Source organism: Perognathus longimembris, chromosome 5 (genome assembly GCF_023159225.1).
Source record: "Perognathus longimembris pacificus isolate PPM17 chromosome 5, ASM2315922v1, whole genome shotgun sequence".
NCBI lineage: Eukaryota > Metazoa > Chordata > Mammalia > Rodentia > Heteromyidae > Perognathus > Perognathus longimembris.
This window is the reverse complement of record NC_063165.1, coordinates 50,621,963-50,743,053: the sequence shown is the minus strand read 5'-3', so window position 1 is coordinate 50,743,053 and position 121,091 is coordinate 50,621,963. Positions and strand designations below refer to the sequence as shown.

General features: G+C 42.8%; 1 protein-coding gene, 1 long non-coding RNA gene, 1 other non-coding gene and 1 pseudogene across 3 annotated transcripts; 3 read left to right on the top strand and 1 right to left on the bottom strand.

Annotated features, from left to right (window-relative positions):
* The first annotated feature begins 24,191 nt into the window (after nt 1–24,191).
* Osbpl11 (oxysterol binding protein like 11) lies at nt 24,192–89,953 on the top strand. The gene is made up of 13 exons (XM_048346808.1): nt 24,192–24,703; nt 38,545–38,613; nt 46,539–46,714; nt 48,002–48,081; nt 52,265–52,441; nt 59,418–59,619; nt 66,577–66,722; nt 71,573–71,713; nt 74,216–74,714; nt 78,337–78,523; nt 81,966–82,148; nt 85,246–85,399; nt 88,288–89,953. The coding sequence occupies exons 1-13, from the start codon at nt 24,522–24,524 to the stop codon at nt 88,351–88,353; spliced, it is 2,262 nt and encodes a 753-aa protein (XP_048202765.1). The 5' UTR covers nt 24,192–24,521; the 3' UTR covers nt 88,354–89,953.
* Nucleotides 48,041–49,014, bottom strand: LOC125351799. Its single transcript, XR_007211020.1, has 3 exons — nt 48,807–49,014; nt 48,409–48,575; nt 48,041–48,173 (listed from the first exon to the last, which is right to left on the bottom strand). It is a non-coding gene; the product is annotated as an uncharacterized LOC125351799 (long non-coding RNA).
* On the top strand, nt 58,702–58,832 carry LOC125352100. Its single transcript, XR_007211105.1, has one exon. It is a non-coding gene; the product is annotated as a small nucleolar RNA SNORA33 (small nucleolar RNA).
* Nucleotides 89,954–116,187: 26,234 nt separating the features above from the next.
* On the top strand, nt 116,188–116,642 carry LOC125351303 (annotated as a pseudogene).
* Nucleotides 116,643–121,091: the final 4,449 nt, after the last annotated feature.

Sequence of the window (121,091 nt, the reverse complement as noted above, 5' to 3'; positions counted from 1 at the left end):
AATCAGTTGACAAACCAATCACTTTTTTTTAAGAGCTAGGAACTGAAGTCAGGCCTTATGCATGCTATCATAACATTGGATATATGTTACCTGCTACTGAAACCACTGCAGTTACTCATGCTAAGTAGAAATTTTCTGGGTTGTTAAGCATCTAACCAACCCTGAGGCAACAAGTCCTCCTCCCTATACACTGCCCTCCTGTCCTAGAGCTGCACAGAATCCTGCCCCTTTTATTTGTAGCCAACGTCCACGGATTTTGGAGGGATTTAAGGGCTTGAGAAATTTAAAAGTGCCGGGCTCTATTAGCTCACACCTGTAATCCCAGCTATTCAGGAGGCTGAGGTCTGAGGTTCAAAGCCAACTTGAGTAAACAAATCTGAGAACTGTTACCTCCAATTAACTAGCAAAAATCCAGAGATGGTGGTATAGCTCAAGTGGTAGAGCACCTGACTTAAGTGAAAAAAAGCAAGAGTGTGAGGTCTCAAGTTCTAAGTGCCAGTCCTGGCACAAAAAGGAGGGTGAGGAGAAAAGAAGGAAGGGAGAGAGGGAAGGGGTGAGGGAGAGAAGGGGGGGATGGAGGGAGGGAGGGAAGGAAAGGAGGAGGAAGAAGGAAGAAAGGAAAGGGAAGGAAGGAAAGGGAGAGAGAGGGAGAGAAATTAGGACAAATAATTATACTTGGACATGATTAATTAAACAGCATTCTAAACATTCACACAGTGAGGACAAAGGAGGATATTCTTGGGAGAGGATCACAGGGGCATATGTGCATATAAAACAGTGCTTATAGAAATTAACTTCAGGAAATGGAAATGAGGTTTTTTATTGTACCATTTACAATTCTTTCATTTTTCAGTCATTGTTTTTTATTTCTGTACCCATTGTCTGTATATAAGTTTATCTGGTTTGGGGAGGGGAGGGTGAAGCACAGAAATGGTGGGATGAAGGGTGAACCAATTCACCAATGAAACCCACTAGATACTGTTGGAAAGGAGCTATACAACTTGGGCAGAAGGTGGAGAGTCAGTTGGGAGGGGAAAAACTGGGAGAGAATGAGGAAGGGTAAATTGTTCAAAAGGAAATTTACTCATTACCTGATTTATGTAGCCATAACCCCTCTGTACATCACCTTTACAATAAATTAGAATCACTTACAATGAAAAAGCCCTCAAAAATGTTGGCAGTTGGGCTGGAAGTTGGCAGTTGGGCTCAGTGGCAGGAAGATAGCCATGACTACTGTCCTATTTGTTGTGGGAAAATAATATGATTACTTATGTACATTAACAGCATGCAAACTGAATAAAGGCCATTTTTTTCATATTATGGGAACTCTTATAAGAACTCTCTTATAATTCCAAGTTATTTCCCAGTAGTTTAAAATAAAATAATGTGGTGGGGCTTCTTTATCCAACTCCACCCCTTCCATAATTCCAGCATGGAATTTCTCCTTTCAAGATTTCCAATCTTGGGGCTGGGGATATGGCCTAGTGGCAAGAGTGCCTGCCTCATATACACGAGGCCCTGGGTTCGATTCCCCAGCACCACATATACAGAAAATGGCCAGAAGTGGTGCTGTGGCTCAAGTGGCAGAGTGCTAGCCTTGAGCAAAAAGAAGCCAGGGACAGTGCTCAGGCCCTGAGTCCAAGGCCCAGGACTGGCAAAAAAAAAAAAAAAAGATTTCCAATCTTCCCTCAAAAGTAAAGGAAAAGGGTAGCTGGTGAATTTGTTTTTGGTTATGCTTCTACGAGCTGAAAGACTTATAATTAGTTGTTTTCTTCTGGTTCTGGGAAGCAGTATATAGCTTTGAGCAATAGCTGAGCTGTTTCCACAAACATAACATAGAAATAAATGGTCACCATGACAACATCTTGCTTAATGCTTTGGTATCTGCCCTGACTGCTCCCTTGTTCACAGGTATTTTGGAGCTGAAAATTTATCTTTCACAAATTTGCTAGGCAGGTGCTCTACCACTGTGCCACAGCTGGTTAGCCCCCACCCCCACCCCTTTTTTGCATTGGTTATGTTTTTTACATGGATCTCACTTCCTTCCCAGGTACACACCTGAACCATGATCTGTTTTTGTTTCTGTTTTTGTCAATCCTGGGTCTTGAACTCGGGGCCTGGGCATTGTCCCTGAGCTGCTTTTGCTCAAGGCTAGCATTCTACCACTGAGCCACAGCAGCACTTCTGGATTTTTCTGTTTATGTAGTACTGAGGAATTGAACCCATGTATGTTAGGCAAGCACTCTACCACTACATTCCCACCCTGTGATCTGCCTGTTTAAAGCTTATTTTCATAGCTAGGATGACAGGTGTGTGCCACTGCACTCAGTTATTGGTTGAAAAGGTGTCTCATGAACTTTTCTGCTTGGACTGGCCTCAAACTGCAGTCTTCTTGATTTCAGCCTCCCAAATAGCTAGGGTTACAGATGTAAACTACTAGCACCTGGCTTATGAGTGTCATTGTATTTAATGTAGCCCATAGATTCAAGGTCAAAGTGATAGCTGGAGCTGTCGTTCAGTGGTAGGGCATGTGCTTAGTATGTATGAGGCCCTGGGTTTTGTTTGTTTTGTTTGCCAGTCCTGGGGCTTGAACTCTGGGCCTGAGCTCTGTCCCTGGCTTCTTTTTGCTCAAGGCTAACACTCTACCTCTTGAGCCACAGTGCCACTTCTGGATTTTTCTATTTATGTAGTCCTGAGGAATCAAACCGAGGGCTTCATGAATGCTAGGCAAGCACTCTACTACTAAGCCACATTCCCAGCCTGAGGCCCTGAGTTTGATACCCAGAATCCCACCCCATAAAGGATCAAAATGGAACCCCATCCATTATGGATGATCCTTGAAGGTGTTGACTATAAGCCAGACACAAAAGGCCAAATGTTGTATGATTCCACTTGAGGAAGCTACCTATAGTCAAACTGGTAGAGATGGAAGAAGAGTTGCTACCAGAATCACCAGAATGGAAATCAAAATGGGAGAATGAAAATGTTTTAGAGAAGATGATGGCATTGGGGACACAGTGTGAGTGACTTCAGGGAATATCACCGAACTGTATACCTCACAATGGTAAGTTGTGGGCAGGTGCCTGCTGGTGGTTCATGGTGGTTCATAATCTATATACTCAGGAGGCTTAGATCTAAGGATCATGGTTTGAAGCCAGCCCCAGCAGGAAAGGCTGTGAGACTCTTATCTCCAAAACCTACCAAAAAGCTGGAAGTAGAGCTGTGCCTCAAGCAGTAGAGAACTAGTCTTGAGCAAAAGAAACTCAGGGTCAGCACCCAGGCCCTGAGTTCAAGGCTCAGTACCAGCAGGAAAAAAATTATTTGTGTGTGTGCCAGTATTAGGACTTGAACTCAGGGCCTTGTACTCCTGGCTTGGCTTTTGCAACCACTATGATATTTGACTACTTGAGCCACACCCCACTTCTGGCTTTTTGGTGGTTAATTGGAGGTAGAAGTCTTTTAGATTTGTCTGCCTTGGCTCGCTTCCAAACTCAGTCCTCAAATCTTACGCTTCTGAGTGGTTAGCATTATAGACCTGAGCCACCAGTACCTGGCTACAACTTACCATTTTTATATTATGTGTATTTTTACCACAATTAGCAAAATTTTAAAGTAATTCATCATGATTATAGATCTTGCAGTAAACATGAAAAGTAAAAAGGAAGCCTGGCACTGGTGGCTCATACTTGTAATCCTACCTACTCAGGAGGCTGAGATCTGAGGCTCATGGTTTGAAGTCAGCCCAGGTAGGAAAGTCTATGAGACTCCAATTAGACACAAAAAATCCAGAAGTGGATCTATAGCTCAAGTGGTAGAGTGCTAGCTTTGAGCAAAATAGCTCAGGGACAGTACCCAGGTCCTGTGTTCAAGCCCCAGAACTGGCACCAAAACAAGCAAACAAAACCAAACAAGGAAAACAACAACAAAGCTTTAACAAAATTTGCTATTTCACTTTCTTTTTTTTCTTCTTTCTTCTTTTTTTTTTTTTTTTGCCAGTCCTGGGCCTTGGACTCAGGGCCTGAGCACTGTCTCTGGCTTCTTTTTGCTCAAGGCTAGCACTCTGCCACTTGAGCCACAGTGCCACTTCTGGCCGTTTCTTATATATGTGGTGCTGGGGAATCAAACTCAGGGCTTCATGTATACGAGGCAAGTGCTCTTGCCACTAGGCCATATTCCCAGCCCTATTTCACTCATTTCTAAGTGTAGTTTAGTAGCACTAATTACATTCATCATGTTGTGCAACTATCACTATTTCTAAATATTTTAAGCACTCAAACAGAAACCTATATCTATTAAGCAATAATCCCCATTCATTGTCCCCTCCCTGCATGCCCTGGTAACTAACCTATAATCTACTTTTTGTATCTGTGAATTTGTCTAGTCTAGATTATTTGTGACTAGAATAATATGACATCTATTATTTTGTGTCTCTGACTTATTTCATTTAACATGTTTTCAAGATTTATTCAATCTTGCATTTTTAATGGGTACATAACATTGTATTGTATTTGCATATGTATACAAATACATGTCACATTTTTTGTCTTTCTGTTGATGGATACAAGTTGTTTGCACCTCTTGGTTATTACTACTTTTTAAATTTAAATTCATTCTTATTATCAAGCATTAGTTACACAGGGAGGATTTCATTGTAACATTCCCACCCATATCTACAATGGATTGCAATCAACTTCACCCCTTTATCACTCTCTCTTTATCTGTTACCTTTTTCTTAAAACAATTTCAATAGGTTTCATTGTTCTATTTTCATACTGTGACAATCTACTTTGACCATATTCATTCTCTTTCACTTTGCTTGTTAGCCCAACTCCCTCTACTATCCATGCTACTACTATCTAGCTACTATCCAAGCCTCAACTGAGCTTGCTTCTTTTTCTCCTCCCTCCAACCCATTACTGAGCAACAGCTTTCATTGAGATTCTTTATGCTGTCTTATTATACAGTTGCAGTATATTTCAAAATTCTCTACCCTCTTTCTTTTTACTTTTCCCTTTCTCTTCCTAAGAGTCCTCCAGTTCAGTATCTATAATTATGTAATAGGTGTACATACATATTTACAAATATGTGTATGTTTTACTTCTAGAGCTTTTGTTAATGAGCTACAGAACATATGGTATCTTTTCCCTCACATCCTTTCCAACATTTTTTTATTTTTGAACTCAGGGCCTGGGCACTGTCCCTGAGCTTCTTTTGCTCAAGACTAGCATTCTACCACTTGAACCACAGCATACTTCTGGCTTTTTCTGTTTATGTGGAACTGAGGAATTGAACCTAGGGCTTCGTGCATGCTAGGCATACTTAGTAGCCACATTCCCAGCCATCTCCAACATTTCCTTGATGTTTCCTAGATATCTGCCATTCTGACTAAGGTGAGATGGAATCTTAATGTAGTTTTGATTAACATTTCTTAAGAAATGTTAATCAGTGGCTAAGAACATTGACCTTCCCTTCATGTGTCTGTAAGCCATTTGTATTTCTTCTTCAAAGAACTGCCTGTTCTGTTTGCTGTCCATTTATTTATTTGATTATCTGTTCTTTTTTTTTTTTGCCAGTCCTGGGCCTTGAACTCAGGGCCTGAGCACTGTCCCTGGCTTCTTTTTGCTCAAGGCTAGCACTCTGCCACTTGAGCCACAGCACCATTTCTGGCTTTTTCTGTTTATGTGATGCTGAGGAATTGAACCCAGGGCTTCATGTATACAAGGCAAGCACTCTACCACTAGGCGATATTCCCAGCCCCCACAGATATCTTTTTGAGTCTGGCTCCTGTGGTAACAGGATAATATTCCTTCCAAAATACCCATATCCAATCCTGAAGTCTGTGAATATGGTAATTTCCATGGCAAAAGGAACTGTACAGGTGGTTATGGGTGGTTGGGGGCGGCGTGGCATGGACAAGAATTAAATTCAAGATCTGGCAAGCTCTGTAGCACTGAATCACAGCCTCAGCTCAGGTGGAGGATTCTGAGATAGGAGAGTTTCTTGGGTTATTTGGGTAATCACAAGTGGTCTTTATCTTCAAGGAGGCAGAAACTTTTCAAACAAATGAAGGCCAACTAGATCTGTGATCAGGGTGAGGCAAGTTACATACTAACCTTATGAGAAAAATTGAAGAGTGAAGCAGGAGAGTCACACAGAAGCAATGTGCAGAAACAGCAGCAGAGAGCTCCACAGGTGTTACACTGCTGGCCTTGAGGTGGAAGAAAGAGCTCTTAGTCAATAAATGCAGGCATCCTATTGAAGCTAGAAAGGGCCATGAAACAGAGCCTTCAGAAGGAATGCATGACATGCCAACCCTTTGAGTCCAAGACTTCTAACTTTCAGAAACCTAAGATAGTAAATGTGTGATTCTCGGAACACTATGTTGTGGTGATTTATTGCAGCTACAATAGGAAGTGAATTCAGTTCTTTATGTGTAAAGAACACAGCCAGCAAGTAGCACAGTGGGTCTGCCTCTTTATGGTACTTGTTTGTAATATAACCCAGGGTGGGGTTCCTTTTCCATGTCTCTAAAATGAGGCTAGCAATGCTTGCTTCACAGAGTTGAGAGAATCAGACAAACTATATAGAAACTGAGAGGTATCATGGTCTCAGTAAGTAGAAGGTATTATTACTTTTGTCACCACTATTTCCTTACATAATATTTTTTAAAAAGATTATATTTTAGCCAGAAGAGGAAAGACAAGAGACCAGAGAACCCATTTAGAATAAAAATGAAGGGTTGAACTTCGAGCACATGCCTGTAATCCCAGCTATTTGGGAAGTGGAGCCAGCAGAATATTAAGTTCAAGGCTAGCTCATGCAAAATTACTGACTCTGTCTCAAAAAAGAAAAATAAAATCAAAACAAAGAATCAGGGTGGATGAAAGGAAAGGAATTTATGATTAAAAAAACGCCCAGTGGGAATAACTTTAGGTTTTGTTCTAGGGAGCAAAACGAAGCCTGGGAAGAGGGAGGATATGCTTCTGCTGTCTTGTAATGACTCAGGTGTTCCTCAACCTCCAGGCATTCCTCTGTCGAATTCTCTTGGCCCCATCTTCCTCACCCCCATCGAGTTCTGCTTTTCTCTGTACAGCCTCCAGAAGGATGCTCTGATTCATCCTTATCAGTTACAATTTAGGTGTCTTTGTTCATTTTTTTTTCCTTGTTATTGGTCGTGGGGCTTGAACTCAGGGCTTGGGTGATGTCCCTGAGCTCTTTTGCTCAAGGCTACCAGTGTCATGGCCCGGCGCTGGTGGCTTATGTCTGTAATTCTAGCTACCCAGGAGGCTGAGATCTAAGGATCATGGTTCAAAGCCAGCCCAGCAGGAAACTCCATGAAACTCTTATCTCCAATTAACTGGAAGTGGTGCTGTGGCTCAAGTATTAGAGCACTAGCCTTGAGCTGAAGAGCTCAGAGACAGTGCCCAGGCCCAGAGTTCAAGCCCTATGAGCCCCCCACCCCCTACCCCATCCCCACACATACACAAAAAAGTGTCATGAACATTCCTGGCTGGGCTGGCTTTGAACTGCATTCCTCAACTCTCAGCCTCCAGAGTAGCTAGGATTACAGGTGTGAGCTACCAGACCCAGGTCTTCAGTCAATTTTGCTTCATTACACAGCATCGATGCCAGTCTAGATTGTCTTCAGTTCCTGGTCATAAGTTAGTGTGTCATTGCTCACTATGAAATGTGTGTAGCAGCCATGACTGTACTCTGCATCTCATTTCTCTGGCTGTAGGTAAGTAGCTCACTGGCTGGAAACAGGTACTTTACCCAAGCTGGGAACTGGGATTTGTGAACTAGATAACTCTGACCCTGAACTGGCTGAAAACACAGCCATGTTTCCCACAGGAGAGTTTAACATCCATGGTCTGTCAGATTAGCATGGGGAAGGAGAAGAGAAGCAGCAGGTTTGCAGGGAAATGTCCCCAGTAGTTTTAAAAATCCCAGTTGTAGGCCCTTCAGACAGCTGTATTGTATTCCTGTCTTCAGATTCATGAGGTAGCCTTACACATAGCCTTATTTTTTTTTAATCTTCATTTTTCATTTCAGCCAGCTTTAATTGAATTCTGTTATGACAGCCAAACAACTTCAGCCAATTTAAATGTTAAGATCTTTGGGGAATGCAGGTTCCGTAATTAGCCCTGGAGAAAAGCCATTTAGTATGAATGCTGCTGGGCACACAGCTGCTAAAGAGGTGAGGAGCTCTTCTTGGTGAGCAGAAGCCTGAAAACTTGGATGACCAAGTCCTCCACCATCAGATGCCTTCATCTAGGAGGACATCTAAGAAAAAAACATTCATTATGCTCACAGTCTATCAAGCAATAATTGTGTCATAGCCTTTCTCCAAAAGTAAATCAAAAAAGTTGAGCAAGCATTAGGCATTCTCAAGGAATGTAAGCTCAATACTATAGAGGCCCTGGCACAGCCATGCACACGGCAGCACTATTCACAATACCCAAGCTATAGAAACTGCCCAGGTGGGCTGGGAATATGGCCTAGTGGCAAGAGTGCTTGCCTCCTACACATGAAGCTCTCGGTTCGATTCCCCAGCACCACATATATGGAAAACGGCCAGAAGGGGCGCTGTGGCTCAGGTGGCAGAGTGCTAGCCTTGAGCGAGAAGAAGCCAGGGATGGTGCTCAGGCCCTGAGTCCAAGGCCCAGGACTGGCCAAAAAAAAAAAGAAACTGCCCAGGTACCCTACAACTAATGAATAGATCAAGACAGAGTAATACGCAGAAGCAATGGAGAATTATTCAGCTACCAAGAAGAATGAAATTGGGGCTGGGAATGTGGCTAAGTGGTAGAGCGCTTGCCTACCATGCATGAAGCCCTGGGTTTGATTCCTTAGCACCACATATACAGAAAAAGCCAGAAGTGGCACTGTGGCTCAAGTGGCAGAGTGCTAGCCTTGAGCAAAATAGAAGCCAGGGACAGTGCTCATGCCCTGAGTTCAAGCCCCAGGACTGGCAAAAAAAAAAAAAAAAAAGAATGAAATTAGGTCATTTGCAAGAAATGGATGAAACTGAAGAACATTATGTTAAGCAAAGCAAATCAGATTCAGAAGGACACGGGTTGTATGTTTTCTTTCATATGTAGATTTATATATGTGTTTATATACAAACATATTTGTAGTTGTGGCACTCTTTGAGGTGACTGCCTGGAGAGGGAAAAATACTAAAATACACTGCATTTGTGGATAGTGGGAATGGGGAAAGTGAGAGTAAATGGGTGGGCGAGTTTGATTAAAATATGCATATGCAAAATATGGTGAAATCTCTAAAAAATATATAAATATATATATATTATATATATATATTTTTTGGCCAGTCCTGGGCCTTGGACTCAGGGCCTGAGCACTGTCCCTGGCTTCTTCCCGCTCAAGGCTAGCACTCTGCCACCTGAGCCACAGTGCCCCTTCTGGCCGTTTTCCATATATGTGGTGCTGGGGAATCGAACCGAGAGCTTCATGTGTAGGAGGCAAGCACTCTTGCCACTAGGCCATATTCCAAGCCCCGAAATCTCTAAAAATATTAAGGACTGGAATGTGAAACTGGTGCTATCTGGGAAGGGGTCACTAGTAGGAGAGAGGAGGGTGGAGGAGAGTGAATATGACTCAAATACTTCATGTACACATGTGAAAACAGAACAATAAAGCCTATTGAGATGGGTTGGGAAAGAGGAGGAAGAATGATAGAGGGGTTGAGTCTGATCAATATACATTATATGCACATGTAAACATGTCCAAATAAAACCCTCTGTACAATTAATTGATGCTAACTTAATTTTTTTGTTTTTTTAATTTACTGTCAAAGTGATGTACAGAAGGGTTACAGTTTCATATGTAAGGCAGCAAGTACATTTCTTATCAAACTTGTTACCTCCTCCCTCATTTTTCTCTCACCTTTTCCCCTCCCTAACTCTCTCCCCCTCCATGAGTTGTACAGTTGGATTACAGCATATAGTTTTGTAAGTATTGCTGTTACACTGGTTCGACTTTTACCCTTTGTCTCTCCATTTTGATGTTTTTCTTCCCTTCCCTAGTTCTAATAAATGCATACACTACCCAGGGAACCAAAATCAGTAACAGTGACATCAGGGGTAAAACCCTGGGGAAGAAGCCAAAAGAAAGTGACATAATTTCAGATAGCACATTGAAAATAACAATGGTAAACCAGTTATTTCCGTAACTTAGAGTTCATTTTGGTTTTCTTCTTCTTCTTCTTTTTTTTTTTTTTTTTCAGTTCTGGGGCTTAAACTTAGGGCCTGAGCACTGTCCCTGGCTTCCTTTTATGCTCAAGGCTAGCACTCTACCACTTGAGTCACAGCACCACTTCAACCTTTTCTGCTTATGTGGTGCTGAGGAATCGAATCCAGGGCTTCATGCATGGTAGGCAAGCATTCTACTGCTAAGCTACATTCCCAGCCCCTAAAATGTTCGTTTATTTTTTAAAGAGAAAAAAGAAGAATAGGGTAAAGTACATGCCTGTAGGCCCAGTATTGAGGAAGTTTAGGTAAAAGGTGGTTGAAGTAAAAGCCTAGGAGGTTGAGACCAGCCAGGGTGACATAGCATGAACTTGTTTAAAAGAAAAAACAGGCAGAACACTTCCATGACATGCACATTTGATCCTCAGCACCAAGGGAAAACATGGCTTTGTGACACCACACTCCTGACCAAACAGTATGGGAAAGGCAAGGAAATAAACCCTTCAAGATGTTCTCTATGTTTTCAAAGGCTGGATGAGACACTTTTGGGGAAGGATCTCCCATTGAGTGCAGACACTGATACTGCTAATCACTTGTGAGTTTTTAGGGCCTTACGAGGCCAGCACAGTGCAGGGAAGGGTTCAAGAGCCCCTTTTATCCTTAGCAAGATTGCAGTAATGGTGAAAAAAAAAAGTGGAAACCTCAGCAGGTACCTATTCTGTGGTATCTCCATTCTCTTCACTCCTAGTCCTCTTGGCCTATATATTCTTAGAGCCACCCTTCCCTCAGATGGGACAAAGGGCTGGCAAGACTGGCCATATGACTACGAGTTTATCAAGGTCTCCCTAAGGCAGGAGGAAACATCTGTATTTCCCTGAACACAGAACTGGGAAAAAGAGTAGGTTGCAGGGAAAGTTAATTGCTGGACTGCCTTGGGATCTCCCATAATGCACTGCTTTTCAGCACTTACAATATTATCTTACTACCATTCATTTTGATGCCTGCCTCCCCATCCCTACCTCAGATATAAGCAACTTGTGGCTAGGGAACTTTAGATGTTGCTTTGTATTTTGATTTATATTACAAATAGATTTTAAAAATACATTATAGAGAAGACTAGCATCTTTTGTGATCATCTTCCATATTCTAGTGTGCCCAAACCTGTCTACCCTGAAGGGGACTGCTGTTAACTGAATGAATGCAGGTATTCTAATATGAATTCTGTGATGGATGCCATATACATATTAAGCATATACAGGTTTTGTTTTTTCTTTTTGGCCAGTTCTGAGCCTGGGTACTGTCCCTGGGCTTCTTTTGCTCAAGGCTAGCACTCTACCTCTTGAGCCACAGTGCCACTTCTGGCTTTTTCTATTTATGTAGTCCTGAGGAATCAAACCCAGGGCTTCATGAATGCTAGGCAAGCACTCTACCACTAAGCCACATTCCCAGCCCCAGTGTATACAAATTTCGTTTTAACCAAAACAAAACTGAATAGAAAATTCTCCAAGAGAGAAATGGCAAGTAAAATAGTACTACTTCAGTATATTCAAGGTGGATTGATAGCTGAAGGTAGAGTAATATATTTCTCAATAAGACCAAGTCCCTTAGATGTTTCTGCTTTTCACAGACTGTGACCAAAAGAATTAAATTTTGGGGATAATTAAAAATATTTCCAAAGCTAGGCATCAGTGGCTTACACCTGTAATCCTACCTACTCAGGAAGCTGATATCTGAGGATCACAGTTTTGCAGATAAAAAGTCCGTGGGACTCTAGCTCTGATAAACTACCAAAAAACTAAAATAGGAGCTCAAGTGGCAGAGCACTAGCATTGAGCAAAAGAAGTTTAGTACAGCATGCAGGCCTTGAGTTTCAAGGCTCAAGACTGGCATACACACACACACACACACACACACACACACACACACACACACACACACTACTTCCCAAGAGTACTTGTGACAGTGCTTAAGTTCTGCCTTGTATATTTTAGAAGCCAGTCCCTATATGAGTGTACTGTACCAGGAAGAACAGGTGACACCTGAAACAGGATGCTGGAACATTTCTGACTGGAGGAAAGGAGAAATGAAGTCCCCAGACTATAGATGACTGTCAAAGATGCTACTGAGATATTTCGGGGATGACACTCAGGTGAGGTCATCAATACGGTTGAGGTAATGTAGCCTTTCACACTGGCTATGTGGGAGCCATCTTTGGAGCAGAAAGTGGGATCTTTCCATTCTGAATGTGGCATCATGCTAAGCAGATTTCCCACCTATGGGAAATACCAATCTATGGGCCAGGCCATGGGTCTTTCATGGCTCCAAAGCCTGACTTGAGCTGATGCACTTTCTTTTTTTTTTTCTGATGCACTTTCTTCTCTGCAGATGAATTGAAAAGAGAATGAGACTGGTGTCATCTTCTCTTGAGATCAAGGGATCTTTGCGTCTCTGCATGCTTGGTCTCCTGGCAGGTGGTTGGGGTTTCCACGGTCTTGATTGACAATCACTACCAACCTTCTTTGGGCCATGACTTTCCTTAACCAAGAGTTACCCTTTCCTGTCAGAACAGTTGTTCCTTTGGTGACTTTGGCCAGTGATCCCTGCATCGGGGCAACCCATGCCAATGGAGAGAAGAACAGTTGATGGTGGTAGCATTTAGGAAGTGAAAGGCCAAGGGCTGAGAATGTGGCTTAGGGGTAGAGTGCTTGCCTAGCATGCATTAAGCCCTGGGTTCAATTCTCCAGTACCACAAAAATAGAAAAAGCCAGAAGTGGTGCTGTGGCTCAAGTGGTATAGTGTTATGCTTTAGCAAAAGAAGTTCAGGAACAGTGCCCAGGCCCTGAGTTCAGGACTGGTGTGTGGAAAAAAGTGAAAGACCAAGGAGGGGGCACAAACAGCTCTGAATTTCAGGTAAGCCTCCCTCTGACCTCACTATCAGAGAGAGTAGCTGCATTCAGAGAAAATCCAAGCCACTGTCCAGCTGCTGCTAGAGTGAATAGGGAAGACTGAAGCCTTATTAAGCACTCATGGTCAGAACCTTTTAGCCTCAGCAAAGGCATCAAAGCCAGAGCTGCTCATCTGTTCCAGCAGGATAGACAGTGAGGATTAGAAGAGTCATTACAAATATTCTAACCTGCCTGGCACCAGTAACTCCCGCCTGTAATCCAAGATACTCAGGAGGCTAAGATCTGAGGATTGTGATTCAAAGCCAGTTGAGGCAAGAAGACTCTTATTTCCAATTAATCAGAAAAAAACTGGAAGTGGAACTGTGTGGGGCACGCCTTGCAGCATTAAGAAATAATCAGCTATCAGCTGGCCCCGCCTGTTTTCCCAGCCCTGGGGCCACGTGGCTGTTGGCCCCGCCTGCCTTCCGGGATCCCAGAACCTGAAAGGCAGTTCTAGCTGGCCCTGCCTCCCAGCCTTGGGACCACATATAGCCAAGATGGCGGCTGGTGGTGAACCCGGAGGTGGTCCTGTAGGCCGTGATGTAGATTTAGGCCGCCCTTAGGGAGGTCCCTCGGCCCTCCACCCTTGACAGACATCCTCGGCCGCCAATCACAGTCCCTACGTAGGTGCACTACCCCTCACCTTCCGCCACTCTCTGACCGATTTAAAAAGCAGCTCATTTCTGCCATTAAAGTGAATCTTAGCGCTGACTTGGATCTTGGACTGTCTGTCCCCCGACGAAAGGGGTGCTGGGGTGGCAGTCTGTTTACCCTCTTTTCCTCTTCTTGGCTCCTCTGGGTGGGGTGTGTTTTCCCATCTCTCCCACAGGACAGGAGAGTGCAGGAGGCTAAAAACCCCAACAGAACTGTAGCTCAAAGGGTAGTAATAACCTTAAGAGCAACAACAAAAGCTCAGGGACAGCACCCAGACGCTCAGTTAAGCCCCAGACTGGTATGAAAAAAAGAAAAAGGTTGATCCAGCAAGTCAAGATGGCTCACAATTATCATCTTAGCTACTTGGGAGAATGAGATTCAAGGATGTATGTTGGAGGCCAGACCCAATGGCTGGTTGGCTGCTTATCCCAGGTACAGGGCCAGCAGAGTGACTGCACACAGTGAAATGTGTCTGTCCTAAGGGACACAGGGAAGCCTAAGTAGCAGAATCTCAGTCCAGACCTGCCTAGGACTAAAGTGAGACTCTACTTTGAAAATGTAAAAAGGATGGGGCTGGGGATATAGCCTAGTGGCAAGAGTGCCTGCCTCGGATACACGAGGCCCTAGGTTCGATTCCCCAGCACCACATATACGGAAAACGGCCAGAAGCGGCACCGTGGCTCAAGTGGCAGAGTGCTAGCCTTGAGCGGGAAGAAGCCAGGGACAGTGCTCAGGCCCTGAGTCCAAGGCCCAGGACTGGCCAAAAAAAAAAAAAGAAAATGTAAAAAGGAGAGAGAGCAAGTGGTAGAGCACCTGCTTAGGCTTCAACCCTCATTACTGATACCAGAAAACCATGTAACACCTTCATTCGGTCATTGTCTCTATAGCCTCTGAGAATGAGTCCACAAACAGAGAGGGAGAAGGAAAATGGCAAAAATCTATGGAAGAAGAAGGTAAGCAGAGCTCTAGCTGGATGGGAAGGGTCCTTTTTCTCTGATTGCCTAGCCAGGCTCTTTGCTGCTATTCTTTCCCCTTTTGTTTCTTACTCAAAATGCAGTGGAGTGGTAGGGGCTAGAAACACAGAGAATCCAGCTTGTGATCCTGCTGCCTAGAACAATCTGTCCTTCTGCTAGCTCCTTCCTGGCCCAGTCTTGTCTCTCATTGTCTGGTTCAGGAAAATGGCAAAAATCTATGGGAGAAGAAGGTAAGTAGAGCTCTTGCTGGATAGGAGGAGTCCCATAGGGAGGGCAATGCCTGGGGTGCATTGTGCAGAGGTTAATAAGGTGTATCTAAGAGAAAGCTATATGACTTCTTTTTTTAGTCTCACATCATAGACTATCTACATTCTATTTATCAGTTTTCCCTTTTCTCAGTGTTACCATTGGTCATCTCATCCATTAAGAATAGGGGGCCAGGGCTGAGAATATGGCCTAGTGGTAAAGTGCTCACCTCATATACCTGAAGCCCTGGGTTCTATTCTTCAGCACCACATATATAGAAAACGCCGGAAGTGGCACTGTGGCTCAAGTGGTAGAGTGCTAGCCTTGAGCAAAAAGAAGCCAGGAACAGTGCTCAGGCCCTGAGTTCAAGCCCCAGAACTGGCAAAAAAAATAAGAATAGGGTTCCAAATTCAAATTATGCACTATGATGCCTAGTCTTGTCATCATCCTTGGAACTTAAGTGTCCAACATAATTTCAGTTGATGAGCATTGTCCTGTATGGGCTGGTCTACTTTAATCCTCTATGGCATTTTTTTTCACCCTGGATGCATATTGTACCTTATGAAGAACCATCTACTACTCTACTCCCTGTCTCTGCTCCCATTTCTTCTGTTTAGTTTAGGGTCCAAATTTTGGCTAGTCACTTAAAAAATACCTTGAAAGCTGTTGACCATATTTGGTTTGTCCTAATAACAGAGGTAAGTCTTGTCGGTACATAAAACAAACAGTACAAGAAATGTACCCAAGGCCTAACATATGAAACTGTAACTTCTCTGTATATCATTTTGACAATAAGGGGGAAAAAAGAATCCCCCCAAATAAATATATGCATATATATAATAGAATATGCAATTATTTAGATGGGACCTGCACCATCTTAGTGATAAGAAGCAGCTGTGTGACTCTTGAGCCCTTTACACAGCTGGTGGGCCATAGCAGTCCCCAGATCCAGTCAGAGAACCCACACAGTCTGCAGGAATTCTCCATGCAAACTTTGACCCCTCTGAGTGCCTGTTCCAGTTTGCTGTACATGCAATCTCCCAGGGGCAGCAATGGGGCAGGCCAGGGTGCTCAAGGCCCTGGTGATGTGAGGCCTAGGGACCTGCATAGGTGACTGCCCAATGCCGTGGCTAGGGAAGCTGAACCTTTGTGGGAGGGGTCCTTTTTCTCTGATTGCCTAGCCAGGCTCTTTGCTGCTATTCTTTCCCCTTTTGTTTCTTACTCAAAATGCAGTGGAGTGGTAGGGATAGAAACACAGAGAATCCAACTTCTGGTCCTATTGCCCAGAATGATCTGTCCTTCTGCTAGCTCCTTCCTGGCACAGTCTTGTCTCTCATTGTCTGGTCCATCCAAGTAGGGAGCAGGGGAGAGCTGTGTCCCTGGCTGCCAGAGCTGGAACACAAAGTACCCCTAAGCTAGGTGCCGTTGATACTGGGAGTATCAGACCGTATCCCTTGTGTTGCAATGGGCAGCTTATCTTTTAAATAGATGTTCATGGACTCCCCTGAGAACTGGATGACCGGAGGTAACCTCATTTCTGTGCAAACTGGCATTATGAGTTCAAATGACTGGCTTTGTAAGTATGCTTTGCAAGTCAACAGTTAGGCCAGCAGTGGGGAACTGCTTGGCAGGAGCCAAGCTGTCACTGTGGCATGTAGTGCAGGAAAGGATACAGATCCAGCCAGGCAGTGGTGACTCACACCTGTAATCCTAGCTACTCAAGAGGCTGAGATCTGAGGCTCACCATTTGATGCCAGCCTAGGCAGGGAAATCCATGAGAGTCCCATCTCCAATAACCCACCAGAAAACCGAAGTTGAGCTGTGCCTCAAAGTGGCAGACTGCTAGCCTTTAGCAATAAAGCTCAGGGACAGCATTTAGGCCGTGAGCTCAAACACCACAACTCACCCCAAAAACAAAAAAGAAAGAAAGAAAATAATCAATGAATACAGAGCTAGAACACACCATTACTACAAACTGTAAAATGTTTTCGATGGAATCAAGTCTTTTTCTTGCAAAAAAATTTATTCCATAAAAGTCCCCCTACAAGTGCCCAATAGGAGATAGGTAGAATATATTTGTAAAAATAACTTATACTTATATAAAATCAAAGGGAATTAATAATTCCAAAATTCTACATTAAAAATTCTATAAATTTCTACAGTACATTAAATTATTAAAATAGAGAATGTAGATAACAAAATTCTTAAATATTTGTATATCTGTTGACATTTATCAAGTTCTAAGTCTGTACCACACATTAAAGAAAAAGAAGAGTAGAAGGAGTAAGTGGAGGAAGAGGAGGAAGAGGAGGAGGAGGAGGAGGAGGAGGAGGAGGAGGAGGAGGAGGAGGAGGAGGAGGAGGAGGAGGAGGAGGAGGGAGGAGGAGGAGATGATTCAATATCTCAGTCCTGAAACAGAAAGTTGCCAGTATGGGATTAACGTTGGTAGAGAGTCCTAGCCTATCATGGGGCCCGGCCATGGGCTCATTCCACCAGCACAAGACCCAAAACAAACAAACGAATGTCTTTTCTCATATTAGGAAATTATATCTATAATACACTAGGGAATGTGTAGTAGAGTGCTTTCCTAGCATGCATGAGGCCATGGGCTTCATTCCTCAGTACCACAAACAGAAAAAAAATGGAAGAGGTGTTATGGCTCAGGTAGTAGACTGCTAGCCTTGCGCAAAAGAAGCTCAGAGCCCATGCCCAGGCCGTGAGTTCAAGCCCCAAGTCTGGCAAAAAATAAAATACACCATAGAATTGCAGATGTGAGCCATTGTCACCTGGTTATAATACAATTTTAAGAGCTAATTTATTGTCTATTCACATAATTTTAAGCTCTATGGAGAATGCAGGGGAAAGGTACCAGGAGAAGCAAACAATCAGAACAAGAAATTGATTTATCAAAATGCAAGCACAGGGCTGGGAATATGGCCTAGTGGCAAGAGTGCTTGCCTTGTATATATGATTCGATTCCTCAGCACCACATATATAGAAAACGGCCAGAAGTGGCACTGTGGCTCATGTGGCAGAGTGCTAGCCTTGAGCAAAAAGAAGCCAGGGACAGTGCTCCCTGCCCTGAGTTTAAGACCCAGGACTGGCAAAACAAAACAAAATGCAAGCACAGCAGCTACTCCCATGTTCACCCTTTCTTCCTTCCTTCCTTCCCTCCCTCCCTCCCTCCCTCCCTCCCTCCCTCCCTCCCTCCCTTCCTTCCTTCCTTCCTTCCTCCCTCCCTTCCTTCCTTCTTTCCTTCCTTCCTTCCTTCCACCAGAACTCGAACTTGGTACCTACCATTTTTGCTGATTGGCTTAAGCACTCTACCAACTAAGCCATCTCTTCCAACTCCCGTGTTCTCCCCCACCCTGTATCTCCTACCTGACACAGGCAACAATTGCATTTATTTTTGTTTTACTTCAACTATAAGCTTTGAGCCTAGCAGCCAGTACCTCCAGTGAAATCATGCTTTTTTGAAGCCCTATAGCTGGATCACCCTGCTGGGCTGGGAAATTGTTACAGGGTTTCTGCCTACACTGGGGAGGGAGGGTGAGGGGTGTATGAGACTCCTGAATAATTGAAAGTCTGCTTTACTAAAGTAGGCACTCCTTTAGGAATATGAATTCAGTCCTCCCTCCCTTCCTCCCTCCCTTCCTCCTTTCCCTCCTTCCTCCCTCCTTTCTCTGTCCATTATAGTTGAAAGTCTCAGACTCCTAGAGAAAGCAGGTCTCTTGTGCCTTAGGGAAGCAAACTATCCTTTCCTTTCCTTCTCTGCATTGAGTTAAAAGAGAACAACAACAACAAAAAAGTGAGGCTAGGCACCTGTAGTCCTAGCTATTCAGGAGGCTGAGATATGAGAATCACTGTTCAAAGCCAGCCTGGACAGGAAAGTCTATGAGACTCTTATCTCCAGTTAACCACCAGAAAACCAGAAGTGGGGATGTGGCTCTAGTGGTAGAGCACTAGTCTTGAGCTGAAGAGCCCAGGGATGGTGCCCAGGCCCAGACTTTAAGCCCCACGACCAACAAAAATAAATGAATGAATGAAAGTGAGGACTGGGAATGTTGCTTATTGGTGGAGTGCTTGCCTAGTATGACTGAAGTCCTGGGTTCTGTTAGGGATGACCTGAAAACTGGAGTAACTAAATATAAGTTTTAGTGTTAAAATTATAACAGCTTCTAAGCCTTGGTGATGACTCCATGATAGAGGCCTGCACTCCCACCCGTGAGACTAGTTTCTTGTAGTTTGACATTTAAAAATATAAGGAGCACTTGTTCCCCTCTGTACCTGGGTAGCACCATGGTAACGGGCAGTAAAAAATGATCATAGTCATAGACTCTAGAAATAACCATAATAATAGTAGAAATGCCATGGTAACTGTTGGGTTGGTTTACTTATGATTGAGTACTGGATTGTTTTAGCCCACTCAAGGTTGCTTAGTGGTAATGGGAAAACATGGTTGCAACTGTTAAAATAAAGTTGGTACTAGGTCAGCCTGACTGCAATATTCTGCTTCTGTAAATGGCTTGCTTAACCCATTTGTGACTTGCTCTACCCCCTGCACTAACCCCCTGAATCAGTGCTGCGTGACCACCTGTTGTCAATTCCTGATATTGAGGCCAGTTCCCGATATCAAAGCCAAAATAGATAACTGAAAGGGTAGATAGCCAATAGAAATAGGACAAGACTTGCTTGCTAAATGCCATCCAATCAAGTATCTGCCAAGTTGGAAATACCCTACCCTGTTGTAATCACAATAAAAACCCTGCCCATTTGAGGGTGGGACTCTTAATCCAGATCTGCTGTGTCTGTGATGGTTGGGAGTCCAGGCTCGAGCTTGCAATAAAGACTCTCATGCATTTGCATCAGTATCGGCTCCTTGGTGGTTTTTGGGGACCGGAAATCTGGCATAACAGTTTAATTTCTCAATACCATATAAACAGAAAAAATTGGAAATGGCACTGTGGCTCAAGTGGTAGGGTGCTAGCCTTGATCAAAAGAAACTCAGGGATAGTGTGTAGGCCCTAAGGTCAAGCCCTGGTACTAGCAAATAAAAATAAATAAATAGATAACTGACCAGCTTAGCCATGTGCCAGTGGTTCATGCCATTACTCCTGGCTACTCAGGAGTCTGAGATCTAAGGAGCTTTGTTTGAAGCCAGCCCTAACATAAAAGTTCATGAGATTCTTTTGTTTGTTTTTGCCAGTCCTAGGGCTTGAACTCAGGGCCTGAGCACTGTCCCTGGCTTCTTTTTGCTCAAAGCTAGCACTCTGCCACTTGAGCCACAGCGCCACTTCCGGCTTTTTCTAATATATGTGGTGCTGAGGAATTGAACCCAGGCCTCAAGTATAGGAGGCAAGCACTCTTGCCACTAGGCCATATTCTCAGCTTCAAGAGATTCTTATCTCCAATTGTTGTGCCAAGTCGTGAGACCACCACCAAGAAGACCACCGAGACTCAGACATTCCGAAATGCAAAAGCAAGGCAAGGCTTTACTTAAGCGAGCTGCAACTCAGGCCTTGTCCTACCCATCGACACAGCGGAGGTTAGGAGGGAGCCCCGAGCTGTGATTACACAGGGCTTATAAAGGCAAAAAACAAAGTTACAACAATCAGATGTTCAAGCAAGATTAGGACACAGGTACAAATCTGATTGGCTCAGGGCTCGAGGCACTCTGGGGGCAGTCAGAGTTAAGCATTCCCAGCGGTTAGAGTTCTTGACCGGCTGGGCCCTAATGGGCTTGTCCTGGGTTTGCTCACAGGGCCTGCTTATCTCAGGTTCGTGTGGTAAAGTGGGGTTCACGTGGTAAAGTGGGGCCTGACTTCAAAGTCTGGCACTTCACAATAACTACCAAAGAAGCTGGAAGTGGAGCTCTGTCACTAGTCTTTAGTGGTAGAGAGCTAGCCTTGAGTAAACTCAGTTCAGGGAGAGCACCCAGGTCCTGAATTAAAGCCCCGGGACCATGAAATAAAAAATAATATAAAGACCAGATTAAAAAAACAAAAAGGCCAGCAAACCAGTTTTTAGTGCTAACTGGATGCCAGAATTTGTACTAAGCATTCTATTTGTGTTTTACAAAGAAAAACTGAGGCTCATCAAAGTAGCCTGCTCGAAACACACACACACACACACACACACACACACACACACACACACACACACACACACACACAATGTGGCATAGGCAGGATTTTGTTGCCAAAGTATAAGCTTTCCCTGCCCGTCCCTCAGTGTTAGGGATTGAACCTGGAACCTCACATAGGTGAGGCAAACATTCTACCAGTGAGTTACAATTCCAGTTTTCCAAAATGTATATGTTCCTAACTTACTATAGCATATTCATTCACTCACCCAACACGTGTGTCAAGCAATATTCATGTATTGGGGATACAAGATTGGAAGGAAAGAATTAACTTGTTCCTCATGGAGTTTTCATTTCAGTAATTCACAACAGGCATATCGTGCATTCAGGCATTGTCCAACAAAGTATCTAATGTCAGATTAAAGTGCCAGACTTTGAAGTCAGGCCTCACTTTACCACGCGAACCCCACTTTACCACGCTAGCCTCGTATACATGAAGCCCTGGGTTCGATTCCTCAGCACCACATGTACAGAAAATGGCCAGAAGTGGCGCTGTGGCTCAAGTGGCAGAGTGCTAGCCTTGAGCAAAAAAGCCAGGGACAGTGCTCAGGCCCTGAGTTCACGGCCTAGGACTGGCCAAAAAACAAAAAACAAAAAAAACAAAACAGAACACCTGATTACCCTCACCAAACACAACCCTTCTTGTGTGTTTGTGTATGTATGTGCCAGTACTGTAGCTTAAACATGGGGACTCGTTCTCATTTGGTTAGTTGCTGTGTGCTCATGGCTGTTGCTATACTATTGAGCTAAGCCTTCAGCCTGAACTTTTGAACCTGTATTTTTTGGTTTTGACTCTTTTATCTTTCCATTAGCTACATCAGTTTGTTGTGATTTACATAAGCCAGTCCCCAGACCTCCCCACCACTAGAAGCAATGACAAAATAGTTTCAGTATCCCTAAAGCTTTTGAGTCCTGGAACTTGGGTTGGCATGTTCCTCATCCTTTCTATTACTCCAAAGACTAGGGTGGGTTATTTCTAGGGTGTGTTGGTCCCGCTAATTAGATCTTTACTTCAGTGTTGGACTGTGAAGGATAATTCTAAATCCTAAATCACAGTCACCTGTTGCAACAACATCCATAGTGCAAATAACAAAAAGTCTTTGGAATTAAAAGGGGGCATGATCAGAGCTGTGATTTGTGAGACAGTGTTGGGCCAGAAGTGGAGGGCTCTGTAAGAGCTTTTGCACTGTTGCAAATCCAATTCATTTGCAGTACTGTAGCCTCATCTGAGATACAGTGTGGATCTACTTCTCTCATCCTTCCAGTCCAAACCACTACCATTTCTCCCCTCAGTGTGTATTTGTAAGAGTTATTAAAATAGGCAGCCAATGACTGAGATCACCACGAGCTATTCAGGCAGTAGAAAGAACTTTATTTTGTAGAGCTGCTGACCTGTTATCAAGTTCAAGGTGCAGGCCGTGGGCAAGAGAGCGAGTCACCCTCCCCCTCAGATACCTTATCTAGGGCAGGAATGGGGAGGTGTGGCCAGGTGAATTAGGATATGACCTCAGGGAAGGGGGAGGTAACTGCCTCCAGGTATGCCAGTTATCCAGGTATCTGGGTGGAGACCTAACAAAGTGGAGGGCATCTGCACTGAGCCCTCATGGGGGAGGACCTTAAATTCCAGCCTTTTAGTAATTATGAAAAAGGGCATTAGAGGTAAAATATGGAAATGTGGCCCCTCTGTGAAGAGGCAGCAAGCAGCAGTTATTTCTTGGTGGTAGGTCCTTTGATGAAGTCTCCAAGAGGTCTCCTGAGGCTGGGGCTGGACACCAATAAAAAGGAAAAAATATTACTGAAACGAAAAATATTGGGTGCTAATGGCTTGGAGGACACAGGGATGGGGTAGAGAGGTGCATGCAAGGTAGTTAGCTCAGTGAAGACTCGGGTCTTCAGGTAGGCGAGGCAGCTTTACCTTGGTAGGCCCAAGGGGGCAACAGGTGTACTTCGAAGTCAATGTTGGCATAGAAGGGGCAGGAGCAGAAACCCTTTTTATTCTTGACATGAATCCACTGTGGCTGCCTATTTTAATAACTCTTACGGTATTAATAGCTGCATAACTAGTTTCTCTCCTTCCTCTTTTTCTCTCAGTACAATAAATTATGTGCAGCTAGAGAAGAGTGGTTTAGCTTATTTGTTTATTTAATATTTATTTAGCAGTAGTAGGGTTTCAAGTCAAGGCATCCTGCTTGCTACATAAGGTGCTCTTACCCCCTGAGCCATGGCCTAAGTGTGTAAATTTGTGCTACTTTAAGCTTTCCTAAAATGCGTGGAATGGTTCCTCAAATGGAAGGGTAGGACCTGGCTACGAACGCCCAAGTCACACTCTTGGAGGCCAAAACTCAGTCTTCCTGTTCCTCCTTTCTCAGCAGTTCCTCGTGTTGGTCTCTCAGAGGCTTTCTTCTTCTCCGGCCAGCCCGGCGCCCCGCCCACTCGCCGAGGCCCCGCCCCCTTAGGGCCCGTTGCCCTCATCAAAGATGGCGCCGGACGCTTCGGCTTTGGGGGAAGTGAGCTCAGACTACTCCGGAAGGGAAGACAGGGGAGCGAGAGCGAGGGAGTGATCCTCTGTGGGGCTGTGGGTGGGGCGGTGGCCGCGGCTCTGGCGTTTACGTTTGGAACCGGAGAGAGCGGCTGGGCTGGGGGTTCGCCCGCTCCTGGAGGCCCCGCCGAGAAAGGCCAGGGGCAGCTGGAGGAGGTCTCCCTGAACTGCTCGCTGACGACCGGAGGACAGGTGGCCCGGCGGCCCGCCCCCGCGTTCCCGGCTCGGCCCAGCCGGGCCCCGAGCTCCGCGCGCCGGCTCAGGCCCCGGCCCTGCCCCGGGTTCCGCGCGCAGGGCTCCGCGCACCGGCCCCGGCCGGGTCTCGGGCTGCGGCGGGAACCGCCGAGCGGGGTGGACGGGGCCTCCGTTGTGGGGCCGTCGGGGAAGAGCTAGCCCCGAGGTCAGGCCGCGGCCCCGTCCCTCGCCAGCCTCCCTGGCCGGAGAACCCTCCGCCTCCTCCTCGTCCCGGGTTCCCCCGGTGGGTACGTCGCCAGACTCTGGAGCTGGGTGATTTTCCCCCTTTTTGTTCGCCTCGCTTTTGCCGAGAGGGCGGTCGCTCCCTCCCTCTCCGAAGGCTATCCGCCCTCCCCGCCGCCCTAGCCCGCTTCAAAGTTTGGACTCCCGCGGGCATGCTCCGTCCCGGGACCGCTGGCGCGTCTCGCTGCAGCCGCCGCGGGTTCATGTAGAGTGACCGCCACCAGAGTGCCGAGGAGGAGAAGAAAAGGGCGAGAGCCCCCTGCCCCCTTTTCCCCGAACGCCCCCACAGAACTCTTCTCCCCCGCGCCCCGAGGGCGCGGCCACCCGGGAGTTAGGATGCAGGGGAGTGAACCGGTGTCCACCATGAAAGTGTCGGAGAGCGAAGGGAAGCTGGAGGGCCTGGCCTCGGCCGTGACTCCCAACAAGAACAGCAGCAACAGCAGCTGCGCGGGCGGAGGCAGCGGCAGCAGCAGTAGCAGCAGCAGCCGCGGCGGCAGTGCGAAAGGCTGGCAGTACAGGTGAGGGTCCTGCTCGCAGCCGGTGTCCTCGGCTCGGGAGTTCAACTTGCTATTTTGCGGAGTCTGCGTCCCGAAGCAGCTGATAATGTCTCTTCTGAACTCGCGACTTTTTTTCTGAGCAAGATTCGCTTCATAAATTCATTCAACAGGTACCCATTGAGGTTTATTGAGGAATATAGAAATGGATCCCTGGACTTCTACAGTCCAAGAGCTAATTCTTGCTCTGATTTAATTCTGTACCCACGTCTCTCTTTCTCTTTTTGTTTTTTTTAGGTCCCAGACGGGACTCGAACTGAGCATCTGCCACATTTGCTTATTGGCTAGCGATCTATCAACTGAGCCACACCTCCAACCCCAAGGGTTGGTTCTTTTCTGTCTCTCCTTTTTCTTTCCCCCTGTACCCACTTCTGCTTTTACCTGTGTTGTAATTTGTTTACTAGCCTGACTGTAAGGACGGGAACTGTTTAACTCAGCCCTTCTTGAGCCTAGCAAATAATAGATGCTCAAAACTTCATTTGTCCTCATGATTGGCGTTATTGATCAGAAAAGATGCTTGCCCTCTGGGTGTTTGTGACTTAGAAAGACTAATGGACATAACTCACTTAACTACTTGAGCAAAGCAAAATAGAGTACCTGCCTCTGGTACTCTTAACCTGATGCTGTACATCTTTATGTTTGAGTTGCTGGCCACTGAAATGCTTCTGTCTGGACAAAGTCTACATTTCTTTCCTCTTTTTTTCTCTCTTTTCTTTTCTTTTTTTGGCCACTTGTGGGATTTGACTGTCCCTGAGCCTCCCAAGGCTAGCAATTGTATTTGAAACTCAAAAGAGGTTAAAGCCAAGATTTTGTGGACGATATGTATTTATCATAGATAACATACATACATGTGAAATATGCATGGCTCTACTAACAGGATGAAACAAAGAGAGGATAACAAATTGGTAAGTTACTATAGGACAGAAATACATTTGGTTGCTGTGAGCTATGGAGACTCACATTTTTTGCTGGTGGTGGTGCTGGAGATTGAACTCATACTTCACATGTACTAGGCAAGTGATCTGTCACTGTGCTGTAGCCCCAGGAAGTCAGCAGTGTCCTCTTCCTCTCCTCCCTCTCTGCACAAGACTCATCATAAAATCAGTTTGTTTTGTAGGGATATTTTGACATGATTTAAGCAAGGTAAAAATAAACTTCGGGTAATAAAAGATCAGTCTTCTGATTTTTTTTTCTCTTTTGTATGTGACAGTATAGGGGCTTGAACTTAGGGTACTCCCTGCCCTTAAGCTTTTTCTGCTCCAGGCTGGCATTCTACTTCTTGAGCAACAACTCCACTTCGGGCTTTTTGCTAGTTAATTGGAGATAAGAGTCTCACAGACTTTGCTGTCCCAGCTTTCAAATGGGATTCTCAGATCTCAGCCTTCTGAGTAGCTAGGATTGCAAGGCATGCATGAGCAGCCAGTGTCCAGCAATCTTCTGCTAGTCTTAATTATAAAACCCAGCCTGAATTAAAGTACAGAATGGAACTCTTAGCGCTGAGCATAGTTGTCATAAAGCCTGTGCTCTTTCTTTACTTTTCTAATTTAATGCTATGATAAGGAATTAAGCATTTTGTAATTTTCAAACCAGAATTGTCAGTATCACAAATGCAAAAGTTATCAGGGGAAGTATAACAGGAACTGGCAATTGGCAGTGTAAGACACCGAAAGATTGGAAAAAATGCAGACTCAGTCGCATTACTTCCTTGTACAGAAACCAGAGTCCCATGACCATCTTCCAGGAACACCCACAGAGTTAAGGTCCATAGAGAATGGTGAACAATCTCAGAGATAGCAGCTAAAATTAAAAAACAACAAAATGTGTGCCAGGAAAATCCATTCTTGAAGAATTTCATCCCAAGGATGACATGAACATGATATTAATGCATTTATTCCTGATAAGCATTTTTATTTTAATCTGGCTTGCCTAGGACTAATGCTTTTTTTGTTTTTTTGCCTAGCTCTGAAACTAATTTTATCCCTTTGCCTTTAGGCCATTAAGCTGTTTTCCTCATTGTTCTGAATTGGTCCTCCCCCTGCTCAGCCTGGACACTATAAAAACAAAAAGAAAAGAAAACAACAACAAACAAGAGTTAGCAAATCCACCTAACCTTTCCTCTTGAAAGCAGTCACATTTATGCCTCTCTCTTGCAATCCTAGGCAGTTTGCTCTGTGTTTACAAAGGACAGTGCATGCTCTTTGGTTTTCTTCCAGCACACTTCCCTGTGAGAGTAAGCTGTTTGAATTCTTTTCTTGACTTTGCATGCTTGCTGGTAGTGCCATACATTGAAGTCAGGCCTCACAAATGCTAGGCAAGTATTGTATAGATAGTCATTTTTATTAACTTTTTTTGAACAGCATTTCCCCTTGATCTTTTCTGTTCCTTTCTCAGTTTCCCTCACTGTCTTTTTTCCTCTTGAGGCTAGCTTCTTCAGCCTATTCTTTTTTTTTTTTTTTGGCCAGTCCTGGGCCTTGGACTCAGGGCCTGAGCACTGTCCCTGGCTTCTTCCCGCTCAAGGCTAGCACTCTGCCACTTGAGCCACAGCGCCACTTCTGGCCGTTTTCTGTATATGTGGTGCTGGGGAATCGAACCTAGGGCCTCGTGTATCCGAGGCAGGCACTCTTGCCACTAGGCTATATCCCCAGCCCCTCTTCAGCCTATTCTTATAGCCTAGGCTGGCCTCTAACTTGAGGCCCTCCTACTTCAGCCTCCCACTTGTTGCCAAGAACAGTTCTGTGTTACCACACCTGGCTCATCTTTGTTTATTTAGCTTAGAGATAATGTCAAAACCAGAACTCCCTATTTTTACTTTCACTTCTAAATTATGAAAAGTTATTTTAATTTTTTCTCATTCTGGGTTTGAACTCAGGGCCTGGGCCCTGTCTCTGAACTTTTTTTTCTTAGCTCAAGGCTGGTGCTCTACTGCTTGAATTACAGCTTCACTTTTGGCTTTTTGGTGGTTAGTTGGAGATAAGAGTTTCACAGGCTTTCCTACCCAGGCTGGCTTTGAATTACAATCTTTAGATCTCAGCTTTTGGAGTAGCTAGGATTATAGGTGTGAACCACCCACCAATGCCTGGCCTATAAAAATTTTTATTTGTTGTTGTTGATGGTGGTGGTAGTGGTCATGGGGCTTGAACTGTGGCTTGGGCACTATTCCTGAGCTCCTTTTTGCTCAAGGCTAGCACTCTACCACTTTGAGCCACAGCACCACTTCCAGTTTTTGAGTGGTTAATTGGAAATGAGAGTTCTCATGACTAATAGCTAGAGGCCTACCACTTTGTGGCCACAGAACCTCTCCACAGAGCCTCTTAGAACGTGGCAGCTTATTAGATCAAAGACAGAAAACGAGCAAGCTCTAAGCAGGGTGCATTGGTTCGTGCCTATAATACCAGCTTAGTGAAGATCAGGAGGCTTGTGGTTAAAGACTAACTCAGGCCAGGCACTGGTGGCTCATGCCTATAAACCTAGCTACATAAGAGGCTGAGATAGGATCATGGTTCAAAGCCAGCCTGGGCAGGAAAGTCCATGACACTCTTATCTCCAATTAACTGCTGGGGGGGGGATCTTTAAGTGGCGGTGCTGTGGCTCAAGTGGTAGAGTGCTAGCCTTGAGCAAAAGAACCTCAGGGACAGTGCCCAGGCCCCGAGTTCAAGCTCTAGGACTGGCTAATAATAATAATATTATGGTGGTCCAGGCCAGCCAGGGCTAAAAGTTGACACCCTATCCCCAAAATAAGTACAAAAGCAAAAAAGGATTGTGGAGGTGGCTCCAGTAGTGGAGCATCTGCCAGGCAAGAGCAAGGCCCTTTTTTCAAACCCCCTAGTATGAGAGAGAGGGGCAGAGAGGAGGGAGAGAGAGAGAGAGTGAGAGAGAGCTGGAGGGAAATGAAAAGTACAGTCTTAACATAAATGTGGAAGTGAAGTCACATCACTTTTCGCTGACTGTTGGAAGGCAGTCCTTCCCAGAATGTGACTTACCAGCAGTAGGAATTACTGGGAACCATACCAGAACACATCTGTTAGACTTGTTGGTAACATAATGTAGCATAAATTATCATCTATCGAGAAATTTCTGAAACAGATTGAGACTTCGTTTGGTTTGATAAAACACATTTGGTATGATTTGGTTATTAGTGAATAAGGCTTCTAGCTTTCAGGAGATCCATTGGAGCGACCTCTGAGCAGAGGTAATGGCTGCCCTTTGTTCCATACTATTTTTCAAGAATGTTTATATAGTAGACAGCTTCAGAAGATATAGTGACTCTCTTCCAAACATAGATCAGGTATATTTGCCACCTGTAAAGATAATGTCTCCCTCTGTCGTCGACAGGCTTACTTCTTGTTAAAAGATTTGGGTTCCTAGGCTGAGCTTGTGGTGGTTCCTCTTCTGTAACAGAGTCCACCACACACACAGCTATCGCCTGCTCCTCTGGGTGGCCTTGTGTGGGGGACTGAAAATCTGTACTGCTACTGCACTGAGTTCTGAGTATTGAAGATTCTCATTTCTGATTTCTTTTTTTTTTTTTTTTTTTTTTTGCCAGTCCTGGGCCTTGAACTTAGGGCCTGAGCACTGTCCCTGGCTTCCTTTTGCTCAAGGCTAGCACTCTACCACTTGAGCCACAGCACCACTTCTGGCCATTTTCTGTATATGTGGTGCTAGGGAATTGAACCCAGGGCTTCATGTATATGAGGCAAGCACTCTTGCCACTAGGCAATATCCCCAGCCCCGAAGATTCTCATTTCTGACTCAGGAATCTCCTATGTTTTGCTACCATCTATGACATGACAGGCTTATTTGGTAACTTGCAAGCAGGGTAAATCTCAGATCATTTATAGTTTCTGACAAAAATAACCTATAATAATTACTATTATAGGTATTGCTAAGCACACACTGTATTGCTGAGCTATACTTTAACTAATTAACTACTTTTCTCTATACTTTTTGGTTGTTTTGTGGTGCTGGGGATCGCAGCCAGGACCTCATGAATGTGAGGCAAGCACTGTACCTCTGAGCTATACCCCATCCAATCCAGTAATTGATTTTTTTTTCTTTTTTTGCCAGTCCCGGGGCTTGAACTCAGGGCCTGAGTACTGTCCCTGGCTTCTTTTTGCTCTAGGATAGCACTCTACTACTTGAGCCACAGGGACCCTTCTGGCTTTTTCTTATATATGTGGTGCTGAGAAATTGAACTCAGGGCTTCATTCATGCTAGGCAAGCACTCTTACCACTAGGCCCTATTCCTAGCCCCCAGTAATTGATTTTTAAAATAGAAGTAGAATTGCTAAGCCTGTTGAATCCCATTATTCTTATTAAAAAGTATCAGGCTGGGGGCTGGGGATATAGCCTAGTGGCAAGAGTGCCTGCCTCGGATACATGAGGCCCTAGGTTCGATTCCTCAGCACCACATATACAGAAAACGGCCAGAAGCGGCGCTGTGGCTCAAGTGGCAGAGTGCTAGCCTTGAGCAGGAAGAAGCCAGGGACAGTGCTCAGGCCCTGAGTCCAAGGCCCAGGACTGGCCAAAAAAAAAAAAAGTATCAGGCTGGGCTGGGGGTATGGCCTAGTGGCAAGAGTGCTTGTCTTGTATACATGAGGCCCTGGATTCGATTCCCCAGCACCACATATACAGAAAATGGCCAGAAGTGGCGCTGTGGCTCAAGTGGCAGAGTTGCTAGCCTTGAGCAAAAAGAAGCCAGGGACAGTGCTCAGGCCCTGAGTCTAAGCCCCAGGACTGGCCAAAAAAAAAAAAAAAAAGTATCAGGCTTGCAAGAGAAGGGACTTAGAAAACTGATCTAGAAAATAAGCCCTTTGCTTTGTTGATTTTCAGGAGTGGGAGAGAACCAATATTTGTAAAGCACTTACCATGTTGAAATATTCTCCAACATCTCTCTGATTATTTCCTCATTACATATCTGCAAAATAGATTTTTTTTTTTTTTTTGGCCAGTCGTGGGCCTTGGACTCAGGGCCTGAGCACTGTCCCTGGCTTCTTCCCGCTCAAGGCTAGCACTCTGCCACTTGAGCCACAGCGCCGCTTCTGGCCGTTTTCTGTATATGTGGTGCTGGGGAATCGAACCTAGGGCCTCGTGTATCCGAGGCAGGCACTCTTGCCACTAGGCTATATCCCCAGCCCCCAAAATAGATCTTTTGATCTTCATCTGCAGTTGAGGAAACTTAAGAGTTAGACTATCGTCTGTCCAAAGTCACCAGGAATTCACATCTTTCCTGTGTGTGGTAAGCCCAGGCTCTTTCCCTCACCATAAATAGCTCCCTGCTATACCAAGTAAAGATGTCTTCTGTTCCACCCTCATTCAGGCTCTGTGGTCAGGTAACTAGTTAGTTATCTGTGAAAATTGGGGAATACTTACACTTTCTTTCCGCTTCCTCCCCGTCCCCGCTTTTTGGCTGTTACTTGACAGATGTGCTTCTCAAACTTGGTGAAGTATCTCTAAATATCCTTGGGGGTCTACCTTGGGGCTTAAGGTGGTCCCTGATAAAACATTTTGGAGGAGTTTTCTGTATTATCTTCAAAATCCAAGGATTTTATAGCTTATTCTGTAATAGATCTGACTTTTGAGATGTCAACACCAGTTGAGATAGGAGACATACAACTTCATGCAAGTCACAAATTGTTGTTTTTCTTTTTTCCCTTTGTTTTATTTTGCCAGCCCTGGGGCTTGAACTCTGGGCCTGGGTGCTGCCCCTGAGCTTCTTTTGCTCAGGGTCAACACTCTTCCACTTGAGCCACAGTGCTACTTCCAGCTTTTTTGAGTAGTTTATTGGAGATAAGAGTACTCATGGAGGGCTGGGGATATGGCATAGTGGCAGAAGTGCTTGTCTGGTATACATGAGGCCCTGGGTTCAATTCCCCAGCACCACCCAGCGCCAGAAGGGGCGCTGTGGCTCAAGTGGCAGAGTGCTAGCCTTGAGCAAAAAGAAGCCAGGGACAGTGCTCAGGCCCTGAGTCCAAGGCCCAGGACTGCCCCCCCCCCAAAAAAAAAAAAAAAAGAGTCTCATGGAATTTCCTGCCTGGGCTGGATTTGACCAGCGATCCTCAGATCTCAGCCTCTTGAGTAACTAGGATTACAGGTGAGAGATGCCAGTGCCCAGCTATTACTTTTATTTCTTAGTGTGATAAAATATATATAATATGATATTTACTATCTTATCCATTTTTTTATACCAGTACTATTACTTAATCAGTGCCCTATACTTTTGCTTAGCTTGCTTGTTTGGCTGGTGTTATACACTGAGCTACACCTCTAGTCTGGCTTTTGCTGATTAATTGGAGATTTAATCTTGCAGACTTCTGCCTGAGCAGGCTTCAAACCATGGTCCTCCAGGTCTCAGCTACCTGAGTAGCTAGGATTGCAGACATGAAGTACTGGCACCTGGCTTCATTTTATCCATTTGTAAATGTACAGTCTTCTAATGGCATTAAGTAATATTAATGATATTGTACAACTGTCATTGTTCATCTCAGAACTTTTCATCCCAAGGGAAACTTTCTGTCCATTAAACAATATCTTCCCTTATTATCCTGCTCCCTGCCCCCTGACAACTAATATTCTGTCTTCTATCTCTATGGATTAGACTGTCTTAAGTACTTCATATACATGGAATCATATAATATTTTACATTTTGTGTCTGGCTTATTTTACTTAGACCAGTGTTTTCAAGGTTTTCTAGTACTCTCGTAAAATACTTGAGACAAAAGGTTTGAGAGAGACAGGGAAGGAGTGACATATCCAAAACATTGTTACATAACTGTAACTCCTTTTTATACCCCCTTTATAATAACAATAAAAGAATTTTTTAAGAGAAAAAGTTTACTTGGTGCACAGTTTTAGAGATTCCATTCCAAGATGAAGATTGGTAGTCTTGGGTCTCTGATGAGGTTATTGTTTTGGTAAGAGTGGGCAACAGAGCAAAAAATATACACTAGGAAGCAGAAAGAAAAAGAGGACTCTAGTCCTGCAGTTCCCTTTGAGGGCCTACTTCCAGTGACCCAAGACTTTCTGTAAGGCTCTGCAGCCTAAGGTCCACAACACCTGCTAGTAGCACTGCTCTGGGGATCAAACCCAAGGTGCAGGTGCACCTTTGAGGGACAGTCAGCATCCAGATTATAGAACCATGTTATTACATTACCAGCTGCATGTACGTAGAGAGCACATGCCTTTAGCAGGATTCAGAATATACTACATAGACTTTTGGGGTGTTTCTACCTTAAAATTTTATGAATAATGTTCCATGATGTTGGTGTTCAGATACCTGTTTTTCTTTTGTTATTGTTTTGGTTTTTTTGTTTTTGTGCTGGTCCAGAGGCTTAACCTCAGGACTTAGATGCTGTTCCTTAGGTTTTTAAGCCCAAGTTTGGTGTTCTACCACTTGAGCCACAAGTCTACTTCCACCTTTTGGTGGGGGGGGGGGGGAAAGGCAGTGTTAATTGGAAGCGTCTCAAGACTTTCTTTTCCCAGGCTAGATTTGAACTCCAGTCCTGGATATGACCTAGTGGCAAGAGTGCTTGCCTCGTATACATGAGGCCCTGGGTTCAATTCCCCAGCACCACATATACAGAAAATGGCCAGAAGTGGCGCTGTGGCTCAAGTGGCAGAGTGCTAGCCTTGAGCAAAAAGAAGCCAGGGACAGTGCTCAGGCCCTGAGTCCAAGCCCCAGGACTGGCCAAAAAAAAAAAAGACTTGAACTCCAGTCCTTAGATCTCAGCCTCTTGAGTAGCTAGGATTACAGATATAAGACACTTGTGCCTGGCTTCCACAGGCTACTGTTGTTTTGGGGCATGTTCTCTATGTTACCAGGGATGGCCTTCAGCTTGTGGTTCCAACTGATCTTTCCTTTCTCTCAGCCTTATGAGTGCTTGGAACTACAGGCATTTACCACCATACCTGCCTAATTCTATTCATCAGTGTAAATATCTCTGTACCTGGGCTGTTCCACCTATTCAGTTTAATTGGATAGGTTTTTAAATGTTTCAGTCGGTTATAAAAACAATATAACATTTAAAATGGAAATTGTGAAACAGTGAAGGGAACAAGATAAAACCACTAATAATTCTTCCATCCAGTGATACCATGATTACTATCTTATGTATATACTATGTAAACTTTTGTACTAGGCAGTTTCAATGATCATAATAAGTACTTTCGAATGGTGTTAAAAACTTATAAACATTTTAACTGGTGAATGCTGTTTCATTGAGTTGGTTTCTTCTCTCTGTTCACCCTCTCTCCCTTCACTGTAAGTAGTGCTGCAGTGTGCATAGTTAACCTTTGTCTACATTTCTCATTTTTCACTTTAGATGGGCTACTTAGAAGTGAAGTTATTGAGCCAAAGAGTGTTAACATTTTTGTGTTGTATGGTATTTGAACTTGGCCTGTATTTGCTTGGCAGAACCTCTACCATTTGAACCACACTTTCAGCTGGAAAAATAGATTCAATGCTAAGCTTCTTTGAAGGGCACATTTTGATGTATAGCTTGGCTAGTACCTCATTTTTAGTGACTACAGCTTGCATAAATTTCTATCTGCAAAATTAAAATTGTTAGTGATGCTAGCCTTTTGCCAGCTTGCATTCATGTGTTTCTAATGCCAAAAAAAGGACAAGTTGGTGTTACTGACATTACTATTAGTCATTATTATTGTCCTATAACGGATGAAGTGGAAACAAGGTAGAGTATAATTTTTTTTTTTCAAAATGTAACTATGGCTGTGCTGAGTATTTTTGTCATTCACAGTTTGGGTGATCTTGGGAGCATTTTCAGACATCAGTAGAAAATTATTCTAGCAAGTACTTATTTGTCAAATGTATAATGCTTGGTTTGTTTTGGCTTTAAGGTAGTTGTATGAGTTATGGGTTTTTTGTTTGGTTGGTTTTTTGCCAGTTCTGGGGCTTGAACTCAGTGCCTGGGCAGTGTCCCTGAGCTTCTTTTTTTTTTTTTTTTTGGCCAGTCCTGGGCCTTGGACTCAGGGCCTGAGCACTGTCCCTGGCTTCCTTTTGCTCAAGGCCAGCACTCTGCCACTTGAGCCACAGTGCCACTTCTGGCCGTTTTCTGTATATGTGGTGCTGGGGAATCGAACCCAGGGCCTCATGTATACGAGGCAAGCTCTCTTGCCACTAGGCCATATCCCCAGCCCCCCTGAGCTTCTTTTGATCAAGGTAGTACTCTGCCATTTGAGCCACAGCCCCACTTTTGGCTTTTTCTGTTTATGTGGTGCTGAGGAATCAAACTGAGGGCTTCATGCATGCTAGGCAAGCACTCTACCAGTAATCCACACGCGTAGCCCCTAGTCATGGTTCTTTAGAGGACTAGGGCCCCATGGATCTGTCTGTCTGTCTGTCTGTCCATCTGTTTATCTAAATTGAGGTTATGAGGAGTTGGGTCATGTGATTTTGCAGGTTGAGAAATCTCAAAGCTCAGTTATCTATAAACTGGAGACTGAGCAAAGCTTGGCCACACATTTTCTGTCAGTTTGAAGACCTAGTACCCAGAGAAGCTTGGGTTTAAATTCCAATTGTAGGCCAGAAGTCCAGAGTTCCAGTGTTCCTGTCTCTGCTTTTGTCCACTGGCTCAAATGCTATTCCTATCCTGAACAGTACATTCACAGAAATAGTATTTAATTTGGGCAACCCGTGGCCAAGGCAGGTTGACACATAGAGTCAACCATCCTAGTATCTGATTTTACCTGGGCACTGGAGTCCACCTGTCTTTCTTCTAAATCTTCAGCTTCCTTCTCTTTCCCCTCTCTTTGTTTCTGTCTGTCTGCCTCTCTCTCTTTCCTCTTTTCCTTCCAATTAGGCATTTGGATATCCTTCCAGCCTTTCTCCAGTCACTGCTGCTTGACTCCCACTCTCATCATTTCACTCAATTGTTACCTCCTGGTTATGAAATCTGATAGTTCAGTGTTGATCTTATTTATCTAAGTACACTGAACATTTCTGGCCACAAAGGCCACCAACTGAAACATTCTCTTTGGTTTCTGTCTTCCTATATCATCCTAATTTTCTTCCTTTTATTTCTCTACTCCCGGCCTTCTCTCTTCTCACCCTTAAAACTTTTCCGTAGGGTCTTAGACCATGTTCCAGCTCTGTACTATTGTTCTTATGGGTCCATCTTATTAGCTACCATATGTGCTAGTAAAAACATGTGTTGTCTGAATCTGTGTTGATAACTGAAATTTGGATCTCCAGCCCAAATCATGCTGCCCTTACAGCATATCTTTCTGCATGTATCCTGCAAATAACTAATATCCATGTTAGAACAAATGCAAAGCTTCCTTTCTGGCTTTGTTTTAGCAAAGGCAGCTGTTGCAGCTGGAATTGAGGTGATGTCCATGTCTTTCCTTCCTCTTCCATTCTACTTCAGTCTCTCAGGCACCAAGTCTGGTCACCTATGCTCCATGTCACTACTGAGGCCTCTGTGTGTTTAATGAAACACCTTTTTTGTTTGTGTGGCAGCCAAAATACAATTCTGTTGTACCTTTTTATGGAAAATAGCAAGGACCATGGTTAACTGTCTTTTACTTGGGGAGATGCATTTTTAAATATGATTATAGATTTCAGATGGAGAGATATTGCCGTTCCCCCCCATATTTTTAGTGGATTTTCAGAATGCTTTGTACTTAGTAGGCATAATTAGGCTTAGGTGAAAGAATCTGAAGCTGCTTAAAAAGGAGCTTAAATTTAAAAACTTATATATATCTTAAGTCTCATAAAGGTTAAGAAATAAATACGCTTGCCAGTTGTGTCAGTGATCACAGTACTCAGGAGGCTAAAGTAGAGGATCACTAGCTTGAGGCCAACCTGGACTTCATAGAGAGGCATTGTCTCAAAACAAAGAGAAATAGTGTTGTCCTAATGGAGACTTGGAAGTTGAAACAGTTAAGATGGGTGGGAGAAATGAATGTCAGAAAGTAAACTAGGTAATAATACAACTTGGCTTAGTTCAGTTAGGCAACTATTATATATTCTGTCTGCTTCCAGGGAAGATCCCAAGTCAATATTAGCAAGTTTTAAAGATCGGAAACAAACCCAAGGATTGGAGGAGTGTTTATCCTCCCACCCCCAATGGTTCTCCTTCACCAGCAAGCACCAGGCTCCTCAGTTCAGCCCAGTACCAGCAAAAAAATAACTCCACTGTGGAGTTATTGAAGAAATTAACTTTTTCACAGTTACTATTTTTCAGTGTCTTACTTTTTTTGAGTCATCACTTCCAATTCATAGAACACAAAATAGTATGATCCAGTGAGAGAAGAAGTAGGGTTTTGTTTGTTTTGTTCTTGTCTTCTTGGGGTGTAGAGCCTTATACTTTCCGGGCAAGTACTTTACCACTGAGCCACAGTAAACTGATATACGACGTACAATTAGACATGTGGTATTTCTTCCTTTTTTTTTTTTTTTTTTTGCCAGTCCTAGGCCTTGGACTCAGGGCCTGAGCACTGTCCCTGGCTTCTTTTTGCTCAAGGCTAGCACTCTGCCACTTGAGCCACAGCGCCACTTCTGGCCATTTTTCTATATATGTGGTACTGGGGAAGGGCTTCATGTATACGAGTCAAGCACTCTTGCCACTAGGCCATATTCCCAGCTGGTATTTCTTGTTTTAAGAAGCAGATTTAAAAAACAATTAACAAATACACTAAAGATCTATAAAAATCGGCACATGCTAAATGGGAATAAAGCATGAGGATTTAGAGGCACTAATATGGCAAATGTAGCACAGGTTGAGTCTTCCTTATCTGAGATGTTTAAGGTCAGAGATGTTTCAGGTTTTGGAGTATTTATGTAAACTTCCCTGATTAAGCATTCCTTAAGTTGAAAATCCAAACAGCTTTTAAGATGCTTAACCTGTAAAAGACAGAAGTTCAATCACACAGCTTTTTATATTGGCCACCAGATGGCACAGTCATTCCACAACAGCTGGTTGCACAGAATGGTGGATAATTCTTGAAATATGTGAAAGGATAAAGAAGGGACACCTTCCAAAGAATAGGATGTTCTTTTCTTTTCTTTTTTTTTTTTTTTAGCAACACTGGAGATTTGAACTTGGCCTTGTACTTCCTAGACTGGCACAATACCACTGAACCACACCTAGCCTTGTTTTCACCAGTTATTTTTTTAGGATAGAGTCTTATTTCTCTGACTGCTTTTAATATTTTCTTTTTTGTGCCAGTCTCAGGGTGTGAACTCAGAGCCTGGGCACTTTCTCAGCTTTTTGCTCAAGGCAGGCCCTCTTACCATTTGAGCCACACCTCTGCTTCCTGCTTTTTTTGTGTGTGCTTAATTGGAGATAAGCCTCTCACAGCCTCTCCTGCCTGGGCTGGCTTTGAACCATGATCCTCAGCGCTCAGCTTCCTGAGTAGCTAGGATTACAGACGTTGAGCCACCACTTTTAGACTTTGATGAAAAACATACAGCACTGCATCTAGCTTTCTTTCCATAGAGATGGACTTTTCTGCCTGGGTTGTCTTGGCACTGTGACCTCCCAGTCTCAGCTTCCCATATAGTGTGGGATGACAGATACATGCTGCATCCAACTGTGGTTGAGAAGGTCCCAGACTTCTGCCCTAGCTGGCCTTGAGCCTTGATCTTCCTGTCTCAACCTTATAGAGTGTCTGCCCCTAGCAAGTGTGAGGACCTCAGTTCAGTCCCCTCTGTTTCCAAGAAAAAAATAAAAATTTAAAATATTAATATAAAATCAGGTCTGCAGCATTTTCAGAACTATGCAGTAAGCTGCCTGGGGTTTTCCCCCCTAGTTTTCACTGACTGGATCTTTGTCTTCTTTTTGAAACAGTGATCACATGGAAAATGTCTATGGCTACTTAATGAAGTACACCAACCTTGTCACAGGGTGGCAGTACAGGTAAGTGTGATTATTAATGCCACATCAGTCTCTCCCAAGAGGCCAAATGCCACGGGTAAATTTATATCCTGACAATTTCCTCATTACAGGCATATCTAGGAACCTTTTAGAGGAGGATTTACCACATTGCCCAAAAGTATGGTGATTTTTTTTCTTCCTAGAGGGTGGAGGGAGATGACAATGTTCACGTGGCAGCCTCTAATGCCTCATATGTACTATTAGGATTCGAATCTTATCCTCTCCTGTCTTGTGTTTTTATACTTTCAGAAATTGGGCAAGAATTTTAGAGGAGAGAAATAAGATTTTGCTTGGGATTCTCAAACTTTCCTAAGACCTTGGAGAGGTTAAATAGGCAGCCCAGGGTAGCACAAGTAGTCAGGAAGTAGGAGAGCCAGTCTTCCCAGTACTTTGTAGACTTGGTAGCTTGGGGCAAAGTGTTAAGTCCTCTCCCCTAGCTCCTGGTATACCATACAAGCGGATTACACATTATTCTTTTTTGGATCACACATTATTTGTACTTTTGTGATTTATTTCACTTAGAATAATATCTTCAAAAGTTCATCAATATTACAGACAGAGTCACAGCTTCCTTTTTAAGACATATTCCATTGTGTGTCAATAACACATTTTTGTATGCATTCATTTTTGATGTACATTTGGGTTGTTTTTCCCTTTTGGCTATTGTGGGTAAATTACTATGAATATTGGTGTACTAATTTTGAGTTTGAGTCTGAGTCTTTGCTTTCTTTTGTGTCTTCCCAGAAGTAGAACTGCTAGATGATAGAGTAATTCCATGTAGTGTTTATTTTTGTGAGTTTGTTTTTCTTTTTCTTTTTTTTGGTTGTTGGTAAAGCTTGAACTCTGGGCCTGAGCACTCTCCCTGAGCTCTTTTTGTGCAAGGCTAGCACTCAACCACTTTGAGCCACAGTGCTACTCCTCGTTTTCTGGTGGTTAATTGGAGATAAGAGTCTCATGGACTTTCCTGCCCTGGCTGACTTCAAACCACCATCCTCAGATCTCAGCCTCCTGAGTGGCTGGGATTACAGGGGTGAGCCACTGGTGCCTAGCTCTACTTTTCTGGGTTTTTTTTTTTTTTTTGGCCAGTCCTGGGCCGTGGACTCAGGGCCTGAGCACTGTCCCTGGCTTCCTTTTTGCTCAAGGCTAGCACTCTGCCACTTGAGCCACAGCGCCCCTTCTGGCCATTTTCTGTATATGTGGTGCTGGGGAATCGAACCCAGGGCCTCATGTATACGAGGCAAGCTCTCTTGCCACTAGGCCATATCCCCAGCCCTGGGTTTGTTTTTTTTTTTTTTTTTTTATTGTAATAGTTTAAACTAATAGCTTTCTTAGTGGTATCTTTTTGTTGTTGTTGTTGTTGTTTTGTTTTGTTTTGTTTTTTGCCAGTTCTGGGGCTTGGACTCAGGGTTTGAGCATTGTCCCTGGCTTCTTTTTGCTCAAGGCTAGCACTCTACCTCTTGAGCCATGGTGCCACTTCTGGCTTTTTCTGTTTATGTGGTGCTGAGGAATTGAACCCAGGGCTTCGTGCATGCTAGGCAAGTACTCTACCGCTAAGCCACATTCCCAGCCCCTCTTAGTGGTATTCTTGTTATTAAGTTTTGTTTAAGTAATAAAACTAGAATATGAAGCCAAGTAAATCTGAGTAATTTGGAGGGTGGGTGCAGCTCAGTCCTGTGGCTTGAACTCAGGACCTGCCCATTGTCCCTGAGCTTTTTTTTTGCTCAAGGCTAGTGTTCTACTACTTGAGCCAAAGTTCTGCTTTCAGCTTTTTTGGTGCTTGATTGGAAATGAGAGTCTCACTGACCTTCTTGCCTGAGCTGGCTTTGAACTGTGATCCTCAGATCTTGTCCTCCTGAGTAGCTAAGATTATAGGCATAAGCCACCAGTGCCTTGCCCCAAAGTCTGTTTTTATAGACAAATTATTTTGTCTATGTTACCTTATACTGTTGTTTTGATTCACATGTCACTTGGACATATCTACTTTTGCCATGTTAGAATAATGGGATGTGAATTTTCATTTCTACCTTAAACAACTAAAATCCAGACTAATATATGAAAGAATGGTTTTCAGACACTTTAAAAAGAATAGAAGCACTGAGAAAAAAATGACATTTTTAAAACAGGAGGTCAGTTCATGCCTTGTTTAGTTTGACATAACATTAAAGAATTTGAGTAGGGATAACATGTAGAAAATTGGAGGTCATATGAGAGAGGTTGAAGTTGGAGATAGGAAGTTTAAAAGGGAAATATTTCTATTGAAGTGGGAAGCTCTCCAGGGTTCCTTTTGTTTGGGCAGCACTAGAGTCTGACTCGATACTTGTGCCTGTAAGGCAGGTGATCTATTACTTTGATCCATGACCTCTCAAACCTTTTTACTGTAGTTATTTTTTGTTTTGTTTTACCAGTCCTGGGGCTTGAACTCAGGGCCTGAGCACTGTCTCTGGCTTCTTTTTGCTCAAGGCTAGCATCTACCACTTGAGCCATAGTGCCAGTTCCAGTTTTTTCTATATATGTGGTGCTGAGGAATTGAACCCAGGGCTTCATGTATACCAGGCGAGCACTTTACCACTAGGCCATATTCCCAGCCCCCACTTTAGTTGTTTAAGATAGGGTCTCAAGCTCTTACCCAGGTCAATTTTGAACCATTATCTTTCTATCTCTGCCTCCTAAATAGCTGATGTCTGGCTTTCTTTTTTTTTTTTGGCCAGTCCTGGGGCTTGGACTCAGAGTCTAAGCACTGTCCCTGGCTTCTTTTTGCTCAAGGCTAGCACTCTGCCACTTGAGCCACGGCGCTACTTCTGGCCATTTTCTGTATATACGGTACTGGGGAATTGAACTCAGGACTTCATTTATATGAGGCAAGCACTCTTGCCACTAGGCCATATCCCCAGCCCCTCTCTTTTCGTTTTGTATTTAAAAAAAATTGTTTTAAAAGAAAGGCTTTGTAAGAGCCTTTTAATTTTGTAGTTTCCTTCCTTCCTTCCTTCCTTCCTTCCTTCCTTCCTTCCTTCCTTCCTTCCTACCTATTCCTAGAGTTTGAACTCAGGGCCTGGGCACTGTCTCTGAGCTTCTTTTGCTTAGGGCTAGCACTCTACCACTTCTGGTTTTTTCTATTATGTGGTACTGAGGAATCAAACCCAGGGCTTCATATTCCCAGCCCAACTTTTTAGTTTTCTGCTACAAAAATTTCTCAGTTTTTATGTTTTTGGAGACATACATTCAGGTGATATACAGAATATTAATCTTTAAAAGGATTTTATGATCTGGGCGTCCAGTGGCTTACACCTGTAATCCTAGCTATTCAGGAAGCTGAGATCTGAGGATTGTGCTTCAAAGCCAGCCTGGGCAGGAAAGTCCATGAGACTCCAATTAACCACCAGAAAACTGGAAGTGGTACTGTGACTCAAAGTGATAGAGTTGAGCCTTGAGCTGATGAGCTCAGAGACAATTTCTGTTTATATCATATTACTGAATGTTATTTAGAAAAGCTGGCAAATGGGACAAAATAGGAAAGTCCCAAAGAGATCCAAGCATGTAAGGCTTACTTAGTATATGTTACAGATGATATTTCAGTCATTAACAGCCTGAGAGCTTGGGAAGGAGAGGCAGGTGTTTGTATCATTGCACAAAGGGGGTTACCCAAAGATCCATTAAGCCACTTTATGCTTGGGGAGTTAGCCAGCAAACCCAAGCTGACACTTAAGGATGGGGAGAAGGTCTCTGCTGAGCTAGCTGTGTAAGAGGCCAGTTTTAGTGATTTCAGAAAGCGGGGGATAAAAGGCAGTGGCGAACACAGAGCCCTTTACCAATTTGCCTCCTCAGAGAAATCTCAGCTTGCTGATGTCACTACTACCAGCTCACCTCAAAAAATTGAAAACCCTTCCTCCCCCTCTCTCTTTCTCTCTCTTTGTGTGTGTCTCGTGTGTGTGTGTTGGTACCAGGACTTGAACTCATTTGACTTTTTTTTTGCTCGTGGCTGACACTACTACTTGAGCCACAGCTCCAGCCTGGCATTTTGCTAGTTGGCTTCAAACCCTGATTCTGGTATGGTGGTGTGAGCCACAGCACTTGGTTTGTCTTCTGGATTGAGGTCTTGAGGCACAGCATAGGTACACTGAGTCCTTAGTATGGAACAGCTAGAGAGGATGATGAGAAAGGCCCTACACTTAGTAGTTTAGAAGAAGCTTAACTAACCAAAGTGTTGCACCTGTGCCGATAAGCAAGCCAGTTCTCTGAAACCCATTTCTATTTTAACTAAAGGCAATTTAGAGAAGCTTGGAGAAGTCCAGAGTGGGCATACTCTATAAAGAATTGCGTGCGCTGCAATGTACTGCCCTACAAGAAACAGGTACGGCAAGACTCTCCTGAGTCTGCCTCCTTTCCACTTGGAACTCTTAAGTACCTGAAGGTGAAAAAAAATCACACAACTTATATTCAGATTATTTTGTTTCCAAAACTAATTGATCTAGAGCCAAATCAGAATGTCAAATTCTTTCCCAAAGTTTATCAGTATTTCATCAAATTCTTTTCCTGAGTGTATCAGTATTTCATCATTCAGTTTCAAGTTCCTTATGTTTCTGTGTCTCCAGTTGCAGCCTTTTCATTTTTAAACAGGATAAGTAATCTTCAGTTGTGACCTATTTAATGATAGGTTCACAAAATCTTTCTACCCTGACATTATTCTCATTGTGTATCTTACTGAATCTTGATCATGTTTGTTTCTTACCTAACATTTAGCTAACCTCTGAGCTCATATTTTGATTTATTTGAAGTGACTTTTATTTTATTTTTTTGTCAGTCATGGGGCTTGAACTCAGGGCCTGGGTGCTGTCCCTGAGCTCTTTTGCTCAAGGCTACTGCTCTACCACTTTGAGCCACAGTGCCACTTCCTTCAGTGAATTTTAAATAATTCTCATTACCATTTGTCCTTATGTTGTTTTAAGTTTCCCTGCTAATGAGTTCCAGAGAGAAAACTCCCAAGTCCCCTCCTCCTTGTATCTGTTTGTTTTTGTGGGTTAGCTGGCATTCCTCTTCCCTGTTAAGTGCAGCTGTCTAGGGCTGGTCATGTAGCTCTGGTAGAAGACTTGTCTACAGTTCACAAAGTTCTGTATTTGATTCCCAGCACCACAAAAATTAATTAAAATGAATGCCTTTTTCCAGTTACAAATTTTGTGTCTCTTAAAAAACTCATTCAGTATTGGAACTAGGGAAGGGAAGGGGAATATCAAAATGCAGAGACAAAGGATAAAAGGCAAACCACTGCAACAGCAATACTTACAAAACTGTATGGTATAAACCAGTTGTACAACCCATGGTGGCGCAGGTTGGGGGGGGTGAAGAAAATGGGGAGAGGGCAGGTGGGGGAGGGGGATGAGGGAGGAGGTAACAAGTTGGATAAGAAATGTACTCACTGCCTTACATATGAAACTGTAACCCCTCTGTATATCACTTTGACAATAAAGGAATAAATTAAAATTAAAAAAAATTCAAACCAGGTGCCAGTGGCTCATGCCTATACTATCTACTCATGAATCTGAGGTCTGAGAATTGCAGTTTGAAGCCAGCTTGGGCAAGAAAGTGTGTGACACTCATATCTCCAGTTAACCACCAAAAAGCCAGAGTACAGCTGTGGCTGAAGAAGAGCATTAGCGTTGAGTACAAAAGCTTAGGGACACTAAGGCCCTGAGTTCAAGCCCCAGGACTGGTGCTCACACACACCCCTCAAGTTTTCAGTAATTTAAGCTTACATAGTTGTATAATGAAGGTTCATTATGACATTTCCACATATGGATTTAATGTATCCCCAGCAACCTTGTCCCCTCTGTCACTCTCCCTTTATCCCATTCCCCTTTCTTAAAACAGTTTCAACAAATTGCACTGTTCTAATATCATACCTGTGAGTAAACTGAGTTGACTGTAGTCATACCATTCACTTCCTTCATTTGCCCTTCCCCCAATCCAGTGGTGCCAACTGTGCCATCAGAACCTGTTTTACTTTACTGTCATTCATATTTTTTAGTGTATATTAATTGCACAAAGGATTTTTACTATGGTATTTCAAATTTACATATATGTTGCTCAGAATAATACTCTACTGCTTTCTCTTTTCATGCCCCCCAGTCCTGCATTGAAGAGCAGATTACATTGGGGTTTGTTATGTTGCTTTATATACAGTTGTGTCTCAAAACTATTCACCCTCTTTGACAATAAAAATTTAGAAAAAAACACACAAAAAAACCCTATTCACCCTCCATCTTTCTTTTTCCTTCTCTCCTTCCCCTCATCCTCTTCCATAGTTCCATAATTAAAATCATGCTCTATGTATATAAATTTATGTATATGGGAATATATACATACAGAGGTAGATATCCATGAATATGTATACCTTTTAGGTCTGGCTTCCAGTTCCATCTATTTTCCTACAAATGACATTTCAGTTTTCTTTTCTTTTTCTTTTTCTTTTTTTTTTTTGCCAGTCCTGGGCCTTGGACTCAGGGCCTGAGCACTGTCCCTGGCTTCTTTTTGCTCAAGGTTAGCACTCTACCCCTTGAGCCACAGCGCCACTTCTGGCTGTTTTCTGTATGTATGGTGCTGGGGTATTGAACCCAGGGCTTCATGTATACAAGGGAAACACTCTTGCCACTAGGCCTTATCCCCAGCCCCAACATTTCAGTTTTCTTTATGACTGTGTAATATTCTATGATGTGTGTATTGTGTATGTATCTATATCATCTTTATTCATCTGTTGTTCGGTACTTTGATTCTTACCATTTGGCTGTTGTGAATAGCACTGTAATAAACAGGAGTGTACAGGAATATTTCTTGTCCATTGATTTTCACTCCTTTAGATACATAGTGGTATGATGAGGTTATCAGGTAGGTCTATATTTAGTTTTGGGAGGAGCCTCCATACAGGAGTGTACAGGAATATTTCTTGTCCATTGATTTTCACTCCTTTAGATACATAGTGGTATGATGAGGTTATCAGGTAGGTCTATATTTAGTTTTGGGAGGAGCCTCCATACGGATGTCCTCATATCCTCACTAGCATTTGATGTGTGTGTGTTGGGGGGGGGGGCACACCTGGAAGTCAACTAGCTGGCCTTGCCTGTTTCTCGGTTTTGGGGCCACATGTGGCTAAGATGGTGGCGCTTAACAACACGTGCAGCTGCTACAAGTGTCTTTGGTTATAACCTGGAGGCAGTTCTGTGGGCTGTGATGCCCCCGGCTCTTCTGCCCTTGATGGACAGCTCACCCCTACCCTTCCTGCCGATCTTAGACCTGATTGGCTCCTGCGCCTTATATTAGTGGCACGTAGTTCCCCAATAAAGGAGATCTTGCACTGACTTGACTCCCAGGCCGTCTGATTGTTCTCTGGTGAGAGAGGGCTGGGTGCGGGCAGCCTGCCGACCCTTTCCTTTCTTGGCTCATCCGGTTGGGGCTTGCCTTCCATCTCTCCCGCAGGTCAGGGGAGCGCGGGGGGGTGGGGGTCGGGGGGGGGGAGCTACAAACCCCAATGTGTGTGTGTTTGCCAGTCCTTGGGCTTGGACTCAGGGCCTGAGCACTGTCCCTGGCTTCTTTTTGCTGAAGGCTAGCACTCTACCCCTTGAGCCACAGCGCCACTTCTGGCCTTTTCTATTATGTGGTGCTGAGGAATCAAACCTAGAGCTTTATGTATATGAGGCAAGCACTCTACCACTAGGCCATATTCCCTGACCATTTGTTGTGTTCTTGATGAAGCCCATTCTGGTTCAGTAATTTTTATTGCTAAGATATTTAGCATAGTTTTCCAAGGCTTATGTTTTTGAATTTTACTTTTAATAAGTACTCCTAATTTCTAAATGATTGATGTTTGCTTTGCTGGGGAAAATGTTTTTAAAAAAATCAAAACTTTCTTTTCATTACAGATTTTTTGTTTTGAATAATGAGGCTGGGCTGTTGGAGTACTTTGTGAATGAACAGTCTAGAAATCAGAAACCCAGAGGCACCTTGCAGCTTGCTGGCGCTGTGATATCACCCAGTGATGAAGACTCGCACACCTTCACCGTGAATGCTGCGAGTGGGGAACAGTACAAACTCAGAGGTGTGGCTGGGAGCTGGCAATCCATCTGTGATTTTCTTTCTCCCTTGAAAAGCTGCTATGCTTGGACTTGCTTTATTTGGATTGGGGGAAAGAAACTACTGTCCTTGGAGATGTAGATACAACAATCTAAATCTCAAACCTGTGCTGAAAATTTATGGCGTCTATCTTAATAAACTTTTTTCAAGTAGGACAGTAACAAGTTAAAGATTAAGACTATTTTTTGCATGTGGTAGTAGGGTTTGAGCTAAGGACCTTGCCCTTGCCTACTCTTCTGATGCTCTACCACTTGCAACATATCTCCAACCCTTGCTTTTTGCTGTTATTTTGGAGGTGGAGTTATTTACAGAGGCTATTGTTTTGACGTGTGCCTGTGCTCAGCTCTAAAATACAGACTTCTTTAATACTTTCTTTGTTTTTTTCCAGTCCTGGGCCTTGAACTCAGGGCCTGAGCACTGTCCCTGGCTTCTTTTTGCTCAAGGCTAGCACTCTACCACTTGAGCCACAGCGCCACTTCTGGCTTTTTCTATATATGTGGTGCTGAGGAATTGAACCCAGGGCTTCATGTATATGAGGCAAGCACTTTACCACTAGGCCATATTCCCAGCCCCAGTTTGTGCCTTTTATTTAGTAAATGCACATAAAGTATAATAGTTATCCTAATGACCATGCTGCTATGTTCTGAAAGTGTTAATGATATATCATGCTCTTAATAAGAATAAAGTGGCTGGGCCCCAGTGGCTCACACCTGTAAACTTAACTACTCAGGAGGCTGAGATCTGAGATCGTGATTTGAAGCCGGCCTGGGCAGGAAAGACTATGAAACACTTAACCTCCAGTGAATCACAGAAAAAGCCAGAAGTGGAGCTATAGAACCTCCAGTGAATCACAGAAAAAGCCAGAAGTGGAGCTATAGCTCAAGTGGTAGATCCCTAACCTTGAGCACAAATACTCAGGAACAGCATCCAGGCCCAGAATTCAAGCTCCAGGATCAGCAAAAATAAAGTTGTTTCTTCATATAAGAGCATATTATTATGAGAAATTTAAGACATGTGACCTCACCTGCTACGTGTAATGCATCCCTCTTATGAAATTTCCACATGATCCCTGGTGTTCATTAACAAGGTCTGTCCTTTCTCCTCTTTTTTAAACCTCCCTCCTCATAAAGACATTTGCTGTAGGAACAGTGGGACCATTCCTTACTTTTCAGTCATCTGTCCTTCATTGTATAGACAGTTAATTTTATTTCTTAAAGATGAAAGTAAATAACTTGTGTGTTGTTTTTATCAGCCACAGATGCTAAAGAGCGACAACATTGGGTTAGCAGACTTCAGATATGTACACAACATCATACTGAAGCTATTGGAAAGGTATGTGGATTTGTATATGATATTAATGCATCAAATGGGGAGAGGATTTTTTTATATTTTTAAGTGAAATAATACTTGCAGAAAATACACATCTCAAATTTATTTATTTATTTGTTTATTATTTTTTTGGGGGGGGCCAGTCCTAGGCCGTGAACTCAGAGAAGGAGGCTTTACAGCAGCACCTGCTGAGACAGACTCAGCTGCAGGAGCAGCTGAAGCAAATGCAGGTGCAGAGCAAGTTGGGGTACCAGATGGTGCCTCAAAACCCAGGACCTTATGTATATGAGGCAAGCACTCTTGCCACTAGGCCATATTCCCAGCCCCCACATCTCAAATTTAGAATCCCTTGGTTTTAGTATATTAACACAGTTATTCAGCCATCTCAACCATATAATTCTGGGCTATTTCATTACTGTAAAAGCTTGTACCCAATAGCTGTAACTTAATCCTTATTCTCTCCTGTCCAAGCTTTGGCAAACACCAATCTGCCATACCTGGGCTGGGGATATGGCCTAGTGGCAAGAGTGCCTGCCTCATATACATGAGGCCCTGGGTTCGATTCCCCAGCACCATGTATACAGAAAATTGCCAGAAGTGGCGCTGTGGCTCAAGTGGCAGAGTGCTAGCCTTGAGCAAAAAGAAGCCAGGGACAGTGCTCAGGCCCTGAGTCCAAGCCCCAGGACTGGCCAAAAAAAAAAAAAAAAAAAAAAACCAATCTGCCATACCTAACTACTTACTGTTTTCATAGATTTGTTTATATCAATGAAATCATCACAATGTTCTGGGATTCTGATTTATTGTGTCTGGCTTTTATCACATAATGTTGTCCAGGTTTATCCACATTGCTGCATGTAACAGTACTTCTTTTTCTTTAGTTTTCCTTTTGTTAAATATATTTGATGTTTTAAGATAGGATTTGCCATATAACGTAGGCTGGCCTCACACTTGTGATCCTCCTCCTATAGCCTCCTGAAAGCTGGGATTGCAGATGTATATTACCACACCCTGCTTTGTGTGTGTACACGTGTGTGCGTGCGCGCATGCGTGCCAGTCCTAGGGCTTGAACTGAGGGCCTGGGCTTTGTTTCTAAGCTTTTTTTCCCCTCAAGGCTAGCACTCTGCCGCTTGAGCCACAACTCCACTGCCAGCTTTCTTCTGGTTGGTGGTTAATTGGAGCTTACATAAGAGCCTCATGAGCGTTCCGGTCCCAGCTGAATTTGAACTGTGATCCTCAGATCTCAGCCTCCTGAGTAGCTAGGCTTATAGGTATCAACTACCAGCGACAGCTCCATTTTACATAAAGCTAATATGAACCTTTTTGTTCAATATTTTGGGTGAACCTGTGGTTTCTTTTTTTTTTTTTTAACTCTGTTGTAGGACTTGAACTCTGGGCCTGGGCACTCTCCCTGAGCTCTTCAGCTCAAGGCTAGTGTTCTACCACTTGAGCCACAGTGCCACTTAAGGTTTTTGTTGTTTAATTGGAGATACGAGTCTCATAGACTTTTCCTGCCCAGGCTGGCTTTGAACCATGATCCTCAGTTCTCAGTCTCCTGAGTAGACTAAGATAACAGGCATAAGCTACCAATGCCCAGCATGTTTTCAGTTTTTGTCTTGTTTTGTTTTTTTGCCAGTCCTGGGGCTTGAACTCAGAGCCTGAGCACTGTCCCTGGCTTCTTTTTGCTCAAGGCTAGCACTCTACCACTTGAGCCACAGTGCCACTTCTGGCTTTTTATATATATGTGGTGCTGAGGAATCGAACCCAGGGCCTCATGTAATGAGACGAGCACTTTACCACTAGGCCATATTCCCAGCATGTTTTCAGTTTTTTAGAGTGTATATTTAAGAATGGAATTAATTGCTGAGTCATATGATAATTCTCTATTCAACTGTTTAAAGAAGTGATAAGCTATTATACTTTTGTTGTTGGTGGTTATAGGGATTAAATTCAGGGCTTGGGCTCTGTCCCTGAGCTTCTCTGCTCAGAGCTAGCACTCTATCACTTTGAGCCACACCATCACTTCCAGTTTTCTGGTAGTTAACTGGAGATAAAAGTCTCAAGGAAGCTGGACACTGGTGGTTCATGCTAATCCTAGCTACTCAGTGGTAGTCCTAGCTACCAAGGTGGTAATCCTAGCTACTCAAGAGACTGAGATCTGAGGATCACATTCAAAGATAAAAACCCAGATAAAAAGTCCCTGTGAGACTCTTATCTCCAATAAACTACTCAGAAAAAGCCAAAAGTAGTGCAGTGGCTCAAGTGGTAGAGTGCTAGCCTTGAGCACAAAGAGGCTCAGGGACAGCACTCAGGTCCTGAGTGCAAGCCCAGGACCAGCAAAAAATTTAAAAAGCATCTCAAGGACTTTCCTGTTTGGGCTTGCTTCAAACCATGGTCCTCAGATCTCAGCCCTTTGAGTAGCCAGGATTACAGGCATGAGCCACTGATGCCCAGAACTGTACATTTTTTCTGAAAATTTATTAGTTCTAGTTTCTTCACATCTTGTCAATATCTGCTGATATTATTCATATATATAATACTTTATATACATATACATGTGTACGTATATATACATATATATCCATCAAAATATATAGTTATTATAGTGGGTAGGAAATGAATTCCTACTATGGTTTTTATCTCATTTCCTTAATGACTAATAACATCATTTCATGTGCTTTTGGTCAAAATGTATGTTTCTTCTTTGATGAATGATGTGTGTGTAATTTAAAGTGAGAAAAAGTTTTAGTACTTACATTCTGAAGTTAGAGATTTGTAAAAAAATAATATGTGAATGGCATATGTAAAGGATTCCATACTTAAGTGATACTTTTTTTTTGTTTCATTTTCTGTCATGTTTTGCTCCAGCTAGTAATTTCTGAAAGTTACACTGTAGAGTTAGGTGTGTTTGTGCACAACTGTAATCATAGCACATGATAGGCTGGGGCACAGGAAACTTGGACTCAGGCCAGCCTGAGCTGCGTAGCATGATTCTATATAAAAGAAAACCGGGGCTGGGGATATGGTCTAGTGGCAAGAGTACTTACCTCGTATACATGAAGCCCTGGGTTTAATTCCCCAGCACCACATATACAGAAAACAGCCAGAAGTGGCGCTGTGGCTCAAGTGGCAGAATGCTAGCCTTGAGCAAAAAAAGAAGCCAGAGACAGTGCTCAGGTCCAAGCTCCAGTACTGGCCAAAAAAAAAAAAAAAAAAAAAAAAAAGAAGGGCTGAGAATATGGCCTAGTGGCAAGAGAGTTTGCCTCATATACATGAAGCCCTGAGTTCACTTCCTCAGCACCACATATATAGAAAATGGCCAGAAGTGGCGCTGTGGCTCAAGTGGCAGAGTGCTAGCCTTGAGCAAAGAGGCCAGGGACAGTGCTCAGGCCCTGAGTCCAAGCCCCAAGACTGGCAAAAAAAAAAAAAAAAAAAAAAGAAAAAGAAAAAAGAAAACCAAACAAAAGCAAAAATTTCAGTTGAGTTATGTAGGGTAGTCTTTAGGAAAGCTGACACTCATTACTTTTTTATGTTTATATATTTATATTATATAAAGTTCACTTACGTATTTTCATCAGCCATTTTAGGAATGCTCATTACTTTTTAATCATTATCAAAAGATATTTGCATATTTTATTAGGAGATAAATCATATTGCATATTGCCAAATTTGGTTATGTTAGTTTAAAAACCTGAAAATTAGAACTATTTAGTTATTCTGATATACTTGGTAAAATATAAAAATTTTCTTTGAGAAGCAAAGCTGGAAGTCAGTTTTCTAAATAAAATTTTAGTTTATTATGGGATAGGTAAAATGTTAACGTTTCCAATAACTTTTATCTTCAGAAGTGGTCTTTAGTAAATTTTTTTTTTTGGCCAGTCCTGGGCCTTGGACTCAGGGCCTGAGCACTGTCCCTGGCTTCTTCCCACTCCAGGCTAGCACTCTGCCACCTGAGCCACAGTGCCCCTTCTGGCCATTTTCCATATATGTGGTGCTGGGGTATCGAACCGAGAGCTTCATGTGTAGGAGGCAAGCACTCTTGCCACTAGGCCATATTCCCAGCCCTCTTTAGTAAATTTTGAGATTGATTTTCAGAATTGTACATATTTAAACCTTAAGTGTGTGGTAGTTTGGAGGGAGCAATAGTATTTTTAAAAAGCATAATGGAATGATTTTCTTTGTCTCACAGAATAATCCTCCTCTGAAGTCTCGAAGCTTCTCACTTGCATCTAGTGGTAATTCGCCCATATCCCAGAGAAGACCAAGTCAAAACGCCATTTCTTTTTTTAATGTTGGACATTCCAAACTGCAGTCAGTGAGTAAAAGAACTCACTTACCTCCAGACCATCTTGTGGAAGTCAGAGAAGTAAGTATGAATTGAAATCAAGTTAAAATGCAAAGAAAGAAAAAAAAAGAAAAAAGTATCTTTCTCAGTTTTGTCACAAAAATGTTTTAACTATATTTTGTGCCATCTGAGGCTTTCCCAGTTCTGTTTCATTTAGTCTATTGGTGCAGCTTTTTTTTTTTTTCCCTCCTACTCCCCGTGCTTGAACTCTGGGCCTAGCTGCTGTGTCCCTAAACTCCTTTTGTTCAAGAGTCTCCTGAATAGCTAGGGTAACAGGCATGAGTCACCAGGGCCTTGCTGATAAATAATTGTTTTATATGATCGGATGCACATAGCCATTGAGTCTTTGTGTTTCTCACCCAATAGTATCCTCCTTTGGTCTCACTGTGTGTGAATGACTTGATTCCTGGTATAATTTATCATGTCCCAATGTGTTTTAGGTCTAGCTTCCACATATGAGAGAAAATATGAGCCCTTTGTCTCTCTGAGCTTGGCTTACCTCACTTAGCATGATTTGTTCTAGGTCCATCCATCTCCTTGCAAATGACATAATATTCTTTCTAGTGGCTGTGTAAAATTTTACTTTGTATAGGTACCCCTTCTTTTGGATCCACTAATCTGTTGTAGGGCATCTGGGCTGTTTCCAGAACGTGGCTATTGTGTATCGTACAGCAGTGAACATGGATATGCAAGTGTCTTTACAGTATTCTGGCTTATGCTATTATGGATAGATGCCCAGGAGTGGTATGGCTGTGTCATGGGGAAGATCTATGTTTAATTTTTCAAGGAGCCTCTAGATTGTTGTCCAGAGTAATTGTACTAGTTTACTTTCCCACTAATGCATTCTTTCTTAATTTATTTTGCTGTTTGTATCCACTGATTTCTTTTTATTATAAAAATATCAGTTGGGTTCTTTGGCATTTTATCTACTGTGTTACCTTTGGAATCAGTTACTAGAGATTTCCTATCACTCTAACTATTTAACCAGGAATGGACATGTTGCTGTCATGATTTTTCCATGTTTCTTGTGTATCTGTTAAGATTTATGCATCCCTTAGGATGAAGGCTTTTTTAGTAAGCTCCCTTTTCTTAACAGTATGCCCTGGGATATTGATTTGTTGTGTAGTGGTGAAGTGTGCACAACTGGTGTATTACTTCAATCTGCTGTTGTTGGAGTAAATACCAATACCAAGTAGTGGTATTGAGGGGTTTCAAATTCCCGAAGTCAATAAGTACAATGCTTCTTGATCAGTGTCATTCCTTTCTTTTCTTTCTTTTTTCTTTTTTTTTTTTTTTTTTTTTTGCTTGTTTGTTTTTCTGTCAGTCCTGGGGCTTGAACTCAGGGCCTGAGCACTGTCTCTGGCGTCTTTTTGCTCAAGGCTAGCACTCTACCACTGGAACCACAGCACCACTTCCAGCTTTTTTTTTCTATATATGTGGTGCTGAGGAATCGAACCCAGGGCTTCATGTACACAAGGCGAGCACTTTACCACTAGGCCATATTCCCAGCCTTCAGTGTCATTCCTTTCATCATTCTCCTCTACTTTTTCTTTTTTTGCCAGTCCTGGGGCTCGAACTCAGAGCCTGAGCACTGTCCCTAAGCTTCTTTTGCTGAAGGCTAGCACTCTATCACTTGAGCCACAGTGCCGCTCCTGGCTTTTTCTGTTCATGTAGTACTGAGGAATTGAACCCGGGGCTTCATGCATGCTTGGCAAACACTCTACCTACTAAGCCAGATTCCCAGCCCTCTCCCCTACTAGTTCAAGTGGAACTAACTAGGTAATGGCTGGAAGCACAGCTTCTCTCAGCTGGACTGGGGGTGTATCTCTGGCGAAGCACCCACTTAAACTTGTAGTATTAAGCATAATCCCTGCCATTACAAGAAAGAAGAAAATGACAGAAATGACAACATAAAAATAAGCCAGAAAAAAACCAACTATCATTGTTCCAAAAACATTAGGGAATAAAAAAGTAAAAGGTAGGGAGCTGGGAATATGGCCTAGTGGCAAGAGTGCTTGCCTCGTATACATGAGGCCCTGGGTTTGATTCCTCAGCACCACATATACAGAAAATGGCCAGAAGTGGCGCTGTGGCTCAAGTGGCAGAGTGCTAGCCTTGAGCAAAAAAGAAGCCAGGGACAGTGCTCAGGCCCTGAGTTCACAGCCTAGAACTGGCCAAAAAAAAAAAAAGTAAAAGGTAATATAGAATAAACAAGTTAAAAGAATATTCTTTTTGTTTTTGTTTGTTTGTGCTGGTCCTGGGGCTTGAACTAAGGGCCTGAGTACTATCTCTGAACTTTTTTGCTCAAGGCTGGCACTTTACCACTTGAACCACAATTCTACTTCCAGCTTTTTTGGTTGTTAATTGGAGGTAAGAATTTCATAAACTTTCCTGCCTGGGCTAACTTTTCTGCCACATCACAGTCTCCTGAGTAGCTAGTATCATAGGCAGTAGTCACCAGTTCCTGGCAAATAAAAGTTTTAAGAGTTATAAATTCTTCTTAGCCTAAATACTTGGAGAAGCTATCTTCTTCCTTGGGCTAGGGATTAACCCAGGGCATTGACCATGCTAGCTAAGTGCCCTACCATATCTCCACACCCCCCCTCCCAGATAGATTCTTTTTTAACACTGGTAACCACCAAGCATGGAGGACATAGTAGGCCTCAGCTGCAGCCCTGTGCCTCCTTTTAGCTCATACCAAACAAGTTGGTAAAGTAGAATGTCCCAATTTAAGTGACCTGCTTTAGTATTTACTGCTTGCTGTTATTATCTTTTTGTTTACTCCATTGTTTATAGCATGCTTCATTCAAAGTATTATACCTTGACCTAAGTGTAGCTAAAAAGACCCATCTAGTAAGTGATCCAAGCACTAAACACATAAATGATTGCAGTCATGGCTCTAGTCTGGTTTTCATACAAACCAGATGCCACTTGAGTGATGTACTGCTATTTGCCATTTGTAATAACAAAACTCAGGTAAGAGAGAGATGGTACTGGAACAGGGCATTGGGCTCTTGTTTGGCTTTTTTGCTCAAGGCTGGTGCTCTACCACTCAAGCCACACCTCTACTTTGGCTTTTTGCTGGTTAACTGGAGATAAGAATCTCACAGATTTGCCTGCCTGAGCAGGCTGTGAACCTTCAAGGATCTAAGCCTCCTTAGAAGATTTTTCCCTCTTAAAGAGGTGGTTTTATGGTGTTAAGAAACGGTTACCAAATTGCTTTTCCACTTCTTCCTAAATGTATAATAACTAATTTGTTTGTGTTAGAGTCATTGCCAGATTTTAACATTTGTACTGTAACTGCATTTGGAAGTTCATCTATTATTTTTTGTAGCCAACAGTCTTGAGTTTCTTAGAGCTTTTCTAACATCAGTACTAGCAAGTATACTAGCCATTTATACAGGGACACTGTTCTCTTTCAAGGTAAATATGTGACTTCCGATTTTTTTACATCAGGAATAGGTGAAGTGTTTTTTTTTTTTCCCCCTCTGTTAAACCTTTGTCTGAGTACACAAATCTGAGTGTGCCTTGTGATGTAATTGCCATGTGAATACTTTCTGGATCAAAAAATTAAGTATTACCAGGGCAACAAGAAAACTTTTCCATGCCTCTCAGTCACACTATCCTTCCTTGCTTTTTTAATACACATGGCTGGAGCAAGTGTAAGTTCCTGAATTCAAACTCCAGTACTACCCAAAGACAAGTAAATAACACTATGGATTCATTTTACCTACTTTTGATATTTCTGAAACCATTTTGATAATTCTAAAACCATAATATGTACTCCTGTCATATGGATTCTTTTTATTCATATTAAGTATTTGATATTTATTTTGGATGTTGAATGTAACTGTTCCTTTCTTTTCATTGCTACATAATAAATGCTGCATAAATATGCATAATTTTTGTCTGTTCTAATGTTGATAGGCTTTGGGTTTATATCTGTTGGTTAATATAGTTGAGAATGACTTTTGGATTGTGAATTACATTTATTTAGCTCTAACATATTTTCTAAGCTATATTCCAGAGTGATTGTACCCATTTATATGTTTGGATTGTTAGAGAAAGTCTTGTTTTTATGCTAGCTTGGATAGCTTGGACCCTGATCTTCCTATTTATGTTTCCTGCCATATAGCTGGAATGACAGACATAAACTACTGTGCCCAGCAGTTGGTTGGGATGGGATCTTGCGTGGCCTCAAACTGGAATCCTCCTGATTTTAGCCTCTCAATGAGTTAGGATTACAAGCATGAGCCACCCTGCTCATACTTTATATTTAGAGCCTTTTTTTTTTTTTTGAGCCTTTATTTAGAGCCTTTTTTGATCCTTACCCTTAGGTATGTGTTTTCAGTGATTGTTTCATGTATGATATATCCGGTTTACTTGGTAGGATGCTTTTGTATCTCTTTTAGTAACCTGTGTTAAACTATATTAAAAACCACCTGAGAGGGCTGGGAATATGGCCTAGTGGCAAGAGCGCTTGCCTCCTACACATGAAGCTCTCGGTTCGATTCCCCAGCACCACATATATGGAAAACGGCCAGAAGGGGCGCTGTGGCTCAGGTGGCAGAGTGCTAGCCTTGAGCGGGAAGAAGCCAGGGACAGTGCTCAGGCCCTGAGTCCAAGGCCCAGGATTGGCCAGAAAAAAAAAAAAAAAACAGCTGAGAGCTAGACGTGTAAGTAGTAGAGAACTCTCTTAGCATGAATTAGGCCCTGACTTTGATCTCGAGAACCACAGAAATAAAGAAAAAAATCAACCTTTGAGTGTGGCATTTAAAAAATTACCTGGAACCCAGGTACTGGTGGTCATACCTGTAATTCTAGTTACTTGGGAGGCTGAGATCTGAGGATCCCAGTTCAAAGCCAGCCCACAAAGGAAAGTCTGTGAGACTCTTATCTCCAGTTAACCACCAGAAAACCTTAAGTGGCTCTGTGGGTCAAGTTGTAGAGCACTAGCCTTGGCTGAAGAGCTCAGGGACAGCGCCCAGGCCCAGAGTTCAAGCTCCAAGACAGGCAAAAAAAAATTATCTGGAAAAGAGCCTCTGAAAGCTAAAGAGTATATACATTGTCATTTCTGTGAGAAGGAGCTAGTTTCCAAGCCCCTCCCAAAGCTAATACACCAATTACTAAATGGGCAAGGGAGCCAAGGGGAGACTTGTGAGAAGAAGAGGCAGAAATGGCAGAGAAACACAGGAGGAAAGGCTCATCATCCCTGGCCATAAGGAAATGCAAATCAAAACAACTCGGAGTTTCCATCTCACCCCAGTTAGATTGGCGAACGTTGTGAATTTGAAATGTTGGCATGGATGTGGGGAAAATGGAACCCTACTGCACTGTTGGTGGGAATGTAAACTAGTATAACCACAATGGGCAGCAGCCTGGAGTTCCTCAGAAAACTAAACCATACCATTCTTAGGCATCTACCTGAACATCATGAGCCAGGACGTGACAAAGACATTTGCACATCCATTCATCCGTTCATTGCTGCACTATTCAAAATAGGGAAACAGCCCAGATGCCCTCCAGTAGATGAGTGGATCCAAAAAATGTAGTACCCATACATAATGGAATTTTACCCCAGCCATTAGAAAGAATAAATAATGTCATTTTCAGGGAAATAGATTAAACTAGAACAAATCATATTAAGTAAGGTAAGCCAAGTTCAGAGAGACAAACAGCATATGTTCTCTCTGATATGCAGAAATTAGATCTAAAATACATTAGGATATGATAAATTATACAGGATTCTAGACACACATGGTGAGACCACAAGAGGATACTTAGGAAAGAAACACAAAGGTGCAATGCCTATATGCTTCTCCATATTTACATAAAATAATATATATCAAAATGAACTCTTAAGGTATGGAAACAAGAGGTTTCTTGCTTTAAAAATTTTTGCTTCTTGATGATTCTGTCATCTTTATGTAGGTATATTCAAGAGAAGAGTGTGGAGAGTGTACAGACCTAGAGAGGAAAAGGGTGAAAAAGTGCAACAGTGGAGTTCACTGAACACTGAAAGTGAACTAACTATACAACTCATGGGTGGAGATGAGAGGAAGAGAGGGAGGGAACAGAAGACATGGTACGAAAGGGAATGTACTTATTACCTGACTCATGTAATTGTAATCCCTCTATGTATCACTTATATAATAATGAAGTATATTAATTTAGAAAAAAATAAAGAAATAAGCTAGTTTCCAAAGAATGGGCAATCTAAACATTTGCATATACTCATCAATCATTGTTAGTCACTGACTCCATTAGAAAAAGTAGACAGAAAGCCAGCCAGTGAATCTGCTTACCTAAATGTGTGTATGCCGAGATTTAGATAAAGCTGGCAAGAATAGTGCCATGATTCAAGCCTTAAGGATAATCAAAGTCATTAAGGTCCCTGAGAATGACTACAACAAATTTAAATATTGGGAAGCATTTTTGTAAGACTTCAGTGGTTCAAATAATGCTGAGAATTTAAATGAAACTTCAAAATGTTAATTGAAAAAAAAAAAAGGAAAAAGAAAAAAATAGGAAAAGTAGACAGAGCTTCTAACTGAAAGTCGACTCTCTTTTAACCTGAAGGGCTCAGATTTATCTGGCCAAGTTAACAGGACCAGAAGCTAGGTTAGGGAAGAGGAAGCAAATAAGACATGTTCTCGGTGTTAGTTTACATTAAGCCTGACAAGGAGTGAACTATTTGGTATTGCTGTTAAAGATGTCTTGGAAGATTTGTTCTGATAACTTGTACACATTTTTGCTGTTAATGAAAATTTTTGATCTTTGTCAATTCCAAAGGAAAAAAGATTACACTCTTGTTCACTTACTAGGCATCATTAAATACATAGTGAAAATAGTCTAGAAAAGTTAAAATAGACTTCTAAACCAAATAAATATGTCCTTAGACTGTTCATAAAGTGACTGATGATTACAAGCAGCAACTGAATATGTAGATAGATATTATACATACATTAAGAGTGAGATCCATTGAACTCTTTTCTAGATGATGTCTCATGCTGAAGGACAACAGAGAGACTTAATTAGGCGGATTGAATGTCTTCCTGCTTCTGGCCTTCTAAGTTCCTTGGACCAGGATCTCTTAATGCTCAAAGCGACGTCCATGGCAACTATGAACTGCTTAAATGACTGCTTTCATATTCTCCAGTTACAGCACGCATCGCATCAGAAGGGCTCCTTGCCTTCAGGTAAGTTTTAGATGAAAGGTAGGACTTAACATTAAGGGTGAAAACCTGAAAAGAATTGCGTGTGTTATTCCAACTCTGGGAAATTTTTTAAAAAGGTGAGAGGAGTAAAGAAACCCAGCAAATGAACCTCTTGTTTTTTAGTTATCACCATAATAGTATATAAGTTTTTCCTAACTGATAATCTAAAATGACTCTAGTATAAGCCAAATATGTCCTAAAAATGACTCATCAAGTGAATATGGCTAAAATGGCAACTGAATATATATATACACATATTAGAAATGTTGATCAAGACTCACTTAATTGTTGAATACATATTTAGAAAACTCAAACTCAAAATGTCAAAAATTGAACTCAAACTCCCAGCTTTTGTATTTCTGTTAAAAGTTGATGGTGGGCTGGGGATATAGCCTAGTGGCAAGAGTGCCTGCCTTGGATACACGAGGCCCTAGGTTCGATTCCCCAGCACCACATATACAGAAAACGGCCAGAAGCGGCGCTGTGGCTCAAGTGGCAGAGTGCTAGCCTTGAGCGGGAAGAAGCCAGGGACAGTGCTCAGGCCCTGAGTCCAAGGCCCAGGACTGGCCAAAAAAAAAAAAAAAAAAAAAGTTGATGGTATCTCCTTCCATCTATCTATCCAGTTGGCCAAAGAAGAAACATTGAGGTCTTCATTTATATATATATATGCACCCATATCAGTTTTCAGTTAGAAAAATAATATATATGGGTGGTGTGTTAGGGTACTAATTTGTTGGAAAAAAGTGCATTTATTTATTTATTTATTTATTTATTTATTTATTTATTTATTTATTGCCAGTCATGGGCCTTGAACTCAGGGCCTGAGCACTGTCCCTGGCTTCATTTTTGCTCACGGCTAGCACTCTACCACTTGAGCCATAGCACCACTTCTGGCCATTTTCTATGTATGTGGTGCAGGGGAATCAAACCCTGGGCTTCATGTATACAAGGGAAGCAATCTTACAACTAGACCATATTCCCAGCCCAACAAATTATTTTTAATGGCACTTGTAAAGATAAGGACGCTATTAAACAGGCAAGTAAGTTGTCCATAAACCCTTCAAGAACTCATAGTCCAATTAGTAAAGAAACTTGGATTTAGTAACTGTAAAAATTAAGTAAAGTACTCCTCTAACAATAGGAGCAAAGCAATATTTGAGAATAGATGGTTGAACAAATAATTCTGATAGGAAAAAGCCTGGAACATGATGTGAAGAAAAGAGAACTATGTGAAGAAAAGAGAACTATGGGGGCTGGGAATATGGCCTAGTGGCAAGAGTGCTTGCCTCGTATTCGTGAGGCCCTGGGTTCGATTCCTCAGCACCACATATACTGAAAATGGCCAGAAGTAGCACTGTGGCTCAAGTTGCAGAGTGCTAGCCTTGAAGCAAAAGAAGCCAGGGACAGTGCTCAGGCCCTGAGTTCACGGCCTAGGACTGGCCAAAAAAAAAAAGAAAAGAAAAGAAAAGAGAACTATGTGAAGAAAAGAGAAACTATGAAGAGAAGTTGGTTTGGGAGTGAAAGCTTGGCAAGAAGCTATTTGAAAAAGACATAAAAGCCTACATTTGAGTTGTGAACATGATTGGTATCTTGTAGAAATTGTTAAGTAGTCCTATAAATTTTCTTCAGTTATAAAGTAACATACTCATTCTACAAAATTTAGAAACCGCCAAAACTTCTACATAGTTGAAAGAAGAAGCAAAAAAATTAATTGCCTATTCAGCAGAAATCACCACTAGTAATATATTATTACTTATCTTATTTTTAGAAAACATGTAAATTTATAATTCGTTTTCAGTACTTGGATTTGAACTCAGGACTTTGCACTTAGTAGATAGGTGTTGTACTACTGAACTACTTCTGCCCTTTTTTTCTTCCTTTTTTTTTTTTTCCAGTCCTGGGGCTTGAACTCAGGGCCTGAGCACTGTCCCTGAGCTTCTTTTAAGGGTAGTGCCCTACCACATCAGCCACAGCACCACTTCTCACCTTTTCTCTTTATGTGGTACTGAGTAATTGAACCCAGGGCTTTATGCACTAGGCAAGCACTGTACCACTGTACCACTAAGTCACATTCCAAGCCCTTCTTCCACATTTTTAATGAACATAATTCACAGTACCAAGGGGCTTTCATTTTGACTTGTCCATATATACATAAAATGTACCTTAATCTGACACCTCTTGCATCATTCTCCCTTATTCCCCCCTCGCTGCTCTGGTACTTTTTGCCACAGAGTCTTGCTTTTTGTTCTTTTTTGCCTAGCCTGGGCTGGCCTATGATCCTTCAGTTTACATCTTCCTCTTTATTATCTGGGATAACTAACGGGCATGTTTCACCACACATAACTGTTGAATAAGTCTCACAAACTTTTTGCCTGTGTTGGCCTTGAACCAATCTCTGCTTCCTAATGAGCAAGGATTGTAAATGTGAGCTGCTGTTGCTTTTTCTATAACATACATTTTAAACTTAATATCAAGAACATTTTCCAAATTATGTGCTTTTTAAAAATATGCTTTCTGGGTCTGGGAATATGGTCCTAGTGGTAAAGTGCTCGCCTCATATACATGAAGCCCTGGGTTCGATTCCTCAGCACCACATATATAGAAAAAAGCCGGAAGTGACGCTGTGGCTCAAGAGGTAGAGTGCTAGCCTTGAGCAAAAAGAAGCCAGGGACAGTGCTCAGGCCCTGAGTCCATGCCCCAGGACTGGCAACAAAAATAAAACAAATAAACAAATGTATTTAAACTTATAAAAAATTACTTTAAAATATGCTTTCAATAAACATAATTTTTATTGCCTGCATTATTTTCCCTGGAGGTCCTATACTTTGGCTTACTTAACTATTTCTTATTGAATGTTAGATAATAAGAAATTTGAGTTAATTCCAGTTAATACTAATTATGTGAAGGAAATGAAGCAGTTTATTTCCAGCCTATGCTACTTTTTTTTAAAGTATATGTAGTAGCACAGTGCCAGATACTAGATTAAATGCTCAACAAAGGAGCTAACAAACAGTACAAGAAATATATCCAATGCCTAAGGTATGAAACTGTAACCTCTCTGTACATCAGTTTGACAGTAAAAAAATAAATTTTTAAAATGCTCAATAAATTACTTGATTTAATTCTATGCTTTTTGTTTTTGGTAGTACTAGGGATTAGAACTCAGGACCACTGGTGTCAGGGCCACTTGTGTGCTAGGCTGGCATGACACTATTCAATTGTGCCTCTAGCTCTGTTTTATGCGATTTTTTTGTTTTGTTTTGTTTTTATTTTTGCCAGTCCTGGGGATTGGACTCAGGGCCTGAGCACTGTCCCTGGCTTCTTTTTGCTCAAGGCTAGAACTCTTACCATTTGAGCCATAGTGCCAGTTCCGGCTTTTTCTGTTTATGTGGTGCTGAGGAATTTAACCCAGGGCTTCATGCTTGCAAGGCAAGCACTCTACTGCTAAGCCATATTCCCAGCCCCTATGCCAGTTATTTTTATGATAGGATCTAATAGCTTTGGTTTGTTTTAGATGTATTGGAATTTGGATTCAGAGCCTCAAACATGTTAAGCAGGCACTCTACTTCTTGAGCTGTTCTACCAGCTCAATTTTGCACCAGTAATTTTTGAGATAGGGTCTTCCTTTATGCCTCCTACTCTGGTCTTGACTGTGGTTCCCCTATTTGTGCTTCCTTTTGTTGCTGGCATAACAGGTGCTTTTTCACCATTCTCAGCCATTGATAGTGATGGCATCTCCTGGGCTTTTTTTTTTTTTTTTGCTGTGATGGCCTCAGACCTTTTTCCTATTATCTCCATCTGCTAAGTAGCTAAGATTACAGGCTTGACCATCACGTCCAGCCTACACCTTTTTAAAAAATCTGTAGAAATTTGATTTGTGTGGCTTAAACTAATAATATAGTCTTATTTCTCTTAGCTTCATAATTAAGAGAGTATGTGTAATATAGATTTGTGTAATATAGATTTAAGTGTTTAACAGTTCTAACAGCATCCCTAATTTTTGGATCACAGGTTTGTGATATTTTGGGGAATTAATTGCCATCTTTTCCAAGTTATGCCTGTAGACCTCTTTTTTTGTGTGTGTTCTGGTCCTGGGGCTTGAACTCGGGGCCCTGTGCACTGCCCCTGAGCATTTGTGCTCAAGGCTAGCACACTGTACCACTTGAGCCATAGTCCCACCTAAGGCTTTTTGGATACTTAAGTGGTTAGAAGCCATGGACTTTCTTGCCCAGGCTGACTTTTGAACCCTGACCCTCAGATTTCAGACTCTTGGGTAGCTAGGATAACAGGAGTTAGCCACTGGCACCTGGCTTAATGGTACTGAGCTTTAAACCCAGCCCCTAATGCTTGACAGGCAAGCATTCTGTCACTTGATACACCCCCTCCAGCTCAAAATTTACTTTTAAATCACTTGAGAATAGAAGTGTCACTTGAAAGTGAAACATAATTCATTCCAACTGAAATTTGTGATGACTACAAAAACGACACCTACATTCAAATGTTTAGTTCCATAAGAACTTTATATTTTTGAGGTAGGTTGTTAGAATGTAGCCCATGCTTTCTCAAGCTCATGATCATCCTATCTCAGCTTCCCAGTGCTAGCAATAGAGGGATGTGTCATCATATCAGACTTGTAAGGTCTTATCTTAATATATGTTGTCTAAAGACTCAGTGGTATCCCTTTGTTTAGAAGGATCCTGAGACCAACTGATACAATTAATCTGATACAATTTTTGAGAGTTTCCAGTCCACTGAATGATCTGTTAAAATGGATCTTTTCCCCCCCAGTTCAACAATTTAACCTAGGGCCTGTCATTTAATAGGAAATCCTGTACCATCTGAGCTACATTCTTAGTCCTTTTATTTTTCCGTGCCTGTTTTGGTACTTGAATTCAGGGCTCGGGTACTGTCCTTGAGCTTTTGTGCTTATGGCTAGTGCTCTACCACGAGCCACAGCTCCTCTTTTGGTGGCTAATTAGAGATAAGAGTCTCACAGATTTTCCTGCCAAGACGGGCTTCAACCTGTGATTTTCAGATCTTAGCCTCCTGAGTAGTTAGGATTACTAACTGGTGCTGATGGCATGATGGCATGAGCCATCAGCACCTAGCCTTTGTATTTTGCTTTAGAGGTAGGGTATTGCTACCTTTGCCTGAGCCGGCCTCAGAATCTTGATCTTTCACCTCCTCAGTGTCTAGGCCTGCACTGGTGCCCAATAAAAATGAGTCTTTTAATCAGTGCCCACATGCATTTTATTTTTAAAAGTAAGGAAATATGGGTATAGATATTAAAAATATATATTTTAGGGGGTTTGGCCTAGTGGTAGAGTGCTTGCCTAGCATGCTTGAAGCCCTGGTTTTGATTCCTTGGTACCACATACACAGAAAAAGCTGAAAGTGGCACTGTGCCTCAAGTGGTAGAGTGCTATCTTTGAGCAAAAAGAGCTCAAGGACAGTGCTCATACCCTGAGTTTATGCCCCAGGGCTGGCAAAAAATAAAATATATTAGGGTAGAGGGCTGGGAATATAGCCTAGTGGTAGAGTGCTTGTCTTGTATACATGAAGCCTTGGGTTCAATTCCTCAGCACCACTTATATAGAAAAAGCCAGAAGTGACACTGTGGCTCAAATGGTAGAGTGCTAGCCTTGAGCAAAAAGAAGCCAGGGACAATACTCAGGCCCTGAATTCAAGCAGCAGGACTGGCAAAAAATGAACAAACAAACAAAAAAATACATTAGGGTAAAAGCAATGTGTTTTCATTTCTTTGGAATTTATAAACAGCCCCCCAGGAACTTATCCAGGGCATTCCTCTAATCTTGTATCTCCCTAACTGCCAAGAGGAGCAAGGTTTGAGGAGTAAGGCAAGGTAGTTTTGGTAGCCTAGTGGGGACTTCATAATTGAGTCTTGTGCTGAAATCTACAGCTTTGTTATAGACTGAGTGAATTCCTATTTATAAGTTTCTACCTGTCACAGTTGAGTATCCCTTATACTAGCACTGACTAACCTAGCTTCTCTGAAACCTAGATCAGCCTCTGAAATCAAATGGAACATTTCCATTATTGATTAGGCATAGAATCCACTTTGTTAAACTAGTTGAGGTAACAAGAGACCTTTGAGTCATTAACTGAGAAGATGACAGGTCTCTATGTGACCACTGTCTTTCACTAGGTCAGCTATTATTTATTCAGTAGAAAAGTTTTTCAGTTTAAAAAGTTAGGTGGTGGGCTGGGGATATGGCCTAGTGGCAAGAGTACTTGCCTCATATACATGAGGCCCTGGGTTCAATTCCCCAACACCACATATACAGAAAACGGCCAGAATTGGCGCTGTGGCTCAAGTGGCTGAGTGCTAGCCTTGAGCAAAAAGAAGCCAGGGACAATGCTCAGGCCCTAAGTCCAAGGCCCAGGACTGGCCAAAAAAAAAAAAAAGTTAGGTGGTGTTTTTATGCTTGAAATGAAGGAAAGATGTTTGGAGCAATTTTAAAATTAGATCCAATGAGTTATTTTGATTGTTTATAGAATTATAATCCCAATTTGGCACAAATTACAGCCTGACAGCCTGAGACCCCTCTTGTAGTTGTTACCTTCAAAGCCTAATGCATACCTGTTGGTTACTAGAAGGCACAATTTATTCAGAGAGCACAGCAAATCACCTGATTGGGAATACACTTCATGATTCAAACATGGCCAAGAAATAAGTTCAGACCTATTCAGAGTTGATTTCTCTTAAATAGTATCTCATTTCAAGTTGCCAGTTGCTCTGCAGTAAAATACCCAATCATGGAGCTTATGCTAATGAGATTCAGTGGCAGTCTTTCAGGTACGGGTTGAATTGCTTTTAGTCTTGTAGGCTCAAAACAAAATTGTTTAATAAAATCTGCATCTGCTGAACTTTCCAGATTATGAGCAAGTTTCAGCGCAAGTTTTCTCTTACTTCATCAGGAACGACAATCGAGTGGTTAGAACCAAAGATAGCTTTATCAAACCACTATAAAAATGGAGCTGAGCAGCCCTTCACAACTGAGCAGAGTAAGCCCATGGCAGTCCCAGAAGAGCAGGCTGTTGCAGAATCTGGACTATTAGCAAGGGTAAGGTAATAAGAAAATACGTTTTTGATGTAAGAAATTATAAATCAATGAAAAGAGTCGATTTTTTTATTGTTAGGATGTTATGTAACGCTAAAGCAACAGTTGTAGATTATAAGCATTATTGCTCTACTTTAAACTTCATTTGCTTTGAAGAGGTCTCATATTAAACTCAACATTTATTTCTTAGGTTAAATTATATACCCTTTATAGCTTTGTATTGCTTGCGATGAATGTATTTTAAAAACTTGAAACATAATTTTTTCTGGAAAGTAAGTTATCTACTAAGATTATAGAATTATTTTTTAAATTTTTTGTTGGTTGTGGGGGCTTGAACTCAGAGCCCGAGCTCTATCCCTGAGCTCTTTTGCTCAAGGCTAGCACTCAACCACTTTGAACCATAGTACTACTTTTGGTGTTTGAGTAGTTAATTGGAGATAAAAGTCTCACAGGGACTTTTCTGCTCAGGCTGGCTTTAAACCATGACCCTCAGATCTCAGCCTCCTGAGTAGCTAGGATTACAGTCATGAGCCAACAGTGCCTGGCTTGCAAAATATTTATGTCTTACCTCCTACCTTTTTTTTTTTTTTAAAGTTTTGAGATGATATAACTAATGTAGTCCAGACTCACCTTGAATGCAGGATTCTTCTGTATTATCTCAAGTGCCACCACACCCATCTTGCTACCTATTATTTTAATTTCACATTGCCTACTAAATGTTATTAGTAAATGTATAAGTTGAAAATTGTACTGCTATGGGGAGCTTTTTGATAGCACATGCTTTACCTAGCTGGTATTTCAGATCTTACTCTATTTAAAAGAGCACATGATCTCAGGGATTAGTATTTTTGTTTTTGTTTTTGTTTTTGCCAGTCCTGGGGCTTGGACTCAGGGCCTGAGCACTGTCCCTGGCTTCTTTTTGCTCAAGGCTAGCACTCTGCCACTTGAGCCACAGCGCCACTTCTGGCCATTTTCTGTATATGTGGTGCTGGGGAATCGAACCCAGGGCCTCATGTATATGAGGCAGGCACTCTTGCCACTAGGCCATATCCCCAGCCAGGGATTAGTATTTTTATAAAGTATTACTCATTCAACATTTCTTTTAAGATAAAAAGTATTTTATTTTGTTCATAGATCTACTACTGTTATAAATCATGTTGGGTTTTTTGGGTTGTTTTGACTCTTTGTGTTCACATCTACCATTTTTATGGCCTCAGTAATTACATAGATAATTTTATTTTAAGCTCTTGATACTCAGACCTCTGTAATTAAAATTTTAAATTTTGAAGCAGGCTATTGAGTTGACATCTCTATTACTGAATATCTACTTTGTTTATTCTTTATTTTTATAAGTAGGACTGTATTATCTTATTTGCTGCTTTTTTCCTCCTCTTTCTTTGGATTGTTTCTTTAGTTTGTGTCCCCAGTAGAAATACTGAGTCAAGAGCAATACATATTTTGTGGTTATTTATGTGTTAGTAAATTACATCTTAAATGATGTGACAGAGATTTTTTTTTTTTTTTTGGCCAGTCCTGGGGCTTGGACTCAGGGCCTGAGCACTGTCCCTGGCTTCTTTTTGCTCAAGGCTAGCACTCTGCCACTTGAGCCACAGCGCCACTTCTGGCCATTTTCTGTATATGTGGTGCTGGGGAATTGAACCCAGGGCCTCATGTATACAAGACAAGCACTCTTGCCACTAGGCCATACCCCCAGCCCTGTGACAGAGATTTTCAAAGCTGGCAAAGGTGTTGACTCACTGAGGTGGGCAGTGGGGACAGGAGGCAGGACGTGACATGTATGAGATGCTTTTTTGTCTGTAGCTTTTTGACTAGATTATTTATAGAGCCAACCAATTAGCAAATATTTATTAAGCTATCTAGTTAAGACAAGTCCAACATTAAGAACTGAAGGAGAAGAAAATACTCGGTTTGGAGTAATAACACATACTTCTGGGAACACTGAAACATGATCATACAAAGAAAGCAATATCTTTTTTCCTTAGTTGATGTAGTTGAGACTTAGGAGATGAACAGTCAGAGAAAGAAAGAAGGGAGACACTGAGTGAATGGATGATAAATGCTTTAGAGACAAAGTGGAACTAGAATTGGGCATTGACAGGAAAGGATTTGCAAAGTGGAGAAATAACAGGCAAGAACACTACAGCACATATGATTATTGCCTAGTGGTTTGAACTCAGGATGTGCCATTTGCTAACATGTGGCCCACTTAACACTCTTAGTTTTAGTTTCTTCATCTGTAAAGCAGTGACAGCACCTTATGAGATTATGATAAGCCATAGTATCTAGCTTATGACAAAGGTCATAGTGTTATTGAACATTATATTCATGTTGCACCCTGTGGAATAATACTCCCTAAACACTGCTCCATGGACCTCAGTGTAAACAGCCCTGCAAAAATGTAAGCCAAGGAGACAAATTAATGACAATAGGATCATAAGTGTAGAAAGGGATATGAAATACTTATTGCTTTGTAGTATGAGTTGGAATTAAAAGGTGATCAAAGAGTATTCAGCAAAAATAAAGTAGGCAGGGTACATTTCAAATGAAAAGCAAAACAAGCTCTGTGAATCCCCTGATTTCTGCCTCCCAAAGAGCTAGGATTACAGGCTTGTCTCACTGTACCTGGGTCTTTTTATCCTTCCTATTTATTTGTTTGTCCCATTCCTGGGGCTTGAATTCAGGACCCGGGCCACAGTCCTTGAACATTTTGAGCCACAGCTCTACCTCTGATTCTTTTTGGTGCTTAATTGGAAATAAGAGTCTCATGGTCTTTCCTGACCTGGTTGGCTTTTTGTACCACAATCCTCATATCTCTTGAGTAGCTAGGATTATAGGCCTGAGCCACTGGCTTACCTTATCTGGTTGTGGGTTTTTTGTTGTTGTTGTTTTCAGTGCTGGGATGTGAATTCAGGGTCTCCAGTTGTGGCATCTTGCTTCTAATACTTTTTTCCCCTATTCTGAAAGGTACTTTGGCTATTTTTTAAAATAAATATAATAATTTTATGGTTATCATGACAATGTAGAACAGAAGGGTTACAATTCCATAAATCGGGTAAAGAGTAGTTCTTCTTGGCCATTGTCACCCCTTCCTTCACTTTCCCCAGTTTCCTCCTTCTGTCTCTGCCCTCAAGTTGCATAGTTTATTTTTCACATAGTGTACATTGGGTACTATGACTGCATTCGTTTACCCTCCCTCCATTTCAGTTTCCTCACCCTTATACCCTCTAAAAAGACAAAAAACAAACACCACCAATAACAACAAAAAAACTCATTATTTTTATAGTGAAACAGAGGTGTTTTATTTCTTTAATATTTTTAGTGGAGGAAGTGTTTTTGGTTTTTGTTTTATCAGTACTGGGGCTTGAACTCAGGGCCTGAGTATTGACCCTGGCTTCTTTTTGCTCAAGGCTAGCACTCTGCCACTTGAACCACAGTGCCACTTCTGGCTTTTTCTGTTTATGTGGTGCTGAGAAATCAAACCCAGGGCTTCATGCATGCTAGGCAAGCACTCTACCACTAGGCCACATTCCCAGCCCCTTGTTGTTATTTTTTAATACTAGTATTGAACATATCTGAGTGCCTCAGACATGCTAAATGTCCGCTTTACCACTGAGCTGTATGCCATTCACTAAAGCTGTATTTATTAATCTGTAGCCTGTTTTCACCTCAGATTTAATGATACCTTACCAGATCATTGAAGGATTTAATGATACCTTACCAGATCATTGGAGAACATTATTTAATCAAATACTAGAAAGGTTTCCCCCCCCCCCAAAGCCTCATAAAATTATTTAATCTTAAAAAATAATTACATTTAGGGCTGGGAATGTGTCCTGGTAGTAGAGTGTTTGCCTAGCATGCATGAAGCGCTGGGTTCAATTCCCCAGTACCACATGAACAGAAAAAGCCAGAAGTGGTGCTGTGGCTCAAGTGGTAGAGTGCTAACCTGAGCAAAAGGAAGCCAGACTAGGCTCAGGCCCTGAGTTCAAGAGCCAGGACTGGCAAAAAAAAAAAAAAAATTACATTTGACATAGAGAAGGAGACTATTAGCTTTCTCTTGTTTTATACTGAGCAAACATTTAAGTCTACTTAAACTATATAATTTAGACTACATATCAAGAAACATTTAATGAAATATATACTTACTGAAAAACAAGGATTGAGAAAGCCTTTGGGATCTGTCCTTAAGACCATAAAAATAGAATAATTCTGTCATACACGAACAGTAGTTGCTTGCATTGTCTTAACCGTTTATGGGATTTTCAGAATGTGAGGGTTTTTTTTTTCTATTAAGATTATTTTTATTAGAATGTGAGATTGTGTAGATTTTCTTGATAGAAAGGAAGTAGAAAAAAAAGGAAGTTAAAAGCAAAAATGTGGTCAGAAACCTGTTAATTGATAAATTTAACTATCTTTGTATGTATTATACAATGCAAGGACAATTAAAGGATAAATTTAAATAGTGGGGGGGTAAGACTGTGAACTCATCAATGTCAATTACAGATATTGATGGTATCCCCAGACAGGTGGTCAAGCCTGAGATTCGAATGAGACAGTTTTTGCTCTTTTTGGAATTTCCTGTTTATATAAAACACATTTCATATGCAATGCATATGGCAAAACCACAAAATGTTCAATTGCATTAATAATAGGCCCTTTGAAGGCGATTTATCCCATGGCGAAATAATGAAAATTTTATTTTCAGAAAGATTTACACCCATCTTCTGATTTGTTTAGGACCAGTGTGAGTATTTTCAAGCTTGAATATTTTATTCTTCATTGACATTGGTCAGTACTTATAACTCTAGACTTCTGCTTTATTTTCCTCCTAGGAACCAGAAGAAATCAACACTGACGATGAGATTGAGGACACCTGTGACAACAAAGAGGATGACTTGGGAGCTGTGGAGGAGCAGCGCAGCGTTATTCTTCATCTTCTGTCCCAGCTCAAGCTGGGCATGGATTTAACTAGAGTAAGAGGACAGACTGACCACAGAGAATGTTAGGGCAGGAGAGTATCTGAATGGTTTGGGTTTTGTGTTGTTTTTTTAACCACTTGAGCTGTACTCCAGGTCCTGAACTTTGCTAATGTTGTCAGGACTTTTCATTCTTCATGGTTTGCCTTCCCATCCTCCTCATCAACTTCTAGATGCAGAGGCAGGAAAATCTTGAGTTTGAAGCGAGTCTGTGCTGGGAGTTTAGTCCCAGTGTAACCCTACACAGCTTACTTGGCGCAAACAAACTAAAATCTAATTTTTATTTTTATTTATTTACTTTTTTGCCAGTCCTGGGGCTTGAACTCAGGGCCTGAACACTGTCCCTGGCTTCTTTTTGCTCAAGGTAGCACTCTACCACTTGAGCCACAGCACCACTTTTGGCTTTTTCTGTTTATGTGGTGCTGAGGAATCGAACCCAGGGCTTCTTTATGCATGCTAGGCAAGCACTCTACCACTAAGCCACATTCCCAGCACCTTATTTTATTTTTTTATGTGCGGAAAGACTCATGGCAAAAAGCACTTAGTTTCTGTGTTTTGGGTTTTTTTCTGTGCACAATGAAAAGGATCCATTGCTGTACTACAATGGAAAATCTAAAGAAAAGCTTTTGTGTTCAAGGCTAGTGCTCTACCACTTTGAGCCACAGCTCCATCCCTGCCTTTTTGTTAGTTAAATGAAATAGAATCTCCTGGATTTTCCTGCCTAGGTTAGCTTTGAACCATGATCCTCAGATCTCAGCTTCCTGAGTAGGATTACACCTGTGGTTGCCTGGCATGGCCCCATTGCTTTTAGGCCCATGGCAAAGCAAAGCATGGAAGAAGGAGCATGGTGGAGCATGCTCACTTATTTTATGAAAGCTAGGAATCAAAGAGGACACAGACAGGAAGGCATACTCTTCAAAGGTGTGGCCCCAGAAACCTGCCAAGTAGGCCCCACCTTCCACAGTTAAACCACCTCTCAGAATTCTATTCAGTTTTGAATCCATCACTGGATTAAACCATTAACTCAAAGCTCTTTATGATCTGGACATCTCTGAAAATGCTCACACAGATATAATCTGAGGAACCATCTCCCAAACCAATCAAGATAGCGTTTTATAGTCTTTTCTTGACCAGTGTTTATGTTTAATCATAGCCATTTTGGCAAGCTTTCATTTTCTTTTTTTTTTTTTGTCCCCCATTCCTGAGGCTTTAACTCGGCCTGAACTTCATTTGCTGCTGGCTAGCACTCTACTACTTAAGCCAAAGCACTTTCTTTTGAAACTAGCTTGCTTAAATATGCGTAATGCATGTTTTTTATGTGTGTCATAAATTAGAGGCCAGCCTGGGATACATTGTGACAACCTGTCTTAAATATTTATATATACGTATATATATGTATATGCATATATGTGTATGTATGTATGTTCTGACTTCTTTCATTCTTTCCTAAACAGTATACATATTGACATAGTTATGCTTTTTGTGCCAGTCCTGAGGCTTGAACCCAGGGCTTAGGTACTGTCCCTGCTCCACTTCCAGCTTTTTTTGGTGGTTAATTAGAGAGAGTCTCATGGACTTTCCTGCCTGGGTTGGCTTTGAACCACAGTCCTCAGCTCTCAAGCCTCTTAGATTATAGGTATGAGGATTATAGGTATGAGTCACCAGCACCTAGCAGCATGCTTATTTTTTAATAAGATCGAATAATTTTTTTATATCATTGTTTGTTTGTTTTATGCCAGTCCTGGGGCTTGAACTCAGTGCCTAAACACTGTCCCTGAGCTTTGTTTGCTTAAGGCTAGCACTCTACCATTTGAGCCACAGTGCCACTTCCAGCCTTTTCTGTTTATGGGGTACTGAGGAATGGAACCCAGGGCTTCATGAATGCTAGGCAAGCATTCTACCACTAAGCCACATTCCTAACCCTGTATCATTGTTTTTTGGTTTTTGGGTTTTTTTTTTGGCCAGTCCTGGGGCTTGGACTCAGGGCCTGAGCGCTGTCCCTGGCTTCTTTTTGCTCAAGGCTAGCACTCTGCCACTTGAGCCACAGCGCCACTTCTGGCCATTTTCTGTATATGTGGTGCTGGGGAATCAAACCCAGGGCCTCATGTATATGAGGCAGGCACTCTTGCCACTAGGCCATATCCCCAGCCCCTGTATCATTGTTTTTATTTATTTATTTATCTATCTATCTATGTATTTATTTATTTATTTTTTGGCCAGGCCTGGGCCTTGGACTCAGGGCCTGAGCACCGTCCCTGGCTTCTTCCCGCTCAAGGCTAGCACTCTGCCACCTGAGCCACAGCGCCCCTTCTGGCCGTTTTCCATATATGTGGTGCTGGGGAATCGAACCGAGAGCTTCATGTGTAGGAGGAGGCAAGCATTCTTGCCACTAGGCCATATTCCCAGCCCTGTATCAGTGTTTTTAATGTCCATTTAGAATGAATGCTTTGAAGGTGATAAGAATTTTTTCTTTTTGGTTCATTTTTCTTGTTGCTTCAGGTGGTGCTTCCTACATTTATCCTAGAGAAACGATCCTTGCTGGAAATGTATGCAGATTTTATGTCTCATCCAGACCTATTCATAGCCATCACTAATGGAGCCACAGCAGAAGACAGAATGATTCGTTTTGTTGAGTACTATCTTACCTCATTTCATGAAGGCCGGAAAGGCGCTATTGCTAAGAAACCATACAATCCTATCATTGGAGAAACATTTCACTGTTCTTGGAGGATGCCAAAAAGTGAGGTAGCATCCAATACTGTTAGCAGCTCTTCCACCCAGGCAGTCACAAATCATGCTCATCTGTCAGAAGAACCTTTGAGCCAGATGGGATCAGACTATTACACAGTCAGATTTGTTGCTGAGCAGGTTTCCCATCATCCTCCAGTCTCAGGATTTTATGCAGAATGTGCAGAACGGAAGATGTGTGTAAATGCCCATGTCTGGACTAAAAGCAAATTCTTAGGCATGTCAATAGGTGTGACAATGGTTGGAGAAGGTAAGTAGAAATACTTTTGTTCTTCAATTTTTAATATTAAACTACAGTCAGATTTTTAGAAGCAATATAGATATTTATTTTGAAATATTTGTGTATTAGAATAGAAGACTTAAAATATTACGTATACTAGAGCTGGAAGCCCTGGGTTCGATTCCTCAGCACCACATACACAGAAAAAGCCAGAAGTTGTGCTTGTGGCTCAAGTGGCAGAGTGCTAGCCTTGAGCAAAAAGAAGCCAGGGACAGTGCTTAGGCCCTGAGTTCAAGCCCAGGACTGGCAAAAAAACAAAACCAAACAAAAAATATTACGTATACTGATTTCTTTGTTCCAATTTCTATTGTGTTCTAGAACGCTTGTTGGAGAGTAGGGAGACTATAACTATGAAGTAACTAGCTTATCCTTTAATATACTTTTTCTGACTTTTAAGTATATTTTTCTTTTTTTTGCCAGTCCTGGGGTTCCACAGCGCCACTCCTGGCCGTTTTCTGTATATGTGGTGCTGGGGAATTGAACCCAGGGCTTCATGTATACGAGGTAAGCACTCTTTGCCACTAGGCCATATCCCCAGCCCCAAGTATATTTTTCTTGTTAAAACTAGAAAAGAAAATTTGAAACAGGAATAAAAGCATCTCTGATCCCTTCATCTACAGATGGTTAGTTTGAGCTAGCATATTTTTTTTTTTTTTGGCCAGTCCTGGGGCTTGGACTCAGGGCCTGAGCACTGTCCCTGGCTTCTTTTTGCTCAAGGCTAGCACTCTGCCACTTGAGCCACAGCGCCACTTGTGGCCGTTTTCTGTATATGTGGTGCTGGGGAATCGAACCCAGGGCCTCATGTATACGAGGCAAGCTCTCCCGCCACTAGGCCATATCCCCAGCCTAGCATATTATATTTTTCACTTGGTAGATTTATTCATACTTTTTGTTTCAGAAAATGAAAGTGAGTAATAGATACAATTTAGTGTCCTGCTTTTTTTTCTTTACTAAATACATTCATTTTTCTGTGTCATTTGTAAGGCAAATATTATAATGATTGTATAATTACCTGTGAAGTACATTACTGCTGGGCACTGGTAGGTCATGCCTATGACCTAGCTCTTCAGGCTGAGAACTAAGGATTGAAGTTGGAAGGTCAGAGACAGTGCCCAGACCATAAATGTTGAGGTATAGCCAGGTTTAGAACCTCATTTTTTGACATGCTCTCCTCAAAACAGTTCCTCTTTTCAGCTCATATAATAAAGAGAATTTGGTGTATTCTCTTTCATTCTCAAGAAAGAAAATACCTCAAGAAATTTTTTAAAAAGTATCTTCATGAAGGAATATAAAAAAGTTAATTTCTTTTTTTTTAAGTGCTTTTGTATATTTATGAATTGCCTTTGGGAAATAAAATTGTCATTGGTTTATTACCCTCAGCAGGAAGTAAATACAATTAAGAAATTGGTTTTATAACAATTCATTTTGCTCCTGTTCGCTATATTTTTAATATGAGAAGAAAATTCCATTTAATTATTAGACAACTTAGTTTAGACAATTTTAGTTTTTCTAAAGGTACTTGGATTTGAATTCCAGGACTCATAACCTGCTGGTTCTCTATCACTGAGCCACTCACTAGGCTAGCTCTTTTTGCATTGGTTACTAAGAAAGGCTCTCAGTTTATGCTCAGGGAAGCCTGGACTTTGATCCTCTTACTTGTGCTTCTCCAGGTCCCTGGAATGACAGTTGGGCACCACTATGTCCACCATTGTGTTTTGCTCATGGCTGGGGTAACTAACTGGCTGCACCTAGCCATCAGTCAAGATGGAATCTCACAAACTTTTTTTAAATATCCTAGCTATCCTCAAGTTGCTGTCTCCTAATTTCCATGTCCCAAACAGTTCTTAGAGAGGATTAGTACTAGTTGGAGCCACTGTACTGGCTTTTTAAAAAATATATATATAGTTCTGGGTATTGAACCTAGGGCCTCATGGATGCTTACTAAATGCTCTTGCCAGCTGGGCACCGGTGGTTCAAGCCTGTACTCCATGCTACTCAGGAGGCTGAGATATAAGGATTGCAATTCAAAGCCAGCATGGCCAAGAAAGTCCGTGAGACTCTTCTCTCCAGAGAACCCCCAGAAAACCAGAAGTGGTGCTGTGGCTCAAGTGGTATGGAGCTACCCTTGAGCTGAAGAGCTCAGTGACAGCGCCAGGCCGAGTTCAAGCCCCACAGCCAGGGAAAAAAAATCTCTTACCACTGAGCCACATCCCCACCCTAAAATTTTAGAATTAGAATTCTATGAATCTCATCCTATGTGTCTGTCCTTGCATTTATTCAAAACTGGCTATATGTTTCTTTAGAATTTACATTCTACCATGGTGACTGCATTATGCTAATAAATACATTCTTAAAATGGAAGGTCATTACACCTGTAATGCTAGCTCTCTAGGAAGCTGAGACCTGGAGGGCCTAGATTCAAAACCAGCCTTGTACAGAAAAGTCCACCAGACTGATATTTTCAATTAACCACCCAAAAGCCTGGTTGGAGATGTGGTTCAAGAGGTATAGTGTCACTGGGCACCAGTCCTCATGCCTGTAATTCTAGCTACTCAAGAGGCTGAGATCTGAGGATCAAGGTTCAAAGCCAGTGCGAGCAGGAAAGTACTTGAGATTCTTACCTCCAATTAACCACCAGAAAACCAGAAATGGTGCTGTGGCTTAAATGGTAGAGCACTAGTCTTGAGCTGAAAAACTCAGGAACAGTGACCAAGCATAGAGTTCAAGCCCCAATGACTAACCAAAAAAAAAGAAGAAAGAAAGAAAGAGCAAAGGAAAACATAAACCTAATTTATAAAGACAGGTTTTTTTTTTTACAAACGTATTAAAATACAGTGGGTTTTTTTTTAACTTTGAATTACTAATAATAATTCAGATATACCCAAGAACATTGTCTTCCATTATATAAATAAGTTATAGCTAGAAACATGTTTCTTATGAAAAGGCTTAATAGTTCTTTTGTTTATTTATTTATTTATTTATTTATTTACTGGGTGGTATTTGGGATAGAACTTAGAGGCTTACAAATGCTGTAGGCAAGTTCTCTACCACTGAGAATACTCTTGGTGTCCTTAATAATTTTTCAGGGCTGGGAATGTGGCTTATTGGTGGAGTACTAGTCTAGCATGCATAAAGAAGCCCTGGGTTCAATTCCTCAGCACCACATGTTTATTCTGCTGTGATTTTAGGGGCTTTGTATGGCCCATAGGCTAGTTCCCCACCTCTGAGAGGGAACTCAAACTGTTTCCTCTGTAGCATTCACTGATCCCATGAACCCAAAGAGACAGTAAGATCACAGTGAAAGTAACCCTGACTTACCAGGAAGTATCAACTGTAATTGTAAATGTAGTCAGTATCATCCAAAGATAAGTTAAACAAACTAATGTTTACTTCTGGACAGGAAAATAACGTGGCTTTTTCTACTGTCCATTTTTTTTTATTGTCAAACTGATATACAGAGCGGTTACAGTTTCATACGTTTGGCATTGGATACATTTCTTGTACTGTTTGTTACCTCCTCCCTCATTCCCCCCTCCCCCTACTGTCCATTTCTTTATGACGATGTTGACCGCCCTCGTGCTTTTACATTCAGGTATCCTCAGTCTTTTGGAGCATGGAGAAGAGTATACATTCTCCCTACCTTGTGCATATGCCCGGTCAATTTTAACTGTTCCTTGGGTAGAACTAGGTGGCAAAGTCAGCGTCAACTGTGCAAAGACTGGGTATTCAGCAAGCATCACTTTTCATACTAAGCCATTTTATGGTGGCAAGCTGCACCGGTAAGAACATTTTAATCATATGTGGCACTTCATTATTCTTGTTTAAATCTTGAGTTATAACTCCTTATTCTTTATTTTAAATGGATGGGATGGGATTTTCATTTATGTTTATTTTCTGTTTAATATATTTTTTCTGAGACAGATGAGTTGTTTTTGACCAGAGTCTTAACCTTTTTTCCTTGGGTTAGGTCCCTGATTTCTCCTTGTCTTATAAAGTAGTTCTCTGAGGCACCTCAGCTTTATCTATCACTGCATCAAATGGGACTGTCAGACCTAAGGTCAAATTGTTTTAGGAAAGCTTGTATGTGAAAGAGGCTGGAGGCATTCCTCAGATGTACAGCACCCACCTAAGCAAAAGCGAGGTCCTGAGTTTAAACCCCAATACTGCCGAAACAAAGAGAAAAAAAAAATAGTGGAAAGAACTTGAGTTTTAAGAGTCTACCAGGAACTGTATTCGAACCTTGATTACTATTTGATTTGGGCAGTTTGCCTAAATTTTTGTGCCACAGTTTCCTTATCCACAGAAATGAGATGGTCACAAGTCTTGACAAATATGTCGTCTAAAATGTCAGCATATTGTAAAAGTTTATCAAATGCCAGACAGACATACTGATATTTCCTTATAGATGTTTTTGCTCACTCCTATTCTAGATGATGGTATTAATTTATGCACATCACTTAAGTTCTTAGAGGGTTACTTTCTCATTCATCAATTCAGACAAATTTTATTATGCATCTGCTTATTTGCCAGGCACTCTGGAATGCAGAGTTGAAAGCTCTTCTATGCCTGTTAAGAGTCTTCATGAGGGTAAACTCCTTACAGCAGTATCAGTACCAGTACCATGTGACCAATGTCCTGCGTACATATAATAGAAACACATACATCAGGCCAGAGGATGAGAAATAGCTCCCAGAACAATGTGATGGCTGAATTGAATCTTGAAGGATAAGGAGTACAGCTAGGAAGGAAAGACATGTCAGACAGATGGAGCAGCCTATTAGCATTGAAAATTATTTAGATGAAATTGCAATTGTGGAAGTTTGCTGTACATTTCAGATGAGGTAAAAGGTTGGCAGACTGTGCCCCTGCAGTGAAATTTAGCCTGATAATTGTTTTTATAAAACTTTTTAATACACAACTGTATCTGTTCATTTACTTTTTTTTTTTTTTTTTTTTTTTTTTTTGGCCAGTCCTGGGCCTTGGACTCAGGGCCTGAGCACTGTCCCTGGCTTCCTTTTTGCTCAAGGCTAGCACTCTGCCACTTGAGCCACAGCACCACTTCTGGCCATTTTCTGTATATGTGGTGCTGGGGGATCGAACCCAGGGCCTCATATATACGAGGCAAGCTCTCTTGCCACTAGGCCATATCCCCAGCCCTGTTCATTTACTTTTTATCTCTGGCTGCTTCATGCCAATGACAAAAGCTAGGAAGTGACAGTCTGGCTCGAGAATGCTTTTTTTTTTTTTTTTGCCAGTCCTGGGGCTTGAACTCAGGGCCTGAGCACTGTCCCTGGCTTCTTTCTGCTCAAGGTTAGCACTCTGCCACTTGAGCCACAGCGCCACTTCTGGCTTTTTCTATATATGTGGTGCTGAGGAATTGAACCCAGGGCTTCATGTAAGCGAGGCAAGCACTCTACCACTAGGCCATATTCCCAGTCAGAACGTAATTTTCACTGAGTGTTTCCTGGGTCTTGAACCTCTTTTTAATCTGACCTTGTTGTTACCTGTGCCCTATAGTGAACACAAATTATTTCATTAAGTTGTGTGCTATGACACATGTCTGTAATCCTAGCCACTCAGGAAGCCAAGATCTGTAGATCATGATTCAAAGCCTGAGCAGGAAAAAAATCTGTGAGAATCTTATCGTTAACTAAACGCGCGCGCGCGCGCGCGCACACACACACACACACACACACACACACACACACACACAAAATGTTGGAAATAGAGCTGTAGTATAAGTAGTAGAGCACCAGCCTTTAGTGAAAAAGTTAAGGGACAGTAATTAGACCCTGAGTTTAAGCCCTAGTATCAGCAATAAATAAACATATAAACTTTATTAAATTTAGCCTGAGGAGGTAACAGTACAAGAAATGTACCCAAGGCCTAACATATGAAATGTAACCTCTCTGTACATCACTTTGACAATAAATAAGAAAAACAAAAAATAAAATGATAAAAAAAATTTAAATAAATAAATTTAGCCTGTTCCTACCCTTTATTTGAGCAGTATACCTGTCTTTTGATAAACAGTCAGGTAATTCTTCATTAAACTTCAGTAAAGTTTGAAGTCAGTTTTATGATAATGGTTATTTATTTTGGTCAGTTGTGGAACTTGAGCTCAGGACCTAGGAGCTGTCCTTGAGCCTCCAAGGTTCAAGGCTAGTACTCTACCACTTGAGCCACATCGTCACTTCCTGTTTTTGAGTGGTTAATTGAAGATGAAAGTCTCACGGGGACTTTTCTGCCTGGCCAACTTTGAATCACCATTCTTAGATCTCAGCCTCCTGAGTAGCTAGGGTTACATGCATGAGCCATTAGTGCCTGGTTGGTTATCATTTTTACATAGGGGTGCTGTTTGTTTGTTGTTGTTGTTGTTGTTTTCAGTTTTATCCAGAAATTTAAAAATATTTCATGTATTCCTTTACAATTTTCTTCTTTTGTCAGTCTTGGGACTTGAACTCAGGGGCTGGGCACTGTCCCTGAGCTTCTTTTGCTCAAGACTAGCATTCTACCACTTGAGCCACAGTACCACTCCCAGCTTTTTCTGTTTATGTGGTACTGAGGAATCAAATGCAGGGCTTCATGCATGCTAGGCCAGCACCCCACCACTAAGCCATATTCCCAACCCTCTCTTGTGTTTTTCTACTTATTAAATCATCTACCTTTTATATTTATCTTAAAATTATATTTATCTTTAAAATTTAAATTTTATCTTTAAAATTTATCTTTAAAATTTATATTTATCTTAAAATTAGGATTCTTTGTGTTTAATATAGGATAATATGGGATATAGGAGATGTGTGTGTGTGTGTGTGTGTGTGTGTGTGTGTATCCAAATCTATGTATATATATCCAGAAGTAGAAGATATTTAGACAGGACTGTTTTGTTGTTTTGTTTTGTTTTTAAGTTAAGCAGATTGTAGTGCTGTAACTTTTTTAGATTGTAATAGAAAATAAAATATCAATGATCACACTTTGTTTTTGGTAATAAAGTCTAATTTGATGCCTAGTATTCTTCTTAAAAAGTAAAGTTGATATTTAAAAATTATTCAGGGTACCATCATAGGATTTTACAACAAATGATGACTTTGGCACTGACTATTGAAATGAGCTCTAGTATTCATTTTGGCTGGATTTGCAGAGTGCGTTCTTAGTTTTTAGAATTGTAACCTAGATGTCAGTAACTAGAGCCTGTCTTTATTTTCTGCCCACCTCTAGGGTGACAGCCGAGGTAAAGCACAACATTACCAACACCGTGGTATGCAGGGTACAAGGGGAATGGAATAGTGTTCTGGAGTTCATTTACAGCAATGGAGAGACGAAGTATGTGGACCTGACTAAATTGACAGTGACAAAGAAACGAGTAAGACCACTGGAGAAACAGGATCCATTTGAATCCAGGTATGCATCCTTGCATCCATCCAGCACAGCCAGGACCTAGAGGTTTACTAGTACCTCACTTAAATATGCTGCTCCTGTGGCTTTGGCCCACTCTCAGTCCACTTGAGCTCATCCTGTCTCTTTTCCCTTTTGCTCTCCTCCTCTCCCAACACTGCCCAAAGGTTTAGATAAAATAGGGCGTGGCTCCAGACCATGTAGAGGATAAGGAGAGAATAGCAACTGAACTGGACAAGCTGAGAGACTGGCTTCGGAGGCATCTTTGGACTGAAAGTCAGTTTTATGTTTAACGTTTTGAACACTGCTAAACTACTTTGGCAAAACAGTTTGCCAAAATGACTACCAGCTAGACACTGACCTATAAATCCTTGCTACTTAGTAGGAGGCTGAGATCTGAGTATTGCAATTTGAACCCAGCCCAGGCAGAAAAGACTCTTTAATTCTAATTATCCACCAAAAATCTGGAAGTGGAGCTGTGGCTCAAGTGGTAGACAACAGCCTTGAGCAAAAAGGCTCAAGGACAGTGCTCAGGCCCTGAGTTCAAGCCCCAGGACTGGCACAGAACAATAACAACAATAAAATGACCAAACCATTTTACATCCCTACTAGCTATGTAATACCATTCTGGGTCCTCCACATCTGCTATTGTCTCTTATTATACTCATTCTACTTTGGTATGAAATAATGATTGTTTTAATTGATATTTCCCTAATGACTAGTATCATTGTACATATTCACGTACTTATCAGCCATTTTCCTTACATTTGGTGAGATGCGCTTTTATCTTTTTATTACTATGATGATTTTTAAGTAGTACAAACATTTTGATTTCATAGTCAGATTATCTGAGTACAATACATTTTGGTCAGTGTTACCCCTTCTGTCATTCTCCCTCATCCATCCTTACCCTCAGGTTATATTCAATTTTCATATAATATATATTAAATATAATGACTATTTTACTTATTGCCCTTTCCTCCTTTTTTTTTTGTTTTTTTTTGGCCAGTCCTGGGCCTTGGACTCAGGGCCTGAGCACCGTCCCTGGCTTCTTCCCGCTCAAGGCCAGCACTCTGCCACCTGAGCCACAGCGCCCCTTCTGGCCGTTTTCCATATATGTGGTGCTGGGGAATCAAACCGAGAGCTTCATGTGTAGGAGGCAAGCGCTCTTGCCACTAGGCCATATTCCCAGCCCCCCTCCATTCTTATGTCTTTAAAAAAAAGTGGTACTTGGGCTGGGAATATGGCTTAGTGGCAAGAGTGCTTCCTCATATACATGAGCCCTGGGTTCGATTCCTCAGCACCACATATATAGAAAAGGCCAGGAGAGCCACTGTGGCTCAAGTGGCAGAGTGCTAGCCTTAAGCAAAAAGAAGCCAGGGACAGTGCTCAGGTGACCCTGAGTCCAAGCGCCAGGACTGGCAAAAAAAAAAAGATACTTTTTTTTTTTTACTGTACTGGGATTGAACTTCTGCGTTTCACTAGGCAAAATGCATCTCTATTGCCATTTTTTATCGGGTCATATTATTTGGAGGTTATAGGCATTCTTTGTGAATTCTAGATACCGATATTTTTTTTTGTGTGTGTGTGTATGATGGTAATGGGTCTTTAACTCAGGACCTTGAGCTTTTTTCTGCTCAAGTCTGGTGCTCTACTACTTGAATCATACCACCACTTCTGGCTTTTTGCTGGTTAATTAGAGATAAGAGATTCTCACAGCTGGGTGTCAATGGCTCATGCTTGTAATTCTAGCTACTCAGGAGGCTGAGACCTGAGGATTCCAGTTCAAAGCCAGCTCAGATAGGAAAGTCCATGAGACTTATCTCCAGTAAACTACTAAAACAAACCAAAAAAAAGCTGGGAGTGTAGCTATTGCTCAAGTGATAAAGCACCAGTTTTGAGCAAAAAGCTCTCAGGGACCTTGTCCAGGCCCTGCATTTAATCCCCAGGACTGGCACAGAAAAGAAAGAACAGAAAAGACGTAACTTCAGCCTCCAAAGTAGCTAGGATCACGGGCATGAGCTACCTGTGCCTGGTTGATACAAAGTGAATATGTTTTACAAATAATTCCTTCTTGGTCTATTCTTCATTTTTAATCTTCTATTTTTTCCATATCAAAGTTTTTAATTTTTGTTAGGTAAAATTATCAATGGTTTTATGGATTTGGGTTTTTATTGTACCTAAGAAATCTCTATGTATCTCACAGATTTTCTACTATGTTTCTTTTAAGTTTTAATGTTATACAGCTTACATTTGGGGCTGTGATACTTCTCAGTTAATTTTTGAATATGATGTGTTATGAGCATGTAAGTGTATGTTTTTGTATGTTTGTCCCAGTACCATTTGTTGAGAAGACTATAATTTTCTCAAAGAATTGTCTTGACTTTCCTGTTGCTTGAGATTTAAACTTCTCTGGCCTACAAACTTTTAAAGCAGTGAATGAGTTGAACTTACTATAGGAACTTCCTTATCTTTTTTCTTTCCTCAAAGATTAATGTCCTGAACTGTCTTTTGCTCCACATTTGAAAATCATTGTTTCATTATATTTTTTCTGGTTTTCAAGCTGACAAAGTTGGGGAAGTTTGGCCTCATTATTTCATCATGGCAGAAAAGTACAAGTGGTTTTATATTGCAGCTTCTTAAAAATGTATGTTTATTTGTTATTCTCAAGTTTCCTGAAAATGAATTTTTTTATGCGTTGGAAAATTCAAATTAAATTTTATTTAAAAAGAAGCAGAAACGTGGCACCAATGACTGGAGACTATAATAATCATAGCCACTTAGGAAGCTGAGGTTTGAAGCCAGAGGAAAAGGAAGAAAGTCTGTGTGACTCTTCAATGAATCCCCAAACCTGGATATGAAACTGTGGCTCAAGTGGTAGAGCACTAGCCTTAAGCACAAAAGCTCAGGGACAGCTAGCCAGAGTTCAAGCCCTAGGACTAGGGGAGGGAGACGGTAAACAGAAACAGCACGTTTTGGGCATTTAGGCCATCATGTCAATGCTCTTCTAACTCATAGGCATAAAATGATAGATCTGATTTAGAAAATGTACTTACCTTATTTTTAAGGGATGTTTGTAAAACATGCATTTTGGCGATTTCAGGCGATTATGGAAAAATGTGACAGACTCGCTGAGGGAATCTGAAATTGATAAGGCCACTGAGCATAAACGTACTCTAGAAGAACGCCAGAGGACTGAAGAGCGGCATCGTACTGAAACAGGAACACCCTGGAAAACCAAGTATTTTACTAAAGAGGTAAGTCCTTCATATAGTCAGGCTAACACTCATTATCTGCTTAGTGAAGACTTCAGCTTCCCTAGGCTTGGTTGAGTTGCCATCACTTACACATCCTTGTTTTTCAAAGTAACGCAGGTTAACCATGAGCCTTCTCATGAGTGTTTCACAATTTGTCAAAGCAAAATGGTTACTCACAATACAGATGAAGTATCCACAGGAATTTAAATGGGCCACAGATGAAAATGTTAACCTACTTTTTGATCACAATAACAGCCAATCTAATTTTTTTTTCTATTGATCTTGGCCCTTGAACTCTGGGCCTGGGTGCTGTCCCTGAGCTCTTCAGCTCAAGGCTAGTGCTCCACCACTTGCCACAGTGCCACTTTTGGTCTTCTGGCAGTTAAATGGAGATCAGACTCTCATGGACTGCCCAGGCTTTGAACTTCAATCCTCAAATCTTAGCCTCCTGGCTGGGAATATGGCCTAGTGGTAAAGTGCTTGCCTCGTATACATGAAGCCCTGGGTTCGATTCCTCAGCACCACATATATAGAAAAAAGCCGGAAGTGGCGCTGTGGCTCAAGAGGTAGAGTGCTAGCCTGAAGCAAAAAGAAGCCAGGGACAGTGCTCAGGCCTTGAGTCCATGCCCCAAGACCGGCAACAAAAACAAAAATAAACAAATCTCAGCTTCCTAAGATTACAGGTGTGAGCCACCGGTGCCCAGCTCAGCAAATGTAATTCTTAGTTGGCTCTCTTCTCTACCACACTTGAAACTCTGTGCTCACTTCCATTCTAGAGAGCAATAGGAGAAAGTTAATTGCCTATACCAAAGATAGTGAAGTGGCTAGATGAAAAAGTATTGAGGCTGATAAAGGAAATCTGGGTCCATGTATAAGAGACTTCCTAGGGTTGAGGCTGGTTCAAGTGGTAGCACTTGCCCATCAAGTATGAGACCCTAAATTCAAACCACCATACTACCAGAACAAAAAAATACATATTTGGACTTAGCAGCTGGGAATTTTTGTCAAGGGTGTAACTCAGTGGAGAGCACTTACTGAGCATGTGTAAGGCCCTGGATTCAGCATTCAGCATCATAAAAGAGAAAACAATTTTATCAGTTCAAATAGTTCACCAGAGTTAGGTCCAGACTAACAGCAAGAAAGCCTTGGAGTTAACATAAGAAGCAATTATGTGCCAATAAAAACATCCCATAAGCACTAAATGTAAAAGCTTTAAAGTTTTTGTTGTTCATTACTGTCTGGTAGATTCAAAGTAAGATGAATGATGAATCAAACCCAAAAAGAATAATTACCTTACCTATTATAGCCATGTCTGAGAAAACTCATTGAATTTGAATTGACACATCATTATTGGGAAGGAATCTTGAAGAAGTAATCCAGTTGTGATTTTGGCATGAAAATCTGTGACTTACTGCAATAGCCCCACTACTTACACTTTTTTCAATATTTTACCTGCTGATTTCATGGATGGTAATAATAAATTTATATCTCTGTACTTGTATATGAAAAAAATAACATAGTAACTACTCTTCAAATTTATATTCTGAGGGCTGGGAGGTAGCTCAGTGGCAAAGTGCTTGCTTTGCAAGTGCATCATCCTGGGTTCGATCCCCAGTACCAAAAAAAAAGAGACAAAAAAATTTATATTCTGGTAACCTCAAGCTTTATCTTTGTGTGTGTGTGTGTGCGCGTGTGCATGTGTACACGCATGCTTGCATGCCATCTTGGGTCTTGAACTCCAAGGAGGTGAGCACAGAGTTGCTCAAGGTTAACACTCTACCACTTGAGCCACAGCTCCATTTCTGACTTTTTGGTGGCCAATTGAAGGTAAGAGTCTCATGGACTTTTCTGCCTTGGTTGGCTTTGAACCATGATTCTTAGCTCTCAGCCTTCTGAGCAGCTAGGACTATGGGTATGAATCACAAATGCTCAGCTATATTTTGTCATTTAAAGCTCATTAAGAAAGCAGGTGCCGGGCTGGGAATATGGCCTAGTGGCAAGAGTGCTTGTCTCACATACATGAAGCCCTGGGTTTGATTCCCCAGCACCACATATATAGAAAATGGCCAGAAGTGGCGCTGTGGCTCAAGTGGCAGAGTGCTAGCCTTGAGCAAAAAAAAAGAAGCCATGGCTGGGGATATGGTCTAGTGGCAAGAGTACTTGCCCCGTATACATGAGGCCCTGGGTTCAATTCCCCAGCACCACATATACAGAAAACGGCCAGAAGTGGCGCTGTGGCTCAAGTGGCAGAGTGCTAGCCTTGAGCAAAAAGGAGCCAGGGACAGTGCTCAGGCCCTGAGTCTAAGCCCCAGGACTGGCCAAAAAAAAAAAAAAAAGCAGGGAGTGGGGGGTGGGGGGAGGACTTAGAGAGCCAGGTGACATCCTGTGTATGGTTTTACGGTAATGGGTGCTGTTACATGCAAGAAACACTTCAGGGAGCCAGTAAGGGTAATGGATGGCAACCACTACATAACAGATTTTGAGCTACTTTGCTATGAAGAACTACAGATTATTGAAAAGTTGGGTTTTATCTCCCCTGTGCTCCTAAACAGAGTGCTAGGCATACAGCGCATGTTTCATGAATGCTGTTAGGAGGAGCAAGAGCTTTTCCTCTTTTGTGCTTTCACTATTGCTTACAGTAGATTACAGACTACTTAGGAGCAAATAGTAGTTAAAGAGTTCAGCTAAACGGTAAGCTTTGTTGGACAAAGTGTTAAACACAGTCTCTAAGTACAAATTTTTATGTACTCACAAAAGCTTTATATATGAAAATAAAAGAATTACATTTTAGTGAAGATTTTCAAATCTTCACTTTTCAAAGTTCTGATTTTCAAATTTTGAAAATATTGGGGAAATGGCTCTTTAATATATTTTTCCATTTGTTTCAGGGAGATGGCTGGGTTTATCACAAGCCCCTTTGGAGAGTCAATCCCACGGCACAACCAGCAGAGTAACAGATGCTCTGTAAGACTGCTAACCCCAAACCCTCCCAGACTGGAGTCCTTGCACTGAGTGACCTGTTTCCTGATTGCACAGACTAAAACTAGCTAAGCACGAATGTCCCTGCTAGGGCACCGTAACACTGCAGCAAGACCAAAGTGTTAAAACAACACAGCGGGCCTCCTGACAACCTATTCATGTGATGTGAGCAATACCATCTTAAAACCTTTTACCTAAGTTATTAGGTGATTAATCTTTTATCCAGTTTCTGATCCTCAAGCTGTTTGAATCCCCTATTTTGCACAGGGGCAGCAGCTATGCACAGGTGAGAACTCAGTGACTTTGATTTCTTTGTAGTGAAAAGTAAAGTCTCTCTCAGAGTTTGTGTTTTGCTCTGTTCCTCACTGAAGTACACTACTCTTACAAACCAACCAAGAGGAGGAAGAACATGATCCAGAAGTGGATTCAGCCATTGTGCCTGAAAAAAAAAAATCAGTGTTACAGAAATAGATGAGCAGGTTGTAGTAACGAGGCATTTTGTTTCTTCAAAGACTCTGTGCCTGTGTCTGAGGAGCTCACCATTACCCACCTCTGCTGGAACTCTCTTTTAAAAGGTATATTTATAAATCAATTAGAACTATAACCACGGGGAATTTTTTCTTCTGACCATTTTAATATACTTGAAAACAACATTGACTTGAAAAGTTTCAGAACATTTTTCAATACCTAGTTTTATTAAATATTACAAGTAAGAGACAATTTTTTAAGATGTGTTCATGTCAACATGATAAGGTCTTGGCCTTTCTCAACAACAAAGGCATTAAGGAAAACAGAAAATATTTTAAAATCGAACCAGTTTTTTTTTTTCTTATCTTTTTTTCATTTGTAGGTTAATAGTCAGTATTATGTGTTATCCATCTGGATAAGTTTGCTGTATCTTACCTCTGTTCACTCAAAAATTAAAACAAATTGCTATTCATATTGTCAGTGATTCAGTTATATGTGACTGAGTATATTTAATCTGTGGTTTTAGTTTCTTTTCAAGGAAATTTAAATGCAGAAGAAAGTATGGAAATAAAAAGAGATCAGGAAGTTGCCTTCAGGTACAAATCTTTTTTAAATCAGTATTTTATTGAGGTTGAAGAGTTGCTGACAAAAGAATAGTGTGAATTATGGTTTTCATCATTCATTCTAGTATTTATTAAGCACCTATTTACAGTGCTCAACACCTGTTACTGCAAGCTACCTTAATTTCCCAAGAGTGGTGCCTTACTCTGTTTCTTCTGATGTGGTCTTCCAATCAGTGTGTGTAACTTGGACCTGCTAATAATCATCAGCCCTTCTAGAAAGAAGGCTGTGTCTCTTGCACCATCATAAGAACTGTAAGCTTTCTGCTCTGAACTGTTTTGTTAGAGGGGCTAGTAGAACAAAAACAGCAAAACAATTTTTCAACAAATTGTAAACTATAAGAAAAAGAATTGGTTTGTGTACGACCATTTTAATGATTTACTATTCATTTTTGCCGTAAAATGCACTGAAAAAAATCTCAAAATGAGCTATAGTTCATGTGTTGGGAATATCAAAAATTAATAAAGTAGAGAACATTGATGACTTTGGTTGTTTTTTGTGTTTGTTTGTTTTTCCAGTCCTAGGCTTTGGGACTCAGGGCCTAAGCACTGTCCCTGGCTTCTTTTTGCTCAGGGGTAGCACTCTACCCCTTGAGCTACAGCGCCACTTCTGCCCTTTTGTATATATGTGGTGCTGAGGAATCGAACCCAGGGCTTCATGTATATGAGGCAAACACTCATGCCACTAGGCCATATTCCCAGCCCCTGTTCCTTGAGCCACAGTGCCACTTTGGTTTATGTGGTACTGAGGAATTGGGCCCAGGGCTTCATGCATGCTAGGCAAGCACTCTACCACTAAGCCACATTCCCAGACATACAAGATTCTCAAATGTAGCCAATAGTGAGTGAAAGTAACAACAGATGTTTCCTAGCAAGTACAAGGCTGAGTTCAAACTCCAGTACTGAGGGGGGCTGAGGGAGTAGGCTTCTGGAAACTAATATCTTCATTCCCAGCTAGCTACTCAAGAGGTAGAAATTAGAAGTACAGCCAGAGAGAGAGAGAGAGAGACCTACCCAAGTTAACTTCCTGTTGTTTGAGGCAAGATTTCCTTAGATAGCTAAGGCCAGCTTTGAACTGGCAATCCTCCTGCCTCAGCCTCTAAATTTTTAGATGAAAGCCTGGGCTACCATACCCAGCTTTGATTTTAGTTTTGGGGGTCCATACTGGTTTGAACTCAGGTTCTATACCATTTGAGACATAACCCAGCCCTTTAATTGCATTTTAAGCAATGTTAAAACTTCTGATGGTAATTTTAGATTGTGAATTTCAATGTGGCATATATGTATTTATTCCATGACCTCTTATGACCACCATTACATCCAATAGCTAGTTATCACCAAAAATAGAAAAGTAAAAAAAAAAAGTGAATAGAATAATACTTTCTTTCACTATCTTTTGTACTTGGTAAACTAAGTTCTACAGGTTACTTACTAATTAGTTCATTAATTATGCAATCTTGTAATTTTATTAAATCTCTTACTGTCGGGTGAGAACTACCTTCTCTTCTATGTACTGCCCAGAGAAAGGCAATCTGATGATGACTTCATCATCTGTACATGTTTTTATTTGATGTTTGTAAAACCCCTGTGAAATTAGAAAGTTAGGGGCAGGAAGCATGGATCAAGTGGTAGAAAGCCTTCTTAGCAAGTGTGAAGCCCTGAGTTCAAGTCCGAGTATCACCACAAAAAAAAGAAGAGAAATGCTTGGACAGAGACGAGATGGTGGATTAGAAGTACCACACACTAGCATGTCTATAACCCTGAAATAAAACCTCATGTACAGGTCTATAAGAAAAGGCAGGTAGAGCGGGCACTGGTGGCTCATACCTATAATCCTAGCTACTCAGGAGGCTGAGATCTGAGGATTGCAGTTCAAAGCCAGACTAGGCAGGAAAGCATGAGACTCCAATTAACCATCAGAAAGCTGGAAGCAGAACTGTTGCTCAAATGATAGAGAGGGCTAGCCTTCAGGGAAGCCAGGTGCTAGTGGTTGATACCCGTAATCCTAGCAACTTAGGAGGCTGAGATCTGAAGATCATGGTTCAAAGCTACCCTGGGCAGCAAACAAAGTCTATGAAACCCTTATTCCCAGTTAACCACCAAAAAGCCAAAAATTGAGCTGTTGGTTTAAGTGGTAGAGCACTAGTTTTGAGCACAAATGTTCAGTGACAGCACCCAGGCTCTAAGTTCAAGTCCCAGGATCAGCTAGCTCAAAAGAGCACCAATAGCTGCTCTTGGCTCACACCTAAAATCCTAGCTACTCTGGAGACTGAGATCAGAGAATTACTGAACCAACTAAGGCAGACAAAAATGATGAGACTCATTTCCAATTAAATAGCAAAAAACAAGAAGTCGAGCTGTGATTCAAGTGGCAGAGTGTTAGACATGAAGAGAAAAACCAAGTTAGAATACAAGACCCTGCTAGGAATGTCACTTGGTGGTAGAGTGCTTGCCTAGTGTGTGTATGATCCCTGGGTTCAATTCCTCAGTACCACATGAACAGAAAAAGCCAGAAGTGGTACTGTGGCTCAAGTGGTAGAGCATAATGGAGGTAATTTAGAAAGGTGGGGAGGGCACTAGTAGAAGAAATGAAATGTTTTTTGGGGAGGTGGTGTATAAAAAGGGAAAAATTAATGAGAACCTAGAGCAGCTACAGAGTACCTCGTGGGCTAGCAGAAGGGTCAGGTGGCCCCATGCTAACCAGAGTGAAGTCTGGGTCTCCTGCCCAGGACAAAGACGCTCAGGTACAGGGTGAGCTGTGAGCAGAAGAAGAGACCAAACCCAGTGGAGGGAGCTGAGTCCTCGACTCCATCATCGCACTAGGTGATAAAAGCACCCAGCAGGCTGAAGGGAGACAGTCAACATTGCTGCACATGATCTAAAGGTAACCTGACTGGATCCAGGGTCTCCTACCCAGGGCAAACCAGGCACACTGCAAACAACGGAAGAGACCAAGCTCCAGGGAGTGAGTCCTCAACCGCTTCCTTCCTAGGTGAAGCAAAATTGGCAGACACACTCAATAACCACTACATGCTTTGGGTTTTTTGTTGTTGTTGTTGTTTTGGCCAGTCCTGGGGCTTGGACTCAGGGCCTGAGCACTGTCCCTGGCTTCTTTTTGCTCAAGGCTAGCACTCTGCCACGTGAGCCACAGCGCCACTTCTGGCCATTTTCTGTATGTGGTGCTGGGGAATTGAACCCAGGGCCTCATGTATACGAGGGAAGCACTGTAGCCACTAGGCCATATCCCCAGCCCATGTTTTGGTTTTGTTTTGGCTGGTTTTCTTAATTGCTCAGCTATCTCCCAATTCAGGGGTGAGAAACTCCACATCAACCATATCACTACCAAGTCCTGCCAGAGCATTAAAAATAATTCAACTGAAAGACTTTGCTTTTCTACTAACTCCTAATTCCTACCATTTTCTCATCCCACTGACAATATTAGCAGTCAGATTTCCAGATTAGGGCCTTGTTGCACACACCCATAGAGGTTTGAGGTGTTCCTTCCATGAGCCTGGTGGAATTATAGGAGCTGAGCCTCTGTGAGTCTCTCATGCTTTGGTTTGGGGCTCTAGGGGGAAGGGGTGCTTTTCCTTCTCCCTACATCCCCCCACCCTGGTCATGTTATGCCAGGAGCCAAAATAGCTGTCATGCTGTAACAATGAGAAACTATAAGACTCAGCTGATAAGAACGTCTGATGTTTTCATAACCTTGCCTGTTAGACCTAACACCCTGTCTGACTTTGATGAACAACCTTGTGAACCTTCTGACTCAGCCTCTGTCCTGGGAAAGAGCATCCCACGGTATTGTAACCTAGCAACCTGACGACCCTGTCTAGGTGAGTTACCCTTTGCTGATTACTATATAAGCTGCCCTGCAAAAATAAAATTTGAGACCTTGATCAGAATCCTGTCTTGGTCTCCTTCCTTGTGTCTAGTTTGTCTCTCATTAAGGTCAATTCCCCCTCGGGCTCCTGTTGACAAAACCCCGTGGGCCAGGGCAGAGTGGCGCCCAATGTGGGGCTCGAGGGACGGAATTTGGTCTGAACATCAGCCCGATAGAGCAGCTGCACCCTTCCCTTGGATCGCCACCCAGCCGGTGAGATCACTGCAGAAACGCCCGTCTGCTATACAGATCCGTAAGGTAAGAGAGGTGACGCACTATGGGACAAACACTTAGCAAACATGAACTATTTCTCCGGGGGCTTAAGGCCTCTCTCAAGGCACAAGGAACACGGGTCAAGTAAAAGGATTTAGTAGAATTTTTTATACTCTTGGAAGATATTTGTCCATGGTTCCCACAGGAAGGGATGATAGATTAAAAAAAGGTGGTGTCATGTTGGTGATTGCCTTAAAGACTATTACCAGACTTTCAGTCCTGAGAAGGTACCTGTGCAGGCTTTCTCCTATTGGAATCTTATACATGAGGTTCTACAAGTCTGCCACTATCGGGCGGATGTTTCCAAGATAGTTGAGGATAGTGAAACTTTCCTAAAAGAAAAATTCAAAGGGAGCCAGGCTTCTCTCCGCAAGGAGCCTGCTAAAATGTCCCACCCTCTCCCTATTATTGAGGTGCCAGACTTTGATCACATGAACCCCATTTTAGAGCCAATCAGATTTGCACCTGTGTCCTAATCTTGCTTGCTTGAACACCTGATTGTTGTAACCTTGTTCTTTGCCTTTATAAGCCCTGTGTAATCGCTCGGGGCTCCCTCCTAACCTCCGCTGTGTCGGTGGGTAGGACGAGGCCCGAGTTGGCAGCTCGTTAAATAAAGCCTTGCCTTGCTTTTGCATTTCGGAGTGTCTGAATCTCGGTGGTCTTCTTGGGGGTGGTCTTGCGACTTGGCACAACATTATGTCTCCTTGTCCTTCTGTTTCCATTCCCATGCCTGAAGTCAGCAGTGATCCCCAGCCTAGGGGCCCAAAGTCCATTTACCCGGACCTTTCTGGTTTAGAATCTGGTGGCTCTAATGATGATATGCTTCCACCAGGAGATGGGGCCACTTTAGGGGAGGAGGCAACCAAATACCATAATCCTGACTGGCGCCCCTTGACCGCTTAGGGCACATGGCCGCCTCTTTACAATACAGTGCCTCCCTTTTGTGCTCCTGCTCTTGCCGCTTCCCCTGGCCTTGAGGAAATAACCAGACGAGCAACAGTTAAACTCTCCTGGGAGGCTCAGTCCTTAAAAGCCCTTCTTCAAGCCATAAGGGAAAAGTCTCAGTTACTTAAACAGTTGCGAGATCTTGACTTAGAGTTAACATCTCCTCCCACCTTCATGCATTCCCAGTGACACTTTTCCAAATTAAATCAACAAAGAGTACCCCCAGTGAGACTCCAACTCAGGAACCTAAGGAGGAGGAGGCGAGGCAGAGGGTGAAGGGGAGGGTGAAAAAGAGGTATCAGAGACCGGAGTGCCCGCTGAGTCAGAAAGCTCAGAGGAGGAACAGGACAGCGAGCCTTTGATCATCAGAGCTCAAAAATACCGCCGCCTCAAATTCAGACATTAAGGAACTAAAAAATGCAGTTTCTTTATATGGCCTTACTGCTCCTTTTAACATCACCCTTCTAGAATCACTAAGTGATGAATGGCTTACAGTTAATGACTGGGCCATGCTGACCAAAGCCACCCTAACACGGGGCGATTTCCTTCTATGGAAGGCTGATTATGCTGATAGATGTCAGGACATAGCCCGCCGCAATATGTCTGCTGGCGGCCATTCTAAATCTTGGACCATAGAAAAATTGTTGGGTGTGGGCTCTCTCTCTCTCTCTCTACTTCCCCTCGCTTGGGGAGGGAAGGGGCTTGTCCGCCTCTTCCTGGGTGGTCCTTTATCGCTCTCATGTGGGAGCGATGGCCACAGGTAGCCTCGGTGGTGTGTGGTCGCAGGGTGCCCCAAAGCCGCCAAGAACGACACGGATGCGTGGGCCCCTGGAGAAAACCTCTAGGGCTTCTGTTTATTCAAATGAGGAGCCTCCCAGATATACCCCAAAGGCAGGCACAAGAGGGGAGCCCCTGATTGGCCACAAGGAGCTGTCCCTGAAGTGATGTCAGACTTCCTTTGTGGGCAGAGGTCCAGCCCCCAAGGATGGGCCCCTGGGGTACCCCTCCGCCATAACACACGTGCTAGCCCCAGGAACAGGGGCTTCTCTTCCTGTTAAAGACAGGAAGGGGAGGGACAGGCCGAGGTCAGCTGTGGCCCCTTAAAGGTGCAGCTGACCCCAACAGTTGGGCAATGAACCATTTAATACTAATGAAAAACAGGCTAAATTTCCTCCCGGTCTGCTTGTTCAAATTCAGCATGCTGCCCTTAAAGCCTGGAAAAGCCTTCCCTCTCAGGGATCTGCTGTCACTTCCCTTGCCAAGATTCAACAAGGGCCCCATGAGCCATATAGCGATTTTATTGGACATCTTACTGAGGCTGCTGAATGCCTTATGGGGAGGGAAGAGGGAACTTATTCAACACCTTGCATTTGAAAATGCCAATTCTGCTTGCCAAGCGGCTATACGCCCTCATCGCCGTGGCAAAACTATTTCTGACTTTATAAGGCTTTGTTTTGACATTGATCCAGCCTCTCGTAATATTGGATTAGCCATAGGTGTGGCTCTTAAGGATTTTACCCAGGGACAAAAACCAAAAACTTGCTTTAACTGTAAAGAGCCTGGCTACTTCGCAAAGGAGTGTACAGCCCCTAAGGCTAAAAGACCACCTCCTTCATCCTTATGTCCAAGATGCAAACGGGGTAAACATTGGGCCTCTGAATGCCGCTCCAAGGCTGACATACAGGGCAATCCTCTACCTCCCAAACAGGGAAACTTCATGTGGGGCCCACCCCAGGGCCCCAGATATCAGATGGAACAGAACCCTGGGATTGTCAGGTTCGTTCCGCAATCAGCCCCCCAACCACCATTAATGCCCTTAAATGGGCAACCGCCGGTAGTGCAGGATTGGACCTCTGTGCCACCTCCCAAACAATATTAACCCCCGAATTAGGAACTCAAATTCTCTCCACAGGGGTATTTGGCCCACTGCCCCCAGACACTTTTGGCCTCATCCTGGGGCATGGTAGCTTTATTATTCAGGGCCTTAATATCTTTCTGGGAGTTATAGATAATGATTATACTGGGGAGATTAAACTATTAGCCATCGCTTCTCAGGGGCCAATCACTGTTTCCCCTGGCCAAAGAATTGCTCAGTTGATATTACTCCCTCTTAATAATAAAAGCCCCTGCTATAAACAACAAAGAGGTCCTCATGGCTTTGGTTTTTCAGATACTTATTGGGTACAAGAGATCACTCAAAAAAGACCCCTTCGTAAATTAAAACTGGATGGAAAAGTCTTTGAAGGCCTCATGGATACTGGTGCAGATGCCACAATTATTTCTAAAAAAGATTGGCCCGTATCCTGGCCCCTCACCTTCTCTATGACTCATCTCAAAGGGATAGGACAAACCTCCAACCCCCTACAAAGCTAAAAAATTCTCTCTTGGGAGGATGAGGAAGGAAATAAAGGCACTGTTCAGCCCTACGTAGTTGAAGGCCTTCCGGTCAATTTATGGGGCCAAGACATTTTATCTCAAATGAAAGTTATAATGTGTAGCCCTAATGAATTAATCGCTCAACAAATGCTTAATCAAGGTTTTCGCCCTGGGCAAGGACTAGGTAAACACTCTCAGGGCACTAAAGAACCAATCCAGGTTAATGTAAAAACCAATCGCTCCAGCATTGGCTATGAATTTATCCTAACGGCTGTTGACATGCCTGTACTCCATGCAGACAAAATATCCTGGAAAAGGACAGAGCCTGTACAGGTTGATCAATGGCCCTTAACTCTCGAAAAATTGGCCACAGCTACAATGATAGTACAGGAACAACTCGCTGCTGGCCACATTGAACCTACCACTTCTCCTTGGAACACTCCCATTTTTGTAATCAAGAAAAAATCAGGAAAATGGAGATTACTTCAGGACCTTAGGGAAATCAATAAAGCTATGATACCCAGGGGAGGCCTTCAACCAGGCCTCCCTACTCCTGTGGCTATTCCTGCGGGGTATTGTAAGATTGTTATTGACCTAAAAGATTGTTTTTTTTACAATTCCTCTGCACCCTGAGGACCATGAGCATTTCACATTTAGTTTACCTGTGACTAATTTTAAGGGCCCTATGCCAAGGTTTCAGTGGAAGGTGCTGCCCCAGGGAATGGCAAATAGTCCCACCCTATGCCAAAAAATTCGTGGCTCAAACTATAGATCCATTTAGACAAAAATGGCCCTCCATATATTTAATTCATTATATGGATGACATACTCTTAGCAGGCCCTAATTTTAATCAGCTTCTTTACTACTCTCAAGAACTTTCTAAAGCCCTCACTGACGCTGGCCTTCACATCGCGCCAGACAAAATTCAGTTCAAGCCTCTCTACATGTTTTTGGGCTTTGAACTCTTTCATAATAAGATTCTTTCACAAAAAATTCAACTTAAAACTGGTCACTTAAAGACCTTAAATTATTTCCAAAAACTTTTGGGAGACATTAATTGGCTTCGGCCGTACCTTAAACTAACCACTGGCGAACTTAAGCCTTTATTTGACATCCTTAAAGGGGATCCAAATCCAACCTCTAGTCGGTCACTAACTGCCCCCGCCCAAGAGGCCTTAAAGATAGTGGAAACTGCCATCACAAATGAACAAGTAACTTTCATTTCTTACAATAAACCCCTCCAATTTATTATTTGTGCCACCAGCTTTACACCTACTGGAGTCTTCTGGCAAGAGGGACCCCTCTTTTGGGTACATTTACCTGCCTCCCCGCTTAAAGTTCTCACTCCTTATGCCACCTGGGTGGCAGAACTAATTAAAGTTGGAAGAGAACATAGCAGAAAAATGTTTGGCAGAGACCCTGATAAAATAATATTGCCATATTCTCCCACTCAAATTTAGTGGCTAATGCAAAATGATGACGCTTGGACGGTGTCTTGTATTTCCTTTCAAGGAATCTTTGATAATCATTACCCTGCTGATAAACTCCTCCAATTTTTTTTTGTTTGTTTGTTTTTTGCCAGTCCTGGTGCTTGGACTCAGGGCCTGAGCACTGTCCCTGGCTTCCTTTTGCTCAAGACTAGCACTCTGCCACTTGAGCCACAGCGCCACTTCTGGCCATTTTCTGTATATGTGGTGCTGGGGAATCGAACCCAGGGCCTCATGTATACGAAGCAATCACTCTTGCCACTAGGCCATATCCCCAGCCCCAACTCCTCCAATTTTTAAAATACCAATCCCTTGTTTTCCCCACTCAAACTTCTCGTCAACCTCTTTCCTGTGCTTCCCTGGTGTTTACTGAGGGTTCCTCAAATGGAATAGCAGCCTTTACTATTGACAACCAAACCACTTCCCTACAATCCCCCTATCGCTCTGCACAAATGGTTGAGCTTTTTGCTGTTTTACAAGTGTTTATTCAGTTACCTAATACTCCCTTTAATTTGTATACAGATAGCGCTTATATTGCCCACTCCATCCCCTTACTTGAAACTGTACCTTATATTAAACCAACTACAAATGCCACTCCCTTGTTTTCCTTAGTCCAACAACGTATTTTAATTAGACATTGCCTCTTTTATATAGGACATATTCGTGCTCACTCTGGTCTCCCTGGGCCTTTGGCAGCAGGCAATAAAGTAACTGATCGAGCAACTCAACTTGCCCTTTTGGCCAAATGTGACCCTATAGCTTGAGCAAAAGAAGCTCACTCTCTATATCACCTTAATGCTCAAACCCTGCACCTCCTCTATAACATTACCAGGGAGCAGGCACGACAAATTGTCAAACAATGTCACAATTGTGTCACCTTTTTGCCAGTCCCTCACTTAGGCGTCAACCCCAGAGGCTTGGTCCCTAATAAAATTTGGCAGATGAACGTTACCCATGTCCCTTCCTTTGGTAATCTTTAATATCTTCACGTTACCATTGACACTTTTAGTGGCTTTATTTTTGCCAGCCTCCACACTGAAGAGGCCTCTAAAAATGTTATTGCCCATGTACTTAATTGTCTAACAGTCATGGAAAAGCCCAAAATTATTAAGACTGATAATGGCCCTGGGTATACAGGGAAAAACTTTCAACAATTTTGCCACCAAATGCAAATAAAACATATTACTGGCATCCCCTACAACCCTCAAGGCCAAGGAATTGTTGAACGAGCTCACCAAACTCTTAAAAATACCCTTCAGAAATTAAAAATGGGGGAATTTTACCCCACAAAAGGATCCCCCAAAAATATTCTCCATCATGCCTTGTTTGTCATTAATTTTTTAACTTTGGATGCTAATGGAAAATCAGCAGCCGATCGTCTCTGGCACCCACAAACAATTCATAATTATGCTACTGTTATGTGGAAAGATCCATTGACCTTTCAATGGAAGGGCCCGGACCCCATATTAATCTGGGGTCGAGGGTCTGCTTGTATATTTGACAACAAAGAAGGTGCAGCACGCTGGCTTCCTGAACGCTTTATTAAAACTGTTGATCATGGAGCTGGGGATATGGCCTAGTGGCAAGAGTGCCTGCCTCATATACATGAGGCCCTGGGTTTGATTCCCCAGCACCACATATACAGAAAACGGCCAGAAGTGGCGCTGTGGCTCAAGTGGCAGAGTGCTATCCTTGAGCAAAAAGAAGCCAGGGACAGTGCTCAGGCCCAGAGTCCAAGCCCCAGGACTGGCCAAAAAAAAAAACAAAACTGTTGATCATAATCTATCTTCCAGGGAAACATGACCCCCTGAGAACACCTTTTTCTTTTTCAGGAATAACAATGACAACGTGGACCTTTAATAACAACAATCCTGTTGACTCTGCCCTTCACAACTCATGCTGGATTGGGGGCCCCGATAAACAAACAAGAATTATTTAAAGCCCTTTTCGGTCCCCCATGTGAGTGTCAGGCGGGGGGAGGGGTGACGATTTAAGACCATCCCCAAACGATATACTAATGTTGTTGACTGTGGCACTAGCACCATACTTACAAATGGAGCCTAGTAATGCAGGAGGTTTTAGAAAACAAGAATGGATATGCATTGATAAACCAAAAATTATACCATCCAATAATGGTATTCCTGGAAAATGTCCCCAGAGTTGTAGCTATGTTACCCAAATGCACTCCTCTTGTTATTCCACTGTACAGGAATGCACTGGCACGGATGGCAAAAGATATTTTACCGCCATATTACAAAAAAAAAAACCTGGCAGTTCAGGGAGGCGATTGGTCCAATATTCCTCAAGTAGTGGGCAACAATAAATACACTCAAGCCTCCTGCATGGGCACCCCAGGTGCTGATGCCTGTTGGCCCACTAAAGCCCCTATTCATATCTCTGATGGAGGAGGACCTACAGATATAATTAAAGAAGTTGAAGTACAAAAAAGGCTTGAGGAACTAGAAAGACAAATTTACCCCAAAATTAATTACCACCCCTTGGCCCTCCCGAGGCCCAAGGAAACAGATCTAGATGTCCACACCTCGGATATCCTAAAGGCCACACTTAATATTCTAAATACTTCCAACCCCGAATTGGCTAGTGATTGCTGGTTATGCATATCTTTAGGAGTGCCCATGCCCCTTGCTATTCCCTCTGATAACTTAATTAATTTTGCAGATAACAATCTTACTTGCAGTCTGAATCTGCCTTTTAAAATACAACCTGTTGGTAATTTTTCTATTTGCATATATGGCAACTTCCATAATAATAGCCTAGATATAGATGTGGGCTTGATCTCATTTGGCAAATGCTTACAAGTAATTATTCCTCTCCCACAAGCCCTCTTTGCCCCCCAAAAGGAAGGATCTTTGTATGCGGAAGAAACTTAGCTTTTTCCATGCTTCCTGCTAACTGGACCGGATTGTGTGTGGTTGCTTTGTTACTTTCAGACATAGACCTTGTTCCAGGGAGTGAACCCATTCCTAGTTTTGATATGATAGGAGGAAGAAAGAAAAGAGCAGTTCAACTTATACCCCTTTTGGCAGGACTAGGCGTAACTGATGCCCTGGGCTCGGGAACTGCAGGCCTGGGAGTAGCTGTCCATTCTTATGCAAAACTGTCTAATCAACTAATAGAGGATGTTCAGACACTATCCAGCACCATAAACAATCTTCAAGATCAAATTGACTCCCTGGCTGAGGTGGTCCTACAAAATAGGAGGGGACTGGATTTACTTACTGCAGAACAGGGAGGGATTTGCTTAGCTTTACAGGAACGCTGCTGCTTCTATGCCAACAAATCTGGGATTGTTAGAGACAAGGTCAAAGGCTCCAGGAAGACCTGATCAAACGGAGGCGAGAACTATTTGACAGCCCATTGTGGACCAGACTAAACGGACTCCTTCCCTATCTTCTCCCTTTACTAGGCCCTCTGTTTGGAATTTTAATTGTTGTGGCCATCGGCCCCTGTATTTTTAATAGAATTATGAGCTTTGTAAAACAGCAAATTGACTCCCTTGCATCTAAACCCCTTCAAATTCACTATCATAGGCTGGATTTGGCCAGCCAAAGACAGGACAATAACGGTGTGGTCACTCTGTCCTGCTACATGTGTGGCCAGGACAGAGAGCTTTGCGCCTCCAAGGCGGCCGGAACCCGGACCAGCTAGACACATATGCCATGGGCACCTATGGGAGGGTAGAACCTAGCAGTATCTGCCGGCGAGGGCTATAAACAATTGCCGTTCGGGCTCGTGGAAGCATACCCATCTGCATAGAGGTTGGATCCGTTCAAAATCCTCTCCCCTCAAGAAGGATCATTAAAACACTTTAGGGGGATGGGTCCCTACTTCCTTCCATGGGTTAATGCCCCCATTCATGACGTAATTATACAAAAACTGCCTTCTAGGAGCGCTGACTGTATTCTGGGCCTTCCACCCCTACCTCAGTAGTAATTGGCCTTTTAATTATAATAAAAAGGGAGGAGATGCCAGGAGCCAAAATAGCTGTCATGCTGTAACCATGAGAAACTATAAGACTCAGCTGATAAGAACGTCTGATGTTTTCATAACCTTGCCTGTTAGACCTAACACCCTGTCTGACTTTGATAAACAACCTTGTGAACCTTCTGACTCAGCCTCTGTCCTGGGAAAGAGCATCCCATGGTATTGTAACCTAGCAACCTGACGACCCTGTCTAGGTGAGTTACCCTTTGCTGACTACTATATAAGCTGCCCTGCAAAAATAAAATTTGAGACCCTGATCAGAATCCTGTCTTGGTCTCCTTCCTTGTGTCTGGTTTGTCTCTCATTCAGGTCAATTCCCCCTCGGGCTCCTGTTGATAAAACCTCTCGGGCCGGGGCAATGTTAGGCCTTTTCCCTTGGCCTGTGGCAGCCAAGTTCAGGTGCCACATTCCAGAGCAGAGTCCAACCCTGTCTGACTCCAAATTTGAGGAGATCCTGCTCTCTAAACTGTAGGAAGGTTCCTGAAGACTTCCATTTGCTGAGGATATGTGTGCTGTTCAAAACCAACTTCTCTGGTGCAGTAGTGCAACAAAAATGGCATGATAAAACAACACAACATATATATGGAAAAAGCCAGAAGTGGCGCTGTGGCTCAAGTGTCAGATGCTAGCCTTGAAGCCAGGGACAGTGCTCAGGCCCTCAGTTTAAGCTCCACTACTGGCAAAAAAAATAAAAAATAAATGGCATGATAACAAGGATCACATCGAGAGAATTCAGATGTGAAAATCTGAGGAAAATCACAACAGAGGAAAGTTTAGGCTGAGCACTAGAGGATCACATCTGTAATCTTAGCTACTCAGGAGGCTGATATTGAGGATGAAGGTTCAAAGCCAGCCCAGGCAGAAAAGTCTATGAGACTCATCTCCAATTAAGGAACAAGAAGCTGAAAGTAGAGCTATGGCTCAAGTAGTAGAGCCTTGGGCAAAAAAATCCAAGCAAGAGTGTTAAGCCTGAGTTCAAGTCCCAGTACCCCTCTCCCCAAGAAAAATGTTTAGCTTGTGAGGGCACATTTTGAAGAAGACAAATTACAAAAGTTAAAACACAGCCAGACACCAGGGGCTTGTGCCTGGAACCCTTGCTACACAGGAGGCTGAGATCAGAGGATTGTGGTTCAAAGTCAGCCTGAACAGGAAAGTCCTTGAGACTCTTAGCTCCTAATTAACCAAAAAACTAGAAGTGGAGATGTGACTCAAATGGTATGGTGCCAGCCTTGAGCACCAAAGCTAAGGAACAGTGCTCAGACACAGAGTACAAGGCCCAGTACTGGATGCACAAATACACACCCATCTAAAGAATTAAAAAAAAAAAAAAAGTAAAGTAGGGCTGGGGATATGGCCTAGTGGCAAGAGTGCCTGCCTCATATACATGAGGCCCTGGGTTCAATTCCCCAGCACCACATATACAGAAAACGGCCAGACGTGGCGCTGTGGCTCAAGTGGCAGAGTGCTAGCCTTGAGCAAAAAGAAGCCAGGGACAAGCCCCATGACTGGCAAAAAAAAAAAAAAAAAAAGTAAAACTGGCATCAGGTTTACAAACTAACACCATTTGGCCCTGATCATCCTAGACTGAGGCTTCTCTGCCTTGCAGGAAGTCTGGGTTTTTAGCTCTCACTTTCTCTGAATGAGGCAGGCGTTTTATGATAGCAACAACTTTCCTCCCAGGCAACATCAGTTCTCACTCAACCCAGTTTTCTCTTCCCTCTCAGTTATCTGAAGCAGAAGGCTCCTCTCCCCTGCCCTGGTGAGCACCTCCTCCCTGCACCTCTGTGATCTGCATCACACTGCACCCTTGCTACCTCTCCTCACTGCCCTGGGTACCCTGCCCACTTCTGGGCCCGTTTGGTGCTCAGGCAGTTGCCAGGAGTAGCTGCTATGGTCGAGTTCACCAGCAGATGTCAGGGCTGACTTTTGGCACGACTTCATTCTTCCTCCAGGGGAATGCACCCGCCAGGGTGCCTGCCCCTGTGAGCTCAGTTGGCTGGGTGGCCTTCAGGAAAAGCTGAGTCAGGCTCTACCCAGGCACCCCGCCCTCCCCAGCTATCATAGTTTGGGACTTAGAGCTCTGTCCCAATGGTTCTGCTACTAACAAGTTGTTAGTAGGGATTGTGGATAGGCATAATTCTCTTTCTAGATCAGCAAAACTTGAGGAGGTTGGATTAGAATGTGTCTGAGATAATACCTTACCTAGGGTTATTTATGGGTGAGAAAAACAGCCCTCCCAGGCCCCTCAGTTGGTGGTTCCTAGAATTAACCAGCTGACTCAGACCTCTGCTGTCTAACCAACTTAACTTTTTTTATCTGAAGAGAAAGGAAAAGTAAGTGGTTCCAAGTGGCTGCTTTTGAGATGAGGGGAAAACCTCACTAGACCGGTAAACCCTTTATTTAGCTTTACTTGCTTTTAGTCAGCTTCAAAAACTCACCCGTTTTAGGGGTCATTATGGAAGCAATGTATCACTAGACTCCCACCAGCCTTGCTGTAGATAATACCTCTGGGTCAGGATAGCAAAGGCTGCTTAAGTTGTTTTTTCAGAATTTATAGGCAGCTCTTGTCTCACCACCAACCCTTTACTTGGGCTTGTGCAAGGATGCAATGATGATTTCATTGATGTCAGAGGGTCAAAACCCCACCCTCCAATCATGCTAATGACAGCATTTTCTGTGAAGACCATGAAATGAGATTACACACACACAGACCACTGGTTAGTTTTCCTTCCCAAAATCACCTTTCCCCATGCATTTGGACCAGTCTGTTTCTTTTTCCTGTAAATATCCCTGAACCGTAGACTTGTTTTCCTGGCTCCTTGATTGTGTTATGCCAGATTTTCGGTCCCCAAAGACCACCAAGGAGCCGATACAGATGCAAATGCATGAGAGTCTTTATTGCAAGCTCGAGCCTGGACTCCCAACCACCACCGACACAGCGGATCTGCATTGAGAGCCCCGATCCTCAGATAGGCAGGGTTTTTATTGTGTTTACAACAAGGGCAGAGTATTTCCAACTTGGCAGATACTTGATTGGATGGCATTTAGCAAGCAAGTCTTGTCCTATTTCTATTGGCTATCTACCCTTTCCGTGATCTATTTTGGCTTTGATATCGGGAACTGGCCTGGATATCAGGAAATGACAACAGGTGGTCACGTAGCACTGATGCAGGGGGTTAGTATAGGGGGTAGAGCAAGTCACAAATGGGTTAAGCAAGCCATTTACAGGAGCAGAATATTGCAGTCAGGCTGACCTAGTACCAACTTTATTTTAACAATTGCGACCATGTTTCCCCATTACCACTAAGCAAGCTTGAGTGGGCTAAAACAATCCAGTACTCATTCATAAGTAAACCAACCCAACTGTTACCATGGCATTTCTACTAGTATTGTGATTATTTCTATAGTCTATGACTATGACCATTTTTTACTGTCCATTACCATGGTTGCTACCCAGGCATAGAGGTGAACAAGTGCACCCTACATTTTTAAACGTCAAACTACAAGAAACTAGTCTCATGGGTGGGGGTGCAGCCCTCTATCATGGAGTCATCACCAGGGTTTAGAAGCTGTTATAATTTTTTTATTTTTTATTTTTTTTTGCCAGTCCTGGGCTTTGGACTCAGGGCCTGAGCACCGTCCCTGGCTTCCTTTTGCTCAAGGCTAGCACTCTGCCACTTGAGTCACAGCGCCACTTCTGGCCATTTTCTATATATGTGGTGCTGGGGAATTGAACCCAGGGCCTCACGTATACGGGGCCTCACGTATACACTCTTGCCACTAGGCCATATCCCCAGCCCCAAGCTGTTATAATTTTAACACTAAAATTTATATTTAGTTACTCCAGTTTTCAGGTCAGCCCTTACAATTGCCTCCCTAATAAAATCTTTTTCTTTTATAAAATGTGTTGGCGTACTGAATCAACAAGTTGGAGGGGTAAACTAGCCTGATTTGATAACTATGACTGACTAGTTAAGACTTAGCCATAGATAAGGGTGTAGTGTAGTGGGTCCCACTGCTTGAATGAAGGCTGCCTACTTTGTCTTAAAGAAGTGATGCTCAAATAAGGACAGTCTGTTAGAAAAATGGAGGAGAAAGAAAGGAAACAGGCCGGACTCGGATCTTCCACAGGTGAGGACTATTTATTCAAAGACAGCAAGGGGTAGCAACCTTCCCATGGGATCAGAGGCTGTGCGAGGGGGTGGATTTGGGGTCAGGCTTATAGTAGTCTTAACAAGGAAGCAGAAAATTTAAAAATAAGACTATGGTCTTGCCCTTCCTTGGCCAGGCCCAGAATGGAAAGCTCTGCCTGGGGTGAGGGGGCCTTCGGCTAAGTCAAGGTCTGAGTGACCTACCTGCGGGACAAGCACGTGAGCAAGGCTAGTCACTCCTTCAAAGTTCACAGAGAAGGGTCAGGTAAGCAAGCAGGAGGGGCACAGAGGAGACAGCACTGACTGCCACTGTGTCATATCTATTCTCGCCTACTCCTGTATTTCAGTTTGGGGGAGAATACAAGTCTGAGAAATGTACAAGGAACTGGAAAGGGTTTCCTTTGACTCTGAACTAAAGCAGCCAGGAGGCCAGGAAGCTACCAATCTTGCCTAGCTGGCTTGAACAAGTAAAATATTCACATTTGTTATTATTTTTGTAGTGGAGTCTCTCCCTCCCCACCAAGGGAGGGGATTCCTGGTTCCTCCAAGAGTCCACCACTTATTCTCCAACAAAAGGATGGATTTATTGGGGAAGTAAAAAGCGAACCCACCGGCCAGGGTTGCAGCCCAGACAGAGCTGAAACTACAACCACAAGGCAGCCTTCCAGGCCAGGTTATAAAGGCAAACATCACATAGTCAAACCTGCCACACGCAGGTGGCCAATGAGGTTACAACACTTACAGAGCATGCCAGGTCACATGCAGGTGGCCAATGGAGTTAGTCTGTCTTATAGTAACTGTTTGAACCAACCTATCGTTTTAGTTAGAATTGGCGCACGGATTTGGCGGGGCTCACATGATGCAGGTTGATACGCCTACTCATGGTAGGGCACAGTTTAACCTTGAATGTTCCTTGAACCTTCCACAGCTCCTGTGGTCAATCCGTTTACACAATCTTATCATAGTGAAGAGGAACTTCCCTGGATTCTGAGCAGACAGGGCACACTCCCAACCCTGAAGCTCAGGGGTGGGGGAGAGCTTAGTGAAGATGGTGTCAGCTTCTGCTCTCTGTAACTGAGATGGAGTCAATCTGGCACCCCTCAATAGCCAATGATGGCACTGGCCAGATCTGACCTCCATATTACAGTTTTCTTGGTTTGGTTTTGTTTTTTTTGTCCATTGTAGAGCTTGTACTCAAGACCTGGGCACTGTCCCTGAGTTTTATTGCTCAAGGCTACTGCTCTACTACTTTGGGCCACAACACCACTTCCGGTTTTCTGGGGGTTTATTGGAGATGAGTTTCAAGGACTCTCCTGCCTGGGCTGGCTTTGAACCATGATCCTCAGATCTCAGCCTCCTGAGTAACTAGGATTACAGGAGTGAGCCACAGACACCTGGCTTTGTTTGTTTTGTTTTGTTTTTGTCTTCCTTCCCTCAGCTCCATATAGTCACAAACTCATCAGGCATTCCCACCTACTGAGGACGAAAAGGAAGAGGGCTTAGCCCGCTCTTACTTTCAGACTTATTAAGGGAATGGACACATAAAAGAGTTGAGAACTTATTAGGGGAATGGACACATAATGAGTTCTTATTAATATGAATTTATTAATATCTTTTTAGTTTATATTGTGTGTTTGTGTGCATGCACATGTGCCAATATTGGGGCTTGAACCCTGAGGCTGGGTGCTATCTGTTGGGAAAATGGAGGAGAATGAAAAGGAATAGGCTGGACTTGATCACCAACAGGTGAGGACTGTTTATTGAAGGACAGCGAGGGGCACAGACTTCCTCACGGGATTGGACGTTGTGACCAGGACTGGATTTTGGGTTGGGCTTATATAGAGCTTAACAAGGAAGTAGAAAACACAAAATGGGTGATGGTTTCTTGACGGCCCAGGAGGATGTCCTTGGCCAGCCCCTTAGTGAGGTGCCAGACTTTGAAGTCAGGCCCCACCACGTGAACCCCATTTTAGAATCGAACCCTGAGTCAATCAGATTTGTACCTGTGTTCTAATCTTGCTTGCACAGCTGATTGTTGTAACCTTGTTCTTTGCCTTTATAAGCCCTGTGTAATCACAGCTCGGGGCTTCCTCCTAACCTCCGCTGTGTCGGTGGGTAGGACGAGGCCCGAGTTGGCAGCTCGTTAAATAAAGCCTTGCCTTGCTTTTGCATTTCGGAGTGTCTGAATCTCGGTGGTCTTCTTGGGGGTGGTCTTGCGACTTGGCACAACATTAGTAGAATGCACCATTGGGGTGAGGGCCTATTGTCCACTGGGGACCAAGGACAATGTCCCCTCTGGGGACATTGCAATAACCTGCCTTCTGACAGACATACAATCAAGCTTGTTGTCTTGCTTAACCTTGGGAATGAGGCAGGAATCAATCCTTCAAATTATCCCAGAGCTTTTTTGCTCAAACCTATTGTAATATGGAGATCAGATCTGGCCAGTGCCATCATTGGCTGTTGAGGGGTGTCAGATTGACTCCATCTTAGATTAGTTAAAGAGAGCAGAAGCCGACTCCATCTTCACTAAGATCTCCACCTCCCTATCCAGGGAAGTTCCCCTTGGCTGTGATAAGATTATGTAAACTGCTTGACCACCTGAGTAGTGGAACATTCAAGGTTAAACCTGTGCCATCCCATGGGTAGGCATATCCACCTGCATCATGTGAGCCCCACCAAATCTATGCACCAAGTCTAACTAAAATGATAGTTTACTTCAAACAGTTGCTATGAGGCAGATTGTAACTCCATTGGCCACCCGCGTGTGGCCTGGCATGCTCTGTAAGTGTTGTAACCTCATTGGCCACCTGCATGTGGCAGGCTTGACCATGTGGCATTTGCCTTTATAACCCAACCCCAAGCATGGCCCGGGGTGCACGGTTCCAGCTCCTGAGTCTGGGCTTCGGCCCTGGCCGGCCAGCCTGCTTTTTACGGTTGTGGTTCCAGCTCCCGAGTCTGGGCCGTGACCCTGGCCAGTCAGTATACTTTTTACTTCCCCAATAAATGCATCTTTTTACTTGAGACTGTCTCTGAGTGGTGGACTCTTGGAGGAATGGGGGATCCCCCCACCCTTGGACCCCTCCCTTGTGGTCCCCTCCCTTGGGGGAACCCCATTACACCTATCACTCTTAACACTTGAGCCACTGTTAGGAAAATGGAGGAGAAAGGACAAAGGAACAGACCAGACTGGATTCTCCCCAGCCAGGGGCACAGACCTTCCTGCGGGTATGGAGGTTGTTCATGGGGGTGAGGGTGGGGTTGGGCTTATATGGAGTCTGAGCAAGGAGACAGTGTTATGCCAAGTCGCGAGAAGACCACCAAAAAGGCCACCAAGACTCAGACATTCTGAAATGCAAAAGCAAGGCAAGGCTTTATTCAACCGAGCTGCAACTTGGGCCTTGTCCTACCCACCGACACAGTGGAGGTTAATGGAAACGCCATTAGGTCTAAGGAGGTGGGGGACCTTTCGATTGGGCCCACAATGGAATGTGTACAGCCAGGTGCAGGTGGATTGCCCTGCCTGCACATCAAGCACAGCCACACATTCCTGGGGTTTTGCCTGATATCTGTATGCACATGGGATGATAGGGTGGCGATCAATCCTTCATATTCCAGCTTTAGATACATAAAATCATTAGGCCAAGAGCAGGGAGGCAAGTCTTTCAGCCATACCTCCACTTTCAACATTTTGCTTGTTCCTTGCAGGTAAGAATAGTCAAACTAAGTTTCCTATCCAGGCTGACTTCAAACTGTAGTCCCTAGATCTCAACCTCCTGAGTGTAATATGTGTAAGGTCCGTCCCTGGAAGGCTCCATGTAGATGCCCCCACCTCATTAAGTCTCCACCCACTTACCTGGGTAACCAGCAGACCTGGAGGCAGTTACCTCCCCTTTCCCTGAGGTCACATCCTAATCCACCTGGCCACACCCTTTGCCCCTGCCCTAGATAAAGCAGGGCTGGGTGGGGGTCGCCCTCTCTCTCTCTCCCTTCTCTCCCTTCTCACCCTTCTCTCTCCCTTCTCTCTCTACTCTCCCTTCTCTCCGGCTATGGATCATCTTGGCCACAGGCCAGCAGTTCGGTAATAAACTTTCTCTCCTGCCTGAATAGCGCGTGGCGTTCTCCTTTACCGGCTACCTACTTTAAAAGCCTAACAATATGGAGGTCAGATCTGGCCAGCCCCATCATTGGCTGTTGAGGGGAGTCAGACTGACTCCATCTCAGATTAGTTAAAGAGAGCAGAAGCTGACTCCATCTTCGCTAAGATCTCCCCCACCCCCAAAGCCCCTGAGCCTCAGGGTTGGGAGTGTGCCCTGTCTCCTCAAAATCCAGGGAAGTTCCTCTTCCCTGTGATAAGATTGTGTAAACTTGACCACCTGAGTAATGGAACGTTCAAGGTTAAACCTGTGCCCCCCCATGAGTGGATATATCTGCCTTCATCATGTGAGCCCCGCCAAATCTGTGTGCCAAGTCTAAAATGATAGGTTGGTTCAAACAGTTGCTATAAGGTAGATTGTGACTCCATTGGCCACCCGTGTGTGGCCTGGTAAGCTCTGTAAGTGTTGTAGCCGCATTGGCCACCTGCATGTGGCAAGCTTGACCATGTGGTGTTTTTCTTTATAACCGGACCCTGAGCACAGCCTGGGGTGCGTGGTCCCAGCCCCTGATTCTGGGTCATGACCCTGACCAGTCAGTTCACTTTTTGCTTCCCCCCAAAACCCATCTTTTTGCTTGAGACTGTCTCTGAGTGGTGGACTCTTGGAGGTATGGGGAATCTCCTCCCTCAGACCCCATTACACTGAGTAGGTAGGACTATATAGGCGTGAGCCAATGGTGCCTAGCTTAGTCTTTATTTTGGATGCTTTTCCATCTTAGGACCTTGTTGACCCTTATTGACTTTGTTGCCCAGTGCAGTACTGGCCTTCTAAACAGTCCAAGAGTACAGATAAACCCCACCTTTCATATGCAAAACAACAAATCCAGGGCCCACACTCTCGGCCCTAACTCAGACCACAACTCCTCTTAGCAGATCACTCTAGGGCCAAGTTCCAGATCACAAGAATAGCCTTGGACCTCATAGCCCCTGCTGAAATGACTCAAGCTAGCCAAGCCTAAATTCACCCTGGTGCATCCATTCCTTCACATGCAAACTAAAATAAAGGCTCTTTTCTGTGTTTCCCCCTGAATGACCCTCCCTCTCCTCCCAAAAAAGTTTTAAGATACTGCCTCACACCCAGGTCTTTCACATAGACACTATCAAAAAGAACGTGTCAGTGGCTGAGAATGTGGCCTAGTGGCGAGAGTGCTTGCCTTGTATACGTGAAGCCCTGCTCAGCACCACATATGTAGAAAATGGTCAGAAGTGACGCTGTGGCTCAAGTGGCAGAGGGCTAGCCTTGAGCAAAAAGAAGCCAGGGACAGTGCATAGGCCGTGAGTTCAAGCCCCAAGACTGGGAAAAACAAAACAAAACAAAAAGAGTGTGTTAGCTTATAGGCAGCCCTAAGAGTTTCTTTTGTTTTTGTTTTTGTTTTTTTTTTTTGGCCAGTCCTGGGCCTTGGACTCAGGGCCTGAGCACTGTCCCTGGCTTCTCCCGCTCAAGGCTAGCACTTTGCCACTTGAGCCACAGCGCCGCTTCTGGCCGTTTTCTGTATATGTGGTGCTGGGGAATCGAACCTAGGGCCTCGTGTATCCGAGGCAGGCACTCTTGCCACTAGGCTATATCCCCAGCCCAGGCAGCCCTAAGAGTAAGGCACCTTATCTTATTGGTAACTAATACCAATTTTCTAGAAGCTCATTATTTTCTAATACAGCAAAATCCACTCAGGGGCTTTCAGAATTTACATAAAATTTCTCTCAGAAATATCCTAATGTTGCTGGTGCTGGTGGTTTATGCCAGTAATCCTAGCTACTCAGGAAGCTGAAATCTGAGGATTGCGGTTCAAAGCCAGTACAGGGAGGAAAGTCCGTGAGACTCTTATCACCAATTAACCACCTGAAAACCTGGAGTGGCACTGTGGCTCAAAGTGGTAGAGCACTAACCTTGAGCTGAAGAGCTCAGGGACAGTACCCAGGTCCTGAGTTCAAGCCCCATGATAAAAAAAAAAATTCTAATGCTCAAGCCAGGCCGGTGGCTCACAAGAGGTTGAGATCTGAGGATCATGGTTCAAAGTCCTCCTGGCCAGAAAAGTTTGTAAGTCTCCTATCTCCAAGTAATCACAGAAAATGTCAAAGTAGCTCAAGTGGTAGAGTGCTACCCTTGAGCTAAAAAAAACCTCAGGGAAATGCCCAAACCCTGAGTTCAAGGCCCAGAACCAGCACCAAAAAGAAAAAGAAAAAAAATCCCATTGTTCAGGCTGAAGGTAACACCACTTACATAGGAGGCCCTTGGTTGAATCTCAGGCAAAACAAGCAAAACAAAAGAAAACACCCAAATCCCCAAAGTACAACCCTTCCCATTTCTGCTTAGTCCTAGGAAACAACTGGTTAAGTGCACAAAAATGTTAGGCAAAGGAATAGTTACTACAGGGACCCAACTTAAGTCCCAACTGCAAGGTTCACTGAAAGGTGACTGCCACATGGTTCAGGCAGAAAAGAGTTAATTGGTTGGGGGAGAGGGGGCAGACCTAACTATAGAGGATTATAGGATTAAGTGAATTATAATAATTTTTTACGACACTTCTATGTAGCCATTAAAAAGAGCCTATAAAAATACATTTACTCACAAGTTGATTTCTGAACGAGCATAAGGTCAGTGAAAGCATACCACAGCCAGGGCCAAAAAGTACAGAAGGTTAGAATACAGCTCATCAACCTCCTCTTGGATGTTTGCAAAATAGATGCTGGATGTGGGTGTGGTCATATGAGCAAGTAAACATGCAGATAGAAAGCAGTATTATTGTTTTTTTTCCCCTTTTGATATTTTTCTTTTTAAATGTTATTGTCAAGATGATGTACAGAGAGGTTACAGTTACATACATAAGGTAGTGAGTACATTTGTTGTTATACTTGTCACCCCTTCCTCATTTTTCTCCCACCTTCCCTCCCCCCAACCTCCCTCCCCCCATATTACTGGGTTTTTGTAAGTTCATGAACTCATATCAGATGATGCCAAAGAATTCACCCTAAAACAAAGTAAAAAAAAAAAAATGTTGGTTTGAAGCATGCTAAAAGATTACTCTGCTACAAAGTGTCTCCAATTAGAAGTAAGAAAAAGAGAAATGGATTAGATGAATTTCTTTCCTTTTTCTTTTTATGCCAGTCCTGGGGCTTGAACTCAGGGCCTGAGCACTGTCCCTGGCTTCTTTTTGCTCAAGGCTAGCACTCTGCCACTTGAGCCACAGCTCCACTTCTGGCTTTTTCTATTTATGTGGTGCTGAGGAATTGAACCCAGGGCTTCATGCAGGTAAGGCAAGCACTTTACCACTAAGACACATTCCCAGCCCCAGAAGAATTTCTTGTGGTTGTTGTTGGTCTTGGGGCTTGAACTCAGGGCCTGAGCACTATCTCTGAGGTCTTTTGCTCAAGGTTAGTGCTCTACCACTTGGAGCTACTGTGACACTCTGGGGTTTTTTTGTGATTAATTGGAGATAAGAGTCTCATGGAGGGGCTGGGAATATGGCCTAATGGGAAGAGTACTTGACTCATATACATGAAGCCCTGGGTTCGATTCCCTAGCACGACATATATAAAAAATAGCCAGAAGTGGTGCTGTGGCTCAAGTGGCAGAGTGCTAGCCTTAAGCAAAAAGAAGCCAGGGACAGTGCTCAGGCCCTGAGGCAAAGGCCCAGGACTGGCCAATAAATAAATAAATAATAATAAAAGAGTCTCATGGACTTCCCTGTCTGTGCTGGCTTTGAACTGCATTCCTCAGATCTCTGCCTCCTGAGTAGCTAGGATTACAGGTGTGAGTCACCAATGCATGGCTGAGATGAATTTTTGTTGTTTATTTTTTGTTCTGGGATGGAACTCGGGGCCTGGTGAATGCTAGGCAAGTGATCAGCAACTGAGCCTCATCCTTAACCCAAGCTTTGGGTTTTACTTTTCAGATATTGGTTGTTAAGATTATAATTCCAGGGGCTGGGAGTATGGCCTAGTGTTAGAGTGCTTGCCTTGTATGCATGAAGCCCTGGGTTTGTTTGTTTTTGTTTTTGTTGCCAGTCCTGGGGCTTGAACTCAGGGCCTTAGCACTGTCCCTGACTTCTTTTTCTCAAGGCTAGGACTCTGCCACTTAAGCCACAGCGTCACTTCCGGCTTTTTCTATATATATGTGGTGCTGAGTAATCAAATCCAGGGCTTCATGTATGCAAGGCCAGCACTTTACTACTAGGCCATATTCCCAGCCCGAAGCCCTGGGTTTGATTCCTTAGCACCACATATATAAAAAGCCGGTGGCTCAAGTGGTAGCCTTGAGCATAAAGAAGCCAGGGACAGTGCTCAGGTCCTGAGTTCAAACCCCAGGACTGGTAAAAAAAAAAATAATAAAAATATGAATAACATTTTGGAATTATATTTTGTTTGTTTGGTTGGTTGGGGTTGTTTATTTATTTATTTATTTTTGCCAGTCCTGGGGCTTGAACTCAGGGCCTGAGCACTGTCCCTGGCTTCTTTTTGCTCAAGGCTAGCACTCTACCACTTGAGCCACAGTGCCACTTTCAGCTTTTTCTATTTATGTGGTGCTGAGGAATCGAACCCAGGGCTTCAGCATGCTAGGCAAGCACTCTACCACTGAAGCCACATTCCTGGTCAAGTCCCCAGGTTTAATGTACTATACTACAAATAAAACAGAGGGGTGTGGGGAAAGCTGAAGATGCGGATCAGTGGTAGAGTGCTTATGTGCCACTCCCAGCATCTGAACTGCAGCACCAAAGGAAGGTAAGGAAGGAAGTTAGAAAGTTAGGAAGGGAGGAAGGAAAATAAAGATATTTATTCATAAAGTTTCCTTGCTATGGGCTGGGAATATGGCCTAGTGGCAAGAGTGCTTGCCTCGTATACATGAAGCCCTGGGTTCGATTCCTCAGCACCACATATATAGAAAATGGTCAGAAGTGGCACTGTGGCTTAAGTGGTAGAGTGCTAGCCTTGAGCAAAAAGAAGCCAGGGACAGTGCTCAGGCCCAGCGTTCAAGCCCCAGGACTGGCAAAAAAAAAATTTTAAAAATAAATAAATAAAGTTTCCTTGCTATATTAAATGGGTAAAAAAGTATAAAATAGCATCATTGGGTGATGTATATTTGTATGATATTTGAAGGAATATATATTAAATATAGTACTGTTTTGTTTTTTTTTAATGTTTGTATTGGCTTTTTTTTTTTTTGGCCAGTCCTGGGCCTTGGACTCAGGGCCTGAGCACTGTCCCTGGCTTCTTCCCGCTCAAGGCTAGCACTCTGCCACCTGAGCCACAGCGCTCTTTCTGGCCGTTTTCCATATATGTCGTGCTGGGAAATCAAACCCAGGGCTTCATGTGTAGGAGGCAAGCACTCTTGCCACTAGGCCATATTCCCAGCCCTATAGTACTGATTTTATAATCACGATTGTCAACTTGACTAAGAAATGCCTAGGAGAGGGAGGGGTTGTGGGGGGAGGAGGGAAAGCGGTGAGTAAGATGGAAGATGAGGAGGTTGCTGAGAGCTGGGAGGAGGCAGCAGACAGTGGGCAGGAAATCCAAGTCTCCTTCCAAAGTGTCCATTGTGATTCAGGACGATAGCTTTCCTACGGGTGGAGGGGGGGAGGTGCTCCACAGATCCACATCCTCAAGAGGCCCAGCAGCAACGGCTTGGTCAGCAGCCCCAACTCCCCCAGCAGGCCTGCCCTTCCAGCCAAGTCCTTAGCACAGAGGGAGGCTGAGTAGGCCAAGGCACGGAAGCGGATCCTGGGCCGCGCCAGCCCTGAGGAGGAGCAGGAGAAACCCATCCTTGACAGGCCAACCAGGATCTCCCAACCTGAAGACAGCAGGCAGCGTAGTAATGTGATCAGACAGCCTTTGGGTCCTTATGGGTCACAAGGCTTTAAACAGCGAAGATAAATGCAGGCAAGAAAGGATGCTGCCATTGCCACCATCACCGCCTCCTGGGCCTTCTGCCATGGGCCACACTGTTGTGGCAGACAGCTGGACTTGAGCAGAGGGAACGACCTAACTTACTTGCACCATGATCCCCCTTGCTTCGCCCACTGTGACCTTGAACCCCATACACTGTGACTTCCCACTCCCTCCCACTTCCCACCGTGATTGGCATGTGGAGAAGGGGTGTCCCAAGTCAATGGAAGGGGAGAGGGTGGAAGCTAGGGGAGGGTTGGGGGGACCCACCAAGGACTCAGAGTAGAGTCAGACAGTGCCACTTGGCCACTTGGGACAAAGCCAGTGCCTGCAATCACAGTTTATCATGCTCATTATTTGGGATCTCAAAACACACATGGGAACTCCTGCCCACCCACCCCCAAGCGCGTGTCTTCATTGCTTTAAAAAGTAAGTTCCATTTGAAAGTATCCTTTCCTTTTTAATTTTTCTTCCTATTTTTGTTTTGTTTTTACAAATACCTGATTTGCAGGAAAAAGTGCATGAGGGGTTTTAGCAGTATGATGAATTTTTAATTGAGAAGGGTAGTTTGATAGTTTACTTTAAAAATGTTTCTGGAGCTGGGGATATAGCCTAGTGGCAAGAGTGCCTGCCTCGGATACACGAGGCCCTAGGTTCGATTCCCCAGCACCACATATACAGAAAACGGCCAGAAGCGGCGCTGTGGCTCAAGTGGCAGAGTGCTAGCCTTGAGCGGGAAGAAGCCAGGGACAGTGCTCAGGCCCTGAGTCCAAGGCCCAGGACTGGCCAAAAAAAAAAAAAAAAAAAAAAAAAAAAAAAAAAAAAAATGTTTCTGGAAAATTTGCTAGAAACATTAACCCAATAAGATTTTGGTGAGCTTAGCTTCTGTACTTCTTTTTTTTTTTTTTTTGCCAGTCTTGGGCCTTGGACTCAGGGCCTGAGCACTGTCCCTGGCTTCTTCTTTTTGCTCAAGGCTAGCACTCTGCCACTGGAGCCACAGCGCCACTTCTGGCCATTTTCTATCAATGTGGTGCTGGGGAATCAAACCCAGGGCTTCATGTATGTGAGGCGAGCACTCTTGCCACTGGGCCATATTCCCAGCCCCAGCTTCTGTACTTCTACTGCTGCCAAGAAAAGGGGTGGGGCTGAGTAGCCCCAGGATAGATGAGCACCCCATGCCTATACTCCCTCCTCCAGCTAAGCCCTGGGTGGCTTGGCCCTGCCTGGGAAGAGAATAGCTCTCCAGACTTCAAGAGCCCAGCTTCTCCGGCCCCCTTTCTGCCTAGTATTTTGGGAGATGGGGAAAGTGATCAACTCCCCGCCCCCCGCCCGCCCCCCCAGGGTGGCTCCCTACCAGCTAGACCTGCTATTTGTCAGGAAGGAGAGGACTCTGGGAGTAAGATAACACTACTGGGCTGAGAAGCAAGAGGTGTGAGGTTGTTCAGTGTTTGCATCAACATAAGACTAGGAGAAAGTCTGCCTCTAAGACTAGTGTGACAGAGGATAAAGCTGTCCATCCAGGCTGGAACTCTTGAGATCTTGTGGTGTGCCATCTGTTGATGACTCCAACTTGGTAACTAAACCTGATAATGTCCTGTGTGAAATCAGTCCCATGAGTACCATGAGTCTGAATAAAGTTGCACTGCAAAGAAAAAAAAAAAAAAGAAATGCCTAGGAGACCGTTAGATCATGAGGACTCTGAATCAATGTGTCTCTCTCTCTAATACCACTTCCCCCTCCTAATCCTTACCCCAGACCTCCTGAATTTAACTCTCAGAAGGATCTTTTGTGTGTGTGTGTGTGTGTGTGTGTGTGTGTGTGTGTGTGCCAGTCCTGGGCTTGAACTCAGGGGCTGGGTGCTATCTCTGAGCATCTTTGCTAGCAAGCTTTTATGCAAGGCTAGTAGCACTCTACCACTTGAGGGACAGCTCCACTTCCAACATTTTTGGTGGTTAATTGGGGGTAAGATTCTCATGAACTTTCCTGCCTGGGCTGGCTTCTATGATCTCACCCTCCTGAGTAGCTAGGATTATGGGCATGAACCATCGTTATCTATTTCTAAACACAGAAGACAGTGACAAGATCTGTCACTGAGTTTTTGCAAAGTCCCGTTCAAGATGCAGTGATATCAGCCCACACAACAATTATCTTAATGGTGCTAGGATCTGTTTCTTTGGGGTATCTCAAAACTAAAAAGGACATGAGGAGAATGAATACAAATCTGTCCCTGGAAAGACAACCCTCCTATGTAAAGCAAATTAACAATTAAATTGATTGGTGACAGGATGATTTTTTTTTTTTTTTTACCAGTCCTGGGGCTTGAACTCTGGGCCTGAGCACTGTCCCTGGCTTCTTTTTTTTTTTTTTTTTTTTTTTTTGCTCAAGGCTAGCACTCTGCCACTTGAGTCACAGCGCCACTTCTGGCCGTTTTTTATATATGTGGTGCTGAGGAATTGAACCCAGGACTTCGTGCATACAAGGCGAGCACACTACCACTAGGCCATATTCCCAGCCCCAACAATTAAATTGATTGAAAAATGTTTTCTGATAATTTGCTTGGTATGAATAATCTCTAATAAATGGATAAAATACTTTTAAACAGTGATATGCTGAATTGGGGGAGGGGAGAAGATAGAATCTTTGCCTTAAAGGAGTCCAAGGTCTGGTTGGAATAGGATGGCCTATAAATAAATAACTATAAAATAATAAAGCAAAAGGTCAAACATACTTAAGGCACTTTATCTGTTTTTTTTTTTTTTTGAGGGGGAGGATAATACTGAGGTTTGAATTTAGTCTCTAACCCTTTAGTAGAGTTATAAACAAGGTGATAGTAGTACTTTGGAATGAATGGAAATTGGCCACCAGTGCAATGTGTTGAAATCACAAAAATGTCAGTATCAATATTTGAAAAATTGAGACCAGATTGTTGTACAGAAAGTATTTGCTATTCAGTATACACTATGTGGAAAATGAATTATGTAACTTGTGAGCAGGGATGGGAGGGGGAAACTGGTAGAAAGCAAAGGGAGGGGTGATATTGTCAAAAAAAAATGTACTCATTACCTGACTTAAGAAATGGTAACCCAGGGGCTGGGGATATAGCCTAGTGGCAAGAGTGCCTGCCTCGGATACAGGAGGCCCTAGGTTCGATTCCCCAGCACCACATATACAGAAAACGGCCAGAAGCGGCGCTGTGGCTCAAGTGGCAGAGTGCTAGCCTTGAGCGGGAACAAGCCAGGGACAGTGCTCAGGCCCTGAGTCCAAGGCCCAGGACTGGCAAAAAAAAAAAAAAAAAAAAGAAATGGTAACCTCTGTACTACCTTAATAATAAAAATAAAATCATATTTAAAAAATATTAAGAGGGCTGGGAATATGGCTTAGCGGTAGAGTGCTTGCCTTGCATTGGTGAAGACCTGGGTTTGATTCCTCAGCACCACATAAACAAAAAAATGCCAGAAGTGGCCCCGTGGCTCAAGTGGTAGAGTGCTAGCCTTGAGCAAAAAGAAGCCAGGGACAGTGCTAAGGCCCTGAGTCCAAGCCCCAGGACTGGCAAAACAGTAACAACTAAGAGCAACAACGCTAAAAAAGTACTTTAAGATACTGGGACATGGCTCAAGTGGCAGAACACCTAGAATCACAAGGCTCTGAGTTCAAGCCCTAGCACTATTTTTTAAATTAAATTTTATTGACAAGGTGATGTATAGAGGGGTTACAGTTACATAATAAGGTAGTGAGTACATTTCTTGTCATATTTGTTATACCCTCCCTCATTTTTCTTTCCCTTCCCTAGTTCAGGTAAGCATATATACAATATCCAGTGTACCAAAATCATATACAGTAACCACGTGGGGTACGCCACAGGAAATTCACCTAGTACATTAAACATAACAATAATAAAATCCTCCTGTTTCCATCTCTTGGAGTTCATTTTGCTTAGCCTCATCTTATATAATCATATGTATGTGACTGTTGAGCTATTGTGATCTTCTGATAGGTCTGTCCTAGACCTTTTTATGTTTATTTAGTAATTGCTTGGTTTGGTTTTAGAGACATAGTGTAAAGTCGCTGACCAAAACGTGGAAATACCATTTGAAAAGAAGTTTGTTATTTTACAGGCACGATCTCTACTGTTCCACCCCCCCCCCCAACAACCACATATCAGGGAGACCATGCTCCTTTGTTCTCTGTGTTCTAGCCCTGTCTTGCTCAACATTATTTATTCAAGATCTGGCCATTTCCCTGCAAATGCCATTATTTTATCATTTCTAATCCTTATGTATAATTCCGTTGAGTACAGGTACCAAATTTTTTGATCCATTCATCTGTAGTGGGGCATCTGTGTTTCCATATTTTGGCTATTGTGAATTGTGCAGTGATAAACATGGATGTGCAGGTGTCTTTGTGGTATCCTGGATCCTGTTTTCAAGATAGATGCCTAGGAGTGGTATGGCTGGGTCATAGGATATGTCTAT

Excerpts from the sequence above, each read along its gene's own strand:
- Osbpl11 (XM_048346808.1), top strand. The coding sequence starts at position 24,522 with ATGCAGGGGAGTGAACCGGTGTCCACCATGAAAGTGTCGGAGAGCGAA. Across the intron at positions 48,082-52,264 it reads ATACTGAAGCTATTGGAAAG|AATAATCCTCCTCTGAAGTC; the intron begins GTATGTGGATTT and ends TTTGTCTCACAG. Across the intron at positions 71,714-74,215 it reads TGGGCATGGATTTAACTAGA|GTGGTGCTTCCTACATTTAT; the intron begins GTAAGAGGACAG and ends TTGTTGCTTCAG.